Source organism: Ranitomeya variabilis, chromosome 1 (genome assembly GCF_051348905.1).
Source record: "Ranitomeya variabilis isolate aRanVar5 chromosome 1, aRanVar5.hap1, whole genome shotgun sequence".
Taxonomy (NCBI): Eukaryota; Metazoa; Chordata; class Amphibia; order Anura; family Dendrobatidae; genus Ranitomeya; species Ranitomeya variabilis.
Window position 1 is genome coordinate 498893530 of NC_135232.1, and position 144179 is coordinate 499037708.

At 46.2% G+C, this 144179-nt stretch overlaps 1 long non-coding RNA gene across 1 annotated transcript; it reads right to left on the reverse strand.

Moving 5' to 3' along the window:
* Positions 1–10386: 10386 nt before the first annotated feature.
* Positions 10387–120722, reverse strand: LOC143795875 (uncharacterized). The gene is made up of 3 exons (XR_013220440.1): positions 120656–120722; positions 46053–46166; positions 10387–11380 (listed from the first exon to the last, which is right to left on the reverse strand). It is a non-coding gene; the product is annotated as an uncharacterized LOC143795875 (long non-coding RNA).
* Between the last annotated feature and the right edge of the window lie 23457 nt (positions 120723–144179).

Sequence of the window (144179 nt, forward strand, 5' to 3'; positions counted from 1 at the left end):
TATTTCCGCTTCATCATGCCCCTGAGAGAGGGCTAATAAAGCCTTTTCAGCCTGAATCTCTAGGTTAGGTTCCTCATAGAGCAATCCCAATGCCAGAAAAAACGCATCCACACTGAGCAACGCAGGATCCCCTGGTGCCAATGCAAATGCCCAATTCTGAGGGTCGCCCCGTAGGAACGATATAACAATCTTGACCTGTTGAGCAGGGTCTCCAGAGGAGCGAGATTTCAAAGAGAGAAACAATTTACAATTGTTCCTGAAATTCAGGAAGGTAGATCTATCTCCAGAAAAAAACTCTGGAATAGGAATTCTAGGTTCAGACATGGGAGTGTGAACAACGAAATCCTGTATGTTTTGAACCTTTGCCGCGAGATTACTCAGGCTGGAAGCCAAACTCTGGACATCCATGATAAACAGCTAAGATCAGAGCCATTCAAGGGTTAAGAGGAGGTAAGAAGCAGCTAGACAGCAATTAAGGGCTAGGCAGCAAAACTCTGAAGGAAAAAAAAAAAAAAATTTTCCTTGAACACTTCTTTTCCTCCTGCTTCAGCCCAAACAATTAACACTTTGTGGGCCGGCTATACTGTCATGAATCCCCAATGGCTAGGGATAGCACAGGACAAGCAAAGTATAACAAATATCGGACGAGCTCTAGGGTGATGGAACCTGGGCTGACCGCTGCCCTACGCCTGACAAACGCAACTAGAGATAGCCAGGGAGCGTTCCTACGTTGGTTCTAGATGCCACGCACCAGCCTAAGAGCTAACTAGTACTGCAGAGAAAACAAGACCTCACTTGCCTCCAGAGGAATTAACCCCAAAGGTATAGTTGCCCCCCACATGTATTGACGGTGAAATGAGAGGAAGGCACACACATAGAGATGATGTATATAGCTTTAGCAAATAGAGGCCCGCTGAAAACTAGAAAGCAGAATGATACAAAAGGGGACTGAGCGGTCAGCAAAAAACCCTAATCAAAAAAACCATCCTGAGATTACAAGAACCCATGTGCCAACTCATGGCACATGGGGAGAACCTCAGTCCACTAGAGCAACCAGCTAGCATAGAGACATTCTAAGCAAGCTGGACCAAAAACCAAACAACTGAAAATCAGCACTTAGCTTATCCTGAAAGATCTGGGAGCAGGTAGGCAGGAACCAAACAGAGCACATCTGAACACATTGATAGCCGGCAAGGGAAATGACAGAAAGGCCAGGTAAAATAGGAAACACCCAGCCTCTGATGGACAGGTGGAAACCAAAGGCCGCAACCCACCAAAGTCACCCACCCAGCACCAGCAGTAACCACCAGAGGGAGCCCACCAACAGAATCCACAACACATATCAAATTGTAAGCCCCTCTAAGATCAAGTTTAGAAAATACCCTGGAAATGGGTAGCTATTTTTAACCGTGATTTTGTTTAGTTCTCGGAAATCAAGGCAAGGACGGAGACCCCCATCTTTTTTTTTAACTAAGAAAAATCCAGCAGCTACAGGGGAAGAGGAAGGACAGATATGACTCTTCCATAAACTTCCGTTAACATATTCTTTCATGGCGGTCCTTTTAGGCCCCTACAAATTGTAAAGGTGAGCTTTTGGCAATTTGGAGCTAGGAATAAGATCAATAGCACAATCATAGGGATGATGGGTAGGTAGTATCTCGGCCTCCTTTTTTGGGAACACATCTCCAAAGTCCTTCAGGTACCCCTGAAGACCCTCAAGACTAGCGGAGCATATTTGTACATTTTTTTAGACATTTCTTAGAACAGTTGGGGCTCCAATTCACAATCTCCTTCAGACACTAATCAATAACTGGATTGTGAGTCTGTAACCATGAAAACTCCAGTACCAATCTAGCAGGTAAATTATCCAACACAAAATAGGAAATGGATTTAGACTGAAGTGCCCCCACTTGGAGAGTGAAATCCACCGTTGCTCTATTGAACAAATTGTGAGCCAACGGTGTCTTGTCTAGGGCGATGATTTGAATGATTCTTTCTAAACTAACTGTCAATAAGGCCGTGGTGTTGCTATCAGTGTGTCAAGAGTGAGAGAAGAGGGTTGCATTGACAATCCAACACAATGGGCAGCACTTTGTACACATTTTATAAGTGGTCATAAACTTGTAAATTACTCATAAAAGAATAATGTTACGTAAAAACCAAGCACACCATTTTTTTTTCTTGTGAAATTCTCAATAAGTTTGATGTGTCACATGGCCCTCTTCCCATTGAAAAAAATAAAGTTGGATACAAAATGGCTGACTTCAAAACGACCGCCATGGTCACCACCCGTCTTGAAAAGTTTTCCCCCTCCCATATACTAATGTGCCACAAACAGGTTTTTGATATTGTCAACCATTTCCATTTTATTTAGGTGTATCCATATAAATGGCCCACCCTGTAGAACTGAAGGCACGGGGAGCACAAACCTCCAAAGATGAATGTATGTCTGGCAGTGGTCTGGGAAAAGCTGCTCAGTTAAGTAGGAATAGCCATTACCCGGTAGAGTGAACACCTGAGACTGCCGACGCCTCCCAGTCACAGATTGGCTAGTTGAGCTGTCAACCAACACACTAACAGCATGCCCCTGAATCAGACAGGATGGTCATTCTATCAATCAAAGTACTGACAGTTTCAGCACACCCCTGTATCAGATTGGACGACCGAGCTGTCAGTAACTGCATCTCAGACACCCTGCGGGGTGGAACCGTGACAGAGGGTGACTCCAAGTTCGAGGAATGTGATAACACAGAGTATGATGATGATGAGGTGTTACATTTCAGTTGGCATGAACATAGAGGCACACAGCTGAGTAGGTCATATGAGGAAGAAGATGAGTAGGTTACGTTGTGCCATATGTCGCACACATTTAGTGATGCAGCCATGATGAGCAATGCATCTTCAGCCACAATTGTGGCTGTGAGCAGCAGCATCTGCGGGTCTGCAGCTTTCAGAGGTGGCAAGGGTTGCCTAGCCTGGCCTTTTTTGACACTGCAAAGGATGAGACAACTCACATATTCTGCCAACTTTGCGAAAAAAAAACTGAGTCAATGTAAAAAGTGCAATAATTTGACTACTACATGTACGAATGAACCTTCACATGCGCAATCAACATGTGTTACTCTGGGAATTCAACTGCGCTAAAATGCAGACCAGCGGACCTCAACGACCATCAGCCAACCCATCAATCGCATCTGCTGCTTCTTCCTCCTCCTCTGTTACCATGCCAACTATTGAGACGCAGGTCTTTAACTGCAGAACTTCGGGTTTTTTACAATGCAACAGTCACCCTGACTGAGAGCCAGCCATCAGCTGTAACAGAAGCGGACATGCCTGCTGTTTTTGACCGATCTCAGTGAACGAGCACACCACAACTTTCTCAATCCACCGTAACCTCTCCGCCTGCACCTCTCTCACGGTCCAGCAGTTTGTCCAGTTCACTGTAGTCCGCCCTCTCTCAGCACTGCAGCCAGCCCACGGTTCTGCAGTTGTGGTCACGTAAAAGATTGTTTCCTCCTACACATGACAAAGTTGATCTCCACCATCTACAAACTGTTGGCCACAGAAATGCTGCCTTTCCGACTGGTAAATACAGACAGTTTCCAAATGCTGATGGATGTCACAATCCCCCAGTACCAACTGCCCTGTCTCCATTACATTTCTAAAAAAGCTGTGCCTGCGCTACACCAGCATGTCGCAGGGCATTACATCTCGCTGACTGAGCACTGGGTGACTCTGGTGGCTGTGGGGGCAGGTGCTGCTCCACAAGTCTGGGAATCTCCAAGACTTGCAGGACAAATCTGTACATTTAACACTTCCTCCACTGCTTCTGCCTCCTCTATTTCATCTAGGACCTCCTCCTGCACCCTCAACCTCTGCCTTAATGAGACATGCATTCCACCAGTGCAGAGCGAATCCCCACCACCTCTGTACTGCACAGTCAGAAGAGTTGTGGAGCTCTCCAGGCTGAACCTGCATCCAGGGAAGGCCACATCCGATGATGGTGCAAACTTGGTGGCGTCCGCATGGTGAGGCAAGCTCACACACGTGTCTTGCATGGCTCACATCCTCAACCTTGTGGTACAGCGTTTTCTCCGCCACTATCCAGGCCTGGGTGAGGTGCTCCAGAAAGCACATAAGCTCTGTGCTTATTTCCACCATTAGCACCCATCAGGTAATCAACTTATATCAATACAGAGGTCTTTGTCCAAGCCAGTTAATAGGATATGTGATGTGCCGACATGGTGGATTATCACTCTGCACATGCTGCAGCGACTGTGGCAGCAGCAACGAGCCCTGTCACAGTATGTCTTGTTGTATAGCCTGGGCCAACGCAGTACGGACGTGGCGCATATCACGTTTGCAGAGTGGGCACAGATTAAGGAACTCAGCACCCTTCTGCACAGTTTTGAAATGGCTAATAAGATGGTTAGTGCTGATGACGCCGTCAGCATCACTATTCCGGTCACCTATATGCTGGAGCAGACTTTGAACAGGCTGCGGGAAGACATGGTGGTCCCAGAAGAGGAGGAAGCAGAGGATGATGCGGAAGGGATAACATTGTCTCTAAGTTCCAGACTGTCTTCACACAGGTGGGTGCCAAGGGAGGGTGGATTACTGTGATAGAGGGGGGCTGGTGATAACAGACAAACTGTTATTGAAGGTGCAAGATCCGAGGATCAAATGGAGGAGCAAGAGGTGATGGGCGAGCAACTGTCTTGCTGCACTATCTGCAACATGATCCCTGTATAGTTATAATTAGGAATACTGCTTACTACTGGACTGCCACTCTGTTAGATTCATGTTATAAAACCAAATTTTGCAGATGCTTCCCGCCCTGGAAAGGTACTCACGAATGCTGGAGTATCGAAACACACTTTTACACAACCTTAAGAGAGCTTTTCCCCAAGACAGCAGTGAAGCACACAGTTCGCATCGCAGCTTTAGACTTCCAACCTCCGGCACGTCAATTCGTCAATGCTAAAATATTAGCAGCAGCAGTAGTGGTGTAAGTGGAAGAAACAATTTCTGTGAGTCCTATGACACTTATTTTTGACCAGCTCATGCACCAGTACCACAGAGTCCAATGGTTAGACGTGGTGAATGAATGGAGAGGATGTTGCAGAAGTATCTAGAAATGAATATCAATGCCATCACGGAGGGTTTGAACACTTTCACATTTTGATCTTCCAAAATGGATGAATGGCTTGAGCTCGCCTCACACACCTTGGAGGTTTTATCGTTCCCAGCAGCCAGCGTTCTCTCAGAACGTGTCTTCAGCGCTGCTGGTGGTGTCTCCTGATAGATAAGCGCAGCTGACTGTCCCCTAAAAGTGTAGACTGCCTAATCTTCATCAAGATGAACAAGTCATTGATCTCCAAGGATTTTTGCACCCCAATCGCAGACTAGGTGTAGCAGTACAGACTAGGTGATATTGCATTTTTCAGTGTGATGCACTAATGTCACATAACTGCACTCTGTGATATCTTTAGTGAGGCTTCTGTGGCTGCTGCTGATGTTAACACAAATTTTCTGGAAATGTGAACATTCATGGTTGGTCTACATCTGCTGGGTAGGCTATAGTGGAAGACATGTCGGTCTAAATTATACAATTTCTATTTTCGTGACAGCTATTCCACTTCAGTGGTGTCTGGCCCTCATTTTTTAAAATGTGAAAACTCCAGGTTGGGTGTCCATCTGCTGGATTGGGTGTAGTGGAAGACCTGTCGATCCCTATTGTACTATTTCTGTGGTGAACTTGATGCCACTTTGGTATTGTCTGACAATAATTTTTGGAAATATGAACAGTCCTGGTTGGGTGTCCATCTGCTTTACTGGGTGTAGTCGAAGACCTATCTTTCCCTATTATGCTGATCATGAATGTCTCTGAAAATTGCATTGATTTTCTATGGTATGCACTGACTTTCCCCAACTCTCCCTGGATCCTGAATGTCTCTGTATATTGCATTTATTTTCTATGGTATGCATTGACTTTCCCCAACTGTCCCTGGATCCTGAATGTCTCTGTATATTGCATTGATTTTCTATGGTATTCACTGACTTTCCCCAACTTCTATTGGATCCTGAATGTCTCTGTATATTGCATTGATTTTCTATGGTATTCACTGACTTTCCCCAACTTCTACTGGATCCTGAATGTCTCTGTATATTGCATTGATTTTCTATGGTATGCACTGACTTTCCTCAACTCTCCCTGGATCCTGAATGTCTCTGTATATTGCATTGATTTTCTATGGTATGCACTGACTTTCCCCAACTCTCCCTGGATCCTGAATGTCTCTGCATATTGCATTGATTTTCTATGGTTTCCCTGGCATCTGAGTGTCTTTGTGCAGCGCATATAATCTTTTTCTGGTATGTTTTCTTACCTATCATCTTGTTTCCATGACCTGTTTCATGTCTCTCATTATGTTATTCTGGCATATCTTGGAGTGGTCACTCCAACCCCTCTCTCTATGTCCTTTGCTTAACTCTCTACATCTGGTCTCGCCATACCCACCCACCTCCTCATTCACACCTGATTGCCCTTAGCTGGGATATATTCAGATCCAGGAGTCTAATCCAGACTTTAGTCTGATTCATGTATCTTTCAAATTACAGATTTCTAATTACTTTAATTTACTATACTTTGAATTAGACTTGAATTGGACTGGAATTTGACTGTAAGGTAACGGAATATCAAATCACTACCATGTTTCGGTTTCTTTTCTCTTTCACACCTATACTACTCTATTTTTCCCTACCTCCTGAGATCCCCCCCACCTAGTAAGGAATTAGTAATTTCACCCTACATCCTCCCCAGCCATCTCACTTACTCCTCACAGCTGTTCCTCCACATGCAATCCTTTCTCCAGACACACACGGCCCCGTCATGTCCTATCCAGCTCCCACCTTCTAATGCTCTGTCTGCTACTCCTCATTGCTGGTGACATAAATCTCCAAATCCTGGCCCTCCTCAACACATCCCCACACTCAATTTTAACCCCCTGCCACGATCCTCTACACGTTTTCCCAACCATGATAACCTAATATCCATTCATCCAGCCCCCACTCCCCCTCCCTTACCTGGAGCACTATGGAACTCACGCTCACTGCCATTTATCCATAACCTCTTCATCACCAACAAACTCTCCTTCCTCAGTATCATTGGAACCTGGCACATCCCCTCTGACTCAGTCTCTCCAGCTGCACTTTCCCATGGGGGATTCCACCTCTCTCACACCCCTTGCCTCAGCACCAAATGTGGTGGAGGAGATGGCTTGCTCCTGTCCACCACCTACTCCTTTACTCCAATCCCACTACCACCCTCCGCTACTCTTCCCTCATTTGAGGTGCACTCCGTCTGCATCTATTCCCCCCAACCTCCAGCTGGCTGTCATCTACTGTCCCCCAGAACTAGCCATCGCCACCTTTCTCGACCAGTTCACCACCTGACTACTTCATTTCCTCTCTGCTGACATCCCCACTATCATTATGGGTGACTTCAATATCCCCACTGATACTTCCACCTCAGCTGTCTCTAAACTTTTATCGCTTACTGCCTCCTTCGGCCTCACTCAATAGTCTTCAGGGGCCACTCACAAAGATGGTCACACACTAGACCTTATCTTTACCCAATTCTGTTCCCTTACTAATCTTACTAGCTCACCCCTCCCCCTGTCTGACCACAACCTACTGACATTCTCTTCCCTCTCCTCTCCTAGTGCGCAACCACCATTCCACAAACTCACGCACCCTCGCCGAAATCTCAAACACCATAATTTACAATCACTCTCTAAGTCCCTTCTCCCTCTTACAGTCATAGCTTCCCTTCATAACACAGATGCTGCTGCCGCTTTTTATAACACCACAATAACAGCTAAACTCGATTCGGCCACGCCCCTCATGCATAGCAAAACTCATATAATCAACAAACAGCCCTGGCTGACCAGCCTGACCAAAGAACTGAGACGGGCTTCCAGGGTCACTGAGCAGAGATGGAAGAGATCCCACTCTGCCGAGCACTTCATTGCATACAAGCAGTCCCTCGTCAGCTTCAAGTCCACGTTCACTGCCGCAAAACAAACTTAATTCTCATCTCTCATATCCTCCCTGTCTCACAACCCTAAACAGCTTTTCAACACTTTCAATTCTCTACTCCGTCCCCCAACACCTCCTCCCTCCCTCCTCATTTCTGCTGAAGACTTTGCCTCTTTCTTTAAACAGAAGATCGATACGATCAGAGAAAGCTTTGGCCCACAGTGCCCAATGCCCCTCTTAGCTGCTTAACCTTGTTTCTCCAAAACCAGCTTCTCCACATGACAGAAGATCAGCTCTCCACACTACTGTCTAGATCACCTCTCACCACCTGCATGCTTGATCTGCTCCCATCCCACCTCATCCCTAATCTCACCACAGTCTTCATCCCAACCCTAACACACCTCTTCAACCTCTCACTCACCACTGATGTCTTCCCCTCATCCTTCAAACATGCCAAGATCACATCCATCCTCAAAAAGCCCTCCCTCGACCCATCCTCTGTGTCTAGCTATAGCCCGGTATCTCTTCTCCCTTATGCCTCAAAACTACTGGAACAGCATGTTCATCTTGAACTGTCCTCCCACCTCTCCTCGTGCTCCCTCTTTGACTGGTTACAATCTGGCTTCTGACGCCATCACTCAACTGAAACTGCCCTAACTAAAGTCACCAATGACCTACTAACCACCAAAAGCAAGCAACACTACTCTGTCCTCCTTCTCCTAGACCTGTCTTCTGCCTTTGACACTGTGGACTATTCCCTCCTGCTACAGATTCTATCATCTCTTAGCATCACAGACTTGGCCCTATCCTGGATCTCGTCATATCTAACAGACCGAACTTTCAGTGTCTCTCTCTCCCACACCACCTCCTCACCTCGCCCCTTGTCTGTTGGTGTCCCTTAATGCTCAGTTCTGGGACCCCCTACTCTTTTCCATCTACACCTTCGGCCTGGAACAGCTCATAGAATCCCACGGTTTGCAGTATCATCTCTACGCCGATGACACGCAGATCTAGCTATCCGGACCTGACCTCACCTCCTTACTCACCAAAATCCCACACTGTCTGTCTGCTATCTCGGCCTTCTTTCACCAGCTCGCTTTCTAAAACTGAACATGGACAATACAGAATTCATCATCTTTCCCCCATCTCACTCTACCCCTCCACCAGACTTATCCATCAATGTCAATGGCTGCTCACTTTCCCCAGTCCCGCATGCTCGGTGCCTCAGAGTGATCCTCGACTTTGCCCTCTCTTTCAAGCCACATATCCAAGCCTTTTCCTCCTCCTGCAGTCTGAAACTCAAAAATATTTCCCGGATCTGCGCATTCCTCGACAACGAAAACACAAAAACACTAATATACGCCCTTATCATCTCCCGCCTTGAATACTGCAACCTCCTACTCTCTGGCCTCCCCTCTAGCACTCTGGCACCACTCCAATCCATCCTACACTCTGCTGCCTGACTAATCTACCTGTCTCCCCACTATTCCCCAGCCTCTCCCCTATGCCAAGCCCTTCACTGGCTTCCTATCATCCTGAGACTCCAGTTCAAAACCCTTACTATGACATACAAAGCCATCCACAACCAGTCTCCTCCATACATCTGTGACATGGTCTCCCGATGATACTTACCTACATTCAACCTTCCATCCTCACAAGATGTCTTTCTCTACTCCCCTCTTATCTCTTCTTCCCACAACCGCATCCAAGACTTCTCCCATGCTTCCCCCATACTCTGGAACTCTCTACTCCAACACATCAGACTCTTGCCTGACATAGAAACCTTCAAAAAGAACCTGAAGACTCACTTCTTCCGACAAGCCTACAGCCTGCAGTGATCCTCAACCTACTGAATCGCCACATGACCAGCTCTACCCTCTCCTAGTGTGTTTTCACCCATCACCTACAGATTGTGAGCCCTAGCGGGCAGGGTCCTCCCTCTTTCTGTACCTGTTAGTGCCTTGCTTTTTGCTTGTTTATTGTATTTGTCTATATTTGCCCCCTTTTCACATGTAAATGGCCATGGAATAAATGGCGCTATAAAAATGTATAATAATAATACTACTAATACTAATAATATTATACTATCTATACTGTTGTGAAATTTATGCTACTTTTTTGATGTAAGGCCATCATTTATTTAAATGTGAACCCTGATGGTTGGGTGTCCATCTGCTGGATTGGGTGTAGTGGAAGACCTGTCGGTCCCTATTATACTATTTATACTGTGGTGAAATTAATGACACTTTGGTGATGTTTGGCACTAATTTTTGAAAATGTGTAGACTCCTGGTTGGGTCTACTTCATGCGTGTTGCCTGTGTTATGGAAATTTTTGGGTTGGATAAATTTATCCCTGTGTGTGCTGTGGCCGCTCCCAATAAGACTGAGTATTTTGAGCGCTCAAGGAATGAGACTGCACACCATGTTGTGTCAATAACATTCCATCAATACTGATACTTTATTGTACATACATAGTTTTTATGATAGCATATAGAAAGGAGTGGTTAGGGGTTGTTAGGGGTGGTTTGTTAATTACCATATTGTCTAGCTCCTCTGTCATTGGTTATCTAAACATATATGGAATATTGTGATTAATGCTCATATGACTGCTGATTAAGCAACTAAAATGTAGCTCTGTATCTAGGACAAAGTTGAGACATTTGATCAGCACTTAAGACATCTGGTGTTGTTCCGCTTTTGGGATGGAGAACCCCATACAATCTGTCTGGCTTATATCAGTTCATGTCAGCCATTTTAAACCATTGATTATAATGTATATATTAGCTGTGAGCATATGAGTATATATGATTATAGAGGAGTGTACATGCAAGTGAGATCTACATGATATATATATTTCTATCACAAGCCCCCCTTAGATATCACTTGCCCTAATCCTTGCCTCCTGTCCCAAAGCGCTGCAACTCTTTTGTGCTGTCGGTGAACTGACACAAGCCTAATGCCTGTGCCCCACTCTGTACAGACTTTTCACAAATGGGCGGTCAGGAGATCTGTCCCTAACGGGGGTTCACTGCAATCAGTCTCTTAGTCAATAGCATGTGTAGTGAGCGATGTGTAGTCTTTATCAGGTAGGTCATCTATTCGGTCAGGCCACAACATCATTCTGGCTTGGATGTCATCTTCTGGTAGGGGAGCTTTCTTGCAATGCGATGAGTGGATCCAAGTGGGTCTTCCCTCCAGTTTCACAGAGTTTGGTGTCATCAGCAGCACTTGAACAGGACCATCAAATCTGGGATCGAGTGGTGTTCTCCTTACAAACTTTTTTCACCAACTCCCAGTCTCCTGGCTTCTAGGAGTGCGTACCGGACACTGAATCTGAATCTGGCAATGAAGAAAAAAACTCGAGAATGGATGTTAGCAAGTTTCTTGGTGAGTTCAATTTACATAAGCAGACAAAGTATCATATTTAGTGTTGAGCATTCCGATACCGCAAGTATCGCGTATCGGCCGATACTTGCGGGTATCGGAATTCCGATACCGAGATCCGATACTTTTGTGATATCGGGAATCGGTATCGGGATTAATATCAATGTGTAAAAGAAAGAATTAAAATAAAAAATAGGGATATACTCACCTCTCCGACGCAGCCTGCACCTTACCGAGGGAACCGGCAGCCTTCTTTGCTTAAAATGCGCGTGTTTACTGCCTTCCTAATTCTAGGCACTCAGGACCTGAAAATTACGTCACGGCTTCTGATTGGTCGCGTGCCGCCCATGTGACCGCGACGCGACCAATCACAACAAGCCGTGACGTAATTTTCAGGTCCTGAATGCCTAATTCTAGAATTAGGCATTTAGGACCTGAAAATTACGTCACGGCTTTTTGTGATTGGTCGCGTCGCGGTCACATGGGCGGCACGCGACCAATCAGAAGCCGTGACGTCACGGAAGGCAGTAAACGCGAGCATTTTAAGCAAAGAAGGCTGACGGTTCCCTCGATAAGGTGCAGGCTGCGTCGGAGAGGTGAGTATATCAATATTTTTTATTTTAATTCTTTATTTTACACATTAATATGGATCCCAGGGCCTGAAGGAGCGTTTCCACTCCTTCAGACCCTGGGAACCATGAGAGATACCGTCCGATACTTGAGTCCCATTGACTTGTATTGGTATCGGGTATCGGTATCGGATTAGATCCGATACTTTGCCGGTATCGGCCGATACTTTCCGATACCGATACTTTCAAGTATCGGACGGTATCGCTCAACACTAATCATATTACATAGTCAGCTGCTGAGGGAAAGGATACCCCTAACCTAAGACTAGACCCAAACAAAATTTCATATGGTAACAGCTTTTCTGGGCCTCTGGGAGTGTGCCTAACACTGAGTAGTGTGATTGGGAGTGTGTAGGCCTAAGTCTGACCCTACTGCTGACCTGATCTCTCGTGTGAGATTTGCTGTGAATGTGGGTCCCTGGTCACTCTCTATCACTTCTGGGCCCCCATAGCTGCATATCTCGTCTCTGAGAGTAGCTTCTTTGCAGTAGTCTTTGCTGACTGGTTTCTCACTGGGAAAGCTTCTGGCCATCCTGAGAACATGTCCACGACAACAAGGGCATATTCTAATCTTCCACTTGGCGGCCTTTGGATGTGGTCTATCTGGATCCTCTGGAAGGGGTACTGTGGTCTGGCAAGACAATGTGTGGGAACTTTCTCCATTCTTCCAGGGTTGCATTTGCCGCAGGTCAGACAGCTGCTAGTGCACTTGGCTGTTAGGGTGGAGATTTCTGGAGTGAACCAGTAAGCACCAATCGGATCATTCATCTGTGTCTTTAATCTGTGTGTGGGCCCATGTGCCCACTGGACCACGATAAGGTACATGCTTCGGGGTAAACAGGGTTTGTAGTCCATTGAGTATACCCTTCCTTCTTCATGTGTTGTTCACTTCTGCATCCAGCATTCCTTCTTTTCCTTTGGGGCTTGCTCTTGCAGCTTTTTTGAGCAGATCCCAGGATGTCATTTGTCAGGTTTCCTGTCTTCAGCCGTCCTGTAGTAGCCGTCCGGCTCTACGACCTCTTCTACTTTTCCATATTGTCTTTCCTTGACTGTTTCTTTGGCTGCCATGTCCGCCATGTTGTTGCCTCGTGCCTCTACTGTGCTTAGTTTTCCATGCGCTTTGACTTTTAGTACTGCCACCACTTTTGGAAGTTGAAGTGAGTTCAGCAGGTCCATAATGGCTCCATGATGCTTCACGGTTGTTCCGCTTGCTGTGATGAAGTCCCTTGCAGCCCAGATGGGTCCGAAGTCGTGTGCTATGCCATGCGAGTACCTTGAATCGGTATACATTTTCTCAGTCTTGTCTCCCGCCATCTGGTAGGCCTTTATCAGCGCTATCAGTTCTGCTTCCTGGGCTGACAGACTGGGCGGCAGACTTCTGGACCACAGGATCTCTTGATTGCTGGTCACTGCACATCCCGTGTGGAATCTTCCTTCTTCATCTGCAAATCTGGAGCCATCCACATAGAGGATCAACTCTGGGTTGGTCAGTGGCTCTTCTGCTACCTTGGGTAGTCCTGCTGTTTCCTGTTGCATGATGCTGAAGCAATCATGGTCATCCGTCCGGAGCAAATTCAGATCCCTGCAGAAGGTATCATACAGATTTTGATCAGCCTTTTTTTCTGAGGGTCCATATCTGTATCCCCCCTTGGGAGTGGGAGTAGAGTGGACGGGTTGAGGACTGTGTATCTGGAGATGGTGACATTGTCGGGCAGGAGTAGAGAGCACTGGAGGCGAAGATGCCTGGCGGTGGAGAGATGTTTTAGCTGGGTTTGGTTGAGGATTGCTGAGATGTCATGTCAGTAGTCCTGTCCAGGAGGGCGTGTGCTGCAACTGCTGCTCTCAAGCGGGAAGAGGCTCCCCTTGCAACTGGATCCAGGTGAGCTGAAAAGTAGTCTAAAAGTCTCTGCTTTCCCCCCTGAAGCTGCGTCAGGACTCCAGTAGCAAGGCCTTCTTTTCTCATCAAGTAGAGACGGAATGGCTTCTCGTAGTCAGATAGGCCTAGTGCTGGCGCTGAGACTACAGAGCCTTTTAACTTCTTGAACGAACTGAAGGCCACATCTGTCTGGAGGAACGGGGTCACGCTGATGTATTCACACAGAGGCTGCATTAGGACTGAGGCACCAGGGATCCAGGCTCTGCAATACGAAACTAGACCAAGGAAGGCCTGTAGCACGTTTGGAGTTGCTGGAGGAACCATCTTCTCCACTGGGGTCTTCCGGTCATCTGTCAGGTGTTTCGCCTGGTGAGCAATACAGTGTCTCTGGAACGTAACTCGCTTCAGACACCACTGGACTTTTGTTCTTTGAGATCTTGCAGTGCTGCTCTGCCAGGTAGAGTAGGAGATACAAGGAATGGGCTTTACACGTGTCAAAGTCAACTGCACAAAGGAGTAGATTGTCCATGATTGTAGCAGGATTACTTCTGCTTGTTCTGTGACCCAGTTGGTGAGGACTGTGGACATTGCTTTGGTGAACTGAGAAGGGCTGTTCTGGGCCCACTGTGGCATCACTGTCCATGTGTGGTGTCCCCCCTGGTGCGTTAAGGCAAACAGGAACTGGTCATCCGGGTGAAAGGGAACACTGAAGAAAACATTAGCCAGGTCGGTCACTGTGAACACTTTTGCTGTGGCAGGCAGATTTGAGAGCAGAGTGTGCGGATTCGGCACAATTGGAGTTTCAAACACCGTGACGTCATTCACAGCTCTCGGGTCATGTACCATTCTGAACTTGGCTGGCTCTCATTTAACAGTCTTTTTCTTGACCGGGAAAAGTGGGGTATTGCAAGGCGATTTGCAAGGAACAATGATTCCTATTTCCAGGTAGACCTTCAGTTGGTAAGAGGCAGCTTAACTCTAGGCCTGGCCTGGGCCCTACGAGGGTACGGGGTACATGGCTTCAGTGACATCCGTACTGGGGCAACTTGAGGTTTTCTCACGTCCTGGGGTCCCTTAGACCATAGACTTTCTGGTACTACGTCCAGTACCTCCTTGAGTAGGCCTCATCGGTTGCTTAAGGTTCTTGTAGGGCCACCAGCATGACTCTTCTTAAGTCAGGGATGAAGAAAGTGTCACTGTCCCATCTTCCTGGAACACTGTGGTTGCCTTCAGCTTCTGCAATAGGTTTGCTCCCAGCAGGTTGAGTGGAAGGTCCTTGACACCACAAACTGGGACAGGATAGAGTGTCCTGGCTGAGTGCACACGCTCAGTGAGTTTGTAAGCTGAGAATGTCTGACTTGACCATCAATGCCCATGCGAGACACAGAGGATTCTGATAGGCAGGTGGGATCAGCGAGTTCCACAGGTCTCATCACAGTTGCACCGGTGTGCAGAAGAAAAGATCTGACAACGCCATTCACTTTAAGGGTAATTTGAGGTATTGGTCTTGCAGATGAAGGTTCACATGTCAGGAGCGTAGTGTCTTGCGGACCTGGCTTGCTTGCCCCTGTCCTATGGACGGGGTACTTCACTGCTTTCTGCACTTTTTCCTTGACCTGTTTCTCTGGACCAACTCTTGGGTTGCATGGGTCCAGTCTCTTCGGGGGCGTGGGTGCTTTGCACTGGTTCTGGAAATGGCCAAACTTGCCACAGATGTAACACTTGACACTTCTTCTGTCTTTGTAGGGTGGTTGCGCTTCCAGGTCAGTGGTCATCATGAGAGGGGCTGTCTTCTGCACCCCTGGTTGGGACTCAATCCCTTTGGCTACTGTGGACAACGGCATGATGGGTACTGTAGCGGCAGCGGGGTCCGGCCTGCTGATTGAAGCTGCGGTGGTAAGATGGGGCCTGCAGGTGCATTCGAGGCGAGGCCCGGGGGTGCCATGAGACCGGCGGCTGCATCCAACCCAAGGTCTTGGGGCATTACAGGGGCTGCGGCTGCATCTGCCATCACTTCTTACCCCTGGTCTGACATAGCTTCTCCCCTTTGCTAACCTTATTGAGGTCGGTGTCTCCTCTCTGGAGTCTGCAGCGGTTCTTCCGGTGTGTCGATCGGCACTTTGCAGCATCTTCACCTCTGGCTCCCCTTCTGGCGTTCTCAGCAGCACGGCACCCATTTCCTTCTTTGCGCTCTTTGTGGTGCTATAATGGCGGCAGTTTTGGTGACAATCGGCAATGAACAGTCTCCTAGGCGCACATAAACCATTTTGTTGGGTCAGTCCACTGCCATTGACCTGTTCTCAGGCCTAGCCACTATCAGTGGTTTCCTGATTGGCTGTCTCAGTCCATGCACAAAGGCCCGTGCCAACATTTGCCTGTGTATCTGGTCATGAATGGTGAAGGCCAAGTCTTGGAATACTTGCATTACTCTGCCATAAAACTTCTTTACAGACTCTGTCTTTTCTTGGCTCATGTCCCGTAAGCTGAGGGCTTATCCTGCCAATCTGCCTTCGGCCCACTCTCTGAGCTGTTCAATTAGCTGTGGCACTGACTCCCAAGCGTGTACCTCTAATTCTGCTGGAAGTTTGAATTGTTCCTTCATGATTGGCCAGAGTGCATCACCTGCTTCTATTTCCATTCATGGCCCAGAGATCATTCCAGGTGGCTGCATATGTTCGCTGGTTCTGCTACATTCTTCGGTAAAATGGCATGGGATGCATCCCTGGGTCTGGAAGATTGTCATCTGACTTGAAGTGCAGTGCACATAGTGTAATGGTGGTGCCTCTATCTGCCCCTGCATTCTTGGTGCCTGTGGGTTTCTTTTCCTAGTACTGGACAGCATGTATGATGTTCCCTCTTCATCTTCATCAGAGGAATAGTTGTGATAACGCGTACTGGGGTCATACACTGACTGATTTTGGACTTAGAAGTTGCTTTTCTATGTGAGGATGTCTCCCCCCTTGCTGAAGCTATTATGGATTAGACTTATAGTTTCATGTTGATGTGAATGTAGGCAGCTCTGACCAGTGCTGAAGTTGTACATTATCAATACATGGTGATATTAGTCCTCCCCCATCTGCACCCAGGGCTGAGCTGTCTGCTACCTGATGTGCCTGGGGGCTGCCCATTGCATTGTGTGTAGGGGGATTTTCACCTTCTATCCCCGATATCACAACTGGCAATGGCTGGACTGGGAACCAGAAGGGGAACCTTGTGCTGTAAGCACCATATTGTTGGAATTGGGCGTTGGCCCAGCCGGCAACGAAGAGGAAGAAAGAGGAAGAAGAAGGGGGAGGGGTTGATGAGTTAGACAAAGGAAGAGAGAGAGAGAGGAGAAGAGAGGAGTGGAGATGGGTGTGGAGAAGGAAGAGAAGGAGATAGAGAGGGAGGAGAAGAGAGGAGTGGAGATGGGTGTGGAGAAGGAAGAGAAGGAGGAGATAGGTGTGGTGGAGGAGTGGAGAAGGAAAAGAGAGAGAGGGTGAGGAGAAGAGAGAGGAGTGGAGATGGGTGTGGAGAAGGAAGAGAAGGAGGAGATAGGTGTGGTGGGGGAGTGGAGAAGGAGGGGAGAGAGAGGGTGAGGAGAAGATGGAAGGTGTGGAGGGGAGAGATAGAGAGAGGGAGAGAGGGAAGAGAAAAGTGTGGAGAAAGAGGAGAGGAAAGGAGAGTGAGAGAGAAGAATGAGGAGAGAAAGAGTGACAGAGAAAAGGAGGATAGAGAAGAACGAGAACAATAGAGTGGAGCAATGATGCCTTCTCCCTGTAGGAGAAAAAAAAAAAAACTCCCTATACCATGGATTCTGCTAAAAGCAGACTGCACAGATCCAATATTTCCCGTCTTATACACACAAAAAAACCACTTCCTGGTTTGCTCACATAACTTTCTGTACCACCTAAACGATGTAAGCTCTGCTGCTACTTCATACCATGTATTAGTATTCAGCAATTTAACATTAGCTAACTTCCCTTATTTTCCTTTCTATGTCATGCCATTCCGCAGCTTGAAATCTGCCATTCTTATGAATTTCACATACTTTATACCTTCCAAAATTCTTCACATACTTAACACCTTCGTGTTCTGCCACTATCTGGGGGGCTGTTTTCTCATCAGGAAGTAAAAGACCCTCCTGTTGCTTGGCCAATTTATTCCCCATGGCAAAAGCAAAAAATGAAAAACACACAAAAAGGAAAAAAAAACAACACCAAAAAACTTCTTAAAATGAGTATATAAAACTCCCCCAAAAAAACCAAAACGATGAAACCGTCAAAAACTTAGTACACTACCAAAAACTCAAAATTTTGATACAAAAGGAAAAAACTTTGGAAAACATAAAAAAAAACGTATATATGAAAAACAGAATAAAGACTTTCAAAAGAGTAAAAGAAAAAAAAAAACTATATATATTTTCCTTCTCTCTGCGCTTAACACAGTCAGAGACACACACTTCCCCTTTTCTTATGCTATTGCGATCAATGTCACTAAAATCACGTATCTGAAAACACGTATGTCGCATCAAAAATAATATATACAATTTGTTTCATTTCTTCACAAATAGCTACACATAGCCAGCATTGTAGAAACAGCCAGAAAAAAACAGATGTGACTGTGTGATTTACAATGCATATATCTCTGCTTGCTGCAGGTTTGAAAAGAGGAAGTAAAAAGAAAAGAGAAAAAAAACCTTTCTTTACAGTTGTATGCTCTTAAGGCAGCAATTAGTACGTGACACAAACAGAACAGATACAGATAGACGTCCGAGAGAGGGCCCTTTTTATTCTGTGACATGTGCAGGTTGCGCTGGGAAAAGACTACTGCCAATCGCACTGGGCACGCATATGCCGGGTTCTACCACCCTCCGCTCCGGTCATCCTGACTGGCCGCCGGCTACGGGAATCTGTGGCAGCCCTCAAAGCTATCACCATCCGAGCCTGGATCATGGAACTGCCTGTCCCGAGACCTCCTGTCTCTCCTATTGCACGGGAATCTGTGATAGCTTATTCAGTGATTTGACCTCCTGCTGTCTGTTACCCAGCCACCACAAACAAAAGTCACTTTTCCTTCCTTCTCCCAGATCTTACACAAACACAGAACACATACACGGCACACAGCAGACACCTCCCAGGGTGTGGATTCAGGCTTCGGACTTTTTACACTACCTGGGAATTGGTGACCACACCTGACCGGCAAGAGGTATAGACCCGGACTGGGCACAGGGGACTTTCAGGTAAGATGATAACATTTTCTTACCTTACTTATGGAGCTGCGCAGTCTCCATCCCGTGAACCAAGGCTGTGGCAACACCTCCGTCTCTCCGGTCAGTAGGGTGCGTTTCGTCCCTTTGCCCCACGTTGGGCGCCATTTGTTATGGAAATTTTTTGGTTGGATAAATTTATCCCTGTGTGTGCTGTGGCCGCTCCCAATAAGACTGAGTATTTTGAGCGCTCAAGGAATGAGACTGCACACCATGTTGTGTCAATAACATTCCATCAATACTGATACTTTATTGTACATACATAGCTTTTATGATAGAATATAGAAAGGAGTGGTTAGGGGTTGTTAGGGGTGGTTAGTTAATTACCATATTGTTTAGCTCCTCTGTCATTGGTTATCTAAACATATATGGAATATTGTGATTAATGCTCATATGACTGCTGATTAAGCAACTAAAATGTAGCTCTGTATCTAGGACAAAGTTGAGACATTTGATCAGCACTTAAGACATCTGGTGTTGTTCCGCTTTTGGGATGGAAAACCCCATACAATCTGTCTGGCTTATATCAGTTCATGTCAGCCATTTTAAACCATTGATTATAATGTATATATTAGCTGTGAGCATATGAGTATATATGATTATAGAGGAGTATACATGCAAGTGAGATCTACATGATATATATATTTCTATCACACCGGTAGCAGTATGCCTCCAGGACTGTCAGGCCTCCACTTCTTTGGACTCAACTACCACTGTTACTGTCCTTAAATTTTTCTGACAATGGCAGTCTACAAAACTGATATTTGTGCCATCTTAGTGTGGCTTAGCATGAAAGCAGATAGAGGTGTTGCATGTTGTATCAGCGATCCCAGCAAAGGAGACCTAGACTGATCCGTCACCCACCTCGTCTTACTGTGACGTTCAATTTAAAACTGTAAATGCTGTTCCAGACTAGATACCTCATGGATAATAGAAAAAATTGGAGTCTGTCCCAGTTGATGAATTTCGACTGCACTAGGCAGTCTTACTCATGAGTAAGACTGCCTAGTGCAGTTGAAACACGCCGACTGGGTCATGTCGACCATGTACATTTTTCTTTTGCATGCACTATAATTTCTTTTGAAAAAGAAAAAGAAAAGGAAAATCCAGTCCTGTTGAGCCTGACTCCAATTTTTTCTATTTTCCTTGATGTAAGGCCAGGCCGAGGCCAATGTCTGAACCCCAGGTGGATGAGCATAGAGCAACTGGGTGAGCTGGAATCAAGTTTCTATACCCGATACCTCATGCCTAGCTGATTGCTGCAGTGCCAATTTGTATTGTGGATGAATTGAGGCCACTTTCCTGGTGGCTGTCCCTCATTTGATGTGTTTTGGCAGCATTTGGGGCCTTTGTTAGGTGTTGTGAATGCGCTTTGTTTTTGCTTCCAATTGACCTGAATAACATTCGGTTATGTTCGGCGAATATTCAATGAATTAATTGGCAAATACTGCAAATTCAGCAATCGTAATCGGAACCGAACATTGAAATATTCGCTTATCTGTAGTCCCCAATTACTGCATCCAAACTTGTTTGTTAAATGCATTTTATGATGTTTACAGTATTGTAGGGGACTTATCCCCTATAACAAATGCTGCAGTGCCTGAGATAAAATAACTTTTAATTCATTAGCAAATGAGAAAACTTAGTTGTTACCCTTACTATGGTCAAGAGTTTTGTGCATTGTTATGCCTCCTCATTTACATATTGGGGCCTTTCCCACAGCGAACACTGTCTGAATGCTGCTTGAGTGTTTGCGGCCATGCACAGTGTCTGCGTGCGTTCACCTCTCAATCTCCTTTCTCCTGATACCGTTTGATACTTTTCCTACACTAATACACCTGGAAGTGCAGCAAGCAGTGTCAGTCCCTTTCTCAGGCACTCTACTAGTAACAGGTACAGTGGGTATGAAAGGTTTTCAGACCCCTTTACATTTTTCACTCTTTCTTTCATTGCAGCCATTTGGTAAATTTAAAAAAAAAAATCATTGTTTTCTCATTAATGTACACTCTGCACCCCATCTTGACGGAAAAAAAACAGAAATGTAATCATTTTTGCAAATTTATTAAAAAAGAAAAACTGAAATATCACATGGGCATAAGTATTCCGATCCTTTGTGTTACGAAACTGCCGCACAGAACTAGGAGAGATGGGGGAAAGCTGACCCTGCACTAAGACTAGGCTGAAACCCTACGATGGAGTGGGCGACCCATTCCTTTGCGAATAGACCCACCAACGATCCTAGTCAAAACTCAGGAAAGACCTACAGATAAGGGGAAGAAGGTCCCTAAAAGATCTAAGGACTGGGTACAAAAAACAGGTCACCTCCTAATAGAAAACACAGAGACGGTTGCAGAAACAAACTGAAAACAGAAACAAAAGATAGCAGAACCAGAGATCCCAGAACTGCAAAATATTAAGCACAGAAAGCTGTCTAAGCACCTAGCCAGAACTCTAGCGGATTAACACTGTTGTCAAGCAAGGAATGGGAGGCAGGTGCTGGGTAATAAAGGGTGATACAATCACCTGACCAAGACAACCCAGCACCAGGGGAAAAAGACCAGCAGCCAGAAAACCACAACAAGAAGGCGGATGGTCAAAACAAAACAGATTCTAACACTTTGCTCAGTATTGAGTAGAAACACCCTTTATTATTATTATTATTATTATTATTATTATTATTTACAGTATATAGCACCATGATTCCATAGTGCTGTACATGAGAAGGGGTTACATACAAATTACAGATAACATTTACAGTAAGCAAACAAACAATTTCAGACTGATACAGAGGGGCGAGGACCCTGCCCTTGCGGGCTTACATTCTACAGGATTATGGGGAAGGAGACAATAGGTTGAGAATTGTAGGAGCTCCAGCGTTGGTGAGGTGGTAGCTTTGGTAGTGGTGAGGAGGCAGCAAGGTCAGCAGTGCAGGCTGTAGGCTTTCCAGAAGAGGTGGGTTTTCAGGTTCCGTCTGAAGGATCCGAATGTGGTTGATAGCCGGATGTGTTGGGGCAGAGAATTGCAGAGGATGGGGGATACTCTGGAGAAGTCTTGGATGCGGTTGGGTGAGGAGCGGATGAGTGTGGAGGAGAGAAGGAGGTCTTGGGAGGACCGGAGATTACGTGAGGGAAGATATCGGGAGATTAGTTCATAGATATATGGAGGAGACAGGGTATGGATGGCCTTGTAGGTCAGTATTAGTAGTTTGAACTGGATACGCTGAGGGAATGGGAGCCAGTGAAGAGATTTGCAGAGAGGGGAAGCAGAGGAGTAGCGAAGAGAGAGATGAATTTGTCGGGCAGCAGAGTTAAGGATGGACTGGAGAGGTGCAAGGGTGTTAGCAGGGAGGCCACAGAAAAGGATGTTGCAGTAGTCAAGGCGGGAGATGATCAGGGCATGCACAAGCATTTTAGTAGATTGACGGTTGAGGAAAGGACGGATTCTGGAGATATTTTTGAGCTGGAGGTGACAGAAGGTGGAAAGAGCTTGGATGTGCGGTTTGAAGGACAGGGCAGAGTCAAGGGTTACTCTGAGGCAGTGGACTTCCGGTACAGGGGAAAGCGTGATGTCGTTAATTGCAATAGATAGGTCAGGTATGGAAGATCTATGAGATGGAGGAAAGATGATGAGTTCAGATTTGTCCACATTGAGTTTGAGGAAGCGAGAGGAGAAGAAGGAGGATATGGCTGATAGACACTCCGGATTCTGGACAGCAGGGAGGTGACGTCTGGGCCAGAAAGGTAGATCTGAGTGTCATCAGCATAAAGAGGGTACTGGAATCCATGGGACTTTATGAGTTGTCCCAGGCCAAGTATATAGATTGAGAAGAGTAGGGGTCCTAGAACAGAGCCTTGGGGGACTCCAACAGAGAGAGGGTGGGATGAGGAGGTAGTGTGGAAGTGGGAGACGCTGAATGTGCGGTTGAAAAGGTATGAGGAGATCCAGGATAGGGTGAGGTCTTTGATGCCAGAGGAGGAAAGGATCTGTAGTAGGAGGCAGTGGTCAACTGTGTCAAAAGCAGAGGACAGGTCTAGGAGGAGGAGTACAGAGTATTGTCCGTTAGCTTTGGCTGTAAGTAGGTCGTTAGTGATTTTGGTCAGGGCTGTCTCAGTTGAGTGATGGGGGCGGAAACCAGATTGTAGATTGTCAAAGAGCAAATTAGATGAGAGGTGGGAGGAAAGTACAGCATGGCCGTGCTGCTCCAAGAGTTTGGAAGCAAATGGGAGCAGTGATATTGGGCGATAGCTGGACATAGCAGTTGGATCAAGGGTTGGCTTTTTAAGGATAGGTGTGATTGTGGCATGTTTGAAAGCAGAAGGGAAGGTACTAGAAGTTAGTGATAGGTTGAAGAGGTGGGTTAGGGATGGGATGAGAGTGGTGGTGAGGTTGGGGAGGAGGTGGGATGGGATGGGGTCAAGCGCACAGGTGGTGAGGTGCGATTTGGAGAGGAGACAATTAAGCCCCCTTCAGTGATCTTGGAGAGGGAGGTTATGGGGTTTGGGCATTGGTCTGGTATACAAAGGGGTTTCGTGGTTGAACAATGAAGACTTACCTTGTTTGGTTGATCTTAGTTTTAAAGTGTGTGGCAGAGCTGAGAAAGGTTGGAGGGGGCAGTGGTGGGCGGAGGAGGGAGTTAAAGGTTTTGAATAACTGGGGTTGTAGGATAGGGAAGATACGAGGGTTGTCAAGTAGGTCTGTTTAGCAGAGGTCAGAGCAGATTTAAAAGCGAGTGTTGCCTGTTTGAATGCAGTGAAGTCATCTTGCGAATGTGTGTTCTTCCAATGCCACTCTGCAACCCTGGACAGTTGCCGGAGCCTTTTAGTGGTGTTATTTTGAGCTAATACAGCCATGAGTCCTTTTGGGAATGATGCAACAAGTTTTTCGCACCTGGATTTGGGGATCCTCTGCCATTCTTCCTTGCAGATCCTCTCCAGTTCTGTCAAGTTGGATGGTGAATGTTGGTGGACAGTCATTTTCAGGTCTCTCCAGAGATGGTCAATTGAGTTTAGGTCAGGGCTCTGGCTGGGCCAGTCAAGAATGGTAACAGAGTTGTTCTGAAGCCACTCCTTTGTTATTTTAGATGTGTGCTTAGGGTCAATGTTTTAATGGAAGGTTAACATTTGGCCAAGTCTGAGGTCCAGAGCACTCTGGATGAGATTTTCATCCAGGATATCTCTTTACTTATCCACATTTATGTTACCTTCAATGACAACCAGGCACCCTGTCCTTGCAGCTTAAAAACACCCCATAGCATGATGCTGCCACCACCGTGTTTCACTGTTGGGATTGTATTGGGCAAGAGATGAGCAGAGCCTGGTTTTCTCCACACAGACCACTTAGAATTATCACCAAAAAGGTCTATCTTCATCTCATCAGACCAGAGAATCTTATCTCATAGTCTGGGAGTCCTTCATGTGCTTTTAAGTAAACTCTATGCAGGCTTTCATATGTCTTGCACTGAGGAGAGGCTTCCGTATGACCACTCTTTCATAAAGGCCTGACTGATGGAGAGCTGCAGTTATAGTTGACTTTGTGGAACTTTCTCCCATCTCTCCACTGCATCTCTGGAGCTCAGCCACAGTGATCTTGGGTTCTTCTTTACCTCTCACACCAATGCTCTTCTCCCACGATTGCTCAATTTGGCTGGATGGCCAGGCCTAGGAAGACTTCTGGTGGTCCCAAACTTCTTCCATTTAAGGATTATGGAGGCCACTGTGCTCTTAGGAGACTTGCCTACTGCAAAAATTCTGTTGTAACCTTGGTCAGATCTGTGCCTTGCCAGAATTGTCTCTGAGCTCTTTGGCCAGTTCCTTTTATCTCATGATTCTCATTTGGTCTGACATGCACTGTGCTGTGAGGTCTTGCCTAGACAGGTTTGTGCCTTTCCAAATCAAGTCCTATCAGTTTAACTAAACACAGCTGGACTCCAATGAAGGAGTAGAACCATCTCAAGGAGGAGCACAAGGAAATGGACAGCATGTGACTTAAATATGAGTGTCTGAGCAAAGGGTCCGAATACTTATGACTATGTGATTTTTCAGTTCTTCTTTTTTATTAAATTTGCAAATATTTCTACATTTCTGTTTTTTTTCAGTCAAGATGGGGTGCAGAGTGTACATTAAGGTGAAAAAATGAACTTTTTTTGAATTTACCAAATGGCTGCAATGAAACAAAGAGTGAAAAAGTTAAAGGGGTCTAAATACTTTCCGTACCCACTGTACATTGCTAGTATGGTTGTTAAAGGGGCTAAGTCCCCTACAACAATGTATAACCCACTTAAAATGCATTTTGGGGGTGATGAACTCCCTTTAACTTTATTCTTCTTCAACCATACTTTTGTAAAATGACATACACTTTTGGTCATCTTACTGCATAACACACATTTTCTTTAGACTCAGTTCAAACGCGGAGGAGAAGCAAGCTACACAATGGTAGACATGGCCCTGTCCCAACGTTTTGTAGATATGTTGCTATCATCAATTTCTAAATGAGTTATTTTTTTTTCAAATGAAATGGAAAAATGTCCAACTTTCAACTTCTGATTTGTTTTTTATTTTATGCTGTCAGCGCTGGCTCCAGGTTTTCATGGGCCCTGGGCGAAAGAGTCCCAGTGGGCCCCTTTAACACATACTACAATTCTGTCAGGCTGCAGCAATGCAGGTATGTGCAGACTCCACGAGGGTGACAGAAAAAGAGGTCACACTTGCCGCACCGCAGCCCAGTGCATGCTGCACTGCGCCACCAGGTGGCGACAGAGAGTGGTCAAAACGAGCCAAGTCAGTAACAGTCGGTAAGTGTATAGTTTAAAGGGGTAAACAGAACTCGTGGTCAAAAATACAAGCCGAGGGTCCGAACCAGTCAGGAGCAAAGGTACCAGAGACGTGAGACAGAGAACAGAGTCAGAGTAAGCCAAAAGGTCAAAAAGACAGACAGACGTGTGGTAACAAAGACAGAAAACAGGAGCCGAAATCAGAGTTTTAGCCGAGTCACAAACGGAGGGGATGAACACCAGAGTCAAACTAGGTCAGGTACAGGAGACAGGTCAGGTACAGGTAAGGGAGGCAAAAGGAACACAGGGGTTTCACAGGTAGCAGTCCCAGCAAGCCCAAAACTACCACTGACACAAGCTGCCAGCAAGAGCACCAAGAAATAGCCACTCCCAAATCAAAGAGAGGCAGAAAAAGTTAACCCCACCATGACCAGGCTGGAGCAGGAGAAACATAGCAAACTCCGACCCGGATCATGACAAATTCATAATGCACCGATACGGCAGAGAAATAAAGGTATAGTACAATGCCAAAGATTTCACTTACTTCTTACATAACAGGAGTGATATCTATTGTACATTCTACATTAGCTCAGAAACTGGACAGTATAGCCCAATATTATGCTCCATACAGAATAATGAGCCTCATATAATGCTCCATACAGTATAATAGGCACCACATAGTGCTTCATACAGAATGAGCTGCATATATTGCTCCATACAGAATTGACCCCATATAATGCTCCATGCAATATAGTGAGCCACATATAATTCTCCATACAGTATATGATCGGCCCCATACAGTATACTGAGTCCCATATATTGCTTCATACAGAATGGGCCCCATATGATGCTCAATACAGAATGGGCCCTTATAATACTCCTTACAGAATGGGTCCCATATAATGATCCAAATATAATTGGCCCCATAAGATGCTCCATGTATAATGGGCCCCATATACTGCTCCTTATGTAATTGGCCCTATATACTGCTCCATATTGAATTGGCCCCATAAGATGCTCCATATTAAATTGGCCCCATATAATGCTCCCTATAGAATTGGCTTCATAAGATGCTCCCTATATTATTGGCCGCATAAGATGCTCCATAAAGAATTAGCCCCATATAATGCTCCATATATGGGCCCCTTCTGATGGTCCCCATATATTGCTCCAAATATAAAAAAAAATGAAATACTCACCTCTCGTTGCTTGACGCTGCTCTGCTCTGGACTCCTCACCGTCGGCATCCTCCTGCTCTGTGCTGCGCTTGCTCAGGCAGAGGGCGCGCACTGGTGATGTCATTGCACCCTCTGACCTGAACGTCACAGTCAGAGGATGGAAGTCGCTGCAGCATTGGAACCGGGAGAGGTAAGTATTCCAAGTGCTGGGGCCCAGAGCACGCGGGAGGTCCACTCGCGGGGGCCGGCACCATAGCACACCAGTGTCCCCGATGGTGAGTGGGCCCCCTGCCTGCTCAGGGCCCCGGCACTTGCCCGGGTACGCTGAGTGCTGATGCTGGCCCTGTCTGTTGTGAGTAAAATATTGCAATAAGCGATTCCATTGCATTCTGGTTTTCTTTACATATTTGTATAGAGTCTCTACTTTAGCCGAAGCTCTGTTTTGCTTTCATCCATCCACAAAACATTGTTCCAATAAACTGTACAAGCTAGAAGGCTATCTTTAGCAAATTCCTGACTGGCAGCAATATTACTGACATGCATAGCATTTTTGTTCAATGTCCTCCTGATGGTGGACTCATGAAAATCAATATCAGTGTGACGCTAGTCACTTCTCACGGCCAAGCCGTTAGTCAGAATGGTCAAGGAGTCCAAGGTCAGAAGTCAGGAGGGTACGTCATAAACAGAAGGTAGAGTCAAAAGCATGGTCATGTAACATTCCGAGGTCAGAGTACCAGGAGGATAACTTATCAGAGCTGAAGGGGTTAAATAGGCGGGTAGTCAGAACAAAGTCCAAGGTCAGGTAACAGATCAAACATACAGAACTCAACGCACAGGAGAACAAACCTCACAAGCTGAGTGTATGACTGGCAGAGTTCTGGGAGACACAGCTCAGTTAAGTAGCCTGGCAATCATCTGGTATAGGGAACACTCGGAGACAGACGACATCTCCCAGTCACAGACTGGATAGTCAAGCTGTAAATCAACACACTGACAGCTCAGCCCTCCCCTATACCAGATTGCATGGCCAAGCTGTCAATCAAAGTACTGACAGCTTCAACACAGCCCTATACTAGATTGCACAACCGAGCTGTCAGTAACTGCATCCAAAAACACACTGAGGGGTGGAACCGTGACAATCAGCTAATGTGAGATAGACCTTTAGTTAAGGTACCGTTACACTAAACGACTTACCAACAATCACGACCAGCGATGCGACCTGGCCGTGATCGTTGGTAAGTCGTTGTGTGGTCGCTGGGGAGCTGTCACACAGACAGCTCTCTCCAGCGACCAACGATCAGGGGAACGACTTCGGCATAGTTGAAACTGTCTTCAACGATGCCGAAGTCCCCGGGTAACCAGGGTAAACATCGGGTTACTAAGTGCAGGGAAGCTGGCGGCGGGGGACGTGACAGACATCGGAATGTGAGTATGTAGTGTTTTTTTTTTTAACTTTTACAATGGTAACCAGGGTAAATATCGGGTTACTAAGCGTGGCCCTGCGCTCAGTAACCCAATATTTACCCTGGTTACAAGTGAACACATCGCTGGATCGGCGTCACACACGCCGATCCAGCGATGACAGCGGGTGATCAGCGACCAAAAAAAGGTCTTGATCATTCCCTACGACCAACGATCTCCCAGCAGGGGCCTGATCGTTGGTCGCTGTCACACATAACGAGATCGTTAAGCGGGATCGTTGCTACGTCACCAAAAGCGTGACGTTGCAACGATATCGTTAACGAAATCGTTATGTGTGAAGGTACCTTTACTTAGAGGATACCTTGGGTTCCTTTGTGACAATCATACATCTTGTTCTTGGAGTGATCTTTGTTGGTTGACCACTCCTTTGGAGGGTAATAATGGTCTTGAATTTCCTCCAATTGTACACAATCTGTCTGACTGTGGATTAGTGGATTCCAAACTCTTTATAGATGATTTGTAATCCTTTCTAACCTTATGAGCTTAATCTACTCTTCCGAGATCCTCAGAACTCTGTGATGTGAAGATCAGACTTTGACGGATCCCTTTACTTTCAATAAAACAGGTCACCTATTCACAACTGATTGTCATCCTATTCATTGAAAACACCACACCTTAACCCCTTCAAGACGCAGCCCTTTTTCATTTTTGCGTTTTCGTTTGTTGCTTCCCTCCTTCCCAGAGCCATAACTTTTTTATTTTTCTGTCAATATGGCCATGTGAGGGCTTATTTTTTGCAGGACAAGTTGTACTTTTGAACGACACCATTGGTTTTACCATGTCTTGTACTAGAAAACGGGAAAAAAATTCCAAGTGTGGTGAAATTGCAAAAAAAAAGTGCAATCCCACACTGGTTTTTCGTTTGGCTTTTTTGTTAGGTTCACTAACAGCTAAAACTAACCTGCCCTTTTGATTCTCCACTTTATTACAAGTTTATAGACACCAAGCATGTCTAGGTTATTTTTTATCTAAGTGGTGAAAAAAAATTCCAAACTTTGCTAAAAAAAAAAAAATTGCGCCATTTTCCGATACCTGTAGTGTTTCCATTTTTTGGGATCTCGGGTCAGGTGAGGGCTTATTTTTTGCGCACCGAGCTGTCGTTTTTAATGATACCACGTTTTTGCAGATATGTTCTTTTGATCGCCCATTATTGCATTTTAATGCAATGTCGTAGCGACCAAAAATTCTGGTGTTTTTAATTTTTTTCTCGCTACACCGTTTAGTGATCAGGTTAATCCTTTTTTTTTATTTATAGATTGGGCGATTCTAAACACGGCGATCCCAAATACGTGTATGTTTGATTTTTTTTTATTGTTTTATTTTGAATGGGGCGAAAGTGGGGTGATTTAAACCTTTATTTTTTTTATTTTTTTCATATTTTGAAAACATTTTTTTTTTACTTTTGCCATGCTTCAATAGCCTCCATGGGAGGCAAGAAGCTGGCATAGCCTGATTGGCTCTGCTACATAGCAGCGATCATCAGATCGCTCCTGTGTAGCTGAATTACAGGCTTGCTATGAGTGCCGTCCACAGGGTGGTGCTCACAGCAAGCCGGTATCAACAACCATAGAGGTCTCAAGAAGACCTCAGGTTGTTATGCCGACGCATCTCTGACCCACGATCATGTAACGGGGGTCGTTGATGCGCGCATTTCCATCCAGATGGCCAGAAGCGGTAGTTAAATGCAGCTGTCAGTGTTTGACAGAGGCATTTAACTAGTTAATAGTGGCAGGTGGATCGCGATTCCACCTGCCGCTATTGCGCGCACATGTCAGCTGTACATAACAGCTGACATGTCGCGACTTTGATGTGGGCTCAGCGCCGGAGCCCACATCAAAGGGGAGACATGACATGCGCAGTACTAGTACGCGCATGTCCTGAAGGGGTTAAAATTACCTGCTATCCAAAAGGTTCACATACAGTAATTTTACCAGTCACATACATGTGATATTGGATAAAAAAATGACAGTCTAATAGTAGTGACTTAGTTTTATTTGGTTTTCTTAATCTACTTTTAGGAATTGTATAGAAATCTGATGTAGTTTTAGGTTGAATTTATGCAAAAATATGAACATTTCTGAAGGGTTCACAAGCTATCAAGCACCACTGTATAAACATTCTAATAATTAGCTTCCAGGATGCAGGTTCTATAAAATAAGAAGCAGATTATTACAATTTCTGTTCTTTTTTTGTACATTCAATCTTTTAATCTGTGATTCTTTTGGCTGGATTTTAATGGTTCCTGGCAATTTTTATGATGATTAGATAATTGCAAACAATTCTAAGAGTGTTTACTTGCTGATTTTTTTTTTTTTTAATAGAACATGAGTGTTTTCATTATCACATTGATGGGATTTTGACATTGGTAGACCATACATTACTATGCTTGACAACTGAAAAAGCTCCTATTTACAGTTAGTGATCATCATAATGGGACCATTCTGACAACACAGATATTTAGTATGTCAAGTTAACTTCAATCCTGGTGGAAGAGATTATTCTCAATTAAAATTATTGCTCTTGAGTAATTATTGTTAAATACTGCTTGAATTAAAGTGTAAGTGCACTTTCAGCTAACTTTTCAGTATAAGCTGTCATGTGTGTGCATGAGGAGTAATACTATTTCTGGCCATTATGCTACTTTCACACTTGCGTCGGTATGGGCTCGTCGCAATGCGTTGGGCCGACGTACCGACGCAACCTGTGAAATTTCAGCAAGACGTGGGCAGCGGATGCAGTTTTACAATGCATCCGCTGCCCATTCTGCAGTCCGGGGAGGAGAGGGCGGAGCTTCGGCTGCGCATGCGCGGTCGAAAATGGCGGATGCGACGCACAAAAAAACATTACACGGAAATTTTTTTGTGCCAACGGTCCGCCAAAACACGACCCATCCGTCGCACGACGGATGCGACATGTGGCAATCCGTCGCAATACGTCGTATTGACTAGTATACTGCACATACAGAATATTTTAGCAGGGTATACCTCTGCATTAAATAATGGTATCTAAACATCTTCCAAGAGCAACTTCTTCCAATGATCCAGGAGCAATTTGGTGAAGAACGATGTTTCTTTCAGCATCATGGACACCATGTCACAAGGCAAAATTGATAACTAAGTGGCTCAGTGAACAACACATTGAAATTTTGGGTCCATGACCAGGAAACTCCTCAGATCTAGTGATAAGTGAGCGTGTTCGGATAAGATGTTATCTGAGCATACTCCTATCCTAATCGACTATTTTCTGTGTGCTCAAAAAAAATGCTCTAGTCGCCGTGGCTGCATGTCTTGCTGCTGTTAGTCAGACGCAATACATGCAGGAATTGCCTGTTTGTTAGGCAATCCTTGCATGTGTTGCAGCTGTCAAACAGTGCGAGACATGCAGGCGCGGCGACTCAAGCATATTTTTTAAGAACCGTAAAAATACTCAATTAGGACATGAGCCTGCTCAGACACCTTATCCGATCACCCTCGTTCATCACTTCTCAATCTCATTGTAAACCTACAGTATGGTCAGCCCTCAAAAAGTGCATGGAAAAAGAAAAACACAGAAATTGGGATAAACTCCAAGCACTTATTAGACAAAAATAGGTTGACATCAGTCAGGACATGGCGGCGCAGAAGCTGACGCCCAGCATGTCAGGGCGAATTGCAGAAGTTTGGAAAAATAATGGTCAACAATGTAAATACTTAGTCTTACACAATTTTATGTATTTGTCTATAAAAAAATCGGTACCGGAGTTATCCGTGTCCGTGTGTCCGTGTGCTCACGTGGCACATCAGTGTGGCACACGTGCGGCAGCCGTGTGCCGCCCGTATGCCGACTGAGGACCAAACGGACCGTGCAGGAGACAGCGCTAGAGTTAAGCGCTTTCCCCCCTGTGTGTGGTGCTGAAGCCGGCATTCATTCCTCCCTATGGGAGGTGGAGCCACATATTCATCACTGTAATGAGCGGTACCACGTGACCGCTCACACAGGACAAGCTTCGGCGCTGAGAGGAAGCATCGAGGTAGCTGGGTGAGTATTTTAATGCCAGCGGGTAGGAGCACAGGGGGTGGGAGGAGGGAGGTGACCAGGAACTTTATTTTAAACACAAAAAAAATTAAAAAACTAGATTTTTCATTCCTTCTCTCCAGCAAACGCTGCTGGGGAGAAGGAATGGATGCTGGCTTCAGCACCACACGCAGGGGGGACAGCGGTTAACTCTAGCGCTGTCTCCTGCATGGTCCGTGTGGTCCTCAGTCAGCACACGGACAGCACATGGACGGCATCCGTGTGCTGTACGTGTTGACACGCACCCATTGACTTTAATGGGTCCGTGTGATCCGTGCGCTCCCACGAACACTGACTTGTCTCCATGTTTTTCAAACGGACACACGGTCCATGAAAACACGATGACATGTGCAGGGACTCATTGATTTTAATGTGTCTACGTGAGTCAGTGTCTCCGGGACGTGAGAAAACTGTCACCACACGTACTGGTGCCACTGACGTGTGAAACAGGCCTTAAAGGGTCTGCTCTGTCTAAAATGAAAAGTGGGTGCAGCCTTGCTCAATACAAGTTGTGAGGTAGTGAGGGGGATCATATGCGAGGGTCGTTATGTATCCCCCAGGATGCGCAAAGAAACGTATTGAGGCCGCTGGAGTGCATTGCAGTCACAGGTATAGTTGTGATTGCAGTGCAAAATGAAAGTAAGTGTGGCCCTGGTCAAGTTATTTGGCCAAGGCAATGTTTAGGAATACTTGTTAAGAGCTTTTATTGTTGGACGAACTACAGGATGATAGTGGGTGGCTCGCTCTTTCCAGCCGGGTCTTACAACTGGCCCACGGCCACGGATTCCATTTAAAAACCCTGCAGCAAAGGTCGGGTGTATCAGTCTTGGTTTGCAAACTGCAGAGCAGGTGGCTCTGCAATATCCGGCTTGTGTGAAGTAACACGGAGTCAAGCAAAGCCAAAATGCCTGGCACCCCTCAGCGTGACACGGTGGTGCAGTCGCCCATACAGTTGTGCATGCCGATACAGTTACAGTAGCATAGCTCCGGGTGAGCCCCCTCAGAGCGTGGGGCCCTGGGCGACCACCCCCTCTGCCCCCCGGTAGCTACGCTACTGCTGTGTACCCTGGTTTCCTCCTACACTCCAAAGACATAGTGATAGTGAATTTAGATTGTGAATCCCAGTGTGGACAGTGACAATAATGTGGAGTTAATGGTGCTAACCCTATGAATTAAAAAACGCACATGGATCCGTATGATCCGTGCGCTCCCACGAACACTGACATGTCTCCGTGATGGGCCTTTCCCACACGTCCAGATGATTCTGGTACCGGAGAAATCGGTACTGGTGTTATCAGTGTCCGTGTGTCCGTGAGCTCACGTGGCACATCAGTGTGGCACACGTGCGGCAGCTCCTTACAGTGAGGAATATGCGGCTCCACCCCTATGGGAGGTGGAGCCGCATATTCATTACTGTAATGGGTGGCACCACGTGACCGCTCATACAGGAGAAGCTGCGGCGCGGAGAGGACGCTTCGAGGGAGCCGGGTATTTTCTTTCCAGCGGTCAGCCGCACAGGGGGTGGGAGGAGGGTGGTGACAAAGATCTTTATTTCTACCGCAAAAAAACCCAAAAAACAATGATTTTTCATTTCTTCTCTCCAGCGAACGCTACTGGAGAGAAGAAATGAATGGCGGCTTCAGCACCCAAAGCAGGGGACAGCTCTTACTGTAGCGCTGTCTCCTGCACGGTCCGTGTGGTACCCAGTCGGCACACGGGCGGCACACGGCTGCCGCACGTGTGCCACACTGATGTGCCATGTGAGCTCACGGACACATATAATTCCGGTACCGGAATTATCTGGACGTGTGGGACAGGCCTAAGAGACAGCTGAGGACATACACTCTATTTTAACAGCTCATTCATAGCTCCCAGCTGTCCCAGATTCAGCAGGACTGTCCCGATTTGAGGGTTCAGTCCCGCCATCGAGACACGTCAGGGCTTTTTTCACTGCATCTAAATACTCACCTCTCTCCGAAGTCTTCATCGCTTCCACCTGCATGAAAGTGTCTGTGCAATGTTGTTAGTCTGTTCCTAAACATGCTTGCAACTGTTCTCAGGTCCCAGTCTGCTACTTCCCGTTAGTGTCTGTCCGTCCCTAATCTTCTTGCCAGTACTTGCCTTTCAGTCTGTGTTACAGCCGGATCTGACAGCACCCTTCGTGCCAGTCTGTACATCAACAAGATCTACCCGCACCTGCTGTGCCAGTCTGTACATCAACCTGATACGCCATCACCTGCTGTGCCAGTCTGTATATCAGCTGGACCCACCTACACTTGCTGTGCCAACCTGTGTATCAGCCGGACCGACCTGCACCAACCTTGCCAGTCTGTATATCAGCCAGACCGGCCTGCATTTGCCTGTAACATTATAAAGTCCATACCCAGTAATTCCTGTTTCCTCCAACGCACGTTTCGCCTAGTAATGGCTTTTTCAAGGAGTGACAAACCGTATATATATGCATATAGGATATCCTTTTCACTTTATTACCTATGCCTTCTTTATTTTCTAATGCATGCTTGCAAATGTATGTATGTGTAGGCTATACAGGTCCTTCTCAAAAAATTAGCATATAGTGTTAAATTTCATTATTTACCATAATGTAATGATTACAATTAAACTTTCATATATTATAGATTCATTATCCACCAACTGAAATCTGTCAGGTCTTTTATTGTTTTAATACTGATGATTTTGGCATACAACTCCTGATAACCCAAAAAACCTGTCTCAATAAATTAGCATATTTCACCCGTCCAATCAAATAAAAGTGTTTTTTAATAACAAACAAAAAAACCATCAAATAATAATGTTCAGTTATGCACTCAATACTTGGTCGGGAATCCTTTGGCAGAAATGACTGCTTCAATGCGGCGTGGCATGGAGGCAATCAGCCTGTGACACTGCTGAGATGTTATGGAGGCCCAGGATGCTTCAATAGCGGCCTTAAGCTCATCCAGAGTGTTGGGTCTTGCGTCTCTCAACTTTCTCTTCACAATATCCCACAGATTCTCTATGGGGTTCAGGTCAGGAGAGTTGGCAGGCCAATTGAGCACAGTAATACCATGGTCAGTAAACCATTTACCAGTGGTTTTGGCACTGTGAGCAGGTGCCAGGAAGCATGAAGTGCTCCAAAATCTCCTGATAGCTAGCTGCATTGACCCTGCCCTTGATGAAACACAGTGGACCAACACCAGCAGCTGACATGGCACCCCACACCACTGACTGTGGGTACTTGACACTGGACTTCAGGCATTTTGGCATTTCCTTCTCCCCAGTCTTCCTCCAGACTCTGGCACCTTGATTTCCGAATGACATGCAAAATTTGCTTTCATCAGAAAAAAGTACTTGGGACCACTTAGCAACAGTCCAGTGCTGCTTCTCTGTAGCCCAGGTCAGGCGCTTCTGCCGCTGTTTATGGTTCAAAAGTGGCTTTACCTGGGGAATGCGGCACCTGTAGCCCATTTCCTGCACACGCCTGTGCACGGTGGCTCTGGATGTTTCCACACCAGACTCAGTCCACTGCTTCCTCAGGTTCCCCAAGGTCTGGAATCGGTCCTTCTCCACAATCTTCCTCAGGGTCCGGTCACCTCTTCTCGTTGTACAGCGTTTTCTGCCACATTGTTTCCTTCCAACAGACTTACCATTGAGGTGCCTTGATACAGCACTCTGGGAACAGCCTATTTGTTGAGAAATTTCTTTCTGGGTCTTACCCTCTTGCTTGAGGGTGTCAATGATGGCCTTCTTGACATCTGTCAGGTCGCTAGTCTTACCCATGATGGGGGTTTTGAGTAATGAACCAGGCAGGGAGTTTTTAAAAGCCTCAGGTATCTTTTGCATGTGTTTAGAGTTAATTAGTTGATTCAGAAGATTAGGGTAATAGGTCGTTTAGAGAACCTTTTCTTGATATGCTAATTTATTGAGACAGGTTTTTTGGGTTATCAGGAGTTGTAGGCCAAAATCATCAGTATTAAAACAATAAAAGACCTGACAAATTTCAGTTGGTGGATAATGAATCTATAATATATGAAAGTTTAATTGTAATCATTACATTATGGTAAATAATGAAATTTAACACTATATGCTAATTTTTTGAGAAGGACCTGTATGTAATGGGTTTTCTCTGATAATATATTTTTCTCTGATAGTGATAATATATTATATTAGTCCATGACTGTGTCCATGTACCTGGAGCGCCCCCACTGCCGCAGGGCCGAGGGGTACCCGGTACCGGGCCTCTGAGTCTCTGCTCTGGGGTTGTCACGGTGGCTAGACCCGGTCCGTGACCCTGCTGAGGGGCGTCCAGTGAAAGGTGGTGGACAATGGTGGTGTTGCGGTGCAGTGTAGGTGGTAGTAAATAACGAGGACACCAGGTTGCAGTCTCTTTACCTCTTTACTGAAGATCTCTGGGTCCTCAGTCCGGAATCCGGATAACCAGGCTGCGCAAGTCCGGCCGGTCCAATGGCACCTCCAGAGTTCCCTTAGCAGGTGGAAATCTGTGCCTTCCTTCTAGCGCTAGGTGTTGCGGTCCTTCCCTGCTGTGCTTACGGAAAGTCCCCACAACTGTTGTGTCTGTTTCTAAAGTTCCCTCACAACTCGATTAGATGATGTTCTGCTTCGTCCCCCAGATGATATGGCTAGGACGCACCCATATGACAGGTAGGCTCGGAGGTCTTCCGCGACCCTAGAGTCGCCCCTCTCCAAATGTTGCCCCCTATGTCTTCTTAGGTGATTTGAGTGAGACAGCCCGCCTATAACTGACTGTCCTGCCGTAGGTTTGAAGTAAGGCCTGGAGTTCAATACTTCCTTGGCGTTCTGGCCACCGGCTACGCGCCTCAGTAGGATGTTGCCTCGACTTACAGCACGACTCCTACTGGTGTTTCTCCTTGTTGCGTTGATCTCGTTTCTCACTCAGCACAATAAACCTCGCTTCTTGTCATTTCTTGGGGTACCGCCACGATGAAGTGCAGACGCGGTCCCGTAATGTTCTCTCTGTTCGCTAGGCCTCTGTCAGGATCCCACCCCTGACAGGGACCCCCCTGAATCTTCCCCTGCAACACCCTCTGCCACAGGATGTTGCCTGGTTCCAACCCAGTCAGCTTCTAACTAACTTCCTACCTAACCCCCAGTTTTACCAGATTGTGAGGAGTGGCCTAATACATAGCACCCTTAGCTCCCCCTGGAGGCCAGACTGTGAAGTGTATTGGTGTCTGTGATACCTGGTCAGGTGAACTCCTTCAGTGCCATCAGACATACCATAGCCCCCCTTAGCGGCGGAGCATCAGTACTGCAATGACCAGGACTCTGGGGCGCTGCAGATGTGATGCTGATGGTGCATGCAGAGGCCGTGGCCAAGCTGAAAGTGGGCCACAACAAAACCCAACATCTTCTCGCTCGACCCTCCTGTTCCAGTTTCTAGGGGACCACAGCACCCCACTATTGAAGCCAGAGCAGTGTGAAACGCTTGTTGGTTGGATAGTGGATAATGCTTCCAGTCACTTAGCCACCACCACCATCACCACCATGTCTTCCACATGGTCAAGTCTGAGTAGATGTGAGTGTGGCCTGGATATTACTCACCCTGATCCTCCTTCCTCCCACCTTACCGAGTGCCCAGGGACAACTGATCAATTTGAATGATTTCTCTTTCAAGATTCCAGACTCTCGGGCCGTCAACTTGAAGTGGGGACAGATGAGATCGCATGTAGCGATGCCCAAAGCTTTAACTAGCCACGGTCACACGAAGGCGATGGTGGGAAAGTGTCACAAGAGGTGCACAATGATGAGACACAATTGCCAGAAAGTCAGGAGGAGGAGCAGGGTGCTGATGTGGAAGACGAGGTGGTGGATGACATAGTGACTGACCCAACCTGGCAGGAGGACATGCAGAGCGAGGACAGCAGCACACATCACACATAGGGAAGGAGGCATATCACCCCAACAGGCAGTAAGAAGCAGTGTGGTGGCCACAGACAGAAGGCTTGCATCGGTTCCCCGTAACACCAACATGAGGGAAGTTGCCATTCCAACTGTTAAATCTTCCCGAGTCTGGTTATTTTTTAAAGACTCTAACGATAAACCCAAACAGGCCATTTGCAGCACCTGCCATGCCCGCATCAGCAGGGGTAGCAAAACTACCAGCCTGACCACCACCAGCATGATCAGGCACATGGCAGCAAAGCACCTGACTTCGTGGGCCGATCCCCAGGCTTCAGGAACACTGTCTGCAGGTGACACCACTGCTTCTTCCACTGTTTTGTGTAGAAGCCAATCCCCAGTCTACCGTGCATGTGAAGATGCCTCTATCCCTGCATCTGTTGTTGTCCACAGTCAAGCAGCACCATCATCAAGCCCGTCTACGTCCTTGTCCCAGCACATTGGAACGCAAGCGGAAATACCCAGCCAACGCCCCACTGGCCACAGTCCTAAATTCTAACATTTCTCTTCTGCTTGCACTCGAAATGTTGCCTTTTTTAGGCTCTTTGAGATGGAAGCTTTCTGCAGCCTGATGGCGGCGGCTGTCCCAAGGTACTCGGTCCCCAGTCGCCACTATTTCTCGCGGTGTGCCGTACCAGCATTACACCAGCAAACAATGCTGTTACAGGGAAAGTTCACCTAACCACGGACACATGGACAACTGCTTGTGGCCACGGACGGTACATCTGGGTTAACATAGTGGAAAGGTCCTAAAATAGACCTATAAAAACATGAGATATGTTGATATATACAATACAATCTGCAGGATGGTAAAAAATATATAAAGTATATAATATATAAATATATATATCTACAACATTTGTATCCCCTTATATTTATGTATTATATACTTTACATATTTTTTACCATCCTGCAGATTGCATTGTATATATCAACATATCTCATGTTTTTATAGGTCTATTTTAGGACCTTTCTGGTCTAATTTACATATGTAATGTGATTCCTTCTGTCTTTCTGATTGGTCTTTAGAGATTTATAAACTTGTCTTGCCGATGGTAAGATGAGAGCTTTGACAAAGATCACTGCTATGATTGAAACGCATCGCTCTGTCTGCTCATCTGTCATTTATTGTCCCGGATTCTCACATGCAAATTTTAATGATTTTCTAAATAAAGGAGTATTCATTTTTTATCAAAGGAGCTGGAAGAGATCTCTTTTTTTCACTTGTCTAAAACCACGTCAACCAGGACGGACTTCCCCGTACCTGTGCTTCTAACGGTGAGCTGGATTTTTTTCTATGTGTTTCAATTTTATATTATATTTTTATTTATAGCCCTGTCTCTGAGCTGTTGCTAGGGACAAACATATCTCGTTCGACACATTCTGGCTTCAAATCTATGAACCTGTGTTCGCCCCTCCCTTTTGTTATTTACTTTCATCAGTGGATTCACATTTTTTATTTATTTGTTTTGTTTCTTTATGATTTATCTTTATGTCTCCTCATTCTCCACCACTAGATCACTAGGCTTAACATCTTCTGTGCCGCTACAGGCAGTCCATTTTTTGGCAAGGGTGTCTATGATGCCCATAGTATATTTTTAAAAAATGTATCCTCCTTGGGGAAATGTTTGTCAGCCCATGCACTGCGTGGATGGGCATTACAAGTCTAGGAGACACACTTCTGTACATTGGGCCTAGTTTTTAATGAGGCAATCAGCAGTGTCTCTTAATTCTCCACCACTAGATCACCAGGTGTTAGGGCTGGCGGATGCACTGAGTATATTTAGATATAATTATTGGTGCGTTCGTAACCCGGGGTCCACCATGCAGGAGACGAACCTGCTGCTAGCAAATGGCGGCACAATATGGCGATATAAGCGAACTCTGTTACTTCACAGAGTCTCGCAGAAGGGAAAATGCTGTGCCCTGTTAGCATCACAGGGGGAACACAGCTGCCTAACAGAGCAAAAGCAATCAGTGGTCAGGGAGTAGCAAGCACACAAACACCTCCTCTCCGGTGGAGCTGGAATTCTAATGACTTTACGCCAGCCCTGAATTCACCATACAAAACTCCTCACCGGATGTGCTGGTATTGTAGTGGCTTTTTTCAGCCAGACCCTGACCACAAGCAGACAAGACCACTGAATAGAAAAAGCTCATGACATAAGCTGATTCTAGCACATGGCCGTGTGGCCATGCAAACCTTTTATAGCTGCAGCAACTTCAGGAACTTCCTAGAGGACCAATGGGCGCTGCCACAGTACCTGAGCAACTTCAGGACCTTCCTAGAGGACCAATGGGAGCTGCTGCAGTATCTGAGCATGTGACCATTGACCTCCAAAGAGAGGTCTTACTTTGGGCATGCTCAGAAGGGGAAAAGCAGTACTTAGTCCCAGAGACGTCTGCTCATCTGAACCTGGAAAGGCAGCAGTAACCATCCGCACAGTATCAGGCTGAGCCAGACGCTGAGACCGACGTCTCCACTGAGCAGGCTCCACTGCGGCTGGAGACCGCAGCGGAGGTGGTTCGAGACTCCCCCTGTGCAGAGGAGGGAACTCAACTCCTAACACCAGGCTTAACGTATTCTGTGCTGATACAGTCAATTTTTTGGCAAGGGTGTCTATGATGCGCATAGTATATTTTTTAAAAATTTACCCCCCCTTGGGGAAATGTTTGTCAGCCCATACACTTAGTGTATGGACATTACAGGTCTAGGAGACCCGCTCCTTTACATTGGGCCTAGTTTTTAATGAGGCCTTCAGCAATGTCTCCTAATTCTCTACCACTAGATCACCAGGCTTAACGTATTCTGTGCTGCTACAGACAGTCAATTTTTTTTGGCAAGGGTGTCTATGATGCCCATAGTATATTTTTTAAAAATGTACCCTCCATGGGGAAATGTTTGTTATCCCATACACTTAGTGTATGGGCATTACACGTCTAGGAAACCCGATCCTTTAAATTGGGAGTAGTTTTCTGCACCCGCTCTAGTTCAGCTATGTCTTTCTTATACACCGGAGATCAGAGCTGTGCACAGTATTCTAAGTGTGGTCCAGCTCTCATCATTTTCAAACACTAGATCACCAGGGTTCATGTGCTCCATGCTGCTACAGACAGTCAATTTTTTTGCAAGGGTGTCTATGATCCCCATGAAATATTTTTTTTTAAATTTACCCCCCATGGGCAAAAGCTTGTCAGGCCATGCACTTCTTTACAAGTCTCAGAGACCCACACCCCTACATTTTGCCTATTTCTTGACTCGGTTTCCTGCAATGTCTCTTCCTTACCTGCCTATAGATGACCAGGGTGAACATGCTCTATACTGTTATAGGCCGGTGAATTTTGGGCAAGGGGGCTGTGATGGCACTAGTTTATTTATTTAAAAAAGGTACCCCCCATTGGAGAAACCACATCCTTGTTGGTTGCTCACATTGGACACAAAACACTTCATATAAATTTGATAAAGCAATGCTGTTAGTTTGGCTCAGTAGTTCATTCTAAACAGCAATAGCATAAAAAGAGGATTCAGAGATCCTCCAAAAATACAGAAAAAACAGCAAAAAGGCAGAGATGTTTACCTGCCTAGGCCTCCATGTGGTTAAGATGGCGGCAACACAGGTGCAAAACTACCGATGAGGCAACCACTCACAACCTACCAAACTAATGGAGGGGGTGGCTGCTTGGCATATTACTGCACATAAAAGACTTATATGTGGCGCTGTTCACACAATGGAGATGCACAGCATCCAGGTTAACAGCCTAGTAGTGACACCCTTCTATTAGATCAGGCTGGCTGCCCAGCGCTATCCAAATGCACCCGATGTGAACAGACACCACAGTTTACAAGACAAAATGGGCCCAACTGCACCCAGAAAAAAGTGCAAAAAGCACATATGTAAATATGTAACATAGTAACATAGTAACATATTAAGGCCATGTTCACACGATCCTTTTTTTGATCCTTTTTTTGATCCTTTTTTTTCAGGTCCTGATTTGGAAAACCCGCAGTGCAAAACTGCACTGCTGATTTTCCTTCAGTTTCTTCTGCAGATTCCTCTGCGGGTTTTCAACAGCACTTTCCTATTGGTGCCTGTTGAAAACAGGAGCTGAATCCGCAGAAAGAAGTGACATGGTACTTCTTTTTTTCTGCAGGCAAATCCTCGCGGATTTGCCTGAGAAAAAAAGGATAGTGGGCACAGCGGTTTTTGTTTTCCATAGAGTAACATTGGACTGTACCCTGCATGGAAAAAGGACCTGAATAAAAAAGGATCAAAAAAAGGATCGTGTGAACATAGCCTTTAAGTCCATCTAGTTCAACCCATAGCCTAACCTAACATGCCCTAACATGTTGATCCAGGGGAAGGCAAAAAAAAACATGTGGCAAATAGTAAGCTCCACTTTGGGGAAAAAAATTCCTTCCCGACTCCACATACCACAATCAGACTAGTTCCCTAGATCAACGCCCCATCAAGGAATCTAGTGTATATACCCTGTAGCATTATACTTTTCCAGAAAGGTATCCAGTCCCCTCTTAAATATAAGTAATGAATCACTCATTACAACATCATACGGCAGAGAGTTCCATAGTCTCACTGCTCTTACAGTAAAGAATCCACGTCTGTTATTATGCTTAAACCTTCTTTCCTCCAGACATAGAGGATGCCCCCTTGTCCCTGTCTCAGGTCTATGATTAAAAAGATCATCAGAAAGGTCTTTGTACTGTCTCCTCATATATACATTAAAATAAGATCACCCCCTAGTCTTCGTTTTTTCAAACTAAATAGCCCCAAGTGTAATAACCTATCTTGGTATTTCAGACTCCCCCAGTCCTCTATTAACCTTGTTCGCTCTTTTCTGCACCCGCTCTAGTTCAGCTATGTCTTTCTTATACACCGGAGACCAGAACTGTGCACAGTATTCTAAGTGTGATCGAACTAGTGACTTGTATAGAGGTAAAATTATGTTCTCCTCATGTGCATCTATGCCTCTTTTTTTTTATGCATCCCATTATTTTATTTGCCTTTGTAGCAGCTGCCTGACACTGGCCACTGAATATGAGTTTGTCATCCACCCATACACCCAGGTCTTGTTCATTGACGGTTTTGCCCAGAGTTTTAGAATTAAGCAATTCATCTTATTACTTCTACCCAAGTGCATGACCTTACATATATCCCCATTAAAGCTCATTTGCCATTTATCAGCCCAAGCTTCTAGTTTACATAAATCATCCTGTAATATAAAATTGTCCTCCTCTGTATTGATTACCCTGCAGAGTTTAGTGTCATCTGCAAATATTGAAATTCTGCTCTGAATGCCCCCTACACGGTCATTAATAAATATGTTAAAAAAGAGGGCCCAATACGGACCCCTGTGGTACCCCATTGCTAACCGCGACCCAGTCCGAGTGTGCTCCATTAATAACCACCCCTTGTTTCCTATCCCTGAGCCAGCTCTTAACCCACTTACATATATTTTCCCCTATCCCCTATGTGAGGTATTAGTTTATATATTGGCCAAAATACGCAAGCTCGTAACCCACGTCACGTGTTCCCATGCTTACGAGTCCTAATTCTAAACAGCAATAGCACAAGAAGAGGATTCAGAGATCCTCCAAAAATACAGAAAAAACAGCAAAAAGGCAGAGATGTTTACCTGCCTAGGTCTCCAAACAAATGCAATCAGGATACAGTGGACCCATGTGGTTAATATGGCGGCAACACAGGTGCAGAATTACCAATGAGGCAACCACTTACACCCTACTAAACTAATGGAGGGGGTGGCTGCTTGGCATATTACTTCACATATAAGACTTGTATGTGGTGCTGTTCACACAATGGAGATGCACAGCATCCAGGTTAACAGCCTAGTAGTGGCACCCTTCTATTAAATCAGGCTGGCTGCCAAGCGCTATCCAAATGTACTCCATGTGAACAGACACCACAGTTTACAAGACAAAATGGGCCAACTGCACCTCAAAAAAAGGTGCAAAAAAACACATATAAAAAAAAACTATGTGAAGTATTAGTTTACATGTTGGCCAAAATATGCAAGCTCGTACCCACGTCACGGATCCCCACGCTTACGAGTCCTAATTCTAAACAGCAATAGCACAAAGAGAGGATTCAGAGATCCTCCAAAAATACAGAAAAAACAGCAAAAAGGCTGAGATAGTGCATTTGGAGGCCTAGGCAGGTAAACATCTTCGCTTCTCAGTAATTTATTACAAATATTACTTTGTCCACTATAATAGTTTCTCTCCTTGAGAGCCATAACTTTGGCTGCATCAAATATACAAATAGTGAATATACAAATGGCGATTTGGAATCCAGATTGAAATATACCAAATGCATTCAGACAATTACATAGCTGCATTTCTTGTAAAACATTTACAGATGTGACAGACATCATAATAACACAATCTTGAGAAATGTTTGTTTATTCACTTCACAAACAGTTCTATGCTTCTATATGTTTGTTGTTTGTCATTGTAAAACATTAAGGTTTACTGAACCTCTGCCTGTGGTGGTTTTATCTAAATCCTTGTAGCTTTTGTATTCTAAGGGTTTATGGCCCCTCGTCTGATGACTCCATGATATCTCAGTTTCATCCAACCTTGAAAGCTGGCCACTTGAAGGGCTGGGTGAAACTAGAGTTACTACATAGTGTAAATCACTATATAAGACCAGAGAAACATGACTAAGGGTACCGTCACATTAAGCGACGCTGCAGCGATAGCGACAACGATGTCGATCGCTGCAGCGTCACTGTTTGATCGCTGGAGAGCTGTCACACAGACCGCTCTCCAGCGACCAACGATGCCGAGGTCCCCGGGTAACCAGGGTAAACATCGAGTTGCTAAGCGCAGGGCCGCGCTTAGTAACCCGATGTTTACCCTGGTTACCAGCGTAAAAGTAAAAAAAACAAACAGTACATGCTCACCTGCGCGTCTCTCATCGTCTGCTTCCTGACACTGACTGAGCTCCGGCCCTAACAGCACAGCGGTGACGTCACCGCTGTGCTTTCACTTTCACTTTAGGGCCGGATCTCAGTCAGAGCAGGAAGCAGACGCTGGGGGACGCGCAGGTGAGTATGTACTGTTTGTTTTTTTTACTTTTACGCTGGTAACCAGGGTAAACATCGGGTTACTAAGCGCGGCCCTGCACTTGGTAACCCGATGTTTACCCTGGTTACCAGTGTAAAATATCGCTGGTATCGTTGCTTTTGCTGTCAAACACAACGATACACGGCGATCGGACGACCAAATAAAGTTCTGGACTTTATTCAGCGACCAGCGACATCACAGCAGGATCCTGATCGCTGCTGCGTGTCAAACTAAACGATATCGCTAGCGAGGACGCTGCAACGTCACGGATCGCTAGCGATATCGTTTAGTGTGACGGTACCTTTAGACAGATGCATAAACTGGGGTACCTGTACATTACAGTGTGCTCATACCTGCATAATTGGGGACGTCCATGCAGTGTAGTGAATCTCCCAGGGGTTCACTGTCTTGATGTTGCTTCTCTGATATTCCAGACGGATGATGTTTAAAAGCCTCTTGGTGAAGATCTAAGTATAATGTATGTAGTTAATCTTTATATATAGTTAATCATTATATGAAGCTAATCCTTATAAGCACTTAACCTTTGTATGTTAACATATACAAAAGTGTACGAACTCATACTATTCAATCATACTATTTCTCTAATTTTGTACTTTGCAATAAAATTGCATTTTATTGCAAGTATTAGTCCTCTTTAAAGCCGTATCTGAACCTTAGTGTTAAAAACTTGGCAAATAAAATTGCCAAATTCTCCTGTAAATAATTCTGCAAAGAGGGAACGATCATACCATTAAAAAAGACAAAACGTTGATCGTCCTTCAATGCAGTGCATCCTGCTCTCAACATATTGTTGGGATTCCATTACCATTTGAAAAGGGTTTGACAGCTTGAGGTTTCATGGTCCCCATTTTTTTTTTCAAAATAACAGTCTCCAGTCTCCAATAACGTCATTCAGACTGCATTGTTCGGTATTCTCAAAAGCTTAACTGAAAACAGACATCATTTTGTATCACATAAGTAAACTTTATAGTCTTGTAAGGATTTAAAGTATTCTGTTTCACTCGCTTTTGGACTAATTGGTGATATTTTTATCAGCCACAACTCTGAAGTTTTAGCAAGCTTTGGTGGAAGAGATACAGATTCTTTACTTTTTTTTCCTTGCAGTCAGTTCTCCTTAACTCTGTGTGATTCTATATGTGATTTTTTGTTTGAATATTGAGAAATGGATTTGGTAGAGGAAGAACGCACTTTTCTGACATTTGAAAAAAATATTTTGGAACCATGCCTTGTTTAACGTCCACCATCTTGCCATGTACGATCTTTGCCTACAGTTTAACAGTTCAATGAATGCTTTTCTTTTCCATCAGAAGACGATTTCAGGGAAGCAACATTATTTTCTTTATCTAATACAATAACAGTCGAAAAAAAATTATCTTCAAGTGTTTCTGTGGAGAAAACGCACACTTTGCATGGAGATGTAATTAATTTTTTGGCGTGGAAATTCCATTTACTTTGATATGTTGGAAATTTTGCACTAAAGCCCCATTAATAATCACTTGGGTAGATTAACGTAGACCCTTTTATGTCTATCATTGGCGACTTCTGGATGTACAAAATGCATATTGTGAAGTGGATTTTCATGGGCCCATCCAATATGTGGGTTCCAAGGCATAATGGGGTGCATATGACTATGCAGCAGGGCTGGCCTTGCTGCCAATGTGTAAAACAAGGGAGTACGGGAGTACAAAATGCATATTGTGAAGGGGATTTTCATGGGCCCATCCAATATCTGGGTTCCAAGGAGTAATACGGTGCATATGACTATGCAGCAGGGCTGGCCTTGCTGCCAATGTGTAAAACAAGGGAGTACGGTAGTCAAAAATGCATATTGTGAAGTGGACTTTCATGGGCCCATCCAATATGTGGGTTCCAAGGCGTAATGGGGTGCATATGACTGGTTATTCAGCAGGGCTGGCCTTGCTGCCAATGTGTAAAACAAGGGAGTACGGGAGTACAAAATGCATATTGTGAAGGGGATTTTCATGGGCCCATCCAATATGTGGGTTCCAAGGAGTAATAGGGTGCATATGACTATGCAGCAGGGCTGGCCTTGCTGCCAATGTGTAAAACAAGGGAGTACGGGAGTACAATATGAATACTGTGATGTGGATCTTCATGGGCCCATCCAGTATGTGGGTTCCAAGGTGTAATGGGGTGCATATGACTATACAGCAGAGCTGGCCTTGCTGCCAATGTGTAAAACAAAGGAGTACTAGAGTACAAAATGCATATTGTGAAGTGGACTTTCATGGGCCCATCCAGTATGTGGGTTCCAAGGCGTAATGGGGTGCATATGACTGGTTATTCAGCAGGGCTGGCCTTGCTGCCAATGTGTAAAACAAAGGAGTTGGGAGCACAAAATGCATATTGTGAAGTGGATTTTCATGGGCCCATCCAGTATGTGGGTTCCAAGGTGTAACCTGATGCACCAGTACAAATAGGCTCTGTGACTTTAAGAGTCCCTCATTCATAAATGAAACAAGATGTGTCTCCTTATGTGTCAGACAGCACATGGCCAGCTAAGGTTGTTAAATGTTACAATGACATTTCCTAATTAATGTATTTGTAGTGGTTGAAAGCAATGTTAAAGTTGAAAAACGTTTAAAATACGCTGCGTCTGAACTAAGCCCAAGTGGTGGAGGAAATTTTCAGTCTGGGGTTAATTATTTGGCCTTACAGGCAAGTCATTAACCTGCAAAAGATGCACCTTAACATATTTCCGAGCAAAATCCATTTTGTTTTGATTTTGCATGTTTTTTGGTGCACCTGTAAAAATAGCGTGAAACTCTGACAACATTACTTACAGCTGTGACCTAGGAGTCAGAAATGCTTCCAGGGGCGATCCCCATGATGTTCCCATGTAACTTCAGCAGTGTTTCCATCATTTTCAGATGTTTTTAGACCTTAAAAGGACCCCCGGGGGGATCGCGGTAAAAATACTCGGGTCTCTCATAGACTTACATTGGGCTCGTTGCTAGGGTTGAGTACCCGAGTATTCCAATTTGCTCGACCAGAGCAACAAGCACCGGAGCATTTTAGTGCTTGTTCATCACTAGTAGAGAGACTAGTGATGATCAAATAGTGAAATATTCAGATTCGGGAAAATCGGCATGAATAATGTCTAATATCCATGTACTCATACCGAATAACAAATCCAATGCAAGTCAATCGGAAAGCCGAATATTTTTCTGCTGGACCCAACAAACAGGTCAGGGGGTGTGGGAAAAAAGCTGAGATTCATGGGAAAGATCTAAAACTAAATGGGAACAGCATGGAGAAGATATATGCATGCCTTTCTGACTTACATATGGTATCTGGGAATAAAGTTGTCAGACTAATGCGCCGGTTTTACGGATTTATAAGAAGACCTGCCAAACAAAACTTTTTTCTAAGGGAAAAATGCTAAGAAACATTATTTCCTTCATAATTACATGTATGTAACGCAAAATAAAAAAAAGTTTAAAAAATATTAAACCTCTCCTTTAGTGTGTGTTCACATTGAGCGTTTTGGCACTATTTTTTACTTTAACGTTTGTGAGAGATCTCACTCCTACATTTGTGAGGTCCCCTCCCTGATGCCAAATAGTTAGCCAGATAGTGGAATTCATATTCCCCATCACTTTACAATGCCATCTAAAACATGCCCATTTGAATTTTGGGCTTTGCCTGCCACCACCACCATGTCCACCGCCATGTCTTTATGCGGCCCTCACTGACAATTAGAAGAGTGTCAGCAGGTCCCGTGAAACCTGAGTTTGGTACGTGCCTTCAGAGGACCCTGTATCATACATTTGAAAGACCTCTCACTCTTACATTCGGGAGGTCCCTCCCTCATGCCAAATAGTTAGCCTGATAGTGGAATACATATTCCCCATCCCTTTACAATGTAATTTCAAACATGCCCAAGTTGAATTTTGGGCTTTGCCCGCCACCACCACCATATCCACCACCATGTCATTATGTAGCCCTCACTGACAATTAGTAGAGTGCCAGCAGGTGCCGTGAAACCTGAGTTTGGTAAGGGTCCTCAGGTGGCCCTGTATAATACATTTGGGAGAGCTCTCACTCCTACTTTCAGGAGGTTCCTCTCTCATGGAAAATTGTTAGCCAGATACTGGATTACATATTCCCCATCCCTTTAAAATGCCATTTCAAAAATGCCCATTTGAATTTTGAGCATCGCCTCCCACCACCACCATGTCCACTGCCATGTCATTATGTGGCCCTCGCTTTTAATTTTCAGAGGGCCACCAGTTGCTGTGAAACCTGCATTTTCTAAGGTCCACAGTTCATTTTTGCCACTGGATGCCAATGGAGCCACTGTCATAGCAGCCGAAGCCTCTGTAAAGTTAATATAATACAGGAGTTGGGTGAGCTATATGATCAATGTCAGTATATTGGATTCTACCAGACACCAAAAGCACTAGAATCAAATTCAGAATGGAGTGTATACAGAATGTGTAATGCTGAGCCTGATCGGGACACGGAAAGTGTTCCCCAAGGAGCACTGCAATGCTGGAAGCAACAGCGCCCTGGGAGAGAAGACCCACCGGAAAGTGGTGCAGGCGCCACAAAGTGATTTGTAAGCACCACAGGATGAACCTTCCAGCAGCGCGGCATTTGAGCAGACTGGAGAGCAGCGTCAGCACCAGGCCAGGGAGTCGGGGAGCTGACAGAGTGCAGAAACATAAGGTAAGGCAAAAAGGTAGTCACGGACGGAAAAGGGTTAGGTGCCAGGTGGGAATGCAGTGTCAGAAGGCAACAGCAGGAGGGTAGTCAGTAACAAGCCGGGAGGTGAGAAACACCAGAGAGGACGTAACGGTACCAAAGCAGAGGACAGAACCGCAGGTCAGGAAATAGGGTGAGTCATACACAATCGGGATCAAACACACAGAGGAACAACGATCACCAATAGAGTAACCTAGGTCAGCTGCTCTAGCCAAGGGACCAGGATCAGAAGGAGGCAGAAATAATTAACCCCAACCAGACCAGGACTGAATAGGAACAAAACCCCATCCTGGATCATGACAGTACCCCCCTCTCAATGAGAGGCCACAGGACCCCCAGGTCTCTCAGGATACCTGGCATGAAAGGCCTGGACCAGTCGATCCACATGAATTAACCAGGATAGAGCCCAAGACCAGTCTTCCGGACCGTAACCCTTCCAATGCACAAGATATTGAAGTGAACGGCGGACTATCCAAGAATCCACGATCCACCTCGTACTCCATCTGACCATCCACAGAAACCGGTGACAGGGAAGGCAATCACCCCTCCCCACCAGACCCCAATGGTTTCAAAGGGCCTTAGGGACTACGCTGGGAATCCGTAAAGACAGTGCAAGACACAAATGAAAGGCTACCGGGTTCACCTCCTCCGTGATTTCATAAGGACCGATAAACTTAGGCCCCAGTTTAGCAGAAGGAACCTTAGGTCTTATATTCCTAGTTGACAACCAAACTTTATCTCCAACCCGGAACACCGACCCCACCGAGCATCTTTTTCCTGCAAAAAATGTATATTTACTCTGAGCCTCCCCAATATTCCTTTGGACCTCCCGCCATAACTCCCCCAGGGCACCCGGAGTCCAAATGGGAGAATTCCTCAAAATGTGGATGGAAACCATGATTACAGAAAAAGGGGTACGTGCCCATAGATTGATTAACACGGTTGTTGAAAGCAAACCCACCCAAAGGCAAAGCAGCACACCAATCATCTTGTCTAGTCACTGCTAGACAGGACAGACAGTGCAAAATTTGTTCTCAAGACTGATTGGTCATTTGCCCGTTGGTCCACGGGTGATAAGCGAACGAAAAGGACAACACAATACCCAACCTCCTGCAAAACGCCCTCCAAAACCTAGACTCAAACTGAACCCCTCTGTCAGACACCACACTCAAGGGAATACCATGCAAATGCACCACATGCTCCACAAACAACCTGGATAACGTCTCCGCAGTGGACAAAGCAGTCAAGGGTACAAAATGTGCCTGTTTACTAAACCTGTCTACTACAACCCAAACAACAGTATTACCCTTGGAAGGAGGAAGATTGGTGATAAAGTCCATGGACAAATGAGTCCATGGCCTATCAGGAATTGGCAAAGGCACCAATTCCCTGGCCAGCTATGGGAAATTTTTGCATGGGAACATACCTCACAGGCAGACACAAACTTCCCAACATCTGAGGCTAGAGAGGGCCACCAAAAAAACCCTCGAGATGGCCCTACAGGTAGCCGAGATTCCAAGATGTCCACTCAGGACAGAGCCGTGGAACTCCCGGATGATCCTGAGTCAAAACTGAAGTGGCACAAACAGCTTATCAACCGGTTTAGACAGAGGAGCCAGCGACTGAGCCTCCTGGATCACTGGCTTCAAATCAGAGGAAACGTCAGCCACTAAAACCCCCGATTGAAGAATGGAGTAAGGAGGTACAGGGGGAGACACTGGATCCAAGCTATGGGAAAAAGAATTGGCCTTGTCATTTATGGACCCAGACTGAAAGGTAATCGAGAACTGGAACTGAGAAAAAAAAGCAACCATCTCGCCTGCCTCGGGGTCAACCTCTTGGCTGACCCAATGTAAGCCAGGTTCTTGCGGACAGTAACCACAGTGATAGGATGTTCCTCCCCCTCCAAAAAAATGCCTCCATTCTTTAAAAGCCAACTTAACGGCCAGAAGTTCCCGATTACCAACATCATAATTCTTCTCTGCCGGGGAGAACTTCTTAGAAAAGAAGGTACAGGGTCTCAAATTGGTCAAACTGTTGGGCCCTTGGGACAACACCACTCTCACTCCCACCTCTGAGGCGTCCACCTCAACAATAATTAGTTTAGAGGAATTCGGCTGAATCAGAACCAGAGCAGACATGAAACTCTTATTTAATGCTAAAAACGCTACCACAGCTGAGGCTGACCAATTGTTGATAGGGGTTTGACCACCTGCAAAAACCATATAATAAAATTCTGATAATAATTAGCGAATCCTAAGAAGCGTTGCAGGCCTTTCAAATCTTAGGGTTGAATGCAATCTACAATAGCCTGAACCTTCCTAGGATCCATACGAAAGTCCTCTGCAGACACCATAAACCCCAGAAAAGACAGTTCCTGAATAGTGTTGAGCGATACCGTCCGATACTTGAAAGTATCGGTATCGGAAAGTATCGGCCGATACCGGCAAAATATCGGATCCAATCCGATACCGATACCCGATACCAATACAAGTCAATGGGACTCAAGTATCGGAAGGTATCCCTGATGGTTCCCCGGGTCTGAAGGAGAGGAAACTCTCCTTCAGGCCCTGGGATCCATATTAATGTGTAAAATAAAGAATTAAAATAAAAAATATTGATATACTCACCTCTCCGACGCAGCCTGGACCTTACCGCTGGTAACCGGCAGCCTTCTTTGCTTAAAATGAGCGCGTTCAGGGCCTTCCATGACGTCACGGCTTCTGATTGGTCACGGCCGCCCATGTGACCGCCACGCGACCAATCACAAGCCGTGAATTTAGGACCTGAGAATTACGTCACGGCTTGTGATTGGTCGCGTGGCGGTCACATGGGCGGCCGCGACCAATCACAAGCCATGACGTCATCTAAGGCCCTGAACGCGCTCATTCTTAGGAAGGAAGGCTGCCGGAAAGAAGCCGAGAGTGAGTATATTCCTATTAGGTATATACTCACCCTCGGACGCGCCCTGCTTCTTTCCGGCAGCCTTCCTTCTTAAGAATGAGCGCGTTCAGGGCCTTAGATGACGTCATGGCTTGTGATTGGTCGCGGCCGCCCATGTGACCGCTCACGCGACCAATCACAAGCCGTGACGTCATCCCTCAGGTCCTAAATTCCTAGAAGGGAATTTAGGACCTGAGGGATGACGTCGCGGCTTGTGATTGGTCGTGTGGCGGTCACATGAGCGGCACGCGACCAATCAGAAGCCGTGACGTCATGGAAGGTGCTGAACGCGCTCATTTTAAACAAAGAAGGCTGCCAGTTACCAGCGGTGATGTCCAGGGGCCTCCGGACAGGTGAGTATATCAATATTTTTTATTTTAATTCTTTATTTTACACATTCATATGGATCCCAGGGCCTGAAGGAGAGTTTCCTCTCCTTCAGACCCTGGGAACCATACACTGGAAACTTCCGATTCCGATTCCCGATACCACAAAAGTATCGGATCTCGGTATCGGAATTCCGATACCGCAAGTATCGGCCGATACCCGATACTTGCGGTATCGGAATGCTCAACACTATAGTGTTGAGCATTCCGATACCGCAAGTATCGGCCAATACTTGCAGTATCGGAATTCCGATACCGAGTTCCGATATTTACCGCATATCGGATACCGGAATCGGAAGTTCCCAGAATTCAAAGTGCACGAATTCAGCCAATGAGGAATGATTACAAGTGTGGGCACATCCTGTTCGGCATGGTGGGCATGTAACTACTGGCAAGGCTGTGATTGGCTGCTGAAATGATGTCATGATGCACTATAAAAAACGCTGCCGCCCTTTCTGGCTCACTCTGCTGTGAATTCAGTTAGGCATAGGACTGTTGTGGATTCTGTTTTTGGGCTCCCTCTGGTGGTTACAGCTGGTACTGGCTGACTTTGGTGGGTTGCGGTCTCTGGTTTCCACCTGTCCATCAGAGGCTGGGTGTTTCCTATTTAACCTGGCTTTCCTGTCATTCCCTTGCCGGCTATCAATGTATCAGTGTGTCTCTGTTACCTTTGCTACCTGCTCCTAGGCCTTCAAGACAAGCTAAGTCTGGATTTCCCTGTTTCATGTTTGCTTTCATGTTTTTAGTCCAGCTTGCAGATATGTAATTCTCTGCTGCTGGTTGCTCTAGTGGGCTGAAATTACCACTCATGTACCATGAGTTGGCACATGAGTTCAAGTAATTTCAGGATGGTATTTTGAAGGGTTTTAAGCTGACCGCGCAGTTCACCTTTTGTATCCTCTGCTATCTAGCTTAAGCGGGCCTCATTTTGCTGAATCTGTTTTCATAACTACGTTTGTGCCTTCCTCTCATTTCACCGTCATTATATGTGGGGGGCTGCTATTTCTGTGGGAATATTTCTCTGGAGGCAAGATAGGTCTGTGATTCTTCTGATAGGGGTAGCTAGATCTCCGGCTGGCGCGAGACATCTAGAGTCCCCCAGGAACGTTCCCCGGCTGCTGTTAGTTGAGTGTTGAGGTTCTGGATCGCGGTCAGCTCAGGTTCCATCACCCTAGAGCTCGTCCTGTTTTTGCCCGTGTTATGTGTTTAATTCCCTGCCATTGGGAACATGACAGTATAGCCGGCCCACAAAGTGCTAATTGTTTGGGCTGAAGCAGGAGAAAAAGAAGTGTTGAAGGGAAATTTTATTATTTTTTTTCCCTCAGAGTTTTGCTGCCTAGCCCTTAATTGCTGTCTAGCTGCTTCTTACCTCCTCTTAACCCTTGAATGGCTCTGACCTTAGCTGTTTAACATGGATGTCCAGAGTTTGGCTTCCAGCCTGAATAATCTTGCTGCAAAAGTTCAAAACATACAGGATTTTGTTGTTCACACTCCTATGTCTGAACCTAGAATTCCTATTCCAGAGTTTTTTTCTGGAGATAGATCTACCTTCCTGAATTTCAGGAACAATTGCAAATTGTTTCTTTCTTTGAAATCTCGCTCCTCTGGAGACCCTGCTCAGCAGGTCAAGATTGTAATATCTTTCCTGCGGGGCGACCCTCAGAATTGGGCATTTGCATTGGCACCAGGGGATCCTGCATTGCTCAGTGTGGATGCGTTTTTTCTGGCACTGGGATTGCTCTATGAGGAACCTAACCTGGAGATTCAGGCTGAAAAGGCTTTATTAGCCCTCTCTCAGGGGCATGATGAAGCGGAAGTATATTGTCAAAAATTTCGGAAATGGTCGGTGCTTACTCAGTGGAATGAGTGCGCCCTGGCTGCAAACTTCAGAGATGGTCTTTCTGAGGCCATTAAGGATATTATGGTGGGGTTCCCTGCGCCTACAGGTCTGAATGAGTCTATGGCTATGGCCATTCAGATTGATCGGCGTTTACGGGAGCGAAAACCTGTGCACCAGTTGGCGGTGTCTTCTGAACAGGCACCTGAGACTATGCAATGTGATAGAATTCAGTCCAGAAGTGAACGGCAAAATTATAGGCGGAAGAATGGATTGTGTTTTTATTGTGGTGATTCAGCTCATGTTATATCAGCATGCTCTAAACGCACAAAAAAGGTTGATAAATCTTTTGCCATTAGTACTCTGCAGTCTAAGTTCATTTTGTCTGTAACTCTGATTTGTTCACTGTCATCCATTTCCGTCGATGCCTATGTGGATTCGGGCGCTGCCCTGAGTCTTATGGATTGGTCATTTGCCAAACGCTGCGGTTTTAGTCTGGAGCCTCTGGAAGTTCCTATTCCTTTGAAGGGAATTGACTCTACACCATTGGCTATGAATAAACCGCAGTACTGGACACAAGTGACCATGCGCATGACTCCCGTTCATCAGGAGGTGATTCGCTTCCTTGTACTGTATAATTTACATGATGTACTAGTGCTTGGTCTGCCATGGTTACAAACTCATAATCCAGTCCTGGATTGGAAAACAATGTCTGTGTTAAGCTGGGGATGTCAGGGGGTTCATGATGATGCACCTCTGATTTCAATCGCTTCATCTACTCCTTCTGAGGTCCCTGCGTTTTTGTCTGACTATCGGGATGTTTTTGAGGAGCCTAAGCTCAATTCGCTCCCTCCTCATAGGGATTGTGACTGTGCTATAGAATTAATTCCTGGCAGTAAGTTCCCTAAGGGTCGTTTATTTAATCTGTCAGTGCCAGAGCATACTGCTATGCGGAATTATATTAAGGAGTCCTTGGAAAAGGGACATATTCGTCCATCTTCGTCCCCTCTGGGAGCAGGTTTTTTTTTCGTGGCAAAAAAGATGGTTTCCTGAGGCCTTGTATAGATTATCGCCTTCTGAATAAGATTACAGTCAAATATCAGTATCCATTGCCATTATTGATTGATTTGTTTGCTCGCATTAAGGGGGCTAGGTGGTTCACTAAGATAGATCTTCGCGGTGCGTATAATCTTGTGCGGATAAAGCAGGGTGATGAGTGGAAAACCGCATTTAATACACCTGAGGGCCATTTTGAGTATTTGGTAATGCCTTTTGGACTTTCTAATGCTCCTTCAGTCTTTCAGTCCTTTATGCACAATATTTTCCGTGAATATCTGGATAAGTTTATGATTGTGTATTTGGATGATATTTTGGTGTTTTCTGATGACTGGGAGTCTCATGTTCTACAGGTCAGGAAGGTGTTTCAAGTCCTGCGGGCCAATTCTCTGTTTGTGAAGGGCTCAAAATGTCTCTTCGGAGTCCAGAAGATTTCTTTTTTCTCCTTCTACTATTGAGATGGATCCCGTCAAGGTTCAGGCGATTTGTGACTGGACACAACCTACATCTGTTAAGAGTCTTCAGAAGTTCTTGGGTTTTGCTAATTTTTATCGTCGGTTCATTACTAATTTTTCCAGTGTTGTTAAACCTTTGACTGATTTGACTAAAAAGGGTGCTGATGTTGCTAATTGGTCTCCTACGGCTGTGGAGGCCTTTCAGGAATTTAAGCGCCGGTTTTCTTCTGCTCCTGTGTTATGTCAACCAGATGTTTCACTTCCTTTTCAGGTTGAGGTTGATGCTTCCGAGATTGGAGCGGGGGCGGTTTTGTCACAGAGAAGTTCCGATGGCTCGGTGATGAAGCCATGTGCGTTCTTTTCTAGAAAATTCTCGCCCGCCGAGCGCAATTATGATGTGGGTAATCGGGAGCTTTTGGCCATGAAGTGGGCATTTGAGGAGTGGCGTCATTGGCTTGAGGGTGCTAGACATCGTGTGGTGGTCTTGACTGATCACAAAAATCTGATTTACCTTGAGTCTGCCAGGCGTCTGAATCCTAGACAGGCTCGTTGGTCGTTGTTTTTTTCTCGTTTCAATTTTGTGGTTTCATACCTGCCAGGTTCAAAGAATGTGAAGGCAGATGCTCTTTCCAGGAGTTTTGTGCCTGACTCTCCTGGAGACTCTGGGCCTACTGGTATCCTTAGGGATGGGGTAATATTGTCCGCCGTCTCCCCAGACTTGCGACATGCATTGCAGGAGTTTCAGGCGGATAAACCTGATCGTTGTCCACCAGAAAGACTGTTTGTTCCGGATGATTGGACCAGTAGAGTCATCTCCGAGGTCCATTCTTCTGTGTTGGCTGGTCATCCTGGAATATTTGGTACTAGAGACTTGGTGGCCAGGTCTTTTTGGTGGCCTTCCTTGTCAAGGGATGTGCGCACCTTTGTGCAGTCTTGTGAAGTGTGTGCTCGGGCTAAGCCTTGCTGTTCTCGGGCCAGTGGGTTGTTGTTATCCTTGCCTATCCCGAAGAGGCCTTGGACGCACATTTCCATGGATTTTATTTCAGATCTCCCTGTCTCACAGAAAATGTCCGTTATCTGGGTTGTGTGTGACCGCTTTTCTAAGATGGTTCATTTGGTACCCTTGCCTAAGTTGCCTTCCTCCTCTGAGTTGGTCCCTTTATTTTTTCAGAACGTGGTTCGTTTGCATGGGATTCCGGAGAATATCGTTTCTGACAGGGGATCCCAGTTTGTGTCTAGATTTTGGCGGACGTTTTGTGCTAAGATGGGCATTGATTTGTCTTTCTCGTCTGCATTCCATCCTCAGACGAATGGCCAGACGGAGCGAACTAATCAGACCTTGGAAACTTATTTAAGGTGTTTTGTTTCTGCTGATCAAGATGACTGGGTTGCCTTTTTGCCACTGGCCGAATTTGCCCTTAATAATCGGGCTAGTTCTGCTACTTTGGTTTCTCCTTTCTTTTGTAATTCGGGGTTTCATCCTCGTTTTTCCTCTGGTCAGGTGGAGCCTTCGGATTGTCCTGGAGTGGACGTGGTGGTGGACAGGCTACATCAGATTTGGAATCAGGTGGTGGACAATTTGAAGTTGTCTCAGGAGAAGACTCAGCAGTTTGCTAATCGCCGTCGCCGCGTGGGTCCTCGACTTCTTGTTGGGGACTTGGTGTGGTTGTCTTCTCGTTTTGTCCCTATGAAGGTCTCTTCTCCTAAGTTCAAGCCTCGGTTCATCGGTCCTTATAAGATCTTGGAGATTCTTAACCCTGTATCTTTTCGCTTGGATCTCCCGGCATCGTTTGCTATTCATAATGTGTTCCATCGCTCGTTATTGCGGAGGTATGAGGTGCCCGTTGTTCCTTTGGTTGAGCCTCCTGCTCCGGTGCTGGTGGAGGGAGAATTGGAGTATGTTGTTGAGAAGATCTTGGATTCTCGTGTTTCCAGACGTAAACTCCAGTATTTGGTTAAGTGGAAGGGTTATGGTCAGGAGGATAATTCCTGGGTGGTCGCCTCTGATGTTCATGCAACTGATTTGGTCCGCGCCTTCCATAGAGCTCATCCTGATCGCCCTGGGGGTTCTCATGAGGGTTCGGTGACCCCTCCTCAAGGGGGGGGGTACTGTTGTGGATTCTGTTTTTGGGCTCCCTCTGGTGGTTACAGCTGGTACTGGGTGACTTTGGTGGGTTGCGGTCTCTGGTTTCCACCTGTCCATCAGAGGCTGGGTGTTTCCTATTTAACCTGACTTTCCTGTCATTCCTGTTGTGTATCCGCTTTTTGGGCTCCCCTGGTGGTTGCTGGTGGTACTGGTGACTTGTTTGCACTTTGCTGTTTCTGTTCACCTGCTTCCATCAGTGTTTGGGAGTTTCCTATTTAGCCTTGCTCTCCAGTCATTTCCTTGCCGGTCATCATTGTAACCAGAGCCTTTCGGTTGCATGTTCCTGCTACTAGTCTGCTGATCAGCTAAGTGGACTTTTAGTCCTTATCATTTTTGTACTTTTGTCCAGTTTACAGTTTTGTCATTTTCTGTTGCTGGAAGCTCTTGTGGGCTGAAATTGCCACTCCTGTGTGATGAGTTGACACAGGAGTCTTAAAGTAATTTCAGGATGGTTTTTGAAAGGGTTTTCAGTTGACCGTGAAGTCCTCTTTTGTATCCTTCTGCTATCTAGTAAGTGGACCTCTCTTTGCTAAATCTACTTTCATACTGTGTATGTCATTTCCTCTGAAATCACCGTTAATATATGTGGGAGGCTGCTATCATCTTTGGGGAATTTCACTAGAGGTAAGCCAGGTCTGTTCCTTCCTCTACCAGGCGTAGTTAGTTCTCCGGCTGGCGCGTGGCATCTAGGAAGTCGTAGGTATGCTCCCTGGCTACTATTAGTTGTGTGGTAGATTTAGCTCACGGTCAGCTCGAGTTTCCATCACCCGAGAGCTCGTCCGTTATTTATATGTTTCTGACGTTCCCTTGCCATTGGGAACCATGACAGTATGACCGGCCGCGTGTTAAACTTATTGGCAGAAGAAAGGAGAGAAAAAAGAAGTCTGTAAAATTTTTTTTTTTTCCCCCTATGCTTGCTCCATAGTTGGATCAGTTGTATTTCAGCTCTAATTGCAGCCTTTGCCTTTCTCTCCTTATAATCCTTGAATGGCTCTGAGCTCACCTGTTTAAAGATGGATCCTCAGAGTTTGGCTGCAGGTTTAAATAATCTTGCTACGAAGGTTCAAAATTTACAAGATTTTGTTATACATACTCCTATTTCTGAACCTAAAATCCCTACACCAGAGGTGTTTTCCGGAGATAGATCTCGGTTTCTGAATTTCAAATATAATTGTAAATTATTCCTTTCTCTCAGACCTCACTCCTCAGGAGATCCTGTCCAGCAGGTTAAGATTGTAATCTCTTTGCTGCGAGGTGACCCTCAAAATTGGGCATTTTCATTGGCACCAGGGGATCCTGCGTTGCTCAATGTGGATGCGTTTTTCCTGGCTTTAGGGTTGCTTTATGAGGAACCTAATTTGGAGATTCAAGCTGAAAAAGCTTTGATAGCCCTATCTCAAGGGCAAGATGAAGCTGAGATATACTGCCAAAAATTTCGTAAATGGTCTGTGCTTACTCAGTGGAATGAGTGCGCCCTAGCGGCAAATTTCAGAGAGGGCCTTTCTGATGCCGTTAAAGATGTTATGGTCGGGTTCCCTGCGCCTACAGGTCTGAATGAGTCCATGACAATGGCTATTCAGATTGATCGGCGATTGCGGGAGCGCAAACCCGTGCACCATTTGGCGGTATCTTCTGAAGAGACGCCAGAGAAAATGCAATGTGACAGAATTATGTCCAGAAGCGAGCGGCAGAATTATAGGCGTAAAAATGGGTTATGCTTCTATTGTGGTGATTCTGCTCATGTTATATCAGCATGCTCTAAACGTACTAAGAAGGTTGACAAGTCTATTTCAATTGGCACTTTACAGTCCAAATTTATTTTGTCTGTAACCTTGATTTGTTCATTATCAGTTATTACCGTGGATGCCTATGTGGACTCTGGCGCCGCTCTGAGTCTTATGGACTGGTCCTTTGCCAGGCACTGTGGGTTTGATTTAGAGCCTCTGGAAGTCCCTATACCTCTGAAGGGTATTGATTCTACACCTTTGGCTTGTAATAAACCACAGTTCTGGACGCAAGTGACTATGCGTATGACTCCAGACCATCAGGAGGTGATTCGCTTCCTTGTGTTGTACAATTTACATGATGTTTTGGTGCTTGGATTACCATGGTTACAATCTCATAACCCAGTCCTTGACTGGAAAGCTATGTCTGTGTTAAGCTGAGGATGTCGGGGGGCTCATGGGGACATACCTTTGGTGTCCATTTCGTCATCTATTCCATCTGAGATTCCGGCATTTTTGTCTGATTATCGTGATATTTTTGAAGAGCCTAAAATTGGTTCACTCCCTCCCCACAGGGATTGTGATTGCGCCATAGATCTGATTCCTGGCAGTAAATTTCCAAAGGGTCGTTTGTTTAACCTATCTGTACCTGAACATGCTGCTATGCGCGAGTATATTAAGGAGTCCCTGGAAAAGGGACATATTCGTCCTTCTTCATCACCTTTAGGAGCCGGTTTTTTCTTTGTCTCTAAAAAGGATGGCTCTCTGAGGCCTTGTATTGATTATCGACTCCTGAATAAAATTACAGTCAAATATCAGTATCCGTTGCCTTTGCTGACTGATTTGTTTGCTCGCATAAGGGGGGCTAAGTGGTTCTCTAAGATTGATCTTCGTGGGGCGTATAATTTGGTGCGAATTAAGCAGGGGGATGAGTGGAAAACCGCATTTAATACTCCTGAGGGCCATTTTGAGTATTTAGTAATGCCTTTCAGCCTTTCTAATGCACCTTCGGTCTTTCAGTCCTTAATGCATGATATTTTCCGTGAATATTTGGATAAATTTATGATTGTGTATTTGGATGATATTTTGATTTTTTTCTGATGACTGGGAGTCTCATGTTCAGCAGGTCAGGAGGGTTTTTCAGGTTTTGCGGGAGAATTCTTTGTGTGTAAAGGGTTCAAAGTGTGTCTTTGGGGTTCAAAAAATTTCCTTTTTGGGGTACATTTTTTCCCCTTCTTCTATTGAGATGGACCCTGTCAAGGTTCGGGCTATTTATGACTGGACGCAGCCTACTTCTCTGAAGAGTCTTCAGAAATTCTTGGGCTTTGCTAATTTTTATCGCCGATTTATAGCTGGTTTTTCTGGCGTTGCTAAACCTCTGACGGATTTGACTAAAAAGGGTGCTGATGTTGCCAATTGGTCCCCTGCTGCTGTGGAGGCCTTTCGGGAGCTTTTGGCCATGAAGTGGGCATTTGAGGAGTGGCGTCATTGGCTTGAGGGTGCCAGACATCAGGTGGTAGTTTTGACTGATCACAAGAATCTCATTTATTTAGAGTCTGCCAGGCGCCTGAATCCTAGACAGGCACGTTGGTCGTTGTTCTTTTCTCGGTTTAATTTTGTGGTCTCGTACTTACCGGGTTCTAGGAATGTGAAGGCAGATGCTCTTTCTAGGAGTTTTGAGCCTGACTCTCCTGGGAATTCTGAACCTGCTGGTGTCCTTAAGGATGGGGTGGTTTTGTCTGCTGTCTCCCCAGATCTGCGACGTGCTTTGCAAGAATTTCAGGCGGATAGACCTGATCGTTGTCCGTCTGGTACACTGTTTGTTCCTGACGATTGGACCAGTAGAGTCATCTCGGAAGTTCATTCTTCTACTCTGGCAGGTCATCCGGGAATTTTTGGCACCAGAGATTTGGTGGCTAGATCCTTCTGGTGGCCTTCCCTGTCTCGAGGTGTGCGTGTTTTTGTGCAGTCTTGCGATGTGTGTGCTCGGGCCAAGCCTTGTTGTTCTAAGGCTAGTGGGTTATTGTTGCCCTTGCCTATTCCGAAGAGGCCTTGGACGCACATCTCTATGGACTTTATCTCGGATCTCCCAGTTTCTCAGAAGATGTCTGTCATCTGGGTGGTGTGTGACCGTTTTTCTAAAATGGTTCATTTGGTGCCATTGCCTAAGTTGCCTTCCTCATCTGAGTTGGTCCCTCTGTTTTTTCAAAATGTGGTTCGCTTGCATGGTATTCCGGAAAACATCGTTTCTGACAGGGGTACCCAGTTCGTGTCTAGATTTTGGCGGGCAGTCTGTGCCAGGTTGGGCATTGATTTGTCTTTTTCGTCTGCATTCCATCCTCAGACCAATGGCCAGACGGAGCGAACTAATCAAACTTTAGAGACTTATTTGAGGTGTTTTGTGTCTGCGGATCAGGATGATTGGGTTGCCTTTCTGCCGTTGGCAGAGTTTGCTCTTAATAATCGGGCTAGTTCTGCCACTTTGGTTTCTCCTTTCTTTTGCAATTCAGGGCTTCATCCGCGTTTTTCATCTGGTCAGGTTGAATCTTCGGATTGTCCTGGAGTGGATGCGGTAGTGGATCGGTTGCATCGGATTTGGGGACAAGTGGTGGATAATTTGGAATTGTCCCAGGAGAGGACTCAGCAGTTTGCTAACCGCCGTCGTCGTGTTGGTCCTCACCTTCGTGTTGGGGACTTGGTGTGGTTGTCTTCCCGTTTTGTCCCTATGAGGGTTTCTTCTCCTAAATTTAAGCCTCGGTTCATCGGTCCTTATAGGATTTTGGAGATTCTTAACCCTGTTTCCTTTCGTTTGGACCTCCCGGCATCTTTCGCTATCCATAATGTATTCCATCGGTCGTTGTTGCGGAGATATGAGGTACCGGTGGTTCCTTCTACTGAACCTCCTGCTCCTGTGCTGGTGGAGGGTGAATTGGAGTACGTGGTAGAGAAGATCTTGGACTCCCGTATTTCCAGACGGAGACTTCAATATCTGGTTAAATGGAAGGGCTATGGTCAGGAAGATAATTCTTGGGTAACTGCCTCTGATGTTCATGCCTCGGATTTGGTTCGTGCCTTTCATAGGGCTCATCCAGATCGCCCTGGCGGTTCTTGTGAGGGTTCGGTGCCCCCTCCTTAAGGGGAGGGTACTGTTGTGTATCCGCTTTTTGGGCTCCCCTGGTGGTTGCTGGTGGTACTGGTGACTTGTTTGCACTTTGCTGTTTCTGTTCACCTGCTTCCATCAGTGTTTGGGAGTTTCCTATTTAGCCTTGCTCTCCAGTCATTTCCTTGCCGGTCATCATTGTAACCAGAGCCTTTCGGTTGCATGTTCCTGCTACTAGTCTGCTGATCAGCTAAGTGGACTTTTAGTCCTTATCGTTTTTGTACTTTTGTCCAGTTTACAGTTTTGTCATTTTCTGTTGCTGGAAGCTCTTGTGGGCTGAAATTGCCACTCCTGTGTGATGAGTTGACACAGGAGTCTTAAAGTAATTTCAGGATGGTTTTTGAAAGGGTTTTCAGTTGACCGTGAAGTCCTCTTTTGTATCCTTCTGCTATCTAGTAAGTGGACCTCTCTTTGCTAAATCTACTTTCATACTGTGTATGTCATTTCCTCTGAAATCACCGTTAATATATGTGGGGGGCTGCTATCATCTTTGGGGAATTTCACTAGAGGTAAGCCAGGTCTGTTCCTTCCTCTACCAGGCATAGTTAGTTCTCCGGCTGGCGCGTGGCATCTAGGAAGTCGTAGGTATGCTCCCTGGCTACTATTAGTTGTGTGGTAGATTTAGCTCATGGTCAGCTCAAGTTTCCATCACCCGAGAGCTCGTCCGTTATTTATATGTTTCTGACGTTCCCTTGCCATTGGGAACCATGACACATTCCCTTGCCGGCTATCAATGTATCAGTGTGTCTCTGTTACCTTTGCTACCTGCTCCTAGGCCTTCAAGACAAGCTAAGTCTGGATTTCCCTGTTTCATGTTTGCTTTCATGTTTTTAGTCCAGCTTGCAGATATGTAATTCTCTGCTGCTGGTTGCTCTAGTGGGCTGAAATTACCACTCATGTACCATGAGTTGGCACATGAGTTCAAGTAATTTCAGGATGGTATTTTGAAGGGTTTTAAGCTGACCGCGCAGTTCACCTTTTGTATCCTCTGCTATCTAGCTTAAGCGGGCCTCATTTTGCTGAATCTGTTTTCATAACTACGTTTGTGCCTTCCTCTCATTTCACCGTCATTATATGTGGGGGGCTGCTATTTCTGTGGGAATATTTCTCTGGAGGCAAGATAGGTCTGTGATTCTTCTGATAGGGGTAACTAGATCTCCGGCTGGCGTGAGACTTCTAGAGTCCCCCAGGAACGTTCCCCGGCTGCTGTTAGTTGAGTGTTGAGGTTCAGGATCGCGGTCAGCTCTGGTTCCATCACCCTAGAGCTCGTCCTGTTTTTGCCCGTGTTATGTGTTTAATTCCCTGCCATTGGGAACATGACATAGGACGCTGTGTCCTGACTGAGGGCCAGTTGAGATAGCAATTTGCTTCATTGTGCTTTTCCCAGGCTAATTTAGCAACCGCTGTGTGTTCACCTTGCTTTTGCCTTGCAGTGCTGTTTTCACAGCGATCTGCAAGGTCTCTGTGTGTGTATGTGTGTGAGTGCAGCCCACTCTGTAGTCTGTGTGCAGCCATAGCCGGTCGTATTCAGCTCAGGGTGGTTCACTGACTCATACTGTTCTATCCATTGTCCTTTTTTGCAAATAGTGCAGGCTGCTGCACATTTTTTCAAACAATTTCTATTAGTGGCTTTCCACCCGTATCCAGCTAAATTGTGGAAAAACACCACATAGGATAACCTAGTGGAGGTTTTTTGGGCCTTGCAGCGCCATCTACGGCTGTCTGCATGGTCTCCGTGTGAGTGCAGCTCGCCCTGTAGTCTGTGTGCAGCCACAGCCGGTTGTATCCAGCTCAGGGTGCGTCACTGCCTCATACCGTAAAATACATTGTCCTTTTTTGCAAATAGTGCAGGCTGCTGCACATTTTTTCAAATAATTCGTATTAGTGGCTTTCCACCCGTATCCAGCTAAATTGTGGAAAAACACTACATAGGATAACCTAGAGGAGGTTTTTTGGGCCTTGCAGCGCCGTTTACGGCTGTCTGCACGGTCTCCGTGTGAGTGCAGCTCGCCCTGTAGTCATTTCTGCCAAAAAAAATAAAAATAAATAATAAAGTTCACCAAACACACCACTTTACAGTTATGTAGGCCACATTAGCTCATATTAAAGTCTAGTCCACACTTTAGAAAATTAGTGTTTCTTATACCTGTTAGGAGCTGTTCAGGAATAAGCACACTAAGCCCTTAGTACTTTTCTGCTTATCTTTATCAGTCAACCAAGATGAAGAAGGCAGGGAGTAAGGCACGTGGGCGTGGGCGCGGAGCAGGGAGAGGACGTGGGGATTCTGTGCCTGCTGCGGGCACCGGTGACTCATCATCACCCAGTTTCAGCAGGGAACAGTCCTTCATGCGCAGCTTTGTCGTAGAGCGCCGTACACCGCTGCTGCGTGAAGACCAAATTGAAGCCGTTGTCGGATGGATGGCAGCTAACGCATCAACTTCAATTAGTGCCACATCCTCTCAGGCACAGAGCACTGGAGAGCACCCATCTGTCTCTTCACCACCTGCCAAATTGCCCAGGCAGTCAGAGAGCCCAGGACAGGAGCCGTCTCTACTTCTGTTCTCTGAATCTCTTGGCTTGGAAACAGGGTGCCAGCCAAGCAGCATTGGAGAAATGGAAGAAGAGGCAGTGTGCAGTGATGCGCAACAGCTTTGTCTCTCTGACCCTGAAGAGGCGGGTGGGCCAGTGCCTCCGGTCACCACACTGCAGTACGCATCTGATGATGACACTCAGGTGCCACTTTCTGGTGCGTGCTGTGCTGCCGAGACTACCCAGGAGGAGCAGTTGGTGGCAGAGGGTAGTGTAGATGAAGAGGTCCTTGACCCATCGTGGCGTGAGGGACAGGAAGGTGGTGGGAGCAGCTCTGAGTGTAACGATCAGACTGCACTCAGATGTCATCCGAGTGCAGTCCAATTGGAATACCTGGGGTGGACCCACAGATCCACGACAATGAACCTCCCAAAGGCGAGCTGGCCAGGTAGACCACCCCCTATACAGGGAGTGTTAGGGGCAGACCCAAGGGAGACTATTGCCGAGAAGCTGGAACCCAGAGACAGGTAGTAGGAGCGGAGAAGACGTTGAACTGGCAAACAACGGAGACACAGGGTAAACGGTATAGTGGTAGTACAGAACAGGCTGAGTAAGATAGAAGCACTAGACTGAGCAAGATATGGCGGACACAGAGGACAGAGCAGGATAAGGCAGACGCACAGGACTGAGCAGGATATGGCGGACACAGAGGACAGAGCAGGATAAGACTAACGCAAAGGGCTGAGCAGGATTTGATGGACGCTCAGGACAGAGCAACACAGAGCAGGGTTAGCGGGACCTGAGTCACAAGAAGACAAATGACAATCAGGCAAAGAGAAGGAGGACAGGAAACCTGATATAGTGGAGTTGCACAGCACTTCCGGGTCAAGATCCCTCCAAGGTCAGGGGGAGGAGCGGAGAGAGAGAGAGGACAGGCCAGAGGGAGTACGCGTGCACCAACAGCGCAGATGTCAGGAGAAGTGCGCATGCGCCGGAGTCCAGACCCAGGATCCAGGCGGCGCGCGGACGGACCGGGAGCGTGCAGAGACGAACGCGCACGCCGGAAGCCGAACCAGCAGGAGCTGCAGCAGCGGCGCGCCGGGACAGGTAAGTATACGAAGATGCAGGAGACGAGACAGTGAGGAAGAGATTCCCCGAACGGGCCAAAGAGGGAGAGGGAGGGGGAAGACTGCGGAGCCTGTAGTCTCCACTTCGGCACCCGTTAGGAGCATGTCTCTTCCAAAAGCCAAAAAGGGCGCTCCCAAGACTTGCAGTGCCTGGCCCTTTTTTGACACAGTTGCAGATGACATTTGCTTTGTCAAATGCAAGGTGTGTCATCAGAAAATCAAAAGAGGGAGAAATGTCGGCAACCTCAATACCTCAAATATGTGGAAACATGTGCAGACCAGGCACGCGGTGGAGTTACAAAAACACACTGAAGACCTAGACCAACCAACAGCGGCAGCTACCACCACTTCAGCTCGTGTTCCCTCTTCCTCCAGCTCACACACAGCTGGTTCGGCTTCCTCCCAGGATCGCCATGGAAGAACCTCTGGCACTGTTGTCCAGAGACCCACTGTAATTCCACCCGCAGCACCACGTACCCAGTCATCCTCACACTCCCTGCCCAGTCTACAGCCATCGGTAGTACAGGCATGGGAGAAAAGGCGGCCATTCTCGGCAAACCACCCACGAGCACAGGCTCTGAATGCAGGCATTGCCAAACTTCTGTCACTGGAAATGCTGTCATTCAGGCTGGTGGAGACTGACAGCTTCCGTGACTTGATGGCATTGGCAGTCCCACAGTACAATGTGCCCAGCCACTTTTATTTCAGCAGGCAAGCCATCCCTGCCCTGCACAAGCATGTGGAGGGACACATAAAACATGCGCCACAGAACGCCGTCAGTAGCAAGGTCCACCTCACCACCGATGCGTGGACCAGTCACCATGGACAGGGGCGATACCTTTCCCTCACTGCCCATTGGGTTAATGTTTTTGAGTCGGGTACAGATCGTGCGAGTGGCGCAGGACGTGTCCTGCCCACTCCAAGGATTGCAGGAATCCAGTCTGTATGCATTGACTCCTCCTCATACACAAGTTCCTCAGAATCATCGCTGCAGGAGCCATCACAGTCCACCTCCACATGGACCCGTGAATGTTTACCTGTTACGACCGACATGAGCACAGCTGTGGCCAAACGACAACAGGCCGTCTTGAAATTAATTTCTTTGGGGAATCGAAGCCACACAGCGCAAGAGCTCTGGAATGCCATCAAGCAGGAGAGCGATGTGTGGTTTGTGCCAGCGAATCTCCAGCCAGGCATGGTAGTGTGTGACAATGGCCGAAATCTTGTGGCAGCTCTGGGCCTCGGCAACCTCACTCACATCCCATGTCTGGCACATGTGCTCAACTTGGTCGTGCAGAGTTTTCTGAGGGACTATCCGGATCTTGATGCACTGCTGCACAAGGTCCGCCTAGAGTGTGCTCACTTGCGGCGTTCCAGCACGGCAAGATCTCGCATTGAAGCTCTGCAATGCCGATTCCGCCTTCCGGAACATCGCATCATATGAGACCTACCTACCAGGTGGAATTCCACGTTACATATGTTGGAGCGGTTGTGTGAGCAGCAGCAAGCAGTAATGGAGTACCAGCTGCATCAGGCGCAAAGAAGTCGCACTCCGCGCCATTCAGACTTCACAACCACAGAGTGGGCCACTATGAAGGACATCTGCCAGGTTTTGCGTCCCTTCGATTATTCCACGCTGATGGCGAGTGCAGATGATGCACTAGTCAGCATGACTTTCCCCCTTATCTGCCTGCTTCAACAAACACTGCAAGCGCTAAGGGATGATGTTGTGGAAGAGGTGGAGGATGAGGATTCACCATTTCCATCAGCTTCTGGACAGTCAGCGCCACGTGGTTCCTCACAAACGTGTAGGGCAGGGGATACTTTGTGAGGAGGATGAAGAGGAGTCAATGGAGGAGGAAGACATCCATCCAGAGGAGGGAGTTACACAATTGTCCAGTAGTCAGTGTGTACAGCGAGGGTGGTGTGATGAAGAGTGGGCAGAGATCACGCCTCAAGCAGGGGACAGCGTTTCTTGGGCAGTTGGCAGTCTGCAGCACATGGTTGATTACATGCTGCAGTGCCTGAGAAACGACCACCGCATCGCCCACATTCTCAACATGGCTGATTATTGGGTGTACACCCTCCTCGATCCTCGCTACCGGGACAACGTACAAAGCCTTATCACACCGTTGAACCAGGAGCGTAAAATGTGGGAGTACCAAGACACACTGGTGAATTCCATCATCTTCTCCAGTCCAACTGAGAGAAGTGCTGCTAGTGCTTTACAAAGCAGCTCAGTGCGTCCTGGCAGTGGAGGAGGCTCTGCACAAAGAGGGAGCAGAAGCAGTGCCTCTGCCCAAGGCAAGACCAGTATGGCCCAACTGTGGCAGAGTTTTGTGTGCCCACCACAAATGTCTACACCATCACAGGCGGCTCCAGTCAGCAGGAGGCAACGGTTCCGTCAGATGGTGACAGACTACATGTCTTGCCCTCTTACTGTACTCCCAGACGGCTCTTCCCCTTTCAAGTTTTGGGTCTCTAAGCTGGATACATGGCCAGAGCTAAGCCAGTATGCATTGGAGGTGCTGGCTTGCCCTGCGGCTAGTGTACTATCGGAATGCGTCTTTAGTGCTGCAGGTGGTGTACTAACAGACCGTCGCATGCGACTATCCTCCGATAACGTTGACGGGCTTACTTTCCTGAAAATGAACCAGCCCTGGATCTCGCAGGAATTTGCCACTCCTCTTCCTGATTAAATAATTGGGTGACTGTCTACAGTATCCAGGTCTCCTGTTGTCTTCATCTTTCTACCACCTGAACTGTAATTCCTGGGCTCCAACAACGCCAGTTGAGGCTCAGAAGTGCCGTCTGCACAGTCAAAACATACGACCCAGTGTTATTGGGTGTCAGTAACGTCAGCTGATCCCCAGCTGTGTAGTCGGCAATGTGTCCTGCGACCGCCACGCTGACACAACAACTGAAATTTAAGGGAACCTGTCCCCCCCCCCCAGGCGTTTGTTACTGAAAGAGCCACCTTGTGCAGCAGTAATGCTGCACAAGGAAAAGGTAGCTATTTTTGTTTAGCTCCTTGCACACACAGAACTTAACACTTATAAAATGTGTCCACTGATACCGTAAAACTGTCCCGGAGGTGGGACTTTCCTTTGTAATGTGACGCAGCACAGCCGTCATTCCTACCCCCTTGGTGCCATGCGCCGCCTCTTCAGCGTTGTTTGATTCTGTCCCAGAGCCTGCGCTGTTATGTTATCCCTTGGCCAGGCACACTTAGCGCTGCCCGTCTTCTGACATCATTTGGTATCAGGCTGACTAAGCCTGTGTGGCCGCGCTGGCCAAGATCCCGCCTCGCAGTGTCTTCTGATTTAATCACACTGCGGGCCTGGGATCCATGGCTGTTATGATCCCAGTGGCTTAGGATCACAAATCTAACCAGCTAAGTCAGAGAAAATAGGACAAGCTCTGGGGATGTGGTAACTGGACTGACCGCAAAACCTGATCCTAACCAAACACACTAAAGGTAGCCGTGGAACGTTTCCTGAAATCCTAGACGTCTCTTCACGGCCTGAGAAACTGACTACCCCTAGAGATAAAGTAAGACCTCACTTGCCTCAGAGAAATAACCCCAAAGATATAGAACAGCCCCCCACAAATAATAACGGTGAGTTAAGAGGAAAAGACAAACGCAGAGATGAAACAGGTTAAGCAAATGAGGCCCGCTAATGCTAGATAGCAGAAAATAGCAAGGGATCTGTGCGGTCAGTAAAAAACCCTATACAAAAATATCCACGCAGGGAATGCGAGAACCCCCACACCAACTAACGATGTGAGGGGAGCAACTCAGCACCCCAGAGCTACAGCAAGCGGAGAAATCACATATTAGCAAGCTGGACGAAACTCATAATATTCAAGGAAACATATTGAACATAGATGAGCAAGAATAAGCAAACAGAACTTAGCTTCTCATGGAGAGACTGATTACGGATGTAGACAGGAGCAATCAGAATAGCACTGAATACAACGACAGCAGGCATAGACTGAGAGTCCAAGTGAGCTTACATAGAAAACCAGCCCACAGATAACGAGACAGCTGATGCCAGTCACAAACCTGCAGAAAGACAGCACTCACACAGTACCACTTGTGACCACAAGAGGGAGCCCAGAAATAGAGTTCACAACACATGGCCATGCGCAGTGCATATCTTCACCTCAGGCTGTCACTCATCTCCCTCCGCCTTCTTCAGACTGTGTGCCGTCAGCTGATCCCTAATAGCATGCCACGGCAACGCTGAGGAGGCGGCGCACGCCACCAAGGGGGTAGGAATGACGGCTGTGCTGCGTCCCATTACGAAGGAAAGTCCCACCTCCGGGACAGTCTCACGGTATCAGGGGACACATTTTATAAGTGTTTAGTTCTGTGTTTGCAAGGAGCATAATTAAAAGAGCCACCTTTTCCTTTTGCATCCTTTGTGCTGCACAAGATGGCTCTTTCAGCTACAAACGCCTTGGAGGGGTTAAAGGTTCCCTTTCGAATTGCTCCAATCAGGCTTCGGCCTACACGGTGTTCCTCTGCTCCTCCTGCTGTCCCTGGGCTCTAACACCGCTAGTTGGTGCCTGGAAGTGCTGTCCGCACAGTCAACAGTCGCTCCTCTGTTATTGGGGTTCAGTAACGTCAGCTGCTCCCCAGCTGTGTGTGCGGCAATACCTCCAATCTGCTCCTCCTGCTGTCCCTGGGCTCTAACACTGCTAGTTGGTGCCTGGAAGTGCTGTCCGCACAGTCAACAGTTGCTCCTCTGTTATTGGGGTTCAGTAACGTCAGCTGCTCCCCAGCTGTGTGTGCAGCAATACCTCCAATCTGCTCCTCCTGCTGTCCCTGGGCTCTAACACTGCTAGTTGGTGCCTGGAAGTGCTGTACGCCCAGTCAACAGTCGCTCCTCTGTTATTGGGGTTCAGTAACGTCAGCTGCTCCCCAGCTGTGTGTGCGGCAACGTGTCATGCGACCACCACGCTGGCACACTAACAGACATTTACATGCCTCCAGTGCAGGCTTCGGCCTACACTCTGCTCCTCCTGCTGTCCCTGGGCTCCAACACTGCTGGTTGTTGCCCGGAAGTGCTGTTTGCACAGAGCCAAACACCTCGCCAATGTGTTAGTGGGTTTCAGTAACGTCAGCTGCTCCCCTGCTGTGTATCCGGCAACGTGTCATGCGACCGCCACGCTGGCACACTAACAGACATTTACATGCCTCCAGTGCAGGCTTCGGCCTACACTCTGCTCCTCCTGCTGTCCCTGGGCTCCAACACTGCTGGTTGTTGCCCAGAAGTGCTGTTTGCACAGAGCCAAACACCTCGCCAATGTGTTAGTGGGGTTCAGTAACGTCAGCTGCTCCCCTGCTGTGTATCCGGCAACGTGTCATGCGACCGCCATGCTGGCACACTAAAAGACATTTACATGCCTCCAGTGCAGGCTTCGGCCTACACTCTGCTCCTCCTGCTGTCCCTGGGCTCCAACACTGCTGGTTGTTGCCCGGAAGTGCTGTTTGCACAGAGCCAAACACCTCGCCAATGTGTTAGTGGGGTTCAGTAACGTCAGCTGCTCCCCTGCTGTGTATCCGGCAACGTGTCATGCGACCGCCACGCTGGCACACTAACAGACATTTACATGCCTCCAGTGCAGGCTTCGGCCTACACTCTGCTCCTCCTGCTGTCCCTGGGCTCCAACACTGCTGGTTGTTGCCCGGAAGTGCTGTTTGCACAGAGCCAAACACCTCGCCAATGTGTTAGTGGGGTTCAGTAACGTCAGCGGCTCCCCTACTGTGTATCCGGCAACGTGTCATGCGACCGCCACGCTGGCACAACAAAAATTTAAGGGAACCTGTCCCCCCCCCAGGCGTTTGTTACTGAAAGAGCCACCTTGTGCAGCAGTAATGCTGCACAAGGAAAAGGTAGCTCGTTTAGTTTAGCTCCTTGCACACGCAGAACTTAACACTTATAAAATGTTTCCACTGATACCATAAAACCGTCCTGGAGGTGGGACTTTCCTGCGTAATGTGACGCAGCACAGCCGTCATTCCTACCCCCTTGGTGCCATGCGCCGCCTCTTCAGCGTTGTTTGATTCTGTCCCAGAGCCTGCGCTGTTATGTTATCCCTTGGCCAGGCACAATTAGCGCTGTCCGTCTTCTGACATCATTTGGTGTCAGGCTGACTGCGCCTGTGTGGCCGCGCTGGCCAAGATCCCGCCTCGCAGTGTCTTCTGATTTAATCACACTGCGGGCCTGGGATCCATGGCTGTTATGATCCCAGTGGCTTAGGATCACAAATCTAACCAGCTAAGTCAGAGAAAATAGGACAAGCTCTGGGGATGTGGTAACTGGACTGACCGCAAAACCTGATCCTAACCAAACACACTAAAGGTAGCCGTGGAACGTTTCCTGAAATCCTAGACGTCTCTTCACGGCCTGAGAAACTGACTACCCCTAGAGATAAAGTAAGACCTCACTTGCCTCAGAGAAATAATCCCAAAGATATAGAACAGCCCCCCACAAATAATAACGGTGAGTTAAGAGGAAAAGACAAACGCAGAGATGAAACAGGTTAAGCAAATGAGGCCCGCTAACGCTAGATAGCAGAAAATAGCAAGGGATCTGTGCGGTCAGTAAAAAACCCTATACAAAAATATCCACGCAGGGAATGCGAGAACCCCCACACCAACTAACGATGTGAGGGGAGCAACTCAGCACCCCAGAGCTACAGCAAGCGGAGAAATCACATATTAGCAAGCTGGACGAAACTCATAATATTCAAGGAAACATATTGAACATAGATGAGCAAGAATAAGCAAACAGAACTTAGCTTCTCATGGAGAGACTGATTACGGATGTAGACAGGAGCAATCAGAATAGCACTGAATACAACGACAGCAGGCATAGACTGAGAGTCCAAGTGAGCTTACATAGAAAACCAGCCCACAGATAACGAGACAGCTGATGCCAGTCACAAACCTGCAGAGAGACAGCACTCACACAGTAACACTTGTGACCACAAGAGGGAGCCCAGAAATAGAGTTCACAACACATGGCCATGCGCAGTGCATATCTTCACCTCAGGCTGTCACTCATCTCCCTCCGCCTTCTTCAGACTGTGTGCCGTCAGCTGATCCCTAATATCATGCCACGGCCGTGACGGCGCACAGTCTGAAGAAGCCGGAGGGAGGGGAGTGAGAGGCGAGGATAAGCACTTCGCATGGCCACGGATCCCAGGCCCGCACAGGCGCAGCCAGCCTGACACCAAATGATGTCAGAAGACGGGCAGCGCTAAATGTGCCTGGCCAAGGGATAACATAACAGCGCAGGCTCCGGGACAGAATCAAACAACGCTGAGGAGGCGGCGCACGCCACCAAGGGGGTAGGAATGACGGCTGTGCTGCGTCCCATTACAAAGGAAAGTCCCACCTCCGGGACAGTCTAACGGTATCAGGGGACACATTTTATAAGTGTTTAGTTCTGTGTTTGCAAGGAGCATAATTAAAAGAGCCACCTTTTCCTTTTGCATCCTTTGTGCTGCACAAGATGGCTCTTTCAGCTACAAACGCCTTGGGGGGGTTAAAGGTTCCCTTTCGAATTGCTCCAATCAGGCTTCGGCCTACACGGTGTTCCTCTGCTCCTCCTGCTGTCCCTGGGCTCTAACACCGCTAGTTGGTGCCTGGAAGTGCTGTCCGCACAGTCAACAGTCGCTCCTCTGTTATTGGGGTTCAGTAACGTCAGCTGCTCCCCAGCTGTGTGTGCGGCAACGTGTCATGCGACCACCACGCTGGCACACTAACAGACATTTACATGCCTCCAGTGCAGGCTTCGGCCTACACTCTGCTCCTCCTGCTGTCCCTGGGCTCCAACACTGCTGGTTGTTGCCCGGAAGTGCTGTTTGCACAGAGCCAAACACCTCCCCAATGTGTTAGTGGGTTTCAGTAACGTCAGCTGCTCCCCTGCTGTGTATCCGGCAACGTGTCATGCGACCGCCATGCTGGCACACTAACAGACATTTACATGCCTCCAGTGCAGGCTTCGGCCTACACTCTGCTTCTCCTGCTGTCCCTGGGCTCCAACACTGCTGGTTTTTGCCCGGAAGTGCTGTTTGCACAGAGCCAAACACCTCGCCAATGTGTTAGTGGGGTTCAGTAACGTCAGCTGCTCCCCTGCTGTGTATCCGGCAACGTGTCATGCGACCGCCACGCTGGCACACTAACAGACATTTACATGCCTCCAGTGCAGGCTTCGGCCTACACTCTGCTCCTCCTGCTGTCCCTGGGCTCCAACACTGCTGGTTGTTGCCCGGAAGTGCTGTTTGCACAGAGCCAAACACCTCGCCAATGTGTTAGTGGGTTTCAGTAACGTCAGCTGCTCCCCTGCTGTGTATCCGGCAACGTGTCATGCGACCGCCATGCTGGCACACTAACAGACATTTACATGCCTCCAGTGCAGGCTTCGGCCTACACTCTGCTTCTCCTGCTGTCCCTGGGCTCCAACACTGCTGGTTTTTGCCCGGAAGTGCTGTTTGCACAGAGCCAAACACCTCGCCAATGTGTTAGTGGGGTTCAGTAACGTCAGCTGCTCCCCTGCTGTGTATCCGGCAACGTGTTTTGCGACCGCCACGCTGGCACACTAACAGACATTTACATGCCTCCAGTGCAGGCTTCGGCCTACACTCTGCTCCTCCTGCTGTCCCTGGGCTCCAACACTGCTGGTTGTTGCCCAGAAGTGCTGTTTGCACAGAGCCAAACACCTCGCCAATGTGTTAGTGGGGTTCAGTAACGTCAGCTGCTCCCCTGCTGTGTATCCGGCAACGTGTCATGCGACCGCCATGCTGGCACACTAAAAGACATTTACATGCCTCCTGTGCAGGCTTCGGCCTACACTCTGCTCCTCCTGCTGTCCCTGGGCTCCAACACTGCTGGTTGTTGCCCGGAAGTGCTGTTTGCACAGAGCCAAACACCTCGCCAATGTGTTAGTGGGGTTCAGTAACGTCAGCTGCTCCCCTGCTGTGTATCCGGCAACGTGTCATGTGACCGCCACGCTGGCACACTAACAGACATTTACATGCCTGCAGTGCAGGCTTCGGCCTACACTCTGCTCCTCCTGCTGTCCCTGGGCTCCAACACTGCTGGTTGTTGCCTGGAAGTGCTGTTTGCACAGAGCCAAACACCTCGCCAATGTGTTAGTGGGGTTCAGTAACGTCAGCTGCTCCCCTGCTGTGTATCCGGCAATGTGTCATGTGACCGCCACGCTGGCACACTAACAGACATTTACATGCCTGCAGTGCAGGCTTCGGCCTGCAATCTGCTCCTCCTGCTGTCCCTGGGCTCCAACACTGCTGGTTGTTGCCCGGAAGTGCTGTTTGCACAGAGCCAAACACCTCGCCAATGTGTTAGTGGGGTTCAGTAACGTCAGCTGCTCCCCTGCTGTGTATCCGGCAACGTGTCATGCGACCGCCACGCTGGCACAACAAAAATTTAAGGGAACCTGTCCCCCCCCCAGGCGTTTGTTACTGAAAGAGCCACCTTGTGCAGCAGTAATGCTGCACAAGGAAAAGGTAGATCGTTTAGTTTAGCTCCTTGCACACGCAGAACTTAACACTTATAAAATGTTTCCACTGATACCGTAAAACCGTCCTGGAGGTGGGACTTTCCTGCGTAATGTGATGCAGCACAGCCGTCATTCCTACCCCCTTGGTGGCGTGCGCCGCCTCCTCAGCGTTGTTTGATTCTGTCCCGGAGCCTGCGCTGTTATGTTGTCCCTTGGCCATGCACACCTAGCGCTGCCCGTCTTCCGACATCATTTGGTGTCAGGCTGACTGCGGATGTGCGGCCGCGCTGGCCGCGATCCCGCCTCGCAGTGTCTTCTGATTTAATCACACTGCAGGCCTGGGATCCATGGGCATGCGCAGTGCATATCTTCACCTCAGGCTCTCACTCATCTCCCTCCGCCTTCTTCAGACTCTGCACCGTCAGCTGATCCCTAATAGCATGCCGCGGCCGTGATGCCGCACAGTCTGAAGAAGCCGGAGGGAGGGGAGTGAGAGGCGAGGATATGCACTGCGCATGCCCATGGATCCCAGGCCCGCAGTGGGATTACATTAGATGACACTGCGATGCGGGATCTTGGCCAGCGCGGCCGCACAGGCGCAGCCAGCCTGACACCAAATGATGTCAGAAGACCGGCAGCGCTAAGTGCGCCTGACCAAGGGATAACATAACAGCGCAGGCTCCGGGACAGATTCAAACAACGCTGAGGAGGCGGTGCACGCCACCAAGGGGGTAGGAATGACGGCTGAGCTGCGTCCCATTGCGAAGGAAAGTCCCACCTCCGGGACGGTCTCACGGTATCAGGGGACACATTTTCTAAGTGTTTATTTCTGTGTTTGCAAGGAGCATAATTAAAAGAGCCACCTTTTCCTTTTGCATCCTTAGTGCTGCACAAGATGGCTCTTTCAGCTACAAACGCCATGGGGGTGGGGGTTAAAGGTTCCCTTTCGACTTGCTACAATCAGGCTTTGGCCTACACTGTGTTCCTCTGCTCCTCCTGCTGTCCCTGGGCTCTAGCACCGCCAGTTGGTGCCTGGAAGTGCTGGCTGCACAGTTAACACTTGCTGCCGTGTTATTGGGTTTCAGTAACGTCAGCTGATTCCCAGCTGTGTATCTGGCAAAACAAATCTGCTCCTCCTGCTGTCCCTGGGCTCTAACACTGCCAGTTGGTGCCCGGAAGTGCTGGCTGCACAGAGAAAAACACCCGTCAATGTGTCAGTGGGGTTCAGTAACGCCAGCTGTTCCCCTGCTGTGTAGCCGGCATCATGTCCTGCAAACGCCACGCAGACACAAGAACTGAAATTGAAGGGAACCTGTCCCCCCCCAGGCGTTGGCATGTATAACAGCCACCTTGTACAGCAGTAATGCTGCATTTGTACAAGGTGGCTCATTCAGTTATTCTCCTTGCACACGTCGAACTCAACACGTCTACAATGTGTCCCCTGAGACCATTAAACCATCTCTGAGGTGTGACTTTCCTTTGTAATGACACGCTGCAACCCCCTTGGTAGCGCTGCCCGTCTTCTGACATCATTGGTTGGCTGGCTGCGCCTCTGCGGCCGCCCTGCCCGACACAACGCCCCTCGGTGTCTTATTTATTTTGACTGCGAGGGTGTGATTGCTGGGCATGAGCAGTGCATATGTTCGCCTGTCACTCATCTCCTTCCGCCTTCTTCAGACTGTGCGGCTTCATGGCCATGGCATGTGATAAGGGATCAGCTGACGCCGCACAGTCTGAAGCAGGTGTAAGGACATGAGTGAGAGGCGAACATATTTACTGCGCAAGGCCATGAATCCCAGCCCCGCAGTGTGAATTAATGAAAAGACACTGCGGGGCTGGGATTCATGGGCATCGCGAACCGCTCCGGCCGACATGAAATGATGTCAGAAGACGGGCAGCGCTAACAGCGCAGGGCCAAGGGATAACACAACAGCGCTGACTCCTGTACAGCAAAATGTGACGCTCAGGAGGCCACGCCAAGCACCAAGGTGTTTTTTTTTACAGCTGGGCTGCGTCTCATTAAGAAGGGAACTCACGCCTCCAAGACAGTTTTGACTGTATAAGGGGCTAAATGTTATACGTGTTTCATTCAGCGTGTGCAAGGAACCAAATTTAAAGAGCAACCTTTCACTTGTGCAGCATTACTGTTGCCCAAGGTGTGGCTCTTCTAGTTTGTAACACCTGAGGGGGGGGTTAAAGGTTACCTTTAAAATTGGTTCAATTAGGCTTCGGCCTACACTCTGCTCCTCCTGCAGACGCTGGGCTCTAACACCGCCAGTTGGTGCCTGGAAGTGCTGGCTGCACAGAGAAAAACACCCGCCAATGTGTCAGTGGGGTTCAGCAACGCCAGCTGTTCCCCTGCTGTGTAGCCGGCATCGTGTCCTGCAAATGCCACGCAGACACAACACACCTAAAACTGCCGCCAGTGCAGGCTTCGGCCTACACTCTGCTCCCTCTCCTCCTGCTGTCCCTGGGCTTTAACATCGCCAATTGGTGCCCAGAAATGCTGGCTGCACAGAGAAAAACACCCGCCAATGTGTCAGTGGGGTTCAGCAACACCAGCTGTTCCCCTGCTGTGTAGCCGGCAACGTGTCCTGCAAATGCCACGCAGACACAACAGACCTAAAACTGCCGCCAGTGCAGACTTCGGCCGACACTCTGCTCCCTCTCCTCCTGCTGTCCCTGGGCTCTAACACCGCCAGTTGGTGCCCGGAAATGCTGGCTGCACAGAGAAAAACACCAGCCAATGTGTCAGTGGGGTTCAGCAACGCCAGCTGTTCCCCTGCTGTGTAGCCGGCATCGTGTCCTGCAAACGCCACGCAGACACAAGAACTGAAATTGAAGGGAACCTGTCCCCCCCAGGCGTTGGCATGTATAACAGCCACCTTGTACAGCAGTAATGCTGCATTTGTACAAGGTGGCTCATTCAGTTATTCTCCTTGCACACGTCGAACTCAACACGTCTACAATGTGTCCCCTGAGACCATTAAACCGTCCCTGAGGTGTGACTTTCCTTTGTAATGACACACTGCAACGCCCTTGGTAGCGCTGCCCATCTTCTGACATCATTGGTTGGCTGGCTGCGCCTCTGCGGCCGCCCTGTCCGACACAACGCCCCTCGGTGTCTTATTTATTTTGACTGTGAGGGTGTGATTGACGGGCATGAGCAGTGCATATCTTCGCCTGTCACTCATCTCCTTCCGCCTTCTTCAGACTGTACGGCTTCATGGCCGTGACATGCGATAAGGGATCAGCTGACGCCGCACAGTCTGTAGCAGGTGTAAAGACACGAGTGAGAGGCGAACATATTGACTGTGCAAGGCCATGAATCCCAGCCCCGCAGTGTGAATTAATGAAAAGACACTGCGGGGCTGGGATTCATGGGCATCGCGAACCGCTCCGGCCGACATGAAATGATGTCAGAAGACGGGCAGCGCTAACAGCGCAGGGCCAAGGGATAACACAACAGCGCTGACTCCTGTACAGCAAAATGCGACGCTCAGGAGGCCACACCAAGGTGTTTTTTTTGACAGCTGGGCTGCGTCTCATTAAGAAGGGAACTCACGCCTCCAAGACAGTTTTGACTGTATAAGGGGCTAAATGTTATACGTGTTTCATTCAGCGTGTGCAAGGAACAAAATTTAAAGAGCAACCTTTCACTTGTGCAGCATTACTGTTGCCCAAGGTGTGGCTCTTCTAGTTTGTAACACCTGAGGGGGGGGTTAAAGGTTACCTTTAAAATAGGTTCAATTAGGCTTCGGCCTACACTCTGCTCCTCCTGCAGACGCTGGGCTCTAACACCGCCAGTTGGTGCCCGGAAGTGCTGGCTGCACAGAGAAAAACACCCGCCAATGTGTCAGTGGGGTTCAGCAACGCCAGCTGTTCCCCTGCTGTGTAGCCGGCATCGTGTCCTGCAAATGCCACGCAGACACAACACACCTAAAACTGCCGCCAGTGCAGGCTTCGGCCTACACTCTGCTCCCTCTCCTTCTGCTGTCCCTGGGCTTTAACATCGCCAGTTGGTGCCCGGAAATGCTGGCTGCACAGAGAAAAACACCCGCCAATGTGTCAGTGGGGTTCAGCAACACCAGCTGTTCCCCTGCTTTGTAGCCGGCATCGTGTACTGCAAATGCCACGCAGACACAACAGACCTAAAACTGCCACCAGTGCAGACTTCAGCTGACACTCTGCTCCCTCTCCTCCTGCTGTCCCTGGGCTCTAACACCGCCAGTTGGTGCCCGGAAATGCTGGCTGCACAGAGAAAAACACCAGCCAATGTGTCAGTGGGGTTCAGAAACGCCAGCTGTTCCCCTGCTGTGTAGCCGGCATCGTGTCCTGCAAATGCCACGCAGACACAAGAACTGAAATTGAAGGGAACCTGTCCCCCCCCAGGCGTTGCCATGTATAACTGACACCTTGTACAGCAGTAATGCTGCATTTGTACAAGGTGGCTCATTCAGTTATTCTCCTTGCACACGTCGAACTCAACACGTCTACAATGTGTCCCCTGAGACCATTAAACCGTCCCTGAGGTGTGACTTTCCTTTGTAGTGACACGCTGCAACCCCCTTGGTAGCGCTGCCCGTCTTCTGACATCATTGGTTGGCTGGCTGCGCCTCTGCGGCCGCCCTGCCCGACACAACGCCCCTCAGTGTCTTATTTATTTTGACTGTGAGGGTGTGATTGACGGGCATGAGCAGTGCATATCTTCGCCTGTCACTCATCTCCTTCCGCCTTCTTCAGACTGTACGGCTTCATGGCCGTGACATGCGATAAGGGATCAGCTGACGCCGCACAGTCTGTAGCAGGTGTAAGGACACGAGTGAGAGGCGAACATATTGACTGTGCAAGGCCATGAATCCCAGCCCGCAGTGTGAATTAATGAAAAGACACTGCGGGGCTGGGATTCATGGGCATCGTGAACCGCTCCGGCCGACATGAAATGATGTCAGAAGACGGGCAGCGCTAACAGCACAGGGCCAAGGGATAACACAACAGCGCTGACTCCTGTACAGCAAAATGCGACGCTCAGGAGGCCGCGCCAAGCACCAAGGTGTTTTTTTGACAGCTGGGCTGCGTCTCATTAAGAAGGGAACTCACGCCTCCAAGACAGTTTTGACTGTATAAGGGGCTAAATTTTATACGTGTTTCGTTCAGCATCTGCAAGATTCAAAACTTAAAGAGCAACCTTTCACTTGTGCAGCATTACAGCTGCACAAGGTGTGGCTCTTCTAGTTTGTAACACCTGAGGGAGGGTTAAAGGTTACCTTTAAAATTGCTTCAATTAGGCTTCGGCCTACACTCTGCTCCTCCTGCAGTCCCTGGGCTCTAACACCGCCAGTTGGCGCCCGGAAGTGCTGGCTGCACAGAGAAAAACACCCGTCAATGTATCAGTGGGGTTCAGTAACGCCAGCTGTTCCCCTGCTGTGTAGCCAGCATCGTGTCCTGCAAACGCCACGCAAACACAAAGCTGCCTCCAGTGCAGGATTCGGCCTACACTGTGTTCCTCTGCTCCTCCTGCTGTCCCTGGGCTCTAACACCAACAGTTGGTGCCCGGAAGTGCTGGCTGCACAGAGAAAAACACCCGTCAATGTGTCAGTGGGGTTCAGTAACGCCAGCTGTTCCCCTGCTGTGTAGCCGGCATCGTGTCCTGCAAACGCCACGCAGACACAAGAACTGAAATTGAAGGGAACCTGTCCCCCCCAGGTGTTGGCATGTATAACAGCCACCTTGTACAGCAGTAATGCTGCATTTGTACAAGATGGCTCATTAAGTTATTCTCCTTGCACACGCCGAACGCAACACGTCTACAATGTGTCCCCTGAGACCATTAAACCGTCCCTGAGGTGTGACTTTCCTTTGTAATGACACGCTGTAACCCCCTTAGTAGTGCTGCCCGTCTTCTGACATCATTGGTTGGCTGGCTGCGCCTCTGCGGCCGCACTGCCCGACACAACGCCCCTCGGTGTCTTATTTATTTTGCCAAAAACAAAACAAGAGTCTGCCGCGCTCCAACACAGATGGGTGAACAAATGTCTACGTAACACTGCTCACCTGGTTGTGCTAGTGTTCAACCGTGTTAGCACAGTCCCGGAGCTGAAGTAGCAACACCAGATCGGTGTGCCCAAAGTCACCGGTGTATCCGCTGCCTTGGCTGGGTCTGCAGATGGGGAGCGTCCTCCCTGAACACCGTAAGTGGCTCCTGGAGAGCTGGAGTGTGCTGATCGGCGGTGTGCCTCGGCCGAAGGCGCCGCCGTGTGTGAGCAAGGTGTACGGGGGGCGTGGTAGAGCGGTGACGTCACCTGTCCGTAGAAGACGGGCATGTACAGGGGCCAATGACCGACGCGTTTCGAGGGAGACGTCCCTCTTCCTCAAGGTTGTTGTCCCTGTACTAACGCTAAACCTATATACCCCCCGTCATCCTCCCTGCTCCTGAGCCAATTTTCCTAATGACCTCGCCAGCACCCTGCAATTAGTGGCATGCAGTATATGACACATAAAAACACCTATACTGAATTGCGCATGACCGCTAATCCCTATTATTCCACGGATAAAACGACCTCCTGTTTTCCAAATTAAAATTAAAATTTATTTATTATTTATTGGTCCCCAACTAATATATAAAAAAATATAACATGTATAAATATGTATAAATAAGTAAAAATTTTATTCAAATGCTAAAATGACCCCACCTTACCCTTTGATAAACTTGATCCTAAAAAATTATTGCACGAACAGAGCTATATTTAAAAAGAATTATCAGTGTGCAGTATATAATTGCATCGATAAAAACATACCTCCATTCGCATTGAAATAAAAATACCACTCTGAAATCATACATTGAAATGGTGGTACCCACTGTTAATATATTAAAGGGCATACAGTTCAATTTCATAATTGAGTCCCTTTGGGGCCAGACTGTTGAGTGTAAAAATCCAATTGGACTCAACCCTAGACATGCTCCTCAGATAATCCCCCCCTCTGGGGTTTTTTTGTACGATCTGGATGCCACAAAAAGATGTCCCATTGCACATTCGTCCATGTTTTTCTGCATAGTGGCGTGACAAAGGGTGGCCACCAAACCCCTTAGTGATATTATCCAGGTGTTCCTTTATCCTGTCTTTCAATCTCCTTTTTGTGCGGCCTACATATATCTTCTCGCAGGGGCATCTAATAATATAGATGACCCCCGTTGAATGACAGGAAATATTATCCTTAATGCTGAACATTTCGGTCCTATCTGTATTCCAAAAACTCGTTTGGACCGACTTTTTGCATTTTACCCGTATGCAGCAGGAGCAAGTTCCACACGTGGTGAACCCCCCTTTAAGATTCGGCCATACTGTGCTTGTTGGTTTAGTGTGTCCATGAATCATTCCCATCCTGGCTGTTGGAGCTATCATATTTCCAATATTCTTAGCCTTTCTAAAGACAAATCTTGGTTCGTCAGCAATAAGTTCTCCCACCACCTTATCCTTTTTTAAAATGGGCCAATGTTTATAGATTATATTAGTGAATCTTTTACGATTCGCATGGTATTGCGTAATAAATGGTATTTTCCCAATTTCGTGTGCTATGCTCAAAAGTTGTGGTCGTTTTTCAGTTGCATGAATCAAATTCCCTCTTGGCACAATCCTGACATCCTGCCTGATCTTTTCCAAGGATGTCTCACAGTACCCTCTTTCTATAAACTGTTTCTTTAGATAGTTGGATTCTTCATCATAATCCCCATCTTTTGTGCAATTCCGTCTTATACGTGTAAACTGGCTTTTTGGAATGTTTGAAAGCCATGACGGAAGGTGGCAACTATCTGTATGGATGTAGCTGTTACAGTCAACTTCCTTGTGATAGCATTTGGTAAGTATGGTATTGTTTTCTATAAAAATATTTAAATCCAAAAAATTTACATTAGATGTACTTATAGTGGGCGTAAACTCTAACCCATACCTGTTATCATTCAATCCCTGAAGGAAGGTGCTGAGGTCGGGCTGTGTCCCTTCCCATATAAATACCACATCGTCAATAAAGCGTCGCCACAAAATTAGGCCTTTCCGTAGTTGGCCATTCTGATAAATGTAGGACTCCTCCCATTTCCCCACATATAGATTAGCATAACTTGGGGCAAATTTTGTACCCATGGCTGTACCCCACGTTTGCAAATAAAACTGTTTACAATAAATAAAATAATTGTGTTGGAGAATAAATTTCATACTCTCCACAATATATGCAATCTGAGTGGGGTTGTAAGAGTGTAGTTGTTCCAAATAATATTCAGCTGCTGAACAGCCCTTCTCCTGGTTGATAACCGTGTAGAGAGATTTAATGTCCAATGTGCCAAGTATGTAGTTACTCCCCCAGCTCGTGTTTTCCAAAACACGTATTGTATCCCCTGTGTCTTTTAGATAAGCTGGAAGAAGAGTGACACATTTCTGCAGATGTGTATCCACGTATTCTGATAAATTGGCTGTCAGGCAATTGATGCCTGATATAATTGGCCTTCCAGGAGGGCATCTGGAGTTCTTGTGCAGTTTCGGGATGTGATAAAAAATTGCCACACTTGGTGTTTTATTATTAATAAATTGAAACTCCTTTTTATTTAAAATGCCCATAGACTTGCCTTTCATGGCTAAAAAATTTAACTTTTTTACATATTGCACAGTGGGATCCCCTAAAAGCTTCTTATACGTAACAGTATCATTTAAGAGCCTCAATGCTTCCGTATGGTACATACTGCGATCCATGATGACTATGCCACCCCCTTTATCGGCACCCCGGACCACAATATCATTATTGTCCTGGAGATTGATTAAAGCCTTTCTTTCCTCTCTAGTGAGGTTGCTTGGAGCATACTTAGGGTTCACTCTTTTTAATTTTCTGATGTCAGAAGTCACTAATGTTTCAAAGGCGTGAAAGGCGCTTGAATATTCACTCAAAGGATTAAAAGCTGAGGGGTTGGCTAATGTTGTGTGTACATACTCCTTAGGACTAGGATTTATTATATTTACACCTGCCTGTTGTTTTTTCAAAAAATATTTTTTAATAGCTAAACTGCGAAGAAACTTTTTCATGCAGACATATAGCATGAAGGGGCTTGCCTTAGATGTAGGAGCAAATTTTAGACCTTTTTGTAGGAGTGATTCCTCTTCCTTAGTTAACATATGTGAACTTAAATTAAAAATTTTTTGCCTACATGTTTCTTTATTTATTTTCGTTTTGGTGAGTTTCCTCCCTGCTCTCTTGCCCCGTTTGTTTTTGCGCTTCGTACCTGAAAAAAATTTTGATATGTTTTTGAGGTGTTTCCCTTTTTAGAGCCTAGTATTCCTTTACTAGGAATCCTGTGGGGCTGAGTTTTTTTATTATTAAAATTCCTATTGAGGGTACTGCTGACACCCAAACTTTTTCCTACTGTTCGTTTTCCTGTCAAGCCCTGTTTGTTGGATCCACTTGGACCCTCCACCTGAGTGAGTGGCCTCAGAGTGGTACTAAACTGATTGCTTTCATTCGATGTACCTGGGACCTCGACTGATGGTGAAAGTGCAGAATATCTATTTCCTATAGGAATGTTAGCTACTATAGGGGTGAATACTTCAGGGGATTCAGTTCTATTATCAGTCACATTCAAGGCCTCCATACATGGAACTGGAGTTTCATCCAGTATACACTGGTTACGACTGATTGACATGGGGGTATATTGTGTAGAATTTGAATTCGTGTAAGTTGAAAACACCACTGACACGTCAAGAGGGGTTTGGGGTGGCGTGCCTTCATATTCATCTAGGACTACAAATTGTGTACCTCTGTATGATTGGTCCACAGTCCGTTCAGTAGGTATACTTCTGGATCCCATAGGGTTTAGATTTTCTTCCATCACTATCTCATCTCTTGCGAATTTTCTCATTTTCTTATATCTAATTTCTTTTTCTTTCTCATGTAGTCTATTAGTAATATTTTCTGCCAGTTTTTGAACTTCTTCCAAATGGTCAAAAACCTTTAATTGCTCAAATAATTTAATAATATCATTGCTAGTCTTCTGTAAATTAATTTTCCTTTTGTCAATAATGAACTGTACAGTCCTTTTGGAAAACTGTAGAAACATACTATCCCATTCCTCCTGTATAGAAGGCTCCCCAAAGTCCCCTGCTAGCGATTTATAAATCATTAACCCTTTGGGGACTTTATTAGCTGCCATATACCTCTCAAGGGAGGCTATCTCCCAAAGATCCCTCATTTCAATACATAAACATTTTTCCAAACTTCTGAGAATGTCTTTAGCTTTAATACATTCAGTATCTGCACACTGATAATATAAACCCTGATTCCTTATGAACTTTAAATGAAAATCCCTATCCTTCCATAAACAAGATATAGCCATATGGACGCTGCCTGAGTGTATAGCACACCCAAAAAAACACTAAAAACAACAAAGGTACACCGGCGCTGTCCTAAATTGCTGTACTGTGTGAGCTGCTGGCACCCTGGCAGGTGGGATGTGCGGACCTGCCCAAATAACCAACCAAAAACAAAACAAGAGTCTGCCGCGCTCCAACACAGATGGGTGAACAAATGTCTACGTAACACTGCTCACCTGGTTGTGCTAGTGTTCAACCGTGTTAGCACAGTCCCGGAGCTGAAGTAGCAACACCAGATCGGTGTGCCCAAAGTCACCGGTGTATCCGCTGCCTTGGCTGGGTCTGCAGATGGGGAGCGTCCTCCCTGAACACCGTAAGTGGCTCCTGGAGAGCTGGAGTGTGCTGATCGGCGGTGTGCCTCGGCCGAAGGCGCCGCCGTGTGTGAGCAAGGTGTACGGGGGGCGTGGTAGAGCGGTGACGTCACCTGTCCGTAGAAGACGGGCATGTACAGGGGCCAATGACCGACGCGTTTCGAGGGAGACGTCCCTCTTCCTCAAGGTTGTTGTCCCTGTACTAACGCTAAACCTATATACCCCCCGTCATCCTCCCTGCTCCTGAGCCAATTTTCCTAATGACCTCGCCAGCACCCTGCAATTAGTGGCATGCAGTATATGACACATAAAAACACCTATACTGAATTGCGCATGACCGCTAATCCCTATTATTCCACGGATAAAACGACCTCCTGTTTTCCAAATTAAAATTAAAATTTATTTATTATTTATTGGTCCCCAACTAATATATAAAAAAATATAACATGTATAAATATGTATAAATAAGTAAAAATTTTATTCAAATGCTAAAATGACCCCACCTTACCCTTTGATAAACTTGATCCTAAAAAATTATTGCACGAACAGAGCTATATTTAAAAAGAATTATCAGTGTGCAGTATATAATTGCATCGATAAAAACATACCTCCATTCGCATTGAAATAAAAATACCTCTCTGAAATCATACATTGAAATGGTGGTACCCACTGTTAATATATTAAAGGGCATACAGTTCAATTTCATAATTGAGTCCCTTTGGGGCCAGACTGTTGAGTGTAAAAATCCAATTGGACTCAACCCTAGACATGCTCCTCAGATAATCCCCCCCTCTGGGGTTTTTTTGTACGATCTGGATGCCACAAAAAGATGTCCCATTGCACATTCGTCCATGTTTTTCTGCATAGTGGCGTGACAAAGGGTGGCCACCAAACCCCTTAGTGATATTATCCAGGTGTTCCTTTATCCTGTCTTTCAATCTCCTTTTTGTGCGGCCTACATATATCTTCTCGCAGGGGCATCTAATAATATAGATGACCCCCGTTGAATGACAGGAAATATTATCCTTAATGCTGAACATTTCGGTCCTATCTGTATTCCAAAAACTCGTTTGGACCGACTTTTTGCATTTTACCCGTATGCAGCAGGAGCAAGTTCCACACGTGGTGAACCCCCCTTTAAGATTCGGCCATACTGTGCTTGTTGGTTTAGTGTGTCCATGAATCATTCCCATCCTGGCTGTTGGAGCTATCATATTTCCAATATTCTTAGCCTTTCTAAAGACAAATCTTGGTTCGTCAGCAATAAGTTCTCCCACCACCTTATCCTTTTTTAAAATGGGCCAATGTTTATAGATTATATTAGTGAATCTTTTACGATTCGCATGGTATTGCGTAATAAATGGTATTTTCCCAATTTCGTGTGCTATGCTCAAAAGTTGTGGTCGTTTTTCAGTTGCATGAATCAAATTCCCTCTTGGCACAATCCTGACATCCTGCCTGATCTTTTCCAAGGATGTCTCACAGTACCCTCTTTCTATAAACTGTTTCTTTAGATAGTTGGATTCTTCATCATAATCCCCATCTTTTGTGCAATTCCGTCTTATACGTGTAAACTGGCTTTTTGGAATGTTTGAAAGCCATGACGGAAGGTGGCAACTATCTGTATGGATGTAGCTGTTACAGTCAACTTCCTTGTGATAGCATTTGGTAAGTATGGTATTGTTTTCTATAAAAATATTTAAATCCAAAAAATTTACATTAGATGTACTTATAGTGGGCGTAAACTCTAACCCATACCTGTTATCATTCAATCCCTGAAGGAAGGTGCTGAGGTCGGGCTGTGTCCCTTCCCATATAAATGCCACATCGTCAATAAAGCGTCGCCACAAAATTAGGCCTTTCCGTAGTTGGCCATTCTGATAAATGTAGGACTCCTCCCATTTCCCCACATATAGATTAGCATAACTTGGGGCAAATTTTGTACCCATGGCTGTACCCCACGTTTGCAAATAAAACTGTTTACAATAAATAAAATAATTGTGTTGGAGAATAAATTTCATACTCTCCACAATATATGCAATCTGAGTGGGGTTGTAAGAGTGTAGTTGTTCCAAATAATATTCAGCTGCTGAACAGCCCTTCTCCTGGTTGATAACCGTGTAGAGAGATTTAATGTCCAATGTGCCAAGTATGTAGTTACTCCCCCAGCTCGTGTTTTCCAAAACACGTATTGTATCCCCTGTGTCTTTTAGATAAGCTGGAAGAAGAGTGACACATTTCTGCAGATGTGTATCCACGTATTCTGATAAATTGGCTGTCAATTATATCAGGCATCAATTGCCTGACAGCCAATTTATGAAATTGAAATTGAACTGTATGCCCTTTAATATATTAACAGTGGGTACCACCATTTCAATGTATGATTTCAGAGTGGTATTTTTATTTCAATGCGAATGGAGGTATGTTTTTATCGATGCAATTATATACTGCACACTGATAATTCTTTTTAAATATAGCTCTGTTCGTGCAATAATTTTTTAGGATCAAGTTTATCAAAGGGTAAGGTGGGGTCATTTTAGCATTTGAATAAAATTTTTACTTATTTATACATATTTATACATGTTATATTTTTTTATATATTAGTTGGGGACCAATAAATAATAAATAAATTTTAATTTTAATTTGGAAAACAGGAGGTCGTTTTATCCGTGGAATAATAGGGATTAGCGGTCATGCGCAATTCAGTATAGGTGTTTTTATGTGTCATATACTGCATGCCACTAATTGCAGGGTGCTGGCGAGGTCATTAGGAAAATTGGCTCAGGAGCAGGGAGGATGACGGGGGGTATATAGGTTTAGCGTTAGTACAGGGACAACAACCTTGAGGAAGAGGGACGTCTCCCTCGAAACGCGTCGGTCATTGGCCCCTGTACATGCCCGTCTTCTACGGACAGGTGACGTCACCGCTCTACCACGCCCCCCGTACACCTTGCTCACACACGGCGGCGCCTTCGGCCGAGGCACACCGCCGATCAGCACACTCCAGCTCTCCAGGAGCCACTTACGGTGTTCAGGGAGGACGCTCCCCATCTGCAGACCCAGCCAAGGCAGCGGATACACCGGTGACTTTGGGCACACCGATCTGGTGTTGCTACTTCAGCTCCGGGACTGTGCTAACACGGTTGAACACTAGCACAACCAGGTGAGCAGTGTTACGTAGACATTTGTTCACCCATCTGTGTTGGAGCGCGGCAGACTCTTGTTTTGTTTTTGGTTGGTTATTTGGGCAGGTCCGCACATCCCACCTGCCAGGGTGCCAGCAGCTCACACAGTACAGCAATTTAGGACAGCGCCGGTGTACCTTTGTTGTTTTTAGTTTTCTTATTTATTTTGACTGCGAGGGTGTGATTGACGGGCATGAGCAGTGCATATCTTCGCCTATCACTCATCTCCTTCCGCCTTCTTCAGACTGTACGGCTTCATGGCCGTGGCATGCGATAAGGGATCAGCTGACGCCGCACAGTCTGTAGCAGGTGTAAGGACACGAGTGAGAGGCGAACATATTGACTGCGCAAGGCCATGAATCCCAGCCCCGCAGTGTGAATTAATGAAAAGACACTGCGGGGCTGGGATTCATGGGCATCGCGAACCGCATCGGCCGACATGAAATGATGTCAGAAGACGGGCAGCGCTAGCAGCGCAGGGCCAAGGGATAACACGACAGCGCAGACTCCTGTACAGCAAAATGCGACGCTCAGGAGGCCGCACCAAGCACCAAGGTGGTATTTTTGACAGCTGTGCTGCATCTCATTACGAAGGGAACTCCCGCCTCCAAGACAGTTTGACTGTATAAGGGGCTAAATGTTATACGTGTTTCATTCAGCGTGTGCGCCACGCAGACACAACAGACCTCTGTTATGACCCCAATGGCGAGGGTCTCAGAGGAACAAGTAAGTCTGCGACGTACAAAAATGCAGCTCATAGGGCAGTGGTAACTGGGTTGACCATATAACTACTCCTAACGCCAACACTAGAAGTAGCCGGGGAACATGCCTACGTTGGTCGCTAGATGTCTCGCGCCAGCCGGAGGACTAACTACCCCTAGAAGAGGAAAACAAAGACCTCTCTTGCCTCCAGAGAATAGACCCCAAAAGTCGGATACAAGCCCCCCACAAATAATAACGGTGAGGTAAGAGGAAATGACAAACACAGAGATGAACTAGGTTTAGCAAAGAGAGGCCCACTTACTAATAGCAGAATGTAGTAAGATAACTTATATGGTCAACAAAAACCCTAACAAAAATCCACACTGGAGATTCAAGAACCCCCGAACCGTCTAACGGCCCGGGGGGAGAACTCCAGCCTCCCTAGAGCTTCCAGCAAGGTTAGGATACAGATTATGTACAAGCTGGACAAAAATGCAAACAAAAACAAATAGCAAAAAGCAAGAAAGCAGACTTAGCTTAATTTAGCAGGAACCAGGATCAGTAGACAAGAGCACAACAGATTAGCTCTGATTACAACGTTGCCAGGCATTGAACTGAAGGTCCAGGGAGCTTATATAGCAACACCCCTGACCTAACGACCCAGGTGAGCATACAAGGGATGAATGACATACCCAGAGTCAAATCACTAGTAGCCACTAGAGGGAGCCAAAAGGTAAATTCACAACAGTACCCCCCCCTTAGTGAGGGGTCACCGAACCCTCACCAAGACAACCAGGGCGATCAGGATGAGCGGCGTGAAAGGCACGAACTAAATCGGCCGCATGCACATCAGAGGCGACCACCCAGGAATTATCCTCCTGACCATAGCCCTTCCACTTGACCAGGTACTGAAGCCTCCGCCTGGAGAGACGAGAATCTAAGATCTTCTCCACCACGTACTCCAACTCGCCCTCAACCAACACCGGAGCAGGAGGCTCAGCAGAAGGAACCACAGGCACAACGTACCGCCGCAACAAGGACCTATGAAATACGTTGTGAATGGCAAACGACACCGGAAGATCCAGGCGAAAGGATACAGGATTAATGATTTCCAATATCTTGTAAGGACCAATGAAGCGAGGCTTAAATTTGGGAGAGGAGACCTTCATAGGAACAAATCGAGAAGACAGCCATACCAAATCCCCAACGCGAAGTCGGGGACCCACACCGCGGCGGCGGTTGGCAAAACGCTGAGCCTTCTCCTGTGACAACTTCAAGTTGTCCACCACATGACTCCAGATCCGCTGCAACCTATCCACCACGGAATCCACCCCAGGACAGTCAGAAGGCTCCACATGTCCCGAGGAAAAACGAGGATGGAAACCAGAGTTGCAGAAAAATGGCGAAACCAAGGTGGCGGAACTAGCCCGATTATTAAGGGCAAATTCAGCCAACGGCAAGAAGGTCACCCAATCATCCTGATCAGAAGAGACAAAACACCTCAAATAAGCCTCCAGAGTCTGATTAGTTCGCTCCGTTTGTCCGTTAGTCTGGGAATGGAAAGCGGACGAAAACGACAAATCAATGCCCATCCTACCACAAAAGGATCGCCAGAACCTGGAAACAAACTGGGATCCTCTGTCCGACACAATATTCTCAGGAATGCCGTGCAAACGAACCACGTTCTGGAAGAACACAGGAACCAGATCAGAAGAGGAAGGCAGCTTAGGCAAAGGAACCAGATGGACCATCTTGGAGAAACGATCACATATCACCCAGATGACAGACATGCCCTGAGACACCGGAAGATCCGAAATGAAATCCATAGAGATGTGTGTCCAAGGTCTCTTCGGGACAGGCAAGGGCAAGAGCAACCCGCTGGCACGAGAGCAGCAAGGCTTAGCTCGGGCACAAGTACCACAGGACTGCACAAATGACCGCACATCCCTTGACAAGGAAGGCCACCAAAAGGACCTGGCCACCAGATCTCTGGTGCCAAAAATTCCCGGGTGCCCTGCCAACACCGAGGAATGAACCTCGGAAATGACTCTGCTGGTCCATCTAGCAGGCACAAACAATCTGTCAGGTGGACAAGAGTCAGGCCTACCAGCCTGAAATCTCTGTAACACACGTTGCAGATCTGGAGAAATAGCAGACACGATAACTCCTTCCTTAAGAATACCCACAGGTTCAGCAACTCCAGGAGCATCAGGCACAAAGCTCCTAGACAGAGCATCGGCCTTCACATTCTTAGAACCTGGTAAATACGAGACCACAAAGTCAAAACGGGAGAAAAACAATGACCAGCGGGCCTGTCTAGGATTCAGGCGTTTAGCAGACTCGAGATACATCAGATTTTTGTGATCAGTCAAGACCACCACACGATGCTTAGCACCCTCGAGCCAATGACGCCACTCCTCAAATGCCCACTTCATGGCCAACAACTCCCGATTGCCCACATCATAATTTCGCTCTGCCGGCGAAAACTTCCTAGAGAAAAAGGCACAAGGCCTCATAGTAGAGCAACCAGGGCCTCTCTGCGACAAAACGGCCCCTGCCCCAATCTCCGAAGCATCCACCTCAACCTGAAAGGGAAGCGAGAAGTCAGGCTGGCACAAAACAGGCGCCGAAGTAAACCAGCGTTTCAACTCCTGGAAAGCCTCCACGGCAGCAGGAGCCCAGTTAGCCACATCAGAGTCTTTCTTGGTCATATCCGTCAGCGGTTTAACAACGCTAGAGAAATTTGCGATAAAACGACGGTAGAAGTTAGCAAAACCCAAGAACTTCTGAAGACTCTTAACTGACGAGGGTTGAGTCCAATCATGAATAGCTCGGACCTTGACTGGATCCATCTCCACAGCAGAAGGGGAAAAAATGAACCCCAAAAAGAGAACCTTCTGTACACCAAAGAGACACTTTGAGCCTTTTACAAACAAAGAATTTTCACGCAGAATCTCAAAAACCATCCTGACCTGCTCCACATGCGAGTCCCAATCATCAGAAAAAAACAGAATATCATCCAGATAAACAATCAAAAATTTATCCAGATACTTCCGGAAAATGTCATGCATGAAGGACTGAAAAACTGAAGGGGCATTAGAGAGCCCAAATGGCATCACCAAGTACTCAAAATGACCTTCGGGCGTATTGAATGCGGTTTTCCATTCATCGCCCTGCCTAATGCGCACAAGGTTGTACGCACCACGAAGGTCTATCTTGGTGAACCACTTGGCACCTTTAATCCGGGCAAACAAATCTGACAACAGCGGCAAAGGATACTGAAATTTGACAGTGATCTTATTTAAAAGCCGATAGTCAATACAAGGCCTCAAAGATCCGTCCTTTTTGGCCACAAAAAAGAATCCCGCACCAAGAGTGGAAGAAGAAGGACGGATATGCCCCTTCTCAAGAGACTCCTTGATATATGAACGCATCGCGGTTAGTGTTGAGCGATACCGTCCGATACTTGAAAGTATCGGTATCGGAAAGTATCGGCCGATACCGGCAAAGTATCGGATCCAATCCGATACCGATACCCGATACCAATACAAGTCAATGGGACTCAGGTATCGGACGGTATTCCTGATGGTTCCCAGGGTCTGAAGGAGAGGAAACTCTCCTTCAGGCCCTGGGAACCATATTAATGTGTAAAAGAAAGAATTAAAATAAAAAATATCGCTATACTCACCTGTCCGACGCAGCCGGGACCTCAGCGAGGGAACCGGCAGCGTTGTTTGTTTAAAATTCGCGCTTTTACTTGGTTACGTGAGGTCCCGGCTTGTGATTGGTCAGGGCGGCCATGTTGCCGGGACGCGGACCAATCACAGCAAGCCGTGACGAAATTACGTCACGGCTTGCTGTGATTGGTCCGAGTCCCGGCAACATGGCCGCCATTAACCAATCACAAGCCGTGACGTCACGGGAGGCTGGACATGCGCGTATTTTGAAAAGCGCGCGTGTCCAGCCTCCAGTGACGTCCCGGCTTATGATTGGTCACGGCGCCATGTTGCCGGGACGCGGACTGTCATGATCTCCATGGCCAGAGAACTAGCATAAGCCTCAATAGGAACAAGCTCTTGGAAGATGTAACTGTACTGACCATGAACTAAACCTACCGCATCATCTAGAAGTAGCCAGGTAGCATGTCCTACTTTTTATCCCTATATGCCCAGCGCCGGCCGGAGAACTAAATAATGCTAGCAGAGGGAAATATAAGACCTGACTCACCTCTAGAGAAATGCCCAAAAAGGAGACAGAAGCCCCCCACATATATTGGCGGTGATATGAGATGAAACAACAAACGCAGCAGGAAAATAGTTTTAGCAAATTTGAGGTCCGCTTTCTAGATAGCAGAAGACAGAAAGCATACTTTCATGGTCAGTAGAAAACCCTAACAAAACACATCCAGAAATTACTTTAGGACTCTGGCATTAACTCATAATACCAGAGTGGCAATTCCTGATCAACAAGAGCTTTCCAGACACAGTAACGAAACTGCAGCTGTGAACTGGAACCAAAATACAAAAACAAAACAAGGACGAATGTCCAACTTATCTAGTAGATGTCTGGGAGCAGGAACAAGCACAGAGAGGCTTCTGATAACATTGTTGACCGGCAAGCATCTAACAGAGAAGCCAGGTTATATAGCGACACCCAGATCTAATCAGAACAGGTGAACAGGGAAGATGATGTCACAAGTTCAATTCCACCAGTAGCCACCGGGGGAGCCCAGAATCCAAATTCACAACAGTACCCCCCCCTCAAGGAGGGGGCACCGAACCCTCACCAGAACCACCAGGGCGATCAGGATGGGCCCTATGAAAGGCACGAACCAGATCAGAGGCATGAACATCAGATGCAGTGACCCAAGAATTATCCTCCTGGCCGTATCCCTTCCACTTGACCAGATACTGGAGTCTCCGTCTGGAAACACGGGAGTCTAGGATTTTTTCCACAACGTACTCCAACTCACCCTCAACCAACACCGGAGCAGGAGGCTCAACGGAAGGCACAACCGGTGCCTCATACCTGCGCAATAACGACCGATGAAAAACGTTATGAATAGAAAAGGATGCAGGGAGGTCCAAACGGAAGGAAACAGGGTTAAGAATCTCCAATATTTTATACGGACCGATGAACCGAGGCTTAAACTTAGGAGATGAGACCCTCATAGGGACAAAACGAGAAGACAACCACACCAAATCTCCAACACAAAGCCGAGGACCAACACGACGGTGACGGTTGGCAAAAAGCTGAGTCTTCTCCTGGGACAACTTTAAATTGTCCATCACCTGCCCCCAGATATGATGCAATCTCTCCACCACCGCATCCACTCCAGGACAATCCGAGGATTCCATCTGACCGGAGGAAAATCGAGGGTGGAACCCCGAATTACAGAAAAACGGGGACACCAAAGTGGCAGAGCTGGCCCGATTATTGAGGGCGAACTCCGCCAATGGCAAAAAAGCAACCCAATCATCCTGGTCAGCAGACACAAAACACCTCAGATATGTCTCCAGGGTCTGATTAGTCCGCTCGGTCTGGCCATTAGTCTGAGGGTGAAAAGCAGACGAAAAAGACAAATCTATGCCCATCCTAGCACAGAATGCCCGCCAAAATCTAGACACAAATTGGGTTCCTCTGTCAGAAACGATATTCTCAGGAATACCATGCAAACGAACAACATTTTGAAAAAACAGGGGCACCAACTCGGAAGAAGAAGGCAATTTGGGCAGGGGAACCAAATGGACCATCTTAGAAAAACGGTCACACACCACCCAGATGACAGACATCTTCTGAGAAACAGGCAGATCTGAAATAAAATCCATCGAGATGTGTGTCCAAGGCCTCTTAGGAATAGGCAAGGGCAACAATAATCCACTAGCCCGAGAACAACAAGGCTTGGCCCGAGCACAAACGTCACAAGACTGCACAAAGCCTCGCACATCTCGTGACAGGGAAGGCCACCAGAAGGATCTTGCCACCAAATCCCTGGTACCAAAAATTCCAGGATGACCTGCCAATGCAGAAGAATGTACCTCAGAGATGACTCTACTGGTCCAATCATCAGGAACAAACAACCTATCAGGCGGACAACGATCCGGTCTATCCGCCTGAAACTCCTGCAAGGCCCGCCGCAGGTCTGGAGAAACGGCTGACAAGATAACTCCCTCCTTAAGAATACCTGTGGGGTCAGAGTTGCCGGGTGAATCAGGCTCAAAACTCCTAGAAAGGGCATCCGCCTTAACATTCTTAGAACCCGGTAGGTACGATACCACAAAATTAAACCGAGAGAAAAATAATGACCAGCGCGCCTGTCTAGGATTCAGGCGCCTGGCGGTCTCAAGATAGATCAAATTTTTGTGGTCAGTCAATACCACCACCTGATGTCTGGCCCCCTCGAGCCAATGGCGCCACTCCTCAAACGCCCACTTCATGGCCAAAAGCTCCCGATTCCCAACATCATAATTCCGCTCAGCGGGCGAAAATTTACGGGAAAAGAAGGCACAAGGCCTCATCACGGCGCAGTCAGAACTTTTCTGCGACAACACTGCCCCAGCCCCGATCTCAGAAGCGTCGACCTCAACCTGAAAAGGAAGAGTCACATCAGGCTGACGCAACACAGGGGCAGAAGAAAAACGGCGCTTAAGCTCCTGAAAGGCCTCCACAGCATCAGGGGACCAATTAGCAACATCAGCACCCTGTCTAGTCAAATCGGTCAATGGCTTAACGACATCCGAAAAACCAGAAATAAATCGACGATAAAAGTTGGCAAAGCCCAAAAATTTCTGAAGACTTTTAAGAGAAGAGGGCTGCGTCCAATCACAAATAGCTTGAACCTTGACAGGATCCATCTCAATGGAAGAGGGAGAAAAAATATATCCCAAAAAGGAAATTCTCTGAACCCCAAAAACGCACTTAGAACCCTTGACACACAGAGAATTAGACCGCAAAACCTGAAAAACCCTCTTAACTTGCCGGACATGAGAGTCCCAATCATCCGAAAAAATCAGAATATCATCCAGATACACTATCATAAATTTATCCAAAAAATCGCGGAAAATATCATGCATAAAGGACTGGAAGACTGAAGGGGCATTAGAAAGACCAAAAGGCATCACCAAATACTCAAAGTGGCCCTCGGGCGTATTAAATGCGGTTTTCCACTCATCCCCCTGCCTGATCCGCACCAAATTATACGCCCCACGGAGATCAATCTTAGAGAACCACTTGGCCCCCTTTATGCGAGCAAACAAATCAGTCAGCAACGGCAATGGGTATTGACATTTAACCGTGATTTTATTCAAAAGCCGATAATCAATACATGGTCTCAAAGAGCCGTCTTTTTTTGACACAAAGAAAAAACCGGCTCCTAAGGGAGATGACGATGGACGAATATGTCCCTTTTCCAAGGACTCCTTTATATATTCTCGCATAGCAGTATGTTCAGGCACAGACAGATTAAATAAACGACCCTTTGGGTATTTACTACCCGGAATTAAATCTATAGCACAATCGCACTCACGGTGCGGAGGTAGCGAACCCAGCTTGGGTTCTTCAAAGACGTCACGATAATCAGACAGGAACTCAGGGATTTCAGAGGGAATAGATGATGAAATGGACACCAAAGGTACGTCCCCATGAGTCCCCTTACATCCCCAGCTCAACACAGACATAGCTCTCCAGTCAAGGACTGGGTTGTGAGACTGCAGCCATGGCAATCCTAGCACCAAATCATCATGTAGATTATACAGCACCAGAAAACGAATAGTCTCCTGGTGATCCGGATTAATACACATAGTCACTTGTGTCCAGTATTGTGGTTTATTATTAGCCAATGGGGTGGAGTCAATCCCCTTCAGAGGAATAAGAGTCTCCAAAGGCTCTAAATCATACCCACAACGATTGGCAAAGGACCAATCCATAAGACTCAAAGCGGCGCCAGAGTCGATATAGGCGTCCGTAGTAATAGATGACAAAGAGCAAATCAGGGTCACAGACAAAATAAATTTAGACTGTAAAGTGCCAATGGGAACGGATTTATCAAGCTTTTTAGTACGCTTAGAGCATGCTGATATAACATGAGTAGAATCCCCACAATAGAAACACAACCCATTTTTCCGTCTAAAATTCTGCCGCTCGCTTCTGGACAGAATTCTATCACACTGCATGTTTTCTGGCGTCTTCTCAGTGGACACCGCCAGATGGTGCACTGGTTTGCGCTCCCGCAGACGCCTATCGATCTGAATGGCCATTGTCATGGACTCATTCAGACTTGCAGGCACAGGGAACCCCACCATAACATCCTTAATGGCATCAGAAAGACCCTCTCTGAAAGTAGCCGCCAAGGCACACTCATTCCACTGAGTAAGCACAGACCATTTACGGAATCTTTGGCAGTAAATTTCAGCTTCATCTTGCCCCTGCGATAGGGACATCAAAGTTTTTTCTGCCTGAAGTTCCAAATGAGGTTCCTCATAAAGCAAGCCCAAGGCCAGAAAAAACGCATCCACATTGCGCAACGCAGGATCCCCTGGTGCCAATGCAAAAGCCCAATCTTGAGGGTCGCCGCGGAGCAAGGAAATCACAATCCCAACCTGCTGTGCAGGGTCTCCAGCAGAACGAGATTTCAGGGACAAAAATAACTTACAATTATTTCTAAAATTCTGAAAGCTAGATCTATTCCCTGAGAAGAATTCCGGCAAAGGAATTCTCGGCTCTGATACCGGAGCATGAACAACAAAATCTTGCAAACTTTGTACTTTCGTGGCGAGATTATTCAAACCTGCAGTTACACTCTGTAGATCCATTATAGACAGGTGAACATAGAGCCATTCAAAGATTAGAAGGAGAGAGAAAAAAAAGAAAGACTGCAGCATAGACAGACTGGCAAGTGATCCAATTAAGAGCACAGAGAAAAAAAAAAAAAAAAAAAAAAAACTCTCAGCAGACTTCTTATTTCTCTCCTTTCTCAGCCAAGGATTTTAACCCTTTAGTGGGCCGGTCAAACTATCATGATCTCCATGGCCAGAGAACTAGCATAAGCCTCAATAGGAACAAGCTCTTGGAAGATGTAACTGTACTGACCATGAACTAAACCTACCGCATCATCTAGAAGTAGCCAGGTAGCATGTCCTACTTTTTATCCCTATATGCCCAGCGCCGGCCGGAGAACTAAATAATGCTAGCAGAGGGAAATATAAGACCTGACTCACCTCTAGAGAAATGCCCAAAAAGGAGACAGAAGCCCCCCACATATATTGGCGGTGATATGAGATGAAACAACAAACGCAGCAGGAAAATAGTTTTAGCAAATTTGAGGTCCGCTTTCTAGATAGCAGAAGACAGAAAGCATACTTTCATGGTCAGTAGAAAACCCTAACAAAACACATCCAGAAATTACTTTAGGACTCTGGCATTAACTCATAATACCAGAGTGGCAATTCCTGATCAACAAGAGCTTTCCAGACACAGTAACGAAACTGCAGCTGTGAACTGGAACCAAAATACAAAAACAAAACAAGGACGAATGTCCAACTTATCTAGTAGATGTCTGGGAGCAGGAACAAGCACAGAGAGGCTTCTGATAACATTGTTGACCGGCAAGCATCTAACAGAGAAGCCAGGTTATATAGCGACACCCAGATCTAATCAGAACAGGTGAACAGGGAAGATGATGTCACAAGTTCAATTCCACCAGTAGCCACCGGGGGAGCCCAGAATCCAAATTCACAACAGCGGACCAATCACAGCAAGCCGTGACGAAATTACGTCACGGCTTGCTGTGATTGGTCCGCGTCCCGGCAACATGGCCGCCATTAACCAATCACAAGCCGTGACGTCACGGGAGGCTGGACACGCGCGCTTTTCAAAATACACGCATGTCCAGCCTCCCGTGACGTCCCGGCTTGTGATTGGTTAATGGCGGCCATGTTGCCGGGACGTCACTGGAGGCTGGACACGCGCGCTTTTCAAAATACGCGCATGTCCAGCCTCCCGTGACGTCCCGGCTTGTGATTGGTTAATGGCGGCCATGTTGCCGGGACGTCACTGGAGGCTGGACACGCGCGCTTTTCAAAATACGCGCATGTCCAGCCTCCCGTGACGTCCCGGCTTGTGATTGGTTAATGGCGGCCATGTTGCCGGGACGTCACTGGAGGCTGGACACGCGCGCTTTTCAAAATACGCGCATGTCCAGCCTCCCGTGACGTCACGGCTTGTGATTGGTTAATGGCGGCCATGTTGCCGGGACGCGGACCAATCACAGCAAGCCGTGACGTAATTTCGTCACGGCTTGCTGTGATTGGTCCGCGTCCCGGCAACATGGCCGCCCTGACCAATCACAAGCCGGGACTTCACGTAACCAAGTAAAAGCGCGAAATTTAAACAAACAACGCTGCCGGTTCCCTCGCTGAGGTCCCGGCTGCGTCGGACAGGTGAGTATAGCGATATTTTTTATTTTAATTCTCTTTTTTACACATTATTACATTAATGTTGTTGCGATACCCGATATCACAAAAATATCGGATCTCGGTATCGGAAATTCCGATACAGCAAGTATCGGCCGATACCCGATACTTGCAGTATCGGAATGCTCAACACTAATCGCGGTATGTTCAGGTACCGACAGATTAAACAGTCTCCCCTTAGGAAACTTACTGCCAGGAATCAAATCTATTGCACAGTCACATTCCCTATGAGGAGGCAGTGCACTGGACTTAGACTCGCTGAAGACATCCTGATAATCAGACAAATACGCCGGAACTTCCGAAGGCGTAGAAGAAGCAATAGACAAGGGCAGGGAATCTCCATGAATTCCATGGCAGCCCCAACTTGACACTGACATAGCCTTCCAGTCCAAGACTGGATTATGGGTCTGTAACCATGGCAAACCCAAAACAACCAAATCATGCATTTTATGCAGAACAAGAAAACGTATTACCTCCCGATGTTCGGGAGTCATGCACATGGTAACCTGTGTCCAAAACTGCGGTTTATTTTTTGCCAATGGCGTAGAATCAATACCCCTAAGAGGGATAGGATTTTCCAATGGCTCAAGAACAAATCCGCAGCGCTTGGCAAATGACAGATCCATAAGGCTCAGGGCAGCACCTGAGTCCACAAACGCCATGACAGGATACGATGACAGTGAGCAAATCAAAGTTACAGATAGAATAAACTTAGGTTGCAAATTACCAATGGCGACCGGACTAACAACCTTAGTAAGACGTTTAGAGCATGCTGAGATAACATGTGTAGAATCACCACAGTAGTAACACAAGCCATTCTGGCGTCTATGAATTTTCCGCTCATTTCTAGTCAGGATTCTATCACATTGCATTAAATCAGGTGCCTGTTCAGACAACACCATGAGGGAATTTGCGGTCTTGCGCTCCCGCAACCGCCGGTCGATTTGAATAGCCAGGGCCATAGAATCATTCAGACCTGTGGGAATGGGAAAACCCACCATCACATTCTTAATGGCCTCAGAAAGGCCATTTCTAAAACTCGCAGCCAATGCACACTCGTTCCACTGGGTCAGCACGGACCATTTCCGAAATTTTTGGCAATACACTTCAGCCTCGTCCTGGCCCTGAGACATCGCCAGCAAGGCTTTTTCTGCCTGAATCTCAAGATTGGGTTCCTCATAAAGCAAACCGAGCGCCAGAAAAAACGCATCAATGTCAGCCAATGCCGGATCTCCTGGCGCCAGCGAGAAAGCCCAATCCTGAGGGTCGCCCCGTAAAAAAGAAATAACAATTTTTACTTGCTGAGCGGAGTCTCCAGATGAACAGGGTCTCAGGGACAAAAACAATTTACAATTATTCCTGAAATTTCTAAATTTAAATCGGTCTCCGGAAAACGGTTCAGGAATCGGTATCTTAGGTTCTGACACAGGATTTCTGATAACATAATCTTGTATGCCCTGCACACAAGCAGCAAGCTGGTCCACACTTGTAATCAAGGTCTGGACATTCATGTCTGCAGCAAACACAAGCCACTCAGAGGTAAAGGGGAAAAGAAAAAAAAATGAGAGAGAGAAAAAAAAAAACAACTCAGAACTTTCTTTCTTATAATCCCGCTTCTGCAATGCATTTAACATTTAATACTGGCCTGGCAAACTGTTATGACCCCAATGACGAGGGTCTCAGAGGAACAAGTAAGTCTGCGACGTACAAAAATCCAGCTCATAGGGCAGTGGTAACTGGGTTGACCATATAACTACTCCTAACGCCAACACTAGAAGTAGCCGGGGAACATGCCTACGTTGGTCGCTAGATGTCTCGCGCCAGCCGGAGGACTAACTACCCCTAGAAGAGGAAAACAAAGACCTCTCTTGCCTCCAGAGAATAGACCCCAAAAGTCGGATACAAGCCCCCCACAAATAATAACGGTGAGGTAAGAGGAAATGACAAACACAGAGATGAACTAGGTTTAGCAAAGAGAGGCCCACTTACTAATAGCAGAATGTAGTAAGATAACTTATATGGTCAACAAAAACCCTAACAAAAATCCACACTGGAGATTCAAGAACCCCCGAACCGTCTAACGGCCCGGGGGGAGAACTCCAGCCTCCCTAGAGCTTCCAGCAAGGTTAGGATACAGATTATGTACAAGCTGGACAAAAATGCAAACAAAAACAAATAGCAAAAAGCAAGAAAGCAGACTTAGCTTAATTTAGCAGGAACCAGGATCAGTAGACAAGAGCACAACAGATTAGCTCTGATTACAACGTTGCCAGGCATTGAACTGAAGGTCCAGGGAGCTTATATAGCAACACCCCTGACCTAACGACCCAGGTGAGCATACAAGGGATGAATGACATACCCAGAGTCAAATCACTAGTAGCCACTAGAGGGAGCCAAAAGGTAAATTCACAACAGACCTCCAAATGCCTCCAGTGCAGGCTTCGGCCTACACTCTGCTCCCCCTGCTGACCCTTTGCTCCAACACCACTAGTTGGGGCTCTAGGAAGACAAGCTTGAATAGGTCCCATCCTGGTTCCAGTACCGTCAGCTGGTTCCGGGTAGAGCCTTTGGCTTAGGTGCCTCCTTCTGGGTATACAAGTTCCACCAACGTCAGGTGGTACTTGGTAGTGCTTTCAGGCACGGGTACCTCCTGCTTAGTAACCGGGTTCCAGTAACGTCAGCTGGTCCTCGGTAGTTCCATTGGCTCTTGGACCTTCGGCTACCCATCCGGGTTCCAGTACCGTCAGCTGGTTCTCGGCAGTGTCTTTTGCTCTTGTACCTTCTGCTCCCCATCCTGGTTCCAGTACCGTCAGCTGGTTCCGGGCAGAGCCTTTGGCTTAGGTGCCTCCTTCTGGGTATCCGAGTTCCACCAACGTCAGGTGGTCCTTGGTAGTGCTTTCAGGCACGGGTACCTCCTGCTTAGTAACCGGGTTCCAGTAACGTCAGCTGGTCCTCGGTAGTTCCATTGGCTCTTGGACCTTCGGCTACCCATCCGGGTTCCAGTACCGTCAGCTGGTTCTCGGCAGTGTCTTTTGCTCTTGTACCTTCTGCTCCCCATCCTGGTTCCAGTACCGTCAGCTGGTTCTGGGCAGAGCCTTTGGATTAGGTGCCTCCTTCTGGGTATCCGAGTTCCACCAACGTCAGGTGGTCCTTGGTAGTGCTTTCAGGCACGGGTACCTCCTGCTTAGTAACCGGGTTCCAGTAATGTCAGCTGGTCCTCGGTAGTTCCATTGGCTCTTGGACCTTCGGGTAGCCATCCGAGTTCCAGTTCCATCAGCTGTTTCTCGGCATTTTCTTAGCCTTCTTGTACCTTCTGTTACATTTCCAAGTTCAAGACCCTAAAGACGACGACCCGGAAGACCGAGAAGCAGAAGAACAAGAGGCTGCAGAACAAAGAGCAGAAGAACATTAAGCATAACACTAAATATCAGAGCAAAAGATATTATCTAAATTATAAGCAGAAGAAGACTAAGCAGTGTATGGGGGTGAGTCCGTTCCTCCTCGTGGTGCCCCTGGATAAAGCCTGATGCTGCAGGCCAAACTGAACACGGACAAATGTAACTCTTTTGTGACAGGCAGAACGGAAGGTGTAATCTTCAAACTTTTATAGATAACAACTACGGGAATGACTGTCACAAATAAGAATATGATGAAGAAGTTGAATATGATGAAGAATAATAGTTAAATAAAAAGAATATGAACAATGTAACAAAAAAAATAATAGGTAGAAGATGAAGAAGAAGATGAATAAGGTGAAGAAGAAGTTGATGTCAAAGATGCTGATGATGATGAAGAAGAAAGTGTGGGAGAAGTAAAAAAGAGGGTGAAGGGCGTGGAAGTAGTGAAACATCAATATCTGACAAAATAAAAAAAAACTTAACATAGTCAATATCTTTGTAACTCCGAACGTATTAAAAAAAAATAAAATTCCTGATATTCTATGTGATTGGGCTAAACCTCTATGCCTTTAATGTCTCCGCCACCTCCCCCAATACATCCTACATTATTCTTAGCTGTTTTCCTTCATGTAGAATGAACCTACAAGGAAAGAAAGAGTTTACTTTAATTCCGATATTTTCATCCCATTGACTTGCATTGGTATCGGGTATCGGTATCGGCGAGATCCGATATTTTGCCGGTATCGGCCGATACTTTCCGATACCGATACTTTCCGATATCGGAAGGTATCGCTCAACACTACTGTTGACCTGGCCGAGGGACCAGAGATACCATTGAAGCAACTTGTGCTGCACCAAAGCCCAATAGGTAAGGGGGCCTGCTTTCACCTCCAAAGCAGAAATAAAGTTCATTTTCTCTTGGGTACTGCCCTTTCATTACTGCACAAGATCAACCAAATATTTGCAGGTTAGTAGAATTATTGGACATACCAGGTTTCCTTTAAAGACTGTACCTCTTTGAAAGTAAAGAACCATCTTGTTGACTTGATCATGTTGTCAGCTATTTCCCTATGCTTTCCCCACAAGAGAATATCTGGCTTGTAAAATACCACTAAAGAGCCAAATAAAAGTGATATTTTATATCTTAACTTTAGATAGATACTCTTGACTGTATAGTTATATTATTGGGATCGCAGGTGTTTCCACTAGTAGCTCAGATGATTTGCAAAACCTACATGACGTATCAGTGGGGTTCAGAAACGCCAGCTGTTCCCCTGCTGTGTAACCAGCATCGTGTCCTGCAAACGCCACGCAAACACAAAGCTGCCTCCAGTGCAGGATTCGGCCTACACTGTGTTCCTCTGCTCCTCCTGCTGTCCCTGGGCTCTAACACCAACAGTTGGTGCCCGGAAGTGCTGGCTGCACAGAGAAAAACACCCGTCAATGTGTCAGTGGGGTTCAGTAACGCCAGCTGTTCCCCTGCTGTGTAGCCGGCATCGTGTCCTGCAAACACCACGCAGACACAAGAACTGAAATTGAAGGGAACCTGTCCCCCCCCAGGCGTTGGCATGTATGACAGCCACCTTGTACAGCAGTAATGCTGCATTTGTACAAGGTGGCTCATTAAGTTATTCTCCTTGCACACGCCGAACGCAACACGTCTACAATGTGTCCCCTGAGACCATTAAACCGTCCCTGAGGTGTGACTTTCCTTTGTAATGACACGCTGCAACCCCCTTAGTAGCGCTGCCCATCTTCTGACATCATTTGTTGGCTGGCTGCGCCTCTGCGGCCGCACTGCCCGACACAACGCCCCTCGGTGTCTTATTTATTTTGACTGCGAGGGTGTGATTGACGGGCATGAGCAGTGCATATCTTCGCCTATCACTCATCTCCTTCCGCCTTCTTCAGACTGTACGGCTTCATGGCCGTGGCATGCGATAAGGGATCAGCTGACGCCGCACAGTCTGTAGCAGGTGTAAGGACACGAGTGAGAGGCGAACATATTGACTGCGCAAGGCCATGAATCCCAGCCCCGCAGTGTGAATTAATGAAAAGACACTGCGGGGCTGGGATTCATGGGCATCGCGAACCGCATCGGCCGACATGAAATGATGTCAGAAGACGGGCAGCGCTAGCAGCGCAGGGCCAAGGGATAACACGACAGCGCAGACTCCTGTACAGCAAAATGCGACGCTCAGGAGGCCGCGCCAAGCACCAAGGTGGTATTTTTGACAGCTGTGCTGCATCTCATTACGAAGGGAACTCCCGCCTCCAAGACAGTGTGACTGTATAAGGGGCTAAATGTTATACGTGTTTCATTCAGCGTGTGCAAGGAACAAAATTAAAAGAGCAACCTTTGACTTGTGCAGCACTACTGCTGCCCAAGGTGTGGCTCTTCTAGTTTGTAACACCTGAGGGGGGGTTAAAGGTTACCTTTAAAATTGGTTCAATTAGGCTTCGGCCTACACTCTGCTCCTCCTGCAGACCCTGGGCTCTAACACCGCCAGTTGGTGCCCGGAAGTGCTGGCTGCACAGAGAAAAACACCCGCCAATGTGTCAGTGGGGTTCAGCAACGCCAGCTGTTCCCCTGCTGTGTAGCCGGCATCGTGTCCTGCAAACGCCACGCAGACACAACAGACCTCCAAATGCCTCCAGTGCAGGCTTCGGCCTACACTCTGCTCCCCCTGCTGACCCTTTGCTCCAACACCACTAGTTGGGGCTCTAGGAAGACAAGCTTGAATAGGTCCCCATTCTGGTTCCAGTACCGTCAGCTGGTTCCGGGTAGAGCCTTTGGCTTAGGTGCCTCCTTCTGGGTATCCAAGTTCCACCAACGTCAGGTGGTACTTGGTAGTGCTTTCAGGCACGGCTACCTCCTGCTTAGTAACCGGGTTCCAGTAACGTCAGCTGGTCCTCGGTAGTTCCATTGGCTCTTGGACCTTCGACTACCCATCCGGGTTCCAGTACCGTCAGCTGGTTCTCGGCAGTGTCTTTTGCTCTTGTACCTTCTGCTCCCCATCCTGGTTCCAGTACCGTCAGCTGGTTCCGGGCAGAGCCTTTGGCTTAGGTGCCTCCTTCTGGGTATCCGAGTTCCACCAACGTCAGGTGGTCCTTGGTAGTGCTTTCAGGCACGGGTACCTCCTGCTTAGTAACCGGGTTCTAGTAACGTCAGCTGGTCCTCGGTAGTTCCATTGGCTCTTGGACCTTCGGCTACCCATCCGGGTTCCAGTACCGTCAGCTGGTTCTCGGCAGTGTCTTTTGCTCTTGTACCTTCTGCTCCCCATCCTGGTTCCAGTACCGTCAGCTGGTTCTGGGCAGAGCCTTTGGATTAGGTGCCTCCTTCTGGGTATCCGAGTTCCACCAATGTCAGGTGGTCCTTGGTAGTGCTTTCAGGCACGGGTACCTCCTGCTTAGTAACCGGGTTCCAGTAATGTCAGCTGGTCCTCGGTAGTTCCATTGGCTCTTGGACCTTCGGGTAGCCATCCGAGTTCCAGTTCCATCAGCTGTTTCTCGGCATTTTCTTAGCCTTCTTGTACCTTCTGTTACATTTCCAAGTTCAAGACCCTAAAGACGACGACCCGGAAGACCGAGAAGCAGAAGAACAAGAGGCTGCAGAACAAAGAGCAGAAGAACATTAAGCATAACACTAAATATCAGAGCAAAAGATATTATCTAAATTATAAGCAGAAGAAGACTAAGCAGTGTATGGGGGTGAGTCCGTTCCTCCTCGTGGTGCCCCTGGATAAAGCCTGATGCTGCAGGCCAAACTGAATGCGGACAAATGTAACTCTTTTGTGACAGGCAGAACGGAAGGTGTAATCTTCAAACTTTTATAGATAACAACTACGGGAATGACTGTCACAAATAAGAATATGATGAAGAAGTTGAATATGATGAAGAATAATAGTTAAATAAAAAGAATATGAACAATGTAACAAAAAAAATAATAGGTAGAAGATGAAGAAGAAGATGAATAAGGTGAAGAAGAAGTTGATGTCAAAGATGCTGATGATGATGAAGAAGAAAGTGTGGGAGAAGTAAAAAAGAGGGTGAAGGGCGTGGAAGTAGTGAAACATCAATATCTGACAAAATAAAAAAAAACTTAACATAGTCAATATCTTTGTAACTCCGAACGTATTAAAAAAAAATAAAATTCCTGATATTCTATGTGATTGGGCTAAACCTCTATGCCTTTAATGTCTCCGCCACCTCCCCCAATACATCCTACATTATTCTTAGCTGTTTTCCTTCATGTAGAATGAACCTACAAGGAAAGAAAGAGTTTACTTTAATTCCGATATTTTCATCCCATTGACTTGCATTGGTATCGGGTATCGGTATCGGCGAGATCCGATATTTTGCCGGTATCGGCCGATACTTTCCGATACCGATACTTTCCGATATCGGAAGGTATCGCTCAACACTACTGTTGACCTGGCCGAGGGACCAGAGATACCATTGAAGCAACTTGTGCTGCACCAAAGCCCAATAGGTAAGGGGGCCTGCTTTCACCTCCAAAGCAGAAATAAAGTTCATTTTCTCTTGGGTACTGCCCTTTCATTACTGCACAAGATCAACCAAATATTTGCAGGTTAGTAGAATTATTGGACATACCAGGTTTCCTTTAAAGACTGTACCTCTTTGAAAGTAAAGAACCATCTTGTTGACTTGATCATGTTGTCACCTATTTCCCTATGCTTTCCCCACAAGAGAATATCTGGCTTGTAAAATACCACTAAAGAGCCAAATAAAAGTGATATTTTATATCTTAACTTTAGATAGATACTCTTGACTGTATAGTTATATTATTGGGATCGCAGGTGTTTCCACTAGTAGCTCAGATGATTTGCAAAACCTACATGACGTATCAGTGGGGTTCAGAAACGCCAGCTGTTCCCCTGCTGTGTAACCAGCATCGTGTCCTGCAAACGCCACGCAAACACAAAGCTGCCTCCAGTGCAGGATTCGGCCTACACTGTGTTCCTCTGCTCCTCCTGCTGTCCCTGGGCTCTAACACCAACAGTTGGTGCCCGGAAGTGCTGGCTGCACAGAGAAAAACACCCGTCAATGTGTCAGTGGGGTTCAGTAACGCCAGCTGTTCCCCTGCTGTGTAGCCGGCATCGTGTCCTGCAAACACCACGCAGACACAAGAACTGAAATTGAAGGGAACCTGTCCCCCCCCAGGCGTTGGCATGTATAACAGCCACCTTGTACAGCAGTAATGCTGCATTTGTACAAGGTGGCTCATTAAGTTATTCTCCTTGCACACGCCGAACGCAACACGTCTACAATGTGTCCCCTGAGACCATTAAACCGTCCCTGAGGTGTGACTTTCCTTTGTAATGACACGCTGCAACCCCCTTAGTAGCGCTGCCCATCTTCTGACATCATTTGTTGGCTGGCTGCGCCTCTGCGGCCGCACTGCCCGACACAACGCCCCTCGGTGTCTTATTTATTTTGACTGCGAGGGTGTGATTGACGGGCATGAGCAGTGCATATCTTCGCCTATCACTCATCTCCTTCCGCCTTCTTCAGACTGTACGGCTTCATGGCCGTGGCATGCGATAAGGGATCAGCTGACGCCGCACAGTCTGTAGCAGGTGTAAAGACAAGAGTGAGAGGCGAACATATTGACTGCGCAAGGCCATGAATCCCAGCCCCGCAGTGTGAATTAATGAAAAGACACTGCGGGGCTGGGATTCATGGGCATCGCGAACCGCATCGGCCGACATGAAATGATGTCAGAAGACGGGCAGCGCTAACAGCACAGGGCCAAGGGATAACACGACAGCGCAGACTCCTGTACAGCAAAATGCGACGCTCAGGAGGCCACGCCCAGCACCAAGGTGGTATTTTTGACAGCTGTGCTGCATCTCATTACGAAGGGAACTCCCGCCTCCAAGACAGTTTGACTGTATAAGGGGCTAAATGTTATACGTGTTTCATTCAGCTTGTGCAAGGAACAAAATTAAAAGAGCAACCTTTGACTTGTGCAGCACTACTGCTGCCCAAGGTGTGGCTCTTCTAGTTTGTAACACCTGAGGGGGGTTAAAGGTTACCTTTAAAATTGGTTCAATTAGGCTTCGGCCTACACTCTGCTCCTCCTGCAGACCCTGGGCTCTAACACCGCCAGTTGGTGCCCGGAAGTGCTGGCTGCACAGAGAAAAACACCCGCCAATGTGTCAGTGGGGTTCAGCAACGCCAGCTGTTCCCCTGCTGTGTAGCCGGCATCGTGTCCTGCAAACGCCACGCAGACACAACAGACCTCCAAATGCCTCCAGTGCAGGCTTCGGCCTACACTCTGCTCCCCCTGCTGACCCTTTGCTCCAACACCACTAGTTGGGGCTCTAGGAAGACAAGCTTGAATAGGTCCCCATCCTGGTTCCAGTACCATCAGCTGGTTCCGGGTAGAGCCTTTGGCTTAGGTGCCTCCTTCTGGGTATCCAAGTTCCACCAACGTCAGGTGGTACTTGGTAGTGCTTTCAGGCACGGCTACCTCCTGCTTAGTAACCGGGTTCCAGTAACGTCAGCTGGTCCTCGGTAGTTCCATTGGCTCTTGGACCTTCGGCTACCCATCCGGGTTCCAGTACCGTCAGCTGGTTCTCGGCAGTGTCTTTTGCTCTTGTACCTTCTGCTCCCCATCCTGGTTCCAGTACCGTCAGCTGGTTCCGGGCAGAGCCTTTGGCTTAGGTGCCTCCTTCTGGGTATCCGAGTTCCACCAACGTCAGGTGGTCCTTGGTAGTGCTTTCAGGCACGGGTACCTCCTGCTTAGTAACCGGGTTCTAGTAACGTCAGCTGGTCCTCAGTAGTTCCATTGGCTCTTGGACCTTCGGCTACCCATCCGGGTTCCAGTACCGTCAGCTGGTTCTCGGCAGTGTCTTTTGCTCTTGTACCTTCTGCTCCCCATCCTGGTTCCAGTACCGTCAGCTGGTTCTGGGCAGAGCCTTTGGATTAGGTGCCTCCTTCTGGGTATCCGAGTTCCACCAACGTCAGGTGGTCCTTGGTAGTGCTTTCAGGCACGGGTACCTCCTGCTTAGTAACCGGGTTCCAGTAATGTCAGCTGGTCCTCGGTAGTTCCATTGGCTCTTGGACCTTCGGGTAGCCATCCGAGTTCCAGTTCCATCAGCTGTTTCTCGGCATTTTCTTAGCCTTCTTGTACCTTCTGTTACATTTCCAAGTTCAAGACCCTAAAGACGACGACCCGGAAGACCGAGAAGCAGAAGAACAAGAGGCTGCAGAACAAAGAGCAGAAGAACATTAAGCATAACACTAAATATCAGAGCAAAAGATATTATCTAAATTATAAGCAGAAGAAGACTAAGCAGTGTATGGGGGTGAGTCCGTTCCTCCTCGTGGTGCCCCTGGATAAAGCCTGATGCTGCAGGCCAAACTGAACGCGGACAAATGTAACTCTTTTGTGACAGGCAGAACGGAAGGTGTAATCTTCAAACTTTTATAGATAACAACTACGGGAATGACTGTCACAAATAAGAATATGATGAAGAAGTTGAATATGATGAAGAATAATAGTTAAATAAAAAGAATATGAACAATGTAACAAAAAAAATAATAGGTAGAAGATGAAGAAGAAGATGAATAAGGTGAAGAAGAAGTTGATGTCAAAGATGCTGATGATGATGAAGAAGAAAGTGTGGGAGAAGTAAAAAAGAGGGTGAAGGGCGTGGAAGTAGTGAAACATCGATATCTGACAAAATAAAAAAAAAATTAACATAGTCAATAGCTTTGTAACTCCGAACGTATTAAAAAAAATAAAATTCCTGATATTCTATGTGATTGGGCTAAACCTCTATGCCTTTAATGTCTCCGCCACCTCCCCCAATACATCCTACATTATTCTTAGCTGTTTTCCTTCATGTAGAATGAACCTACAAGGAAAGAAAGAGTTTACTTTAATTCCGATATTTTCATCCCATTGACTTGCATTGGTATCGGGTATCGGTATCGGCGAGATCCGATATTTTGCCGGTATCGGCCGATACTTTCCGATACCGATACTTTCCGATATCGGAAGGTATCGCTCAACACTACTGTTGACCTGGCCGAGGGACCAGAGATACCATTGAAGCAACTTGTGCTGCACCAAAGCCCAATAGGTAAGGGGGCCTGCTTTCACCTCCAAAGCAGAAATAAAGTTCATTTTCTCTTGGGTACTGCCCTTTCATTACTGCACAAGATCAACCAAATATTTGCAGGTTAGTAGAATTATTGGACATACCAGGTTTCCTTTAAAGACTGTACCTCTTTGAAAGTAAAGAACCATCTTGTTGACTTGATCATGTTGTCACCTATTTCCCTATGCTTTCCCCACAAGAGAATATCTGGCTTGTAAAATACCACTAAAGAGCCAAATAAAAGTGATATTTTATATCTTACCTTTAGATAGATACTCTTGACTGTATAGTTATATTATTGGGATCGCAGGTGTTTCCACTAGTAGCTCAGATGATTTGCAAAACCTACATGACGCTTGACATGTTCAGCAAAAATTCATACTCCTTCACTTCTGTTTCAACTGGTTTTTATTGAAAATTTTTAACAACACAAAATACGATAGGAAGGGGAGGGTAAAGGGAACATAGGGAAGGGAGGGTGGGGAGGGAGTAAATAAGGGTCAAGAGGAAAGAGGAAGGGAGGTAAGGGACGAGGGAGGGGTAAGAAGACATATATGGTCTACGTGCACAGCGTAGGTAATGTAAACATCTGATGATCATAGTTGAACAATTGCAAAGGGAATAACAATCAAGAAAAAAAATAGTTTGGAAGCAGCAAACTAGAAATAGAAGCTCTGCAGTGTGCCCAAACAGAAAACTAGATGTGTGGCATTGCTGTACTGGGGAGATAACCTTTCACCAAGTTTTATCCGCTATGTAATAGTGGCTGCAGAGCGGAATACAACATTCTTAATTTTGCCTCTCTGTTACAGAGATATTAGCAATCAAAGTATTTGGCACATATCGAGTAAAATTCACTTAAGTCCAAGTGGGTGTTACTAGACTTTTCACTGGGGGCCTGTACTTCTCCCAGTATGAGTTTCTATCACTGGAGGCATGCACTTCTCCCAGTTTGAGTTGCTATCACTGGGGGGGGGGGGGTGCTTCTCCCTGTATAAGTTGCTATAACTGGAGGTGTGTACTTCTCCCTGTATGAGTTTCTATCACTGGGGAGTGTGCTTCCTCTCCTATGAGTTACTTTCCCTGGGTGCTTGCACTTCTCCCAGTATAAGTTGCTATCACTGGGGGCATGTACTTCTTCTCTCTGTATGAGTTGTTATCACTGGGGTTGTATACTTCTTGTCCCTGTGGTAGTTGCTATCACTGGGGGTGTGTACTTCTTCTCCCTGTATGAGTTGCTATCACTGGGGGCTTTGCGCTTCTCCCTGTTGGAGTTGCTATCACTGGGGGCATGTACTTCTTCTCCCTGTAGGAGTTCAATCACTGGAGGTGTGTGCTTCTCCTCCCTGTGGGAGTTGCTATCACTGGGGGCTTGTACTCTTCTTCCTGTAGGAGTTGCTGTCACTGGGGTATGCGCTTATTTTCCCTGTTGGAGTTGCTATCACTGTGGGCTTGTACTTCTTCTCCCTGTATAAGTTGCTATCACTGGGGCATGTACTTCTTCTCCCTGTATGAGTTGCTATCACTGGGGCATGTACTTCTTCTCCCTGTATGAGTTGCTATCACTGGGGGCTTGTACTTTTTCTCCCTGTATAAGTTGCTATCACTGGGGGCATGTACTTCTTCTCCCTGTATGAGTTGCTATCACTAGGGCATGTACTTCTTCTCCCTGTATGAGTTGCTATCACTGGGGGCTTGTACTTCTTCTCCCTGTATAAGTTGCTATCACTGGGGGCATGTACTTCTTCTCCCTGTAAAAGTTACTATCACTGGGGGCGTGTACTTCTTCTCCCTGTATGAGTTGCTATCACGGGGGGCTTGTACTTCTTCTCCCTGTATGAGTTGCTATCACTGGGGGCATGTACTTCTTCTCCCTGTATAAGTTGCTATCACTGGGGCATGTACTTCTTCTCCCTGTATAAGTTGTTATCACTGGGGGTGTGTACTTCTTCTCCCTGTATGAGTTACTTTCCCTGGGGGAATATACTTCTCCCTGTATGAGATGCTATCAATCCCCCATACGTTTTCTCCCTGTAGGAGTTGCTGTCACTGGGGGCTTGTACTTCTTCTCCCTGTATGAATTGCTATTACTGGGCTTATGCACTTCTTCTCCCTGTGTGAGTTGCTATCACTGGGGGCTTGTACTTCTTCTTACCGTATGACTTGCGGTCACAGTTGGCATGTACTTCTCCCTGTATGAGTGTCTATCACTGGGGGTGTGTGCTTCTTTTCCCTGTTGGAGTTGCTGTCTATGGAGGTGTGTGCTTCTTCTCCCTGTATGAGATGCTATCACTGAGGGCTTATACTTCTCCTTGTCTGAGTTGTTATCACTGGGGGCATGTACTGTTTCTCCCTGCATGAGTTACTATCACTGGGGGAATGTACTTTTTCTCCCTGCATGAGTTACTATCACTGGGGGCATGTACTTCTTCTCCCTGTATGAGTTGCTATCATGGGGCCGTATATTTTTCCTCCCTGTATGAGTTTCTATCAGTGGGGGCGTGCAATTCTTCTCCGTGTAACTCATTAGATGGCAAACACTTTGACTGCTAATATCACCGCAACGAAGAGGCAAATTTGAAAAACAAACATAAGAGAACATTTTATTCTGCTCTGTACACTAACTTCTGAAAAACACCTGATTGGTCACATGTAAGATAAAATTTTCATAACAAGGAACCACATCATGATACTTAGGTGCATATTTTTACAGTGACACAAGCTGGGCACAACATACAGTATTTTGCATTGAACTTATGAACTTACATTTGTGTGTTGAAGCTGCAAATATTCTCTGCAGCATTTACTGCACTTTAATTTCTGGAGACACCTATGGAATCAAAATACTTTCCACACCCCTATATGAATTCCATGATAGGTCATGTTTCCAAAATGAGGTTACCGTTTATACTCGAGTATAAGCTGACCCGAGTATATGCCGAGACACCTAATTTTGCCACAAAAAACTGGGAAAAAATTTCAAAAATAAAAATAGATACCAACAAAAGTAAAATTAATTGAGACATCGGTAGGTTAAGTGTTTTTGAAAATCCATATTGAATCAGGAGCCCCATATAATGCTCCATAAAGTTCATGATGGGCCCCATAACATGCTCCATATTAAAATATGCCCCATATAATGCTGCATAAAAGGTTAATGATGGCCCCATAAGATGCTCAATAGAATATTATGCCCCATATGCTGCTCCATAAAAGTTGATGGCCCCAGAGGATGCTCCATAGAACATTATGCCCCATATAATGCTGCACAAAGGTTGATGGCCCCATAAGATGTTCCATAGAATATTATGCCCCATATACAGTAATGCTGCACAAAGGTTGATGGCCCCATAAGATGCTCCATGGAACAATATGCCCCATATGCTGCTGCTGCTGCGATTAAAAAAATGACATACTCACCTCTCGTCACTGGGGGTCTGGTGCCGGAGTCACCACTGGCTCAGGGCATCGGCTCTTGTGATATTCACCTGTCCCCAATCCACCACCGCGCACCGCTGTGTCTTCCGGGTCTTTACAGTGACTGTTCAGGCAGAGGGCACGCACTAACCACATCATCCCACCCTCTGACCTGAACGTCACAGACAGAGGATGCAGAAGACAGAGCTAGGTGATGGAACGGGGACAGATGAATATCGCATGGCTCACCCTCCCCTGTCATACTCACCCCCTCCTGGCGCGGTCTCTCTGTATGTCCCTGCTTCTCCGATGGTCCCTGGCATGCGCCGGCAGCTTGTTCCTGTGTTCAGCGGTCATGTGGTACCGCACATTAAAGTAATGAATATGCGCTCCACGCCTATGGGAGTGAAGACACGTCCATATTCATTACTTTAATGAGCGGTACCACGTGACCGCTGAACACAGGAAGAGCTGTGGGCGCCAGAGGAGACCACTGGAGACGCAGGGAAGTGCAGAGACCACTTCAGGAGCAGGTGAGTATGTTGTGACAGCCGCCACTTCTGCCGATTCCCCTCCCCCGCCGCCCTCTGGGACAATGACTCGAGTATAAGCCGACAGGGGCACTTTTAGCCTAAAAAATGAGCTGAAAATCCCGGCTTATACTCGAGTACATACGGTACCTCTAGGGAGTTTTCCACTGTACTAATGGAAAATGTAACAAATTGCCTGAAAACTACTCTATCTAAATCTGCACTCCACAAGCCAAATGCCACTCCTTATGTGAGCCCTGCCATGTGCCCACACAGTAGTGTAAATCCACATATGGGGTAATACTGATGAACTGTTTCTCCTTTTACTCATTGTGTAACAAAGAAAAAGATTGGGGATAATACAACATGTTAAAAATAATATTTCTTCATGAAGAGCCTCATGGGGTTGCATATACATGACATGGCACTATATTTGGCATAAACAGATGATTACATTTTGAGGAGCATTTTCTTATATTACTCTTATGAAAATTAATAATGGGGCTAAATTAGCACATTAGTAGAGAAATTGTATTTTTCCATTTTCATAGCCCAATTGTTATAAATTCTATAACAAAAACTATTGGGTCAATAAACTTAATTCTCCCTGGTAAATTCCTTAGGGTGTAGTTTCCAAAATGCGGTCCATTTTCAGAGTGTATCTTAATTTATGCACCTAAAGGCCTTTGCAAATATACAGCTCTGGCAAAAATTAAGAGACCACGACATCAAAACCCTGTCATGGGCAGCCCAATCTCCAGACCTGAACCCCATTGAAAATCTCTGGAATGTAATCAAGAGGATGATGGATAGTCACAAGCCATCAAACAAAGAAGAAGTGCTTAATTTTTTGTGCCAGAGGCAGTGTGAAAGACTGGTGGAAAGACGCATGAAAGCTGTGATTAAAAATCATGGTTTTTCCACAAAACATTGATTTCTGAACTCTTCCTGAGTTAAAACATTGGGATTGTTGTTTCTAAATGATTATGATTTTTTATTTTTTTTTTGCTTTATTTGAGGTCTGAAAGCACTGTTTTTTTTATTATTTTGACCATTTTTCTTTGTCAGAAAAAAAAAATACAAAAATGTATTACTTGGAAATTCGGAGACAATTTACATTTTACTCAAAAGTATACCTATAGAGAGAAAAATCAGACAAACTGAACATTTTGCAGTGGTCTCTCAATTTTTGCCAGAGCTGTATGTGGGCTATTATACTGTATGGAACAATATATTGGGACATTATATATTGTATGAAGCATTACATGGAGGCCATTATCTACTGTATGGAGCATTATATGGGGCTCATTATAGAGTATGGAGCATTATGGGGCCCTCTGCTGCAAGACATCACAGAGTCAGAAGATAGCAACGCTAAAGACACTGGAGCTGCAGGGAATGAGGAGAGGTAAGTTTTTGAGGGGGGGCAGTGCCAGCACCTGGTGCCATCTCTGGCATCGGTCTACCCCAATACAAGGGATCCACAGCGTGCCAGTGTCCCCAACACAGAGTGTGATCCCAAGAAATGTATTCCAGTCAGGTACTACAGTTCATTTGCGCTTTAATTGTAACACTTTTGTGGCATAAAATTATTATCTCCTTGCCTGTCTTGCTCGACCATGCCCTCTCCAAACAAAGCTCCCCCCCAAAATTCTAAATGTTGGCGGACCAGGCCGGTACTGGCATAAAGATAACAAAAATTTAAATTTTTATGTCAAGAAACACAAAACAAATGTGTTGCTAAAAAGTCACAGAATAACTATGATAGAAAATTATTACTACATAAAGTGACACAGGTTTAAATCAGTGAAACTACACTGTGTGCAGAATTATTAGTCAAGTTGTATTTTAGAGGATTATTTTTTATTATTGATCAACAACTATGTTCTCAATCAAACCAAAAGACTCATCAAAATCAAAGCTTCAAAACAGAAAAACATAAATAATTATATACTTTAGCAGGAAAATTCTGTACAATTACAAGTATTAAATTGAAGAGGGAGCAGTATGGAAAAATGTTGAAATGCGTATCTCTGCTTCCACCCATAATAATAAGAAAATAAGTTAAATGTTAAAGTCAGCTATGCTCCACCCACTTTTCAGAAATTTTCCAGAACACTGAGTACAAATGCTAAAAAATCCTAACCTTTTTGTACAGCTATGACTTGAACAAAAATGTTATGATATTTCAGTATTATGCCAGATTTCTAGCTTAAACATAAATATAGAAATATTGGCCTGCACTCTGTATTAGGTCGGGGTGCTGGTGTGACAGACCATGGGGTCCAATGTCAGTGCTATACTAGATCCACCGCACTCCCTAAGTGGAATATCTTGAGCAGAAATATGAATTTTGGAAAATGCCAATTTATTCAAGTGAAAAAAGAACAAACAATTGCGTCGGATGAAGTACAAGGCAATTATAACAAAGTGTATATGCGACTCAAAATGGTGACGTTTCGACCCTCCCGGGTCTTAATCTAGGGTCGCAATGTGAACATAAAAACAATATACATACATCTTAAGATAAACAGGATACAATATATACAAATATATACAAATATACACTGAATAAACAAAAAATGAAAGCTATGAAATACAGTGTGTAGTACATTTCATACTATAACTAATGTTACCCAGGCGAAATATGTAATGCATATCACTTGAGGTTGGTACTTCAGTATAGTGTTCGGGGAAATATGTCTAGTAACATGGTATCCATGAGAACCTCCAATAATAAGAGAGTGGTTATTACCTTAAACCAGGGTATTTTTTCAAAAGTAAATAATGTGAAAAACGTAGTCCCTGTAGTGTCCGGGGGCTAAAGGGAATAACAGTAATGTTAATATCATGCTATTAAAAGTGAAACAAAGTTATATAGGGGTTATTTACCAGGTATTGCTCTTTAATAAATGTAGCCTAGTGGGTGATCCGTCTCTGGGTGCAACCTGAAATGTCACCGGTATTACGTTAGGAGGACAATGGTATCATTTAGTGGTACTCTGGGGCTACTAAGATGAATTATTACCTTATAGAGGAATGACAGCGATGTATCAGCGTCTTGCTGGTAATTTGGTAGCCAAGAGGGTGATCCGTTATTGGCTATAGCCTGCAAATATCACATGCATGGTAATAGGAGTTGGTAATCCTGTAAGTGGTGCTATATAGTAACTGGGATTGATCATTACCTCTTTAAAGAGTAACAATGGTGCATCTGCGTTTTGCAGGTGGTCTAATAATGAGTATGGCCAGAGGGGAGATCCGTTTTTGAACGCAGTCTGGGAAGTCACAAAGAATGGTGGTAAGAAATAAGGATAATGATAGTATGGTGCTCTATAGTGACTGTAATGGATCTTTACCTTATTAGGGAATAACAGCGGCGCCTCTGCGTCTTGCAATATATGCGGCCTTTTGGCGATCTGTTTTCAGATATTGCCTGGGAACGTCACAAGTATGGTGGTGAGAGATAATGGTAATCTAATGAATGGTGCCCTATAGTGACTACGATGGGTCATTACCTTGTAACAGAATAACAGCGGCGCTTCTGCGTCTTGCTGATGATGTAGGCATGAAACCCTGTGGGGGTCACCAGAGTGAGGTAATGAATATGGTGTTAAAAAAGTGGCGTTTACAATAAGTGGGCCTCCTATGTGGAGTATGATAGAGGATTAGTTTGATTACCTGATAGGCGTGTAAATGGCGCTCCTGCGTCCTGTGGTGTGGCCTGCTATGTGCTGATATGGGATCCTTTAAATAGTGTTCCCGCCCTATGTGCCAGGAAGTAGATGACCGGAAGTGATGTAGCGAGATAAGAGGCTGTGCGCATGTCCGAGCCTCGGTGAGGGTTCGGTAACCATAGCGCCACTATGCCGTATAGGGGGTCTGATGACAGCTGTGTATGGAGAGGCTGATGTCAGAGGAATCGCTAGCCGGAAGTGACGTCGCGTTAGTGCCGAACATGTGATCTGCGCATGCCCGGGGGTTGTCAGGGACTCCAGGGGCTCCTGTAACTAGGTTGCTCAGAATGATGCAAATGGCCTGGGAACTGCGCATGTCAGGAACCGTACAGACTAAATAACATATCTCATGCTATGTCGGGAACCGATTTTGCAGGTAGAGTCTGATGGCACTGTTAAAGCCCTAATATAGGCATGCAGATAGGGAAAAAATATAATGCAAACCTGGTAAGCCCTGATGGATAGTAACAAAGAAGGGGATAATAAGAAAATAAAATAGAATATACATATATGAAGAATACCCGGATGGTAAAAATAAGAAATAATAAGAAAAAATTAGAGGAAATAAAGTAAAAATTAAAGTAAAAATAAAATGAAAAGAAAGAAAGCAAGGAAAAAAGGGTAAAAATAAAAATAAAAATAAAATTAAAAAATAAAAAATAATAATAAAAATTAAAAACTAAAAAATAAAAAATAAAAATAATCCGGGGAGTTAGGAGTAGGCACTCACCTAAAAACGGATGGCTTCAGCGTGTCTAAAAGGCAAACAAGGAGCTGATTAATGTCATCATATAAGCCAATTCATTTCTCTATTTAAGCCCCTAGGTTCCATTGTATCTAGGGTGTGAATCCAATAAGCCTCTCTCTGCTTGAGGATCCTCACCCGATCGCCTCCTCGCCTAGGGCGATCTATCTGCTCCACAACTTGGAATTTTAGTTGTGCCACTGAGTGGCGGTGTTTCAAAAAATGGTCAGGGAGAGGGAACCAGGTCTTGCCACACCTAATAGTGGACTTATGGCTGGATATCCTATTTTTCACATGTTGTGTGGTCTCCCCCACATAGAGGAGGCCACATGGGCATTTCACCACATAGACAACAAAATTAGAGTTACAGGTGTAATACCCTCTTATGGGGTAGGATTTGCCAGTCCTGGGATGTATGATGTTTTCTGATTTAATTACGTTTGAGCAGGAGGAACAACTAAGGCAGGGAAATGTGCCATGACGTTTAGTGCCCAGTAACCTTTGTGTGGTTTTTGGATGTGAGCTGCCTATATCTGCTCGTACTAGTTTGTCCCTCAGATTGGTTGCCCTTTTGGTACACATTAGTGTGGGCGTGTTGAAAGATTCGATGTTGGGATAAGCACGGGCTAGAAGTGGCCAGTGTTTCCTAATGATGGAATGTACCTTTGGCATGAGAGGATGATACGTATGCACAAATGGCACTCTTTCTCTTGGTTGGGTAGGTGGAAGAGGTGAAGATGGAATGAGGGCACGACTTTTCTCCTTGGCCAATAATTTAGATGGATAGCTTCTTTCCTGAAATTTCTGTGCCATTGTTTCAAGTCTGGTAGTTACCGTATCACTTTCAGAAACAATCCGTGTAACCCTGTTAAATTGTGAGCGGGGTATACCGTTTTTGGTGGTTTTTGGATGGCAGCTAATATAATGTAATAGACCATTACAGTCTGTTGGTTTACAGAACAAATCTGTCTGGAGATGGCCTCTTGGATTTTTTATTACTAGGGTATCAAGAAAGGGCACAGAGTCTCTATCCTGGTGAATAGTAAATTGTAACTCGGGGTAAATGGAGTTTAAAAAGAGGTAGAATGTATTTAGGGTGGCAGCTGTGCCTTTCCAGATGAGGAATATGTCATCACTAAATCTGTGATAACAGATAACATTCTGTTGAAATGATGGACTAGTAAAGACATATTGAACCTCAAAATGGTTCATAAAGGCATTGGCGTAGGCTGGTGCCACGTTTGACCCCATCGCGGTCCCCCGTTGCTGATTATAGAACGTATCCTCAAATAAGAAATAATTCTCATAGAGAATTAATCTTAAAAGATCCAGACAGAGTTGAATTGTGTCAGACGTGAGTTCTGATTCCTCCAATAGGGATTTGGTCGCCTTAATCCCCTTGTCATGTGAAATTGATGTGTAAAGACTGTTCACGTCTAAAGTAACTAGTAGACTGTTAGGGGGGACTGGTCCCAGTTGTTTCAGGATAGTAAGAAAATGTCCCGTATCCAATAAGAAGGACTTTGTTGTTCTAACCAGAGGAGTTAGTATCTTCTCCAGAAAGATAGAAAGCGGTGAAAGAATGGACTCTGTGGAGGCCACGATGGGCCTGCCCGGTGGGTTGATAAGTGACTTATGTATCTTAGGTAAGATGTAGAATACTGGTGTAATTGGATGGGGATGTGACAAAAAGGTGGCTGTTTTTTGATCTATTGTATTTTGGTCAAGGTATAATTTGACAAGATGTTTGATCTTTCGATCAATGTCATAGGTGGGGTCCCTTGGTATCACCTGATATGTCTCAGTATCAGATAGTTGTCTGTACACTTCCTGACAATATGCGTGTCGATCCATAACTACAATGGCCCCACCTTTGTCAGCCGGCTTTATGATAATCCCCTTATTCTCAGTTAATGACTTGAGGGCCCTTTTCTCATTGGGGATCAGATTAGGGTGTGTTGGGAATAAACCAAGTTTTTGTTGGTGCGAAAGTTGTTTCACCTCCCGGTCTACCAACTCAATAAAGGTTTCCGTAGCGTGGTGAGTATGGGGTGGGTGGAAATTGCTGGGATTACGTAATCCCAGTGATGAGATGGATATCCCCAGAGTGGGGGTTGTTTCCCGTGATACCGAGAGGTTACCCCTGGTATTATCAATAGTCCCGAAATGAGTCTTAAGTCTCACTGTCCGAAAGAAGCGTTGTAGTTCTTGTTCAAGTTGGAAATCATCCCAACTTGGAGTTGGGCAGAATGATAGTCCTTTTTGAAGAAGCGATAACTCTGCAGGGGAGAGAAGGTAACTAGATATATTAATCACCAGGTTTGATGACTTACCTGGGACCTTGTGGTCATCCTTTCTCCTCGATCATCTGGTACGTCTGCGTGTTGTAGTCCTCCCCTGCGGCCTTTCGATAAAAAACGATATCGGTTCGTGTTGGCTGAAGAGTCGCTGCTTGAACTGAAGGATCCTTGTCTCCTTTGATTCTGGGGTCGCCGCCAAGTAGTGTAAGAAGTGTTCCATCTGTAGACCTGGTCCCTTAAGTAGTCTTCGTTATCTCTTTGAAATTTCTGTGTCTTCCGTTCTTGCAGAGACTTCTGATACTTAGTCAGGATTTTGTCCGTTTTGTTTTTTATATTAGTCCATTCAGAGGAAGAGAGAGTGGTAGACAACTGTGTTTCAATTGCCTGTATATTTAACTTGGTTTCACTGATTGATTTCTGAAGATATTCCACTGTTAGTACAATGATATCTAGGGAGCATTTATTGAGAATTTTTTTATATTTTTCACAGAACTCTTGGTTGTCGGAAAATAAAGTGGGGCGCAAATTACTCCTAAGACCTCTGGGTATTTTGTTTTGTTTATGATATTCTGCCGGAGTAGTGCAGTGGAGGTCGTAAGAAATAAACTTACGTCTCTCTTTTTCGTAATCACGGGTCTTTAACTCCTGTATTGGAGTGTGAAGGAACTCAGTAGATCCCGTTACTTGTGACAAGATATTAGAACTCGTAGCCTCGTCATATGCAAACGTCTCAGTAGACATGGGGAAATAGGTGCAAGTGCCAAGTAAAGTTTAAACATAAATATAGAAATATTGGCCTGCACTCTGTATTAGGTCGGGGTGCTGGTGTGACAGACCATGGGGTCCAATGTCAGTGCTATACTAGATCCACCGCACTCCCTAAGTGGAATATCTTGAGCAGAAATATGAATTTTGGAAAATGCCAATTTATTCAAGTGAAAAAAGAACAAACAATTGCGTCGGATCAAGTACAAGGCAATTATAACAAAGTGTATATGCGACTCAAAATGGTGACGTTTCGACCCTCCCGGGTCTTAATCTAGGGTCGCACTGTGAACATAAAAACAATATACATACATCTTAAGATAAACAGGATACAATATATACAAATATATACAAATATACACCGAATAAACAAAAAATGAAAGCTATGAAATACAGTGTGTAGTACATTTCATACTATAACTAATGTTCCCCATAAATTGTTTTTATGTTCACAGTGCGACCCTAGATTAAGACCCGGGAGGGTCGAAACGTCACCATTTTGAGTCGCATATACACTTTGTTATAATTGCCTTGTACTTGATCCGACGCAATTGTTTGCTCTTTTTTCACTTGAATAAATTGGCATTTTCCAAAATTCATATTTCTGCTCAAGATATTCCACTTAGGGAGATTTCTAGCTTAGACTGATGAATCAGCCCCAAAATACATAGCTACTTAGGCCTTTCTCAATAAAAATCTCACACCAAAAAACCCTGAGCTTTAAGGCACACATACAGTGCTTTGCAAATATATTCGGCCCCCTGGAACTTTTCCACTATTTCCCACATATCATGCTTCAAACATAAAGATACCAAATGTAAATTTTTGGTGACGAATCAACAACAAATGGAGCACAATTGTGAAGTTGAAAGAAATGTATTGCTTATTTTAAATTTTTGTGGAAATTCAAAACTGAAAAGTGGGGCGTGCAATACTATTCAGCCCCTTTACTTTCAGTGCAGCAAACTCACTCCAGAAGTTCATTGTGTATCTTTGAATGATCCAATGTTGTCCTAAATGCCTAATGATGATAAATATAATCCACCTGTGTGTAATCAAGTGTCCATATAAATGCACCTGCTCTGTGATAGTCTCAGGTTCTGTTTGAAGCACAGAGAGCATCATGAAGACCAAGGAACACAACAGGCAGGTCCATGATACTGTTGTGGTGAAGTTTAAAGCTGAATTTGGATACAAAATGATTTGCAAAACTTTAAACATCCCAAGGAGCACTGTGCAAACGATCATATTGAAATGGAAGGCGTATCATTCCACTGCAAATCTACCAAGACCCGGCCGTCCCTCTAAACTTTCATCTCAAACAAGGAAAAGACTGATCAGAGATGCAGCCAAGAGGCCCATGATCACTCTGGGTGAACTGCAGAGATCTACAGTTGAGGTGGGACAGTCTGTCCATAGGACAACAATCAGTCGTACACTGCACAAATCTGGCCTTTATGGAAGAGTGGCAAGAAGAAAGCCATTTCGAAAAGATATCCATAAAAAGTGTTGTTTAAAGTTTGCAACAAGCCACCTGGGAGACACACCAAACATGTGGAAGAAGGTGCTCTGGTCAGATGAAACCAAAATCGAACTTTTTGGCAACAATACCAAATGATATGTTTGGCGTAAAGGCAACACAGCTCATCAGCCTGAACTAAAATTGATGGGAAGATGGATGGAGCCAAATACAGGACCATTCTTGAAGAAAACCTGTTGGAGTCTGCAAAAGACCTGAGACTGGGACGGAGATTTGTCTTCCAACAAGACAATGATCCCAAACATAAAGCAAATTCTACAATGGAATGGTTCCCAAATAATCGTATTCAGGTGTTAGAAAGGCCAAGTCAAAGTCCAGACATCAATCCAATCGAGAATCTGTGGAAAGAGCTGAAAACTGCTGTTCACAAACGATCTCCAACAAACCTCACTGAGCTCGAGCTGTTTGCCAAGGAAGAATGGGCAAGACTTTCAGTCTCTCGATGTAGAACACTGATAGAGACATACCCCAAGTGACTTGCAGCTGTAATCGCAGCAAAAGGTGGTGCATCAAAGTATTAAGTTAAAGGGGCCGAATAATATTGCACGCCCCTCTTTTCAATTTTTGATTTTCCACAAAAATTTAAAATAAAATAACCAATACATTTCCTTCAACTTCACAATTGTGTTCCACTTGTTGTTAATTCTTCACCAAAAATTTACATTTGGTATCTTTATGTTTGAAGCATGATATGTGGGAAAAGGTTGAAAAGTTCCAGGGGGCTGAATACTTTCGCAAGGCACTGTATTTATTAGACTAATGTCGGCTAAACCTGCCAATATCTGCGTGTTTGACTGACAGTATAATGTGTCTTGGGGGAGCCTACCGAATATACCCCAATCAATGATATCAGAAGAGATAAGTATCTGGCACGTCCAATTTCATACTGCCGATTCTTTTATTCTTGGCAAATCTAGTAGCAGCTCTCTTGTAGACAACAAATGAGCTTTCAGCAGAGTGAGCGCTTTGCAGAGTGAGCGCTCATGTGTATGTGGGAGTCAAGAGAGATAACAGCTGGCCCAACAATTGGCCAAACCAATGGTTTGGCCTACATACAGCATATCTATTGAGCGTAGGGCCCCTTAGTGTTGTTCAGTGCAGAGCATGTACATCTTGCGCCCAATGAGAAAGAAACCTGCATATGAATACATGTATATAGTAGCATGAAAAAAGGACTGAAATATAGTGAAAGTTTGAATGAAATTCAGAAAAATGTAAGAATCAGTGAAGTATTTAAAGATGCAGCCAAATTTAGTACATAGAAAATACTGTAAAATTTCTCATTTGCATAAAGTAAGGGAACATCTGCCTCAACAGAACTCCTTGCCTAGAGAAGAGAGAGCAGAGGATGAAAGAGTCCAAAAGAAAAAATGCCATCCATAACCATTTTATTACCATAGTAACCAGCTTTCAAGCAATTTCTACTGTACTAAGATCTACAGTAAAACCCATAAGTACATTTAAAGACCGAGGAGCATCCTCAGCTAAAAGTATATATTACATTTTTAATAAGAATTGAATTATTAATGACTTTTAAGTGTAGTACATTGGCACACATCAGAGACACACTATTGATCACATCTCTCGGAATTGCACCACATTCAAAATTGACTTGGTTATACATCCTGTATCTCAGACGAAATCCATTAATGCAATGGCAGCATTCTCAATTTTCTACCTGAAGCCTATGGAACTATTGTTCAAAAAGTTAATAGAATATATATTACCATATTAGATAAAAGTGATTTATTTTTAAAATTTACTTTTGAATGTAACTGCAATACACAACCAATTTGTATTTAAAGTATAAGTGCAAATTTATTTAAAATGGTTTAAGGGGTTGTCCATTTTGTCAATTCTTTATGGTTTGAAGAATTTCCCCAGCCACAGCGTTGGACTGGGCTGCCAAGGGCCCACCAGCAACTTCAACCACACCAAAATATGACATTACCTCATTCTAAAATTTACCTATACACCTATATAATAAACTGGTAGTTTTTTAAACAATGAAATGCTGCCTTCACTAGAACATTTTGACTCAAGTGTATTATGCCAGCTACTGCTCATGTAGGAGGTGGTGGACCACTCCTGCACAGGGGTCCACTAGGGGATTCATTTGTTCTTCTGTAAGTCTGCCCACCCCTCTCTGCCTCATCAATTAACAGATCATAGAATATGGACTACCAACAATTAGCTTTGAGCTTGTTTAATACCTTCCATCCAATTGACACACTATGACACAATGGCAATTGGTATCAGCTGCTACTACAGTGGGAGTCAAAATGAACTCTGATCTCGACTGTTCTTGACATCAGTGTAATTAAAACGCAGCATGCCGATGGTTGATATAGAAGTTGGAGTCCTAGCAATGGCTTCTAGGTTTGCCATCTACCGAAATCTATAAGATTCTAAGCTGTCTCTTACTATTAATTTAACAGGCATACTATGCTGCATTTCAGAAATACTGCAGGGTATTATAGAAGCAATCAAATGATCAGATGTTCATGTCCTCTAGTAGGATGAAAATAAAGAACAAAAAAACAAGAAACATGTTTTTTTTTTTTTTTTTAAAGTGAAAAAAAGAAGAATGGTAGAAATAAAAACACCACCTGTCCACAAAAGTGCAATAAAGAAGAATGCGTTGGTCATGAAATGGAGTCATTCAAAAGTAAACTCGTTCGGCAAACAACAATTTATCAAATGTGTGCCTCCAGTGCCACAAGCTTGAAACACAGTATTGCGCACAGAAATTGCGTATGAAAAAAATTTTAATTTTCAATTTGCACCGTCTGAAAAGCATTAAATTGGAATTGAGAATGTAAGAAGCTTTGTAATATTGCTGATCAGAGAAGTATGCTTTGTTCCCAAATTATCAGCCACTTCTCCTCCCCACCTCCTGAACGCACAGAACAGCAACACAAATCTGTTTTGTTTAGTCAAGATGGTCAACAAGCTCCCTGTGGGGACAAAACTAGTGATGGGCGAGCACTAAAATGCTCGAGTGCTCGTTGCTCGGGTCGAGCAACGAGCCCAATGTAAGTCTATGGGAAACCCGAGCTTTTTTGACATTGCCCCCCCCCGGGATCTTTTTATGGTCTAAAAACGTCGGAAATCAATGGGAACAGTGCTCAAATGACATGGGAACATCATGGGGAATGTCCCTGGAAGCATATCTGACTCCTAGGTCACTGCTGTGAACAATGTTGTCAGTCTTATGCCACTTTTACAGGCGCACAATAAAACATACAAAAAGTAAACCAAAATGGATTTTTCTGGGAAATATGTTAAGGAACATTCTTTCCAGAGTAATAATTTGTATATAAGGCAAAAGAAAGAACCCCACCAAAAATGTACCTCCACCGCTTGGGCTATGTTCACATGTAGTGTTTTTGTTGCGCTTTTCAACTTTAACATTGCTTTCAACCAACACAAATGCATTCACTGGGAAATGTAATTTTAACATTTTGCAACCTTAGATGGCCATGTGGTGTGTGACACATCATCAGACACATCTTATTTCATTTATGAAGGAGAGTCTCTGAAAGTTACAAAGCCTATTTTCTCTTCGCCACGACAGCACCCACTTGAGAGAGGGGATCCGCCCCTTAGGAACAGGAAACCCTATGGAGAGAATAAAAGGGGCGGTCCCCCTCGCTCCCACAGTTGGTTTCCTGTTCCTAAGGGAACCCATGGAGAAGAGGATACCTAGCCTGGATGCCGCCTGTGCGGTTTACCTGTGAGGACGGCAGGGGCTCCAGTGCTGGAAGCAGCGTCGGGGGTCCTGGTGTCAGTTTTCCCCCCTCTGCTGGCAGGCTCCGTGAGGCCAGGGCAGGAGGTCACATGGATCACGGGCAGGAGGACGCATCAGCGGGCCTGCGGCAGATATTCATGCTCCGATGCGCGACGCTGCTGCTAGCGATATGCGCGAGTGTGTAGCTGCCATTTGGCTCCCCTGGAGGTGATATGGAAGCGTCCAGGGCGAGAGCAGAGGAGAGATGACGCCGGGCAGTGCACACAAGATCCAAGATGGCCGCGACCCGGAAGTGGTGAGGACTTCCGGGTTCAACAGGAAGAAGATGGCTGCGCCCAGCATTGAATGACGCCGGCTCTGATTCCTCGGCGTCCAAGCATGGCGACGCCACCTCAGGACTCAGCGGTGCTTTCAGAGGTCACAGCTAACTTCCCTCGCAGCAGCGCATGCAGCGGACGAAATTCCTCCTCAAAGAGCACAAAAGAGAAGAGATCTGACCGATCTTCATCTCAGCCTGTGCTTGCATCTCCTCCTCTACGGCCGGTACCTTGACCATCTGCTTCACTGGGGTGAGTGTGTACCCTCCCTATTAAGCTAATCATGGCCCCTCTTATTTATATACCCTAGACAAAAAGATCGAAATCGAAGCACAGACAATGTGCCTTATGTACCCAGCCCCTCCCGGATAATTACACAAAGAAAATGTGTTATGTCTGTATTGAGAGTGATCAGGGACGAGTTACGAGCGTTCCGTAGTTCAGAAAGTATTCCTGAAACTAAGAGCAGGAAGTATAATTCTCCAAGATCAGATCATTCTTCTGATAAGGAAGATACGGATGTGTCCCTGGAATATAATTCCTCGAAAGGGGAGCAAGATATGTGCTTTCCTACAGACAGTATAGATAATCTTGTCAGGTCTGTATTTAACACCGTGGGTATAAAAGAAAGTAAAGACCTTAGGACACCGCAAGATATAATGATCGCAGGATTGTCAGAAAAGAAAAGGCCTACCTTTCCCGTAATAACACCAATCAAAGATCTGGTTAAGAAAGAATGGGAGAGTCAGGGGCAGGGAGGATTACCATCGTCATCAAAGAGGCGTTATCCCTTTAAGGATGAGGACATGTCTGTGTGGGTTAAAGCCCCGAAGGTAGACGCAGCGGTGGCATCTATGTCCAAAGAATCCTTGCTGCCTGTGGAAGATTCTGGTTCCTTACAAGACCCCCTAGATCGCAAAGCTGACTCTTTGTTAAAACGGGCATGGGAATCATGTACTGGGGCATTCAAACCGGCTATATCAGCTACATGTACGGCAAAGTCCATGTTAGTCTGGCTTAAAGACCTGGAGGAAGGTCTAAAAAGGGGGCCTGTCTAGAGAAAAACTGATCTCTTTAACCCTAATCAGAGGCGCTACAGCATTTTTAGCGGACTCATCTGCAGACTCTATCAGGTTGGCTGCCAAGTCAGCAGGCCTCACTAACGCGGCCCGTCGCGCCCTGTGGCTAAAAAGGTTGGAAGGGAGACGCCCAAACAAAAATCAAATTATGTGGCCTTCCATGCCAGGGTGAGTACCTTTTTGGTACAAAGTTAGATGAGATTCTAACTAAGGCGGGTGAAAGAGAAAAGGGATTCCCTAATAGCTTTTTCCATCTTATAGGAGAGCATTCCGAAGACCCATCCTTAATAAAAGGGATTTTAAAAACCAAGACCGCTGGGCCAATAGAGATAACAAACAAAGAGGCACCTTTTTCGGGAAACGTCCATTTAAAATGGAAGACAAACCGCGTTAGTGCAGATTTGCCAGTAGGTGGCAGATTGTCCTTTTTCACCACACAATGGTGTGCAGTTACATATAACTCCTGGGCAACTAGCCTCATAACTTTAGACTTAAAATTAAAGTTTGCCCGAGTCCCTCCGGACTCATTCCTATTGACTTCTTTAAAGTCTGAAGCCCAACAACAATTTTTGGAACAGGAAATAATTCATCTCCTATCCAAGAGAGTATTAGTGGAAGTTCCGTTCCATCAGAGGGGAAAAGGTTTTTACTCCCCTTTATTTTTGATCCCAAAGCCTGACGGATCATATAGGGCTATAATAAATCTTAAAAAAAAAAATAAAAAATTGAATCTCTTTCTAGTAAATCAAACCTCCAAGACGGAATCAATTAGGTCCACAGTAAAACTTCTATTCCCTGGGTGCTTTATGGCAGTCCTCGACCTAAAAGATGCATATTACCATCTACCAATTTATATTGAACATCAGCAATATCTGCGTGTAGCAATCATGATCAAGGGGCAAATACGTCATTTTCAATACACAGCAATGCCCTTCGGACTGTCAATAGTTCCCGGAGTCTTTTCTAATGTCGGAAGTAATGTCGTTTTTAAGATTAAAAGATACCCTCATAGTTCCATATTTAGATGACCTTCTGGTGGTAAGAAACTCCCCCTCACAATGTGAACAGCCCCTATCTGATACGATCTCATCTCTACAGGAAATGGGATGGTTAATTAACTGGGAAAAATCCAGATTATCTCCAACAACCCGTCAGACATTTCTGGGTCTTATCCTAGACTCTGAATGTCAGCGATGCTTCCTCCCAGAATCCAAACAGTTAAAAATAAAAAAGAAAGTACAATCAGTTATTAATAACCCGGTAATTTCCCTTAGAGAAGGTATGTCTCTTTTGGGTTCCTTTACATCATATATTCCGGCAGTTGCATGGGCTCAGTTTCACGCTAGGCGGTTACAATACACCATTTTACGGGAAGATGAAAAATTGCAAGGCCATTTGAGTAGTCGCCTCTGCCTCCCATTAAATGTGTTAGTCTCTCCACTGGTGGTTAGAACCAGACCATCTGATCGGTGGAGTCCCCTGGGTGATTAAACCTTCAAGAATAATTTTTTTCTGACGCCAGTCCTACTGGTTGGGGAGCACATTTGGAAGACCAGATAGTTCAGAGCCAATGGTCTCTTAGTGAGTCGAAGGATTCCTTTAATGAAAGAGAGCTGAAAGCAGTTTATCATGCCATATGTAAATTCCTTCCACAGTTACACGGAACTCACACAAGGATACTGTCAGACAACATGATATCCGTTGCATATATAAACCATCAAGGAGGAACCCAATCGGGAACTCTCATGTCTAAAACAGACAAGATCCTATCTATGGCCGAGATACATCTCCGGTCTTGGTTGACATTGCATGTCAGAGGAGTGGAAAATTCGAAGGCAGATTTCCTCAGCCGTCACTCTCCACCAAGGAGAGTGGGAACTCAGTCGGCATATCTTCAAGATGATAGCCAAGAGGGGGGGCACCCCCGACATAGACCTGTTTGAAACAAGAGGCAACAGACAGGTCAAAAAGTTCGCTTCATTGTTCCTGTCCGACAACCCAGATATCCTAAATGCTCTCCAAGTTCCATGGACATTCCGACAAGCTTATGCCTTCCCTCCATTAATACTCCTTCCGACCGTAATCAGGAAGATAAGGGAAGACAAAGCGAGCATAATCCTAATAGCACCATTCTGGCCCAAGAGGCCATGTTTTTCGTGCCTCAGGGCCATGTCGCTTGCAGATCCATGGATCCTTCCAGAGACTCAGGACCTTCTCTCTCAGGGTCCCTTCAACCACCATCATGTGAAGGGCCTACGGTTGACAGCCTGGTGTTTGAAAGGCAACTATTAAAACTAAGGGGGTTTTCAGAGAGATTGATTGATTGATACCCTTCTACTTAGTAGAGAGAGGTCTACAACAACCATATATGTGAGAATATGGGGAAAAAATTTCTAACTTTCTACCCTGCAGCTCTATCAGAAGAAATTCCTATTTCTGCAATTTTAGAATTTCTTCAGAAAGGACGTGACTTAGGCTTATCGGTCAGTACACTAAAAGTGCAGGTTTCTGCTCTAGGAGCTCTGTATAGTCACAATATTGCAGGAGACAGATGGGTAGCACGGTTCATCTCAGCATGCCAACGGGCAGAACCAATCCAGATTCCCCACATACCACCATGGGATCTTAATCTAGTTCTAGAGGCCCTAACAGGGGGACCATTCGAGCCTATACACTCAGCCCATATAAAGTATGTTACTCTTAAAACAGCTTTCCTTGTTGCTTTAGTATCAGCCAGAAGAGTAGGCGATATTCAGACGTTATCGATAGATCCTTCCTTTCTGTCAATTTTCCAGGATAGGATTGTCTTAAAAACAGACCCTTCTTACGTACCTAAAGTACGGACCAAGTTTCACAGATCCCAAGAGATCTTCCTTCCTTCTATAGTAATCCCACAAATCAGGAAGAGGAAAGGTACCATACTTTAGATGTTAAAAGAGCAGTAATAGCTTACCTAGACAGAACTAGCCCCTGGAGGAAGAGCAGGGCTCTCTTTGTTTCCTTCCAGGGCCACAAGAAAGGTTCTGGTGTCACGAAGAACACGTTGTCTCGATGGATTTCGGACGCAATTTGTCTGGCCTATTCAGCAAAGGGGAGAATCCGCCCGAGACTGTAAAAGAACACTCTACCCGTGCGATGTCTTCATCCTGGGCTGAGAGAGCGGAGGTTCCAATAGAACTGATATGTAAGGCCGCAACCTGGTCTTCTCCTACTACCTTCTATAATCACTATAGATTGGACTTGTCTTCCTCATCTGACTTGTCTTTCGGTAGATCTGTTCTTAACACGGTGATCCCTCCCAAATGACTATCTCTGTAAGTCTCTCAAGTGGGTGCTGTCGTGGCGAAGAGAAAACACCGGATTACGTACCGGTAATGCTCTTTTATAGAGCCACGACAGCACCCCTTTACTTCCCACCCTAATAAGTAAATTTTATATATGAGCACTGATAAGGGTGAATGGTTCTTGTAGTTAGCTATACTTATGTTAACTAAAGATAAACGATGATATTGGATTGCCTACTAATACTGGTGGGCGGTTCCTCTCATTCTCTGTAACCCAACTGTGGGAGCGAGGGGGACCGCCCCTTTTATTCTCTCCATAGGGTTTCCTGTTCCTAAGGGGCGGATCCCCTCTCTCAAGTGGGTGCTGTCGTGGCTCTATAAAAGAGCATTACCGGTACGTAATCCGGTGTTTTTATAGGACCATCAGGCGGCATTAACCCCTTCCCGACCTTTGACGCCACGTAGGCGTCATGAAAGTCGGTGCCAATCCGACCCATGACGCCTATGTGGCGTCATGGAATGATCGCGTCCCTGCAGATCGGGTGAAAGGGTTAACTCCTATTTCACCCGATCTGCAGGGACAGGGGGAGTTGTACTTCAGCCCAGGGGGGGTGGCTTTGCCCCCACGTGGCTACGATCGCTCTGATTGGCTGTTGAAAGTGCAACAGCCAATCAGAGCAATTTGCAATATTTCACCTATGAAAATGGTGAAATATTGCAATCCAGCCATGGCCGATGCTGCAATAGCATCTGCCATGGCTGGAAATCATGTTCTGCCCCCCCCCACCGCCCCCTGATCTCCTCTCCAGTCCTCCGTTCTGTCCAGTACCCCCCTCCGTCCCCCTGTCCGCTCCCCCGTGCTCCTGTCCGCTCCCCCCGTCCTCCGATCCCCCCCCCTGTGCTCCGATCCACCCCACCACCACCCCCTCATACTTACCGAGCCTCCCAAAGTCGGTCCGTCTTCTCCCTGGGCGCCGCCATCTTCCAAAATGGCGGGCGCATGCGCAGTGCGCCCGCCGAATCTGCCGGCCGGCAGATTCATTACAAAGTACATTTTGATCGCTGTGGTAGGTTCTATCACAGCGATCAAAATAAAAAAATAATAAATAACCCCCCCCCTTTATCACCCCCATAGGTAGGGACAATAATAAAATAAAGAAAATATTTTGTTTTTCTTTTTCCACTAGGTTAACCCTAAGTTAGGGTTAGAACTAGGGTTAGAACTAGGGGTAGGGTTGGGGTTAGGGTTAGGGTTAGGGGTAGGGTTAGGGGTAGGGTTATGGCATGTGCACACAGTGCGGATTTGGCCGCGGATCCGCAGCGGATTGGCCGCTGCGAATTCGTAGCAGTTTTCCATCAGGTTTACAGCACCATGTACACCTATGGAAAACCAAATCCGCTGTGCCCATGGTGCGGAAAATTCCGTGCAGAAATGCTGCGTTGTATTTTCCGCAGCATGTCAATTCTTTGTGAGGATTCCGCAGCGTTTTACACCTGTTCCTCAATAGGAATCCGCAGGTGAAATCCGCACAAAAAAACACTGGAAATCTGCTGTAAATCCGCAGGTAAAACGCAGTGCCTTTTACCTGCAGATTTTTCAAAAATCGTGCGGAAAAATCTCACACGAATCCGCAACGTGGGCACATAGCCTTAGGGTTAGGGTTGGAATTAGGGCTAGGGTTGGAAATAGGGTTAAGATTAGGCTTGTGGTTAGGGTTACGGGTAGGGTTAGGGGTGTGTTGGGGTTACAGTTGTGGTTAGGGTTGGGATTAGGGTTAGGGTTGGGATTAGGGTTAGGATTAGGGTTGGAATTAGGGTTACGAGTGTGTTGGGGTTAGGGTTGTGGTTAGGGGTGTGTTGGGGTTAGGGTTGTGATTAGGGTTATGGCTACAGTTGGGATTAGGATTAGGGGTGTGTTGGGGTTAGTGTTGAAGTTAGAATTGAGGGGTTTCCACTGTTTAGGCACATCAGGGGTCTCCAAACGCAACATGGCGCCACCATTGATTCCAGCCAATCTTGCGTTCAAAAAGTCAAATGGTGCTCCCTCCCTTCCAAGCCCCGACGTGCGCCCAAACAGTAGTGTACCCCCACATTTGGGGTACCAGCGTACTTACGACAAACTGGGCAACAACTGTTGGGGTCCAATTTCTCCTGTTACCCTTGCAAAAATAAAAAATTACTTGCTAAAACATAATTTTTGAGGAAAGAACAATTATTTTTTATTTTCACGGCTCTGCGTTATTAACTTCTGTGAAGCACTTGGGGGTTGAAAGTGCTCACCACACATCTAGATAAGATCCTTCGGGGGTCTAGTTTCCAAAATGGGGTCACTTGTGGGGTGTTCTACTATTTAGGCACATCAGGGGCTCTGCAAATGCAACGTGATGCCCGCAGACCATTCCATCAAAGTCTGCATTTCAAATGTCACTACTTCCCTTCCGAGCCCTGACGTGCACCCAAACAGTGGTTTACCCCCACATATGGGGTACCAGCACACTCACAACAAACTGGGCAACAAATATTGGTGCCCAATTTCTCCTGTTACCCTTGTGAAAATAAAAAATTGCTTGCTAAAACATCTTTTTTGAGGAAAGAAAAATGATTTTTTATTTTCACGGCTCTGCGTTATAAACTTCTGTGAAGCACTTGGGGGTTCAAAGTGCTCACCACACATCTAGATAAGTTCCCTTGGGGGTCTAGTTTCCAAAATGGAGTCACTTGTGAGGAGTTCCTACTGTTTAGGCACATCAGGGGCTCTGCAAACGCAACCTGACGCCCGCAGAGCATTCCATCAAAGTCTGCATTTCAAAACGTCACTACTTCCCTTCCAAACCCCGACGTGTGCCAAAACAGTGGTTTACCCCCACATATGGGGTATCAGCGTACTCAGGAGAAACTGGACAACAACTTTTGGGGTCCAATTTCTCCTGTTACCCTTGGGAAAATAAAAAATTGTGGGCTAAAAAATCATTTTTGAGAAAAGAAAAATTATTTTTTATTTTCATGGCTCTGCGTTATAAACTTCTGTGAAGCACTTGGCGCTTCAAAGTGCTCACTATGCATCTAGATAAGTTCCTTGGGGGGTCTAGTTTCCAAAATGGGGTCACTTGTGCGGGAGCTCTAATGTTTAGGCACACAGGGGCTCTCCAAACGCGACATGGTGTCCGCTAATGATTGGAGCTAATTTTCCATTCAAAAAGCCAAATGGCGTGCCTTCCCTTCCGAGCCCTGCGGTGCGCCCAAACAGTGGTTTACCCCCACATATGGGGTTTCATCGTACTCAGGACAAACTGGACAACAACATTTGGGGTCCAATTTCTCCTATTACCCTTGGGAAAATAAAAAATTCTGGGCTAAAAATCATTTTGAGGAAAGAAAAATTATTTTTTATTTTGACGGCTCTGCGTTATAAACTTCTGTGAAGCACCTGGGGGTTATAAGTGCTCACTATGCATCTAGATAAGTTCCTTGGGGGGTCTAGTTTCCAAAATGGGGTCACTTGTAGGGGAGCTCTAATGTTTAGGCACACAGGGGCTCTCCAAACGCGACATGGTGTCCGCTAACGATTGGAGCTAATTTTCCATTCAAAAAGTCAAATGGCACGCCTCCCCTTCCGAGCCTTGCCGTGCACCCAAACAGTGGTTTACCCCCACATATGAGGTATCGGCGTACTCAGGAGAAATTGCCCAATACATTTTAGGATCCATTTTATCCTGTTGCCCATGTGAAAATGACAAAATTGAGGCTAAAAGAAATTTTGTGTGAAAAAAAAGTACTTTTTCATTTTTACGGATCAATTTGTGAAACACCTGGGGGTTTAAAGTGCTCACTATGCTTCTAGATAAGTTCCTTGGGGGGTCTAGTTTCCAAAATGGGGTCACTTGTGGGGGAGCTCCAATGTTCAGGCACACAGGGGCTCTCCAAACGTAACATGGTGTCTGCTAGCGATGGAGATAATTTTTCATTCAAAAAGTCAAATGGCGCTCCTTTCCTTCCAAGCCTTACCATGTGCCCAAACAGTGGTTTACCCCCACATGTGAGGCATCGGTGTACTCAGGAGAAATTGTCCAACAAATTTTAGGATCCATTTTATCCTGTTGCCCATGTGAAAATGAAAAAACCTGAAGCTAAAATAATTTTTTTGTGAAAAAAAAGTACTGTTTCATTTTTACAGATCAATTTGTGAAGCACCTGGGGGTTTAAAGTGCTCACTATGCTTCTAGATAAGTTCCTTGGGGGGTCTAGTTTCCAAAATGGGGTCACTTGTGGGGGAGCTCCAATGTTTAGGCACACGGGGGCTCTCCAAACGCGACATGGTGTGCGCTAAAGATTGGAGCCAATTTTTCATTGAAAAAGTCAAATGGCGCTCCTTCCCTTCCGAGCCCTGCCGTGCGCCCAAACAGTGGTTTACCCCCACATATGAGGTATCAGCGTACTCAGGACAAATTGGACAACAACGTTCGTGGTCCAGTTTCTCCTTTTACCCTGGGGAAAATAAAAAAAAATTCGCTAAAAGATCATTTTTGTGGCTAAAAAGTTAAATGTTCATTTTTTACTTCCATGTTGCTTCTGCTTCTGTGAAACACCTGAAGGGTTAATAAACTTATTGAATGTGGTTTTGAGCACCTTAAGGGGTGCAGTTTTTAGAATGGTGTCACTTTTGGGTATTTTCAGCCATATAGAACCCTCAAACTGACTTCAAATGTGATGTGGTCCCTAAAAAAAATGGTTTTGTAAATTTTGTTGTAAAAATGAGAAATCACTGGTCAAATTTTAACCCTTATAACTGCCTAGCAAAAAAAAAATTTGTTTCCAAAATTGTGCTGATGTAAAGTAGACATGTGGGAAATGTTATTTATTAACTATTTTGTGTCACATAACTCTCTGGTTTAACAGAATAAAAATTAAAAATGTGAAAATTGCGAAATTTTCAAAATTTTTGCCAAATTTACATTTTTTTCACAAATAAACTCAGAAATTATCGACCTAAATTTACCACTAACATGAAGCCCAATATGTCACGAAAAAACAATCTCAGAATCGCTAGGATCCGTTGAAGCGTTCCTGAGTTATTACCTCATAAAGGGACACTGGTCAGAATTGCAAAAAACGGCAAGGTCATTAAGGCCAAAATAGGCTGGGTCATGAAGGGGTTAATATTCTTAAAGGGCCATAATTAAAAAGTGGGTCTCCTATACTGTTATTGCCTATGCAGTGAGTGGCTGGACTGCCAAAAATTAGGACGCACCCCAATACCCCTTTGTCTAGACGTACAGGAAGGCCTCCTGAAAAAGTGTTCCCATTATAAGAAAGTGGGTCTCTCAAACTGTTTGCCTATGCATTGAATGCAAGGCCTGCCCTGCTCCAAAGTTACACGCACCCCAATAATCCTTGGAACAGACTTCCTGGATGGCCACATGAAACCAAAGTTCCCATTATTTTTCATTTGGTACTGCCATACTGTTAGAATATGCATTGAATGCAAGGCCTGCCTTGACCCAAAGTTACACGCACCCCAATAACCCTTTGAAACGACGTACTGGATGGCCACATGAAACCAAAGTTCCCATTTTTTTCATTTGGTACTGCCATACTTTTAGCCTATGCATTGAATGCAAGGCCTGCCTTGCCATAAAGTTACACACACCCCAATAACTCTTTTAAACAACATACTGGATGGCCACATGAAACCAAAGTTCCCATTTCTTTCATTTGGTACTGCCAAACTGTTAGATTGTGCATTGAATGCAAGGCCTGCCCTGGCAAAAAGTTACACGCACCCCAATAACCCTTGGAAGAGACATAGAGGTGGGCCTCCTGAAAACAATGTTCCCATTATTACGAAGTGGGTCTCCCATAGTGTTTGCCTATGCAGTGAATGCAAGGCCTGCAAAAAATTAGGACGCACTCCAATGCCCCTTAAGGAGACGTGGAGGAGGGCCTCATAAAAATTTTTCCCATTATAAAGCAACGGGTCTACTATACTTGTAATGCCCATACACTAAGTGTATGGGCTGACAAACATTTTCCCCTGGGGGATACACATCAAAATATTTTTTTAAACTTTTTTTGCGGGCATCATAAACACCCTTGCAAAAACTAAAGTGGCTGTTGCATCACGGAACACATTCACCCTGGTGTTCTAGGGGTGGTGTTTGAAGAGACGTGGAAGATGTCCTCCTTTTAATCTTTTCCCAATTTAAAGGAGCGGGTCTCCTATACTTGTAATGCCCATACACTAAGTGTATGGGCTGATAAACATTTCCCCCTGAGGGTTTTTACAAGCATCATAAACACCCTTGAAAATAAAAGCATGGCTGTTGCATCACGGAACACATTCACATTGGTGATCTAGTGGTGGTGGATGATGAGGATGTGGAGAAGGAGGGGGATACCAGCAAATAGCCAAAATCATGAAGTGTATACCCCTGTGTGGGTGTGAAGAGGTGCATGGGAATATACCTCCCAAAAAAGACAATGAATTGGTGGTTAGGTTTCACTGTTATCATGCGGTGGTGTACAGAAGTTTGGCCCAATCCAGCCCTTGTTCATTTTTATAAGAGTCAGCCTGTCAGCATTTTCAGTTGACATGTGGATGCGCTTATCAGTTATAATTCCACCAGCAGCACAAAAACGCGCTCTGACAAAACATTAGCTGCAGTATAGGCCAGGACCTTCAAGGCGTAGAGTGCCAGTTCATGCCACATATGAAGCTTTGAGACCCAATAATTTTAAGGCACTGAGGAATCACGGAGGACATTGGTACAGTCAGCAAGGTATTCCCACAGCATCTTCCAAAACTTTGCACTCCTTGGGAAAGTACCCCGCACCTCAGGGCCACTACGATCAGTGGATGTGAGAAAACTCTCCCAGAACTTTGCCAATGTTCCCCTGTCTCTGCTGGATTGGAGTTTTGTCTCTGTCACCTGTACTTCTTGGTTGTCCAATGAACTGTGACCTTTGCTGCTAGCGTTTACAGATGGGAATTTTTTTAATAATTCCGCAACAAGGGCCTTCTGGTACTGCACCATTTTAGTATACTTGTCTGCCTCTGAAAGAAGAGATTGAAAGTTTACCTTGTAGCATGGATTTAAAAGTGTCAACAACCATTAATGACTGTCACCCAAAATTTGGAGAATACGAGGGTCACGGGAAAGGTAGCGCAACATAGAGCCAGCCATGCTTGGCAGACTGCTAATAGGCAAGACTTCCACTGACCATGCTCTCCTTCTCCTCCTCCTCCTCCCTGTCCTCAAGCCATCCTTGCTGAACAGACGATTTGACAGTTGTGCTTGTGGTACCGTCTATAGTGCATAAATGTAGCTCCTGTTCTTCCTCTTCCACATTGTCAACCAATCCACGTAGGGATGACATGAGGCTGGACTGTGTGTAATCACCCTATATGATTCCTTGCTCCATCTCATCGTGCTCCGCCTGCAGTTCATCCTCTTTGATTGTGAGCAGACAGCATTTCAGAACACAGAGAAGCAGGATGGTGATGTTAATTATGGTGTCATCACTGCTCACCATCTTGGTGGACTCATCAAAGTTTTGTAGGATGGTACATATGTCTGACATTCATGTCCACTCCTGAGGTCTTATGTGTGGAGCCTGAAATGGTTACCGATGGCCTTGTTGATACTGGTAGTCAACAACTGCCCTCTTCTGCTCACAAGTCCTTTCCAACATATGCAGTGTAGAGTTCCAATGCATGGGGACATCACTCACCAGTCAGTGAGCAGGAAGCTGCAAATGCAGCTGAAACACAGCAAGGGTAGCGAAAGCTGTAGCTGACTTACTAAAATGGGCACACAGGTGGTGTACTTTGACAAGCAGATCCGGCAGCTCAGGTAGATTTTGAGAAACTGTTGAACAATGAGGTTAAGCACATAGGCCAGGCATGGTACATATGTGTGAGCTTGCCTCGCCTCAGAGCCACCACCAGGTTCTGGCCATGGTCACACACAACCATGCCTGGCTGTAGGTTCAGCAGAGTCAGCCACAGATCTGCCTGCTCTTTCAGAGCTGTCCGCAACTCTTCAGCATTGTGCATTGTGCGGTTTGTCACCTAAGCATATTAGCTTCATCACAGCCTGGTGCCACTTGGCTGAAGCAGTGCTGCAGTGCTTCCAGCTTGTGACTGATGTGGTAATTTCGGAGATGGAGGCTGAAGAGAAAAAGGAGGAGGAGGTGCAGGAGCTGTAGACTGTGGAGGCAACCCTGATTGACGTTGGGCCCGCAATCCTCGGCATCACGAGGATCTGTTCCATCTCAAGGTCTGACTGGGCCCTGGCTTCCACTATGTTAACCCAGTGTGCCATCAGTGAGATGTACCGTCCCTGCCCACAAGCACTTGTCCACGTGTCTGTGGTTAGGTTGATTTTCCCAGTAACAGCATTGTTGAGGGCATGGGTAATGTTGTGGGATATGTGATTGTGTGATGCCGGGACGACACACAGGGAGAAATAGTGGCGGCTGGGGACAGAGTACCTTTGGACGGCTGCTGCCATCAGGTTGCGGAAAGCTTCTGTCTCCGCAAGCCTAAAAGGCAACATTTCAAGTGCAAGCAGACGAGAAATGTGTGAATTTAGTACTGTGGCCTGTGGGGCTGCGTATTTCCACTTGCGCTCTAATGACTGGGGTATGGACAAGTGAAGGCTGCATTGGGACAAGGATGTGGACGTGCTTGATGACGGTGCTAGTTGAGTGTGGGCAGGAGCAGGGCAGGAAGCATCTTCGCCTGGACTGTGGACAGGGGATT